The 117,052-nt window shown below is 31.1% G+C and overlaps 11 protein-coding genes and 2 pseudogenes across 19 annotated transcripts; 9 read left to right on the plus strand and 4 right to left on the minus strand.

Moving 5' to 3' along the window:
- The first annotated feature begins 212 nt into the window (after positions 1 to 212).
- On the plus strand, positions 213 to 3,441 carry LOC111282531 (zinc finger protein 7-like). Its single transcript, XM_022870642.2, has 2 exons — positions 213 to 542; positions 1,775 to 3,441. The coding sequence occupies exon 2, from the start codon at positions 1,863 to 1,865 to the stop codon at positions 2,616 to 2,618; it is 756 nt and encodes a 251-aa protein (XP_022726377.1). The 5' UTR covers positions 213 to 542; positions 1,775 to 1,862; the 3' UTR covers positions 2,619 to 3,441.
- Positions 3,442 to 9,795: 6,354 nt separating this feature from the next.
- LOC111282908 (protein OBERON 3-like) lies at positions 9,796 to 13,982 on the plus strand. Its single transcript, XM_022871197.2, has 2 exons — positions 9,796 to 11,878; positions 13,235 to 13,982. The coding sequence occupies exons 1-2, from the start codon at positions 9,964 to 9,966 to the stop codon at positions 13,819 to 13,821; spliced, it is 2,502 nt and encodes an 833-aa protein (XP_022726932.2). The 5' UTR covers positions 9,796 to 9,963; the 3' UTR covers positions 13,822 to 13,982.
- Positions 13,983 to 15,101: 1,119 nt separating this feature from the next.
- LOC111282934 (putative transmembrane ascorbate ferrireductase 3) lies at positions 15,102 to 16,489 on the minus strand. Its single transcript, XM_022871237.2, has 4 exons — positions 16,096 to 16,489; positions 15,958 to 16,006; positions 15,624 to 15,823; positions 15,102 to 15,540 (listed from the first exon to the last, which is right to left on the minus strand). The coding sequence occupies exons 1-4, from the start codon at positions 16,264 to 16,266 to the stop codon at positions 15,283 to 15,285; spliced, it is 678 nt and encodes a 225-aa protein (XP_022726972.1). The 5' UTR covers positions 16,267 to 16,489; the 3' UTR covers positions 15,102 to 15,282.
- Positions 16,490 to 30,788: 14,299 nt separating this feature from the next.
- On the plus strand, positions 30,789 to 33,392 carry LOC111282609 (putative xyloglucan endotransglucosylase/hydrolase protein 28). The gene is made up of 4 exons (XM_022870764.2): positions 30,789 to 31,178; positions 31,272 to 31,372; positions 31,830 to 32,038; positions 32,536 to 33,392. Exons 1-4 carry the CDS (start codon positions 30,983 to 30,985, stop codon positions 33,038 to 33,040), a joined length of 1,011 nt encoding a protein of 336 aa, XP_022726499.1. The 5' UTR covers positions 30,789 to 30,982; the 3' UTR covers positions 33,041 to 33,392.
- Positions 33,393 to 36,683: 3,291 nt separating this feature from the next.
- Positions 36,684 to 41,889, minus strand: LOC111282821 (anthranilate synthase beta subunit 1, chloroplastic-like). Its single transcript, XM_022871082.2, has 8 exons — positions 41,590 to 41,889; positions 41,334 to 41,497; positions 40,227 to 40,297; positions 40,040 to 40,077; positions 39,835 to 39,945; positions 39,486 to 39,585; positions 38,082 to 38,217; positions 36,684 to 37,058 (listed from the first exon to the last, which is right to left on the minus strand). The coding sequence occupies exons 1-8, from the start codon at positions 41,702 to 41,704 to the stop codon at positions 36,951 to 36,953; spliced, it is 843 nt and encodes a 280-aa protein (XP_022726817.2). The 5' UTR covers positions 41,705 to 41,889; the 3' UTR covers positions 36,684 to 36,950.
- A 4,058-nt stretch (positions 41,890 to 45,947) lies between these two features.
- Positions 45,948 to 52,421, plus strand: LOC111281459 (RNA demethylase ALKBH10B-like). Of its 6 annotated transcripts, none has more exons than XM_022869198.2 (8): positions 45,948 to 47,160; positions 48,150 to 48,275; positions 48,649 to 48,746; positions 48,867 to 48,984; positions 50,504 to 50,629; positions 50,804 to 50,916; positions 51,008 to 51,162; positions 51,455 to 52,421. In XM_022869198.2, the coding sequence occupies exons 1-8, from the start codon at positions 46,518 to 46,520 to the stop codon at positions 52,164 to 52,166; spliced, it is 2,091 nt and encodes a 696-aa protein (XP_022724933.2). In that variant the 5' UTR covers positions 45,948 to 46,517; the 3' UTR covers positions 52,167 to 52,421. The 6 variants fall into 6 exon arrangements, with proteins under 6 accessions (XP_022724933.2, XP_089616721.1, XP_022724937.2 ...); XM_089760595.1 differs by having other exon boundaries at positions 50,507 to 50,629; XM_022869202.2 differs by having other exon boundaries at positions 50,510 to 50,629.
- A 315-nt stretch (positions 52,422 to 52,736) lies between these two features.
- On the plus strand, positions 52,737 to 56,952 carry LOC111281460 (2-oxoglutarate (2OG) and Fe(II)-dependent oxygenase superfamily protein). 2 transcript variants are annotated; one of them, XM_022869204.2, is made up of 8 exons: positions 52,737 to 52,867; positions 52,981 to 53,107; positions 53,204 to 53,279; positions 53,467 to 53,539; positions 53,634 to 53,729; positions 54,359 to 54,409; positions 55,371 to 55,739; positions 56,485 to 56,952. In XM_022869204.2, the coding sequence occupies exons 1-8, from the start codon at positions 52,808 to 52,810 to the stop codon at positions 56,800 to 56,802; spliced, it is 1,170 nt and encodes a 389-aa protein (XP_022724939.1). In that variant the 5' UTR covers positions 52,737 to 52,807; the 3' UTR covers positions 56,803 to 56,952. The 2 variants fall into 2 exon arrangements, with proteins under 2 accessions (XP_022724939.1, XP_022724940.1); XM_022869205.2 differs by lacking the exon at positions 54,359 to 54,409.
- Positions 56,953 to 59,827: 2,875 nt separating this feature from the next.
- Positions 59,828 to 62,670, plus strand: LOC111281491 (type IV inositol polyphosphate 5-phosphatase 9-like; annotated as a pseudogene).
- A 1,461-nt stretch (positions 62,671 to 64,131) lies between these two features.
- On the minus strand, positions 64,132 to 65,590 carry LOC149518681 (uncharacterized). Of its 2 annotated transcripts, none has more exons than XM_089761463.1 (3): positions 65,212 to 65,590; positions 64,941 to 65,099; positions 64,132 to 64,594 (listed from the first exon to the last, which is right to left on the minus strand). In XM_089761463.1, exons 1-3 carry the CDS (start codon positions 65,260 to 65,262, stop codon positions 64,346 to 64,348), a joined length of 459 nt encoding a protein of 152 aa, XP_089617589.1. In that variant the 5' UTR covers positions 65,263 to 65,590; the 3' UTR covers positions 64,132 to 64,345. The 2 variants fall into 2 exon arrangements, with proteins under 2 accessions (XP_089617589.1, XP_089617588.1); XM_089761462.1 differs by having other exon boundaries at positions 64,908 to 65,099; positions 65,212 to 65,582.
- A 1,410-nt stretch (positions 65,591 to 67,000) lies between these two features.
- LOC111282996 (putative clathrin assembly protein At1g25240 pseudogene) lies at positions 67,001 to 68,735 on the plus strand (annotated as a pseudogene).
- A 753-nt stretch (positions 68,736 to 69,488) lies between these two features.
- LOC111281902 (rust resistance kinase Lr10-like) lies at positions 69,489 to 71,837 on the plus strand. The gene is made up of 3 exons (XM_022869696.2): positions 69,489 to 70,299; positions 70,374 to 70,430; positions 70,530 to 71,837. Exons 1-3 carry the CDS (start codon positions 69,579 to 69,581, stop codon positions 71,624 to 71,626), a joined length of 1,875 nt encoding a protein of 624 aa, XP_022725431.1. The 5' UTR covers positions 69,489 to 69,578; the 3' UTR covers positions 71,627 to 71,837.
- A 1,240-nt stretch (positions 71,838 to 73,077) lies between these two features.
- LOC111281903 (protein BASIC PENTACYSTEINE2-like) lies at positions 73,078 to 75,456 on the minus strand. 2 transcript variants are annotated; one of them, XM_022869698.2, is made up of 2 exons: positions 75,235 to 75,456; positions 73,078 to 74,382 (listed from the first exon to the last, which is right to left on the minus strand). In XM_022869698.2, exon 2 carries the CDS (start codon positions 74,298 to 74,300, stop codon positions 73,452 to 73,454), a length of 849 nt encoding a protein of 282 aa, XP_022725433.2. In that variant the 5' UTR covers positions 74,301 to 74,382; positions 75,235 to 75,456; the 3' UTR covers positions 73,078 to 73,451. The 2 variants fall into 2 exon arrangements, with proteins under 2 accessions (XP_022725433.2, XP_022725436.1); XM_022869701.2 differs by having other exon boundaries at positions 73,078 to 74,304; positions 75,235 to 75,400.
- Positions 75,457 to 86,915: 11,459 nt separating this feature from the next.
- On the plus strand, positions 86,916 to 89,678 carry LOC111282096 (zinc finger protein SHOOT GRAVITROPISM 5-like). Its single transcript, XM_022870044.2, has 3 exons — positions 86,916 to 87,295; positions 87,398 to 87,797; positions 88,537 to 89,678. The coding sequence occupies exons 1-3, from the start codon at positions 87,184 to 87,186 to the stop codon at positions 89,288 to 89,290; spliced, it is 1,266 nt and encodes a 421-aa protein (XP_022725779.1). The 5' UTR covers positions 86,916 to 87,183; the 3' UTR covers positions 89,291 to 89,678.
- The last annotated feature ends 27,374 nt before the right edge of the window (positions 89,679 to 117,052 follow it).

Here is a 117,052-nt window from a genome sequence, read left to right on the forward strand (position 1 = left end):
CATTGAGATGATAGGCTCGTGTCCATGCAAATTCCATAAGTGAGCATGGGAGTGCATATGACCACAAGCAACTTTTTAAAATAAAAAAATGAAATAAAAGAGAATGAGCTTTGACACAGACACACATTACGTACTCTCTGTCTCTCTCTCTCTCTCTCTCTCCACTCATTGATTTGTAGCTGTTGAAACACTGCCACAGCCCAAAATTCAACAAACAGTGGTTAGTGTATTATCTGCTTTTTTTATTTTTTTGCTTCTGAATGCTCTGGACTTTGCTCCATCATCCCCATCTCTTTAACCTCAGCTTTCCCATAATTCTACACCTCTTTTGTTTCTCTCACTTTCTTGGCAATCTTATCTCCATTCATTAGCTTTTCATCTTCAACAATCACTGTACTATTTGTGGTAAAAACTAGAAAAAAAAAAGATACCCACGGTCACAGACCACAGCTCTGTCTTTGTATTTCCATACTTCTCATCCCATAGCTTACAAAGCAGCGTATCACTCAATCATATGCTTTGCTGCTTCACAGATATACCAAGTAAGAATCTTGTTCACCAACTATATCTCATAGGCTATGGATTTTCTTTTCTTTTTTTGGGGTTAGTTTTTGTTTTGTGTTATGGATTTTAAGCTTTAGTTTTTGCACTGTTTATTTTCATGTTGTTTAAAGGTTTTTTTTTTTTACAAGAAATTTTCTCTTGTTTTCAGCTGTGGGTTTTAGTCTAAATCATTTTGGTTGATGTTCCTGTTGATTTTGGTTTTTTTTTTCTTGCTACCTGAATGGCCATCTGTGATGTTTCTGTTTTCTGTTTCTTTTCATGATTTTTATGAGTGATTTTGGATGCATATTCCTTGTCAATTTTTGCTGCTGATTATCATGCTTTTGGTTAAAAGTTAGACAGTCTTCTGTTCTTACCACAATTCATTATCAGTTATTTTACATTCTGTACTTCAATTTCTTTTTTACCAAAAAAAAGAGAGGAAAAACAAAAAGAAAAGAAATTGCTGTGAAAATGGTTCTGATAGAAAGAAGTTTGGAGAAGAAAAACTAAAAAAATGAGGTGTGGAATTTAGAAGAAGAAAAAAAAATCTCTGGTTGGAATGGTAACATGAAGAGAGTGGCTAAATTGAAAATTATAGTAACTGATTTCTGTTTAAGCACTTTTTTAAATGAATTGGAGAAAAATAAAACAATTTTCTAAGGCAATTCCGAATACCTTCCATGCATGTCAGTTAAATTCATGAATAAAGCATAAATATATGGATAAAACCTGAAATCTTGAACAGAAGGGACATAATTTTTTTGTTTTTGACTGAGAAATTTCTTTGTTGCTCATTGATCTGTTAGTGTATAGTTGCATCCTTTCTGTCCTTACTAATTGTATGGTTTGCACAATTCATGTATGAAAACTTAGAGACAAATCATAGATACGTGTTCAAGTTTAGCTTTATCATCTTAGCAAGAAGTTAGGCCTATTACGACAGGTTTAGCTTGTTAAGATTTATGGAATGGTATTTGTGATTCCTGTATGTGTATATGGAGATTGTTATGTATATAAATATAGTTAAATTATGTTGTCCATATTTCTAGGGTTGGATTTTTTGTTAAGAAATCAAATTGAAGTTGGCATGTTCATGTTAAATGTGCTTGATTGCATGTCAATTTGACAAGCATGAGAGACTCAGATAGACCTCCCATATCACAAGACCCTTTGTATATTTCTTTCTCACTTTTAAACTTTGGCAAATAATCCATTTTTTTATGTGCAGGTGTTGAAGAGCTAACTAATTAATACTGTTACAATTCATACTGGTTATCAAAAGGAACAAGCACTAGACGTTGCTGCTTTACCTGAAAATGACACCACCAAACCCCAGGCTAGAAGCTGAAAATGATTCGGAAGCAAGTAGCCAAGTGGTTTCCAACATATCTGCACACGAAGCATCTCCTGATCCCTCAAAGGATAGCACAACCACTACTTCATGCCTCACAAATCCCATAAAAGCTCAACCAGATTCAGGGCCTGTTTCCCTTGACCTGACTCTCCATTTTGGGGCCAGTGATGCTGAGATGAAGGGCACTGGCGAGACTAATAGTGAGATAGCAACCCATACTTTGTCAACCACAATGCCAAGGGTTTTCTCTTGTAATTATTGCAGGCGCAAGTTTTATAGTTCACAGGCACTGGGTGGACACCAGAATGCTCATAAGAGGGAGAGGACAATGGCAAAGCATGCGATGCGGATGGGGATATTGTCTGATCGGTATACAAGCTTCGCTGCCCTGCCACTTCATAGTTCTGCATTTCGGTCCCTTGGGATCAAAGCTCATTCTGCTATGCACCAAGGAATCATGCCATCCCAGAGGCCTCTAGATACAAGAGCTGGAGCAAGGTTTGATCAAGGGTATATTGGAATGCCAATGTTCATGGAAGATGACGATGGTGACTTGTTTTGGCCAGGGAGTTTTAGGCAGGTGGATGAAGTAGTTGGCAGTAACCAGGCTTTGGAGTTTGCTCAAAATTCAACTCAAAGTTCAAATATAGGTTTTGTAGCAATGGCATCACCACCAAGAACAGATACATCTTCACCTGATCTTACTTTGAAGCTCTAAATTTTTTAAGGTTCCTTCTCATCCAAACGTGTTACTTATTATGGTGCTCACTCTGTACAGTGAGATGCATTAACAATGGCTGCTAGCTCCTAAGATGATTTTTGCTAAATTTCTTTTAACCGTTTAATTTTCTTTTTTTGTCCGTGCCATTGGTTTGCTGCTGATGTGCAAAGTGTGGGGTATGAAATGAAAGCTATAGCTTGCTGTGATGATGGTACTATTGATTTTATGCGCCAGATTATGAGGATTATCAAAAGCCTTAAGTATTCTGATGATAGCTGGAATATTCCTACGATCTGAAATTTTGCTTTGGAAGGTTCTAAGCCTGCACCAATTCGTTCTTCCAAAGTGTAATGAGAGTTGTATGTAGCAAATATTAAGCTGTAGGAGCTTCTGTGACAGAGGATGTGAAATATTCGTTCATCCAACAAGAATAATCTGACAGGTTGAGTTTCTCTTTTTCACCAAATCATTGTTTGGAGACAGGAATTGGGCAAAAATTCTGAGATAAGTTGTGTCGCCTTTCTTATTCGGATTAGGTTTAGAGATTGGAACGTATCCAACCTGCCAAACTCGAACCAATTTTATCCAACAGATGGAACTCATATGGCACCATAGGCCATTTGCATGGTTGATCGTTGCTCCCACGATCAATTTCTTCTTGAGCAGCGTTGTTTGCATGAACTCCCTTGTTTTCCGATTCATGCTTCTTGTAGTCGTCAATGTGTGTCTCATTCTTGGCAACAGCCTGATCGACAGCAATCAAATTCTTATCTTTCCCATGACACTCTAATAAAACCATAATTTGTCATGGTACATCCAATCAGTGTAACACCGTTCAAAAAGATCACCATTTCCTTCATCAGGTGCCTTCTGATTTCTATCATTGCATTTACAGCATGGGCAGGAAATTTTATCTGCGATCCCATTGATAGCAAATTCCATATCTAGAAACTCATCTAGATGCATCCAGCTCTTGAAAATTGCCATGATTCTGCATATATAAAGGCCAATCGCGAATAATCAAGCTTACACTGGAATCTAAATAACGAGTCAAATTCAGTCCGACAGTTTCCATTCCTATCATTAGGTCGAGTCTTGAAAAATATAGCCCTACCTAACTTTTAATCTACATTTTTTTTTCTAGGCAGCCCAATTTCTTTCTTTGAACCAACTACGTAGAGCATTTATGGTTCAAACACTAACATTTTCCCCTCTACCAAACAAGAATATCTCCTCCATAGAGGTCCAACCTAGACCCGACAAATCCAACAAAAAAGAAAAAAGTGTAATCGAATTTAAAGAGAAAGAAAAACAAACATTCGGTTGATTGTGTCAGTCCAAGAAAGCACAAGACAATATTTTATACATAGACACATATCTATACGTAGGCACTTACGTCTATATGTACCAAATATGGTTGTTTGTATTCCAAGAAAACCAGAGAAAAAATAAATAAGAAATAATATAATCTGGATCTTTTTTGGTTTGTGTAAAAAGTGGAGGATGCTGCTGTTTCTCATATAGGAGTGGATAACTATAATATATATATATATATATATATAAATCATAAAAATAAATAATTAACTGATTCACTTTGAATCAATTAGCATAATATTAAAATTGCTTTTAAAAATTATGAATTTGAATAAATTTACGCACACATAATATTTTCTTAACTAGATAAATATAATTGTGTAAGAATGATATATTCAATGATTATTAAGAATTTAAAAAATATTTTTTTTTGAAAAAAATTAAAAAAAAGTAAATAATTAAGGAAAGACGGCAACTTGCAGCAGCACAAGGACGATAACGTGTTGAATTTCCTCCTCCTAGGTAAAATAGGCCATGTGCTCATGCCACGATTGACAAGGACTGGCAGGACTATCAAAACAAATTAAGAAACTTTTTCAAAAATCATATGATCTAGCTTAACGGAGTCAATTTAAGATAAACAAGCTGATAAACCAATTATATTGTAAAAATAGGAATCAACTACACTAAACTAATATATTATACTAATGAATTATTAGTTTAATAATATTAAAATCAATTTCAAAATTAAAAATTTTTAAATAATTTATCCGTTCATATTTGCCTTCACATCTTACAGTAATGGAGCTAAAATTGATTAAATAAAGACAAGATAAAGAATATATTTCCATATATATATAATTAATTTAATAAAGAGGAAATTTGCCAATTATATAAAAAAATCCATTATGTAATTGATTCATGTAAATTTGAATTTAATTCATTTAATATAATTCATAAAAATTTAATCTTTATATAAATTTAATTAAATAATGTTAATCTAATTATTAACTCTATCAATTAAAGTATGTTAGAGTGAGTTTTGGCAAAAAAATTGTTGAGTGACTTTTAAATTTTTAATTAGGTGTTAATGTTTAGGGTATGACAAAATTCATTAGCAAAGTCCGTAATTTATAAAAGATAAATTAATTTTATTTATATATTATTTTTATATTAAAAATTATTTAAAAAATAAATCTTAAATCATTAAAATTAAAATTTTAATATTTTATTAATAAATCACGTGATTATTAATTATATATACATGTTATTATATTGAAGATTAAGAAAAACCCTTGTAAAGAGTATGCAAAAAATGTCTGAATCCAATGAGGGCAGGTGTCATCTCACTCAAAATTTATCGTGTAGAGAACGATTTATTTTTCTTTGTTTTTTTTTTTCTTTTTTTTTTTTAAGGTTGTGAAAAGCAATATAATACTTTACACCAAATCACACTTTGTCAAAAGATTCCCATTATAAAGCATTCCTTTCTTCAGCAAGAACCAGGATATTATGTGGTCATCATAAGACAAGTAATCATCATTGTCATTGGTATGTATAAGTACTTTTATTTAAATTATAACAATATTATTTATAATTTAAATTTAATTGATAGTTATTAAATAATAAAAATTTTATCAATATGTGTATTAAAAAAATTTATATATTTTTTAATTTTTATGCTCTTAATTTATGTCATAAAAATTTTAATTTATAAATATTTATTTAATTATTTTTAATAAAAAATTTATAAATTCAATTTAAGTCTCTCTCGTTAATTAAACATAGCATCTTCTTTGATACTTTTTTTATGTAATAAAAAATTTTAATTTATAAATATTTATTTAATTATTTTTAATAAAAAAATTATAAATTCAATTTAAGTCTCTCTCGTTAATTAAACATAACATCTTCTTTGATTTTTTTTTATAGGAAAAAAATAAAAGAGTAGATAAATTATTTAATTTTTTAAGTTAAAATAAAATACATCGTATATGATAATTTAAAATAAATAATTATAAATAATATATTTAAAATAAATTTAATAAATGACTATTGATAAATTTAAAATTTAAAACTTTTTTATTAAAAAAATAAATTTTAATCAATTGAATCAATAATTTACTGATATATTTTTGATACTTAAAATTCAACGAAAATTAACAACCGTCACTCTCATTTATACAATTAAATAATAATAATAATTGAAATATATCGTACAGCTCACTCTTTCTTTGATCCGACCATGTCCATTGTCTTTGCCCGGTCTTTGGGTTTTGCTTCGTGTCAACGCGTCCTTTGATCTGTCTCAATCCTAATATCCACCAAATCGCTTTTAATTGTGAATGCTAATTTAATTTATTTTATAATTCGTAATTGAAATTCACTGAATTTTATATTATACAATAAATAAAACTTAATAATTTTAATTTCATACAATAAAATATTAATGATTTATTTTTAATAAAATTTTAAAGATTTTTTAATTATTATTATTTTATTGGATGTTGAATCTTGAGTGCATTATTTTTTATTCAAAAAATTGGATTTAGAAACCTTTTTTCCATAAAAATAAAAAAAATCTCCTTAAAAAGATATATATATTTTAAAAATTTTATTGAACGTTTCCATCAATTGTATAGATTTTGAAATTTCTATACTAATCATGTTAATTTCAAAATGGCTTGGTCTTTTCTTCCCAAAATCCCAACATGTTACTTCAATCTTGGAAATGAGAATGGAGACAAATCACTTCAATCTTGTTGGAAACAAAATTCAGACATGGTACATGTGATTGTGAAATTTTCATAAAATCTTCTTTTGATAAAAAATTTTAAAATAAATAAATTTTTTAATTTTTTAAATTAAAATAAAATATATCGCATTCGATTAATCTTAAAAAATTTTCAAACTTGTTGCTTTCTACTTTTAAAATCTGAACCTAAAATCTTGACTTAAAGGTGTTTTTAACAAGGAAATCACACTGCAGGTGACATTGGCTGCCGCATGAGGCCATGGTTAAAACAGAACAGCCTTGACAAAAATTATCATATTCCATGTATATGATTGCAAGAATCAAATTCACAAATGATCATATCCTTATTCCTTTTTTTTTATTATTATTTTTAGAGAATTTGCACTCAAGACTTTGGAATATTAAAGAATTTCAATTTAAAGTGACAATCATTTGGACCAATTTTGTCCATAAATTTGCCACATTATTAAAAGGGTACACAAGCTTTGCTATCTTCCATATTTGAGTATTTGATTCAAAACGCAGAGTTCGAATTTTTTACGATAATTTTGAATTATTATTTTAGATTTTATTTAATTAATTCATATGTAATTTATTTTTATTTTTTAATAAAAAAAAGATAAAATAAGAATAGTAAAAAGTAAAAATATCATACAACTAGAATTAATAATAAATTTGAAGAGTTCAATTTTGTTGCATTTGTGTTGTTGTGTTAAGTGGGTCTTGCATCTACATAAGGATAATAATGATTCGGTTCGGATTCAATTCGATTCAAATTTTTTAGATATTATATATATTATAAAAATATAAAATTTAATTTGAATTCGAATCAAATTTTTATTTAATTTGAATCAAATTTTATTGGTTTAATTTGATTTAATTTATTGATTTTTAATTTTTATATATTATTTTAATATATTTAAATAAAATTTAATATAAAATTATTATTTTTATTTTATAAAAATTTAAAATATATATAAATTAAAAAATATATAATTTCATTTTATTCAATTTTTTTTAAATTTTCACATTTTAATTTAAAATTTAATCTAAATTTAATATATTCATTTAATGTTTAAACTTAATTTAAACTAAATAAAATAAAACTAATCTAAACTAAACCAAATATTATAATTTTGAATCAAATTTTTTTATTTTTTTATTTTTTTATCGTTTCTACATCTAAAGTTCATATTGCTTTGCTCATTTGAACAGGGAAACAATAAGAAACAGAGTTGGGAACAGAGAAAGTTGATTGGAGCAAGCAACATTTAGACAGGTGGGGGTGCAACTTGACCCGAAATAAGGTGTGAATCAATTGACTTGACCCTACTCAAAAACAAATTCCCAATTTTTGTTTATTTTGAGCGAGTCATTGAAAGTTGCGACCCACAAATCATGAACAAAATCTTAACAGATACTCGTTTTGATTTGGTTTTATTCCGTATTTTTCTTGGTTTCTTGAGCAGTGCGGAGGCTTTGAATTTAAGGGGTGAAAAAAAAATTAAAAAAAAAAATAAAATTATAAGGTTAGATTTAATTTAGATTAATTTTTTTATTTGATTTAAATTAAGATCAAATATTAAATATATATTAAATTTAAATAAAGTTTTGTATTGAAATGTAAAAAATAAAAAAATTAAATTAAATTATATATTTTTATTAAATTTTATATATATTAAAATTTTAATAAAATAAATAATTATTTTATATATAATTTTATTTAAATATATTAAAATTATATATAAAAAATTAAAAATTTATGAATCGAATCAAATCAATAAAATTTAATTTGAATCAAATTTATTTTAAAAAATCAATTTAAATTTAAAAAAATTAAAATTTATAATATATGTATTATTTTAAAAAATTAAATTGAATTCGATTCCATCTAAATCATTATCATTCTTATTATTAATTCTGTATATATAAATATGATTACCTAAAATATATAATATAACATCAATAGAGCTATAAAAGTTAGAAATTAGAAAATAAAATACTATTCCTTCTTACATTATGCTTGAGTTTAGCCTTTTTCACCCACTAATAATTCAATGAAATCAGATTTACTCTTTGTTTTTTGGGTTGGGTCATCAGTTATGGTCGTTTGAGTTAATGTGGGACCAGAGAGTTATGTAACTTTTAATTAAGTTTCAGGAAAAATGTAAGACGTGGCTTTCTATTCTAACGAGTGTTGACGGGCGATGGTGGAAGAGGTTGCCCCTAGCATTCTAACTTTGAACTAGAATTGTACGATTTTGGAGTAATACCATTGGGGTATGAATCCGAAATAATTATTGTATTGATTATTGCTAAAAATTAGGATTGACAATGAGTTAGATTGTGGGTTTTTGTTCATTTCAAATTTGATTTAATTTTTTATTTATTAAATTTTTTAAAAATTTTTTTATATTTGATATTGATTTAATTTGACATTTATATAAATCGTATTTGATTTAAAATTAATAAAATATTATTTTTTAAATATAAATATTTAAATATATAATTATATAAATATATATAAATAAAAAATTAAAAAATTAATTTTTATATAAATATCGGATCAGATCAAGTCAAATTTACTTAAAACTCTAATCCGACCTGATCTCGACTCTTTTTTTAATAATACTCGATCTTACTCAAAATTTGATTTTTAAAAAATAAAAATCAACTTTAAAAATTGAGTTGAATTGAAATCCACCGAAAACGGATTAGGTTGTCGATCATATTGAAAATGCACTCCAAGAGAAAAAAATTTGAAGTAAATTGAAAAATATCAATAAAATAAAAAAATTAGTGCCGTAAAATAAAAATACAAACTAAAAGAAAATTATTACATTCTTAATTTTTTTTTATTTTTTTAAGATGTCTTAAATTATCTTTTAATTTTTTTAATATTTTAAAACTATTTTTGTTATTTTTATATTTAAAATTATAAAAATTATTTTTATAAAAAAATAAATATTAATATTAAATATATTAAAATTAAACTTTATTTTTAATTTTATAAAAGTCAATAATACATCACAAACATTTTTAGACGATGGAAGTATCAATTTCCGCTTATTGGTTTAAAGGCTGTGAAATTTCCATTTGCCAGCCGTTCTTGCAGACTCTTATGGTGTGCTAAAGAAAAAAAAAAATCAAAAGCCAAAAATAAAGCACTCCCAGATTCTTTCTGAAATTTCCATTTTTGAACCTCCATCTCTCTCTTTCTTTCTCTTTGCTTTTCCATTTTTGTTTCTCTGTTTCTCTCAGTGTGACAAGGCCATGTTTGTAGAGAAAGATCTGTCAAGTAATCTCCCTTGTGTGGGAGATGAAAACTCTCAAAGCAAGCTGTCACGTTTGTTTCAAAACAAGGAGAGTTCAGTTGAAAAAATGAGTATTTTACAAAAGGGTATTGATTTTCTTAGAGAATCAAAGGTTGGTCTTGATGGAGGCTACCCTTTAACCAGACCTTTGAAGCCCGGGATTTCTGGCTCCCAAGAACTCACTCTTAGCTACCTTTGTGAGAATCCCAAGTTGGGTTTTTGTCCTGAGAAAGAGTTTCCTGGGAAAACCCTGTTGGAAAAAGTTACTAGTTACAAAGGGAAAGAAGTTGTTGATTCTGAGATTTCAAATCAAGATGAGAAATGGGTTGAAAGAGATTTCTTGAATTTGAGTGAAAGTAAAGGAATTTCTTCAAAAAGAGAGGTGGAGGAAGATTTTCAAGAAAGAGAGAATAGAAATAAGGAGAAAAGGCCAAAGCTTGAAACTTTGAATCTGTCTCTAGCTTTACCTGATGTGTCTCTCTCTTTAACTGCATCAAATGCTTTGCAAAATGGAGATCCTCCACGACATAGGTCAAGGCCTAGTAGGAGTGTACAGTCTTTGGCACCATCAATCAATAACACACAAACCACATGTTCTAATGATTTCACTGCTGCTTCATTGTCATACTCTTATTCTCTGCCGTTTTCACACAATCCTAGCTGCTCGTTAACACGAAATTCAACGGAGAATTATGAATATTCTGTGGGGAAAGATGATCAAATTTGGTGTGGTGGTGAGGGTACTAATGGATCCGTGCATAGTCGGTTTAGGCCAATTGGTGATGGAGTTGCTTTGGCCAATCTTGGTGGTGCTGGTGCTGGTGCTGGTGGGGTGTTTTCCATGATGCAGGTTAATCGTCAAGTGAATAAGGAATCGTGCAATAGTCTTCATAGAACTACTAGTTCAGACAATCATTCCTTTTTCCCATCTGAATTGCCTGCTAAGCCACATGTAGATAATCATTCAGGGGATTCCAGGAAGAGGGATTCAGAGAATTTGAGAGTTTTGGAGAGTATGTATGGAGGGAGATCCCGAAAGATTTCTAGACCGGAGAGAATTCTTCGTGAGCTTGTGTCAGAGTCGATTCCTGCCATGGCTCAAACAATGCAGGAGCTGCCCGATGAAACGCTTGAATTGACCAAAGAATACTTGAGGAATCTTATATCAATGCCAGAGAAGAAGGAAGAACTAGTGGGACTTCAAAACCGGCTTGAAAGGAGATCTGATCTTACCAAGGAGACTCTCTTAAAGTGCCAGAAAGACCAGCTAGAAATTTTAGTTGCAGTGAAAATGGGGCTTAAAAGCTTCTTGTCTGTAAAAATTCCGGTTCCCACGATAGAGCTGCTGGAGATTTTCTTGTTTATGAGATGTAGGAATCTGAATTGCAGGGGTTTCCTGCCGGTTGATGACTGTGATTGTAAGATGTGCTCAGGGAATAAGGGGTTTTGCAGTTCTTGTATGTGCCCTATCTGTTTGAATTTTGATTGTGCTAGCAATACTTGCAGTTGGGTTGGTTGTGATGTTTGTTCCCATTGGTGCCATGCTGCCTGTGGTATTCAGAGGAATCTTATCAAGCCAGGTCCTAGCTTAAAGGGACCAGCTGGTACTACGGAAATGCAATTTCACTGCATAGGATGTGGTCATCCTTCAGAAATGTTTGGGTTTGTTAAGGATGTGTTTTTATGCTTTGCAAAGGACTGGGGTCCAGAGACACTGACAAAGGAGCTTGATTGTGTGAGGAAGATTTTCAGGGGCAGTGATGATGCAAAGGGCAAGGACCTGCACATCAAAGCTGATGAGCTGTGCAACCGGCTCCAAAATAAAAGGATGTCTGCTTCAGATGCATGCAGCATCATTATTCAGTTCTTCAACTGTAAGTATCTTTTGTTCTGTCTATTATTCTGTCGAACTTATCATCATTATAAAGCACATCAAACTAATTTCATGGAAAGCTGATATATTGCATCTCAATAATTGTTCTCCTAGTTTCTTCTGGGTAGCTTTGTTGTTTCATGCATATATCTAGGTGTCAAATAGGAGATGATTGAGATTTAGTTTCTCTTGGTCCTTATATATCCTGCTGGAGATAATAATTTGTTACTGACTGCAGCTCTTCCTTTTCCATGCCTATTACTAACTCGGTAAACTAAATATATTTCAGCTATTGAGCTAATTGTTTTCTATAAGCTGAGGAAACTCAAAAGTCTGCCTCTCATGTAACTGAGCCTTAAGTCATCCGAAATTTGAGATTACTAAAATGATTCTGGAACTTCACTAACATAATTCCTGGTTATAAAATTGTAAATTAAAAGTGTTGCCTCCAGGTTCTTCCTGATGGTAGGTTTTTCTTATCAGAAAATATGCAGCTAGAGCTGTTTAGGCTTTTCCACGTTTTTGTGTGTAAAAGCAAAAAGACCCCAAATAAATTGAAACTGCCCTCTAAAGAATTATTTCCTTCCTGAAAGATTGGATATTTGTTTGAAAATGGTTCATGTGTGTGATTTTGGTTTATAAGTTGGCCTCATTTGTGATGTACAACATGATTTTGCTTGATTCATCTAGTTTGGTTTCATGCAGAGAGAAGAGTACCAGAAAGGAGTTAAATTCTCGTGGTTCTTGCACTTGACTTTTCTGTATAACCTCTGTAAATTTGTGCAAGACTAGGGTTTACTCATTCTTTATATTGTTTTCTTGTGCAGTCTAATAGGAAATTGGCTCAATTCTAAGATAGATATTGAAAAAAATAGTGATTACCTTTTTGAGATGCAAAATTCTTCTTAAAGTGAATGAGAAAGTACAACTAGTTGAATCTGATAATTAAGGGATTTTGATGATTGAGTGAACTGATTAGTGAAACAGAGTGCATATGCTATGATAAGGATGCCTTCTTTAGATTTTTCTTTGATTATGGCTCCCTACAACTCAGATTTCACAATTCAGCTTTCATTCGGACCATACCTGAATTAGATGAATAAGCTAGCCCGTTGTTTATAGTTTTGGCACATGTCATATTTAGTCTTGATTATGGTTTGCTGTTTCCTTCAAACTTATGTTCTTGTTCTTGAAACATCTATCATAGGAGACGTCTCCACCATGCATTGTCCCTTAATTGAGCTAGTTATGTTGCTGATTATTCCTGTAATTTTATTTGAATGCATCTCTCAATTTATGGTATTCTTGTGTTAACTTCTTTCTCTTTTTCTTTTGCCTTTTCGACCTGGACAAATAGACACTGATGATTTGTCAGACTTTCCTGCTTCTGGTGTATGTTCCAAAGACTTAACAACAACTCAAGTTGACCTTCGAAAAGATGAATTGTCCGTCACACCAGCTACTTCTCTTCCTCCAAAGCTTGTGTTTAACGGAACAAGCTCTTCAAGTGGATGTGACTTACTTCCGAATGACCTCCGTAGGAAAGATCTCAAGCGTGTTATTATGAATGACCTAAAAAGTGAAGGTGAATACCGATTTGGCAGGTTATCAAACAATGATGGATTTGACAGCTTAGAAAGCATGGTAAGGATTAAGGAAGCAGAAGCAATAATGTTTCAAAGCAAGGCAGATGAAGCACGGAGAGAGGCTGAGAGTTGCATGAAAATGATTCGGGCCAAGTCTGAAGAGTTGGATGTAGAGTATGCTGAGAAGCTATCCAAACTTTGTTTGCAGGAGACCGAGGAAAAACGTAGGAAGAACGTGGAAGAACTAAAGGTTCTGGAACACTCACACTGTGACTACTACAAAATGAAACTAAGAATGCAGGCCGAGATTGCCAGTTTATTGGAGAGAATGGAAACCACAAAGCAGCAATGGGTTTAACAATTTTCTTTTCTAATTTTTGGTTAACAACTAAGGTTAGCTTGTGTAGTTTGTTTGAAGTTTTTAACCTTCTGGATTGGATTCTGCTTGTTTCTTAAAATGGAAAATGAAATGAATGTCGTTCTCTGTTGTCATCCTTAACGGCATTTCTTAATGATAAATTTCAGCTAGTAAAATTTCTCTCTGATGTCTATTGCTCTTGAGGTCTGTATGAACTTGAAATATAGCTGTCCTCAGTTAAGTGAAATCTTACACAGTAATGTCCAAAAAAAAAAAATACAATGGTTTGTAATCTATCACAATTCAGAATTATATGAGATCAATACGTAGTCGCATTCGTAAGTGTTGAATTTCAAGTTTCATACTCGAATAAGGTTTAGACATGTAGCGAAGTTTTGAAGAACATGATTGCCAAATATAAAAAATTTTATGCTTGTTGCTATCATGACATAGATTCGATCAAGTTAGGTGTGGCAAAAGAAATTGTTCCCCATATCTGCTATATAATATTTAGAAATTTTTTATTGGGAGAGTTGAAATTGTTGTCCAGAAATTTTCTATGGGAGAATAAAGGAGAACATGGTAATGCGCCACGAACGATCATGGCCACAAATTATATATTCTTTGGGAACATTGAAAATTTGAATTGCCAATGCCAAAGATCACGGGTTCTTTGTAGTTTGTACAACTGGTTTTCCCATGTGGGGTTTCACTTTGACATTTGTTAATTAAAAAGAGTTTGATATGATAAATTAATTTAATATGATACAAATGAACACATAATTGATTTCTTAGTCACGAGAATGATCTTTTAATATTATATATTCTTTACGAAAGAAAAAAATTTATATGAAATTTTATAAGTAAAATTTATGAAATTTTTTATTAGAAATAAATAAATAAAAATTGAAATTGAAACTTAAAATTGATAGATTAAACATGTAAAATTTGAAAATATTTAAAATTTTTTAATATATTTATTAAATAAATATTTTTAATAAAAATATTGATAAAACTTTTATCGTTGAAAAAGTATCGATTAAATTTAAATTATAAATAATATTTTTAATAAATTTTTTATATATTATTAATTTTTATATTAAATTTTATCAATTTACCGATTTAAATTTTTTATTAAAATCTTTATTTACTTATTTTTAATAAAAAATTTAACAAATTTCATCTATAAAACTTCGCGTGAAATACTAATAAGTATTGTTCACTGTTAAGCAAAGAAGGGATTCCTCGTCATTTAAAAAGAAAAAATAAAAGAATTCAACTTTCTTTTAAATTTAAATAGATTATTATGTACAATTCAATTGTATAATTGAAATGAGTGTTAATAAATTACAATATATGAATAACAATATCAATCCAGTATAAATTCACTCAAAAAAAAAGAAGAAAAAAAAAAGGGAAAATCACACACATTAGAAAAAAACAAGGTGTTTAAAATTATTATCAGGCATATCGGGCAAGGGCAACACTGAGATCAACAAATATGCCAAACAAGAGGATAGATAATCCCAGGAAATTGAGCAAACGAGCTTCACGGCTATGGCGCAGGCCCATGAAAGTAGCCTTCTCCATCAAGCCAGTGAGCGCTGCAGCTATCGACATGTATAGCAATATCCTGCCACCACAAACGTGCCATGGAAGTAGGGTTTTCCTTGTCTTCTCTGTTTGTGGAAACAAATATGTGAACAGTCCTGCTATCCACTGCAACAGCAAGTTTTTGAATCACATTAAAATAATTTCAGCTTGATTTTCGTAGGAAAGTTATGGAATTTTTTTTTTTTTACCTGCAATGCAAACAAGGAAATAGTGGCAATGCCAATCCATGAATGCAAACTGTAAACATCTTCTATTTTGGCCATATCATGGAACTTGAAAACTGCACAGATCCCAACCACCCCAAGCACAAATGCTGCAAGCTGAAGTATCAAATGAACTACCTTCTGCACAAAATGTTGTGCTTGTACTGTCTTGTACACCATCATTGCTGCATGTTTTTAACCCCACAAAGTAAAACTTGTTCATCAGAAAAAAAGATCATGTTCAAAATCAAAGCTAAGAAAAATGTTTAAAAATTTGATTGCTACTTCATTAATTCCCAATCTAATCAATTTCCAATACCTTCACCAGATAGAAAAATGAATCCACAGAACATAAGAAATGGGTGAACCTGCCATTAACGTTAAAACATGTATTAACATAAGATTGAAATAAATCATAATTAATGACATGAAATCATACATAGTTTTGTTTTCTTACGTTAAAAACACGAGAACCATCATAAGAATCATATTCAATACCGCCACGATAATGCAGCAACCAAAACAGCATGAGGATGAAAGCCAAGATCCCAAACAATTGAGCCAATATTGTTAGACGAGAGGCTGAACCTCGGTGAGGTCCGTATACTACTACCTGGGTGGAATGCATGGTGACAATGACAGAACAAAGGAAGAGGTTTGCACTTAAATATATAAAATCACATTAATTGTGTTAGGCTGATCGGTTTCTTTTATCACAGAAAAACTTTTTCGAAAAGAACAAAGGAAGGAATTTAGACACTTTGGATTGCTTATTGGTTGGTTTTGGTACTTCCGTGTGGGAAAACTTTGAGCTTTGGCAAAGCATCATCATTATATACCTACTAGAAGAGTTACTACTTCTTAATGGCATGAAAGACTAGGCAAACATAGGACGTGTTTGTAGTTGTGTATGTATATATACCAGAAGAGTTGGGCAGGCTCTCTCGTCCAAGTAAAGGAAATGGAATAAGTATATGAACAATTTCTGCGATGGGCATGTTCTGACATAGGCCTTAGACATTGATTTCTTGGGCTATCTTCAATTTGTTCTGATGCAACAGGCCAGAGTTGGCCAAATTCCAGGATTCATTTTGTAAAGCTAATTATCATTCACCAGGTTTATTATTCAAATTTTAACGTTTGATTTTTTTTTATTTTCCAGCTTTGACCTTTTGTATAAAAAAAATATATTCAGATTATTTCTTCATTGGTGACTAAGACTGATGATGATTAATTTATTTCAGATTTTACAATCCAATTTCCCAACTCTATCCCAGTCCCAGAAATTAATGAATTAGCTTTCTAACAACTTAGTCCATGAAAAGCCCAAAGTATATGGGCCGAAGTGCTCCGCCTTTGGTTCAAGAGAGAATTTTAATCATGAACAATTTCCAGCCAGTTTTTTCAAGAGTTAATGAATTTCTCAAAGTAGAAAAATATGATCATGGGAATATGACTAATCAATCTTTTACTTACATGAGAGGTCCAACTTGAACCAGATGGGTATGGTTGGATTGAATGTTTTGACAATGTTTCCTAGTCCTGAAAAAGCTTGTTCTGCAATAATGTTCCTATTCATTGTAACAAACCCTACTCAAGGTACCACTCACCAGCCTTGCAGCAGCAAATATCCATATAGCTCATTCTTGGCTAACAACGAAAAGCCTGCTGCCATTTCCACTATTCTCAAAGACTCCTTCACAGAAAAGGAAAATCAATGATTCTATAACTATGAGTTTTCATGCATTTGGCTCGACATTCAGGACCACCCAAAAGCTTCAAACTATACTTCATTTCTGAGAGTCGAAATCCCAACAGTTTATTCAAATTTCATTTTCTTCCTATTATATTTCCATGCTTATTTCCTGCTCTATCAATATGTCCCACAATCCATTCCTTTCCCTTTGTCTATTTCAAGTGAAAGATATGGAAAAAAGTAATGGGGTTTGCTATCAATGATGCAAGCATTGGACGATGAGGCTCTCTCTCCCAAAATCATTACTTGAAATTTTTTTTTTAATTATGGGATTACCAAAGGAAATCATCACAGTACATGGTGGTTGTCAGATGAGCATTTCTTTTTTTAGCTTTCAGGTACATAATCACTTCATGAAGACAATGTTTACATTTTCTTCATTTTCTTTCTATTTTTGGCCCCTCTTTTTTTATGAAATTTCCCCCCTAGATTTCTACTTTATTGTTCATTCCAACTAAAATTATAAAATTCATTTTTTTAGTTAATCAATTTACATAGGGAGAGTGTTATCTTGCAAAGCAAACTTGCTCTTGATTTTATGCTCAATTTCTTTCATTTGTTTGCATGCTTTGATTCATGGAAAATCGTCTAAACTTAGACTTTAATAATTTGGTCAACATTTTAAATTTAAAAATCTAGTTAAATTGATTCCTGTTCTTATTTTTTAAAAAGTAATTTTAAAAAATTTTTTGATTTCGAATCTTAATACTCACAATTTTTTTTTAGTTTATATTACAATTTCATTTGTTAAAAAAAAAAAAACTAGATTTTAAGAACCTCATTTTGTCATGCAAGTAAACGACCCATACCTGTGACCCCAACAAATGGTGATCTCTTTGCCTTTACAATATTCTACATATTTTGAGCAATACATGTGACATCTAGAAATCTTATAAAAAGCAGAAATTTTCCACCATACCAAATAATTATGGGATTTGTGTAGTCTTTTCAAGGTGGGTGATTAGTTTTTGTCAACCATCACTTGCTATATCTTCAAATAAATCTCAATTATCATCCAACTCAATTTTGTCCATTGCTAACCTGGCCATTTAATTTTCCTTCATCTCCATATAAAGAGCAAAAGAAAATCATGTCTCTTTTGAAATTATATATCTCATTTTTGCTTGATCATGACATGTTCTAGTTTTAGAAGAAAAGATTCAATTATGGGAGAAATTGGTGTCATCCATTTAGCAACCCATTCCCTATCTCCATTATGTGTGAAGCTGACCTAACAATATATTAATTAAACCCTTGGTGGCATGTAATTTATGGAACTCTTGAATTTTTTCTAGATTTGACAATTTGCATCATCTAATTATATAAAATATTGTATTCATGTTGTATTTTATATAAAAATCACGTGTCATTATTTATATTAATACAAAAATATAAAATATAATTTTTTGATTTTATTAAATTTATTTATAATTTTTTAAAATTTTAAGTTATATTATCTTTATATTTTTATTCATATTATTTTTGTAAGTATCGTATTTTAAATTATCAAGTCTATTTTTTGAATTATGTTGAATTCTTGGCCCCTCTCTTTGGGCTTAACTCATGAAAAAAATGAGCAAGGGTTAGATGATTTGGAACATACCTAAATATCTTATTCATGTCACACACAAAATACCCATCCAAAAATATTAAGATTTATACCTTCAAAATTTAGATTCATACATTTTCTATCATCGTGTTTAAAATTTTTGGCATCTTTGCCCCACATTGGACATGCGATGCCATTCCAAGATGATTTGACCAATTGATTTTTTATCATTTTTTTTCCATCTCTTTGATGATGTGTACGAGTTTGTGATTGAATTAGATTCTTGCGCACAAATAACACATCAATCAATTCTAAGTTTTGTTTGGTCATGTTGTGATTGAATTAGACTCTTTTCCACACAAATTAATCACAACTCAATTGTAATGAAATTTTTTATTTTAAATTTCAGATATGCTAAATATTATCTTTTTACGATAGTTCATAAATCAATTAAATTAAGCTTTAAATTTAAATTAAATTTTTAATTTTTTTTATTATTATTTGTTGAATTTTATAAAAGATGAGGATATATAGAAGAATATGCAGTATGGTGTGCATGATGAAAGAAACAAGAGAATAAGCAAATGATGGGGAGCTGTGCAATCATGGGATAAGACCAAATACCTAACACTCCCCATCACATATTTTCGCACTCAGATCAAATGCATTTGATTCAGCCCCATTCTCAAAGCCTAACAATCAATCAAGTTGCCAACCTCTCTTCCTATTTCCAACACTATTTGATGTGCGGGGGGACCCCAATTCTCCTCCAATTTGTTCACTTCCCGTATATTCGACCCTTTTGAATCAGTTATATAAGGTGGTCATACTCTCCATATTCTATGTTATCTATATACATTGGCGGATCAAAGTTTTTTTTGAAAATATCCATATATTATAGTGAATAGAGGTGAGAAAAAAATTTAAAATTAGTTTGAAATTGTATTATTCATTTTAATTGATTTTTTTATTCGGTTAAAATTATATTTAGATATTAAATATATATTATGTTTGAATTAAATTTTAGATCAAAAAGTAAAAGTAAAAAATAAATAAATTGAATTAAATTATATATTTTTATTAAAATTTATTTATATTTTAAAATTTTGATAAATAAAAATAATTATTTCATTTATAAATCTATATAAATAAATTAAAAATTATATTAAAGTAATATATAAAAATAAAAAATTAAATTTCAAAATTTGATGCATCAAATTAAATTGAACTAATAAAATTTGATTAAGATCAAATCAATTTAAACAAAAAATCATTTTAGATTTTGATCAAATTTTAAAATTTTATTATATTATACATTATTAAAAAAATAAATCAAAATTTAATTCAATTCGAATTATTATTAATCATAATAACAAATATCTGCTAGGTACTATATATCGGCTTAGAGTAGTTTGCAATTGCATATTAAATAGTGATTATAAGTGGAATGATTAAAAAAATTAAAAATATATATATTTAGAATAAAATTTTAAAATTATTGAAAATAAATTCAAAATTTTTTATTTTCAAAATTTTAAAAATATCTATAAATACAATACTTTTACATTTTTTTTTTTGATAAATCATACCTTTACATTTACATCCACCACTATCTGTCTATTTATCTAACGCCCTCAATTTCTCAAAAGAACCTTGTCGTATCCCAAAATTTGAAGTCCCCATTGTCCCAAACCGCCCCATTTGTCAATTCCTGCCAGAAAATCAAGACAATCCTCATACTTTTTGTTTGTGAATTTGCTGCAAATTACTCAATATATGACAACGATGATAATTGGGTACCCACTCTCCACCTCTTTTCTTTTTCTCTTCTTTTTATAGGGGACCATGTTTTGGCCAATCTCATGCACCACTTTTTCTAGTGTGTCCTTTTATTGTTCATCCTCAAATGTGATACGATATGCTTGGTTAAAACAATTGCTATTTGTCCAATTAAACATGTTTAAAAATGGAATTATCCGTTCCAGTTTGAAAGTTTGTTTAAATTTTGAGAATGGTTTGATGAAAAATTAAAACCTATTAAATGAATTTGAATATAATTTTTAGATCTATTTAAATTTTGGATTGAATCTTAAACAAAAAATTTAAAATCTGAATATGATCTAATCTAATCCAAAATCACATATATAAATTAATTCACGCATATATAAAAATTAAAAATAAAAATTTTGTATATTTTATTAAAACTCATTCCCACCCAACCCATAAATACCTCAACATACAATGAGACGATCATATGAATCTTGATATAAAAGCAATGGAGAATCGAATAATCAAAATCATCCATATGCATGTGTTATGGGTGAGAGGGAGAGATTAAGATAAAGAGAAGGAGAGCATATGAGTTTCCATCGTCTTATGTGGCTTGACATGTCGGGAATAAATGATGTAAATAGGACCTACAAAATTATAAAAAAAAAAAAAACAAAACCCAAATTTTCATAAAATTTGGAGGCTAGATGACTTGTTATGAACAAATGTGGAACCCCACCACTCTAAATGAAATTATACCGTTTTCCTTTTCCCCCCACTTTGCTAGGTTCATTGGAATCTCTACATTTTAATATACTTCCATTTATATACTATATATTTCTTATTGTTATCCTTAATTTTTAAAAAATTATAGCCTTGCATAAGTCATAACCTAAGGTTAATTATCATTATAAAATGAAGACTAACTATAATACATTTTACTTTTGATTTTTTTAAGGAAAAATATATAAGAAGAGATATATTTATATTAGCACAAATCTTACATTTTTTTAGATTTTTTAATCAAAATTACTAAATTTAAAATGTTATTTTGATTCAAATGAATAATAATTTAATTTTGATCAAAGATTAAAAAAATATAAAAATTACAAAAATGCAAATGAGTCCCACTATTATATATATATTCATAAATCATTTATGTGTAATTTGAAAAAGCTGAAAATATTGTCAAAATCTTTATTAAAAATTTTATTTCATTTTCTTGAAAAAAATAAAATAAAATAATACTAGTAGTATTTTATATATATATATATATATATATATATATATATATATATATATATACAGTTAGACTATAAAATAAAAATAATCTTCTCTTATGGCATAAATTTTTTTTTGGTTAGAATACAAATTCAAAGCTTACAAATTAGAAAGACTAAAACAATAAAAAAAAAAATTTCTTAGACTATTTTATTTTTATTTTAATAATTTTTTATATTTTTATTATACTTAAATAAACTTTTATTATTTAATTTGTATTTAAGTAATCGTTATTTCAAATAAAAAATTGATTTATGTTAAAATTTTATTTAAGGTTAAGAATTTATTTAAACATAAATTAAAAATTAAAAATTTTTATTAGATGCAATAAAAATATAAAAATTTATTTAAATAAAATAATAAAATTCAAAAAGCTTTTAATTATTTGAATCAATTAGAAACATTACATTAATAATAATAATAAATTTATATTACTAACAGACTGATTTCCAGTGGCAGGGTTGCTTTGAGTTGGAAATTGGATTTTTTTTTTTACCATATCAGTAGCTAATGATTGTTGATTAACCTAATCATCTTAGGTGAAAGTTTAAGCTGGCAAAGTGTGTGTTTTTAATTTTTAATGAATAAAAAAAGGTAACATTAGCAGACAATTAATGCTAATTGGCTTAATTAAATAGTCTTTAGTGACACCGAAAGCTATCCACTAAAATATTCTTAGGGAATCCCTGTTTTAATTTTTTTTCCCTCGTAGAATGCAAAGTTTGTCGACATCTGTAACCTCTTTTTATATTATCAAATTATAATAATTTATTAAAAATTTCAAGTTCGTTAATAAATTAACCTTTTTTTTTCTTAAATAATATTCTACAAAATAAGATTAAGATAGTTTTTAATAATAAGATGAATTTTCATAACAAGTCTTCTAAAGATACTTTTTAAAGTTTATTTTTATTATATTTGAATGAATTATATGATAATATTCCATCAAGTATTAGCAATGCTACAATCTGCAGAATTTATTATTATCTACAAATAAATTGATTAAATTTTAGATTTAATGATTCGTGTATTCGTATCATATAAAATATTAAAATTTATATATTTGTATTAAATTTTACACAATTTATATATTACAATTCATGTTGACAAAAAAATATGAAATATAATTATTTTATTTTATTATTATTATTATAAATTATATTATTTTTATATTCGTATCATATTATCGTATTGTATTTTAGATTGTAATTCATTTCAAAATGTTTTGTGAATTTAAACATGCTTTTAAAGTAGATTTAGTTGAAAATAGTTTAACAGGCAGGCCTTTGCCTTCCATTTTTTCCCAAGTCTAAAAAAAAAATACTTCATTTATTTTTTTAATTAGAGTTGTTTTGGTTCTATATAGTTTTTTTACAAATTTTTTAGTGCCAATTCTTTCTATTTGTTTATACTAAAAATTAAATATTTCACTTATAAAATTTTAATTTAATATTCCTTATAAATAATATCTTTTAATAAATGATACGTAAATTCAATATATATTATTTCGATAATCCCCAAACTTTTTTTTTTTGAAAAAAAAAAATTGTTACGTAAGCATTTGGTTATATTACAATCACATGAAGGCAAAAAAACAGTTGGAGACAATTTGCCTAACCACTACACTTTATTAGTGTCACGGCTCAATGGGACATATGACCTCAGAACTTGCAGTGAAAGAAAAACTTTTCATCTAATTTCAATGCGCCGAAAAGGATTGAAAAAAAAAAAAAAAAACTAAAAGACAAATGATTGGATTAAAGTATCCCTCGAAATGGAGAAAGTCTACAACGCTTTCACATTGAAAATTCCCGGCAAGATTTAAATGAATGGGATTTGTTTTAAAATTTTGATATGCTAAAATAAAAATAAATACCTTATTTTGATTTTACCATACATAAATTAACATAAATAAAATATCTTACGAAAACAATTCTTTTCTTTCTTTTGATGACAAATGAATGTTCGTAGCATGTGATAAATTAAAAATATAATTTAATTAATTTATATAATTATTTTTAAAAATAATATTTAATAAATTTTAAATTTTTTTAATTAAAAAACAAATATAAATGTGTATTCACTTACCTTTTGAAGATAACAAACTTAAATGTGAAGCGATTAATTTTTATCATATTGTATCGTATCGTGTCTCGTTAGTAATTGTGACCTTAAACTTAAATCAATTAGTTCAGTTAAAATTTTTTTTTTATCCTTAGAAGAAAACAAATTAACAAATGGAGCCAAGTCTTAATTGATTCTTTTTTTTTTTTTTTCAAAAAATAAAAAGTCTTCATTGATTATTTGAATTTCTTGTTGATTGTAGAAAAAGTACCAATTTAGAATGTAAACATTGCGTCTACGTAGCTTTAGTTATAAGCAAATCGTTTAGCATTATGGGATATCAACTTGGCAAATGTAGGGTCATCACACGGTACTTTGAATGGGCTTTTTTTTTTTTTCTTTCGAGTTTCTATATGATCTCGTGAATGGTGACTTTGAAAAAAAAAAATCATTTCTTGTTGTATCTTGCAAGGTGAAATTTCTTCGGAGTGATTCACTGAATGACGACCGAAATTAGGGTTCACGAGTCTTTGTCTTTCTTTGAACCACTGAAATTAGATGGCATTGCTTTTGTCATTTGAAAGACGAGGTAAAAGGTTAAAAGTAACAAAATTTTAAGAACATCATAATTTTGAATTTCAATTTAAAAAATAAACTCTAAATTCACGATATAACTAAAATAAATCAATAATGTTATACCATATTTTATAAAAAAAAATTATAGTTTAAGAATTAAAAAATCATAAATATTAAAATTTAAATTTAAATGTTTTAAATAATATTTTTTAAATATAATTATATGAATCAGTTATATTAAATATTTTATTCAATATTATGTTATTTTCAATTGTGTGAGTGACTACTTACAATTACAAATGATAACTTTATAAATAGGCATTTTCCCTAAATTATAAGATAATTGACATTTTTTAATATGATTGATAGAATAATTGTTCAATACATTTTAATTAATAAAATTTTTAAACTTTATAAATTAAGTTTAAAAAATTATCCACATGATTAAAAATTTTATCATCAATGTATAAAATATAATAATTTTAATTTATATTATTAATTTGAAGCAAATTTTTTTTTTATTTTTGCTCAATTACCTAGATTATAATAAAATATATCGTATCTGACAGTCTAAAATAAGTGATTATAAGTCATGCATTCAAAATGATCATAACAAATGATTATAACAAATGATTATCGACAGAACTCAAATCACAAATTTTTTTATTGAAGATAACGATTTTAATCGATTGAATCAATCACTTGTTAATATTTAAAATATATTTTTGTAACTTAAATATGATATATGATGGATTATTTTTCAAGTATATATAATGAGTTTTTTTTTTTTTTCAATGTTAATATAGATTATATAAATTAATTAAATTAAATTCGAAAATTTTACGTGATTGTATTTTGCTGATGTGAGAATGGTAAAATTAAAACCCAACCAGATATGGAAAGATTTCCGCGTCAGTAAACAGAAAAGTTGCGGGGAAAAGGCGCACGACACGTGTTCCATAACTACTGGGTGGAACTTTTTTTACAAAAATAATAAGTTCGATTTTCTTTTCTTAGAGGGCAGGCAAACCGCAAACATCCCCTCAGGAGCTAAATCAGAGCGTTTTCCTTATTTATTTATTTATTTTTCTAATTTGTTTTTTTCTTTGGACAATTGCGGAGGCAAGGAACTGAACGTCTTGTCCCACCAGGCAATAACTTTAAAATCTTTTATGACTAAAATGCCCACGACAGTTGTCCTTTATTACTGGCCCTCTCTTGATTCTCCACGTGCAATTTCGACAAACTGATATCGTTGAATCGGTCATGTGGGCATCCTTCTTCGCGAGTTCAATCTTCTTCAAAATTCTCTCTTTTTATTTTTTTAATAAATTTAAATTAATTTATTTTTTATATAAAAAAGCAAAATTATTGCCGTCTCACACAATTTAGCCCTTCCTTTTTTTCTTCCCTCAGGTTTTTCATTCTTTCAATTTTTTTTATCACATAAGTGATCCATTATATTTATCATTTATCGTTGATGGTACAATTTTTTTTTGTATTTCTTAATTTTGATTTAAAATAATAATATTTTATAAATAATTTTTTATAATTAATTGTGTATATTCTTAATCAATTTAATTAATATAAAGATTAAAATATTTATTTAAAAATAAATGGTAGGAATGACAGGCAATGAAACTGGTCGAAAAAGAACAAAAATTGAATGACTGTCAAAGTTGGTAAGGCATGAGTCAAAATTATTAATGTTGCCTTAAATTTGGGCAAAAATTAAACCTCTACAGGTGATTCTGCTAGTACTTGTGTACATTCTGAAGTACTAGATTAAAGCTCTGACAAGTCAAGCCTTCGTATTTTCAACACGCAAAAACTAGAGAACTTCTCTAACTTTTGCCCACCCGTGTTAATTTACTGCTTCCCACCCAATCCCACTTCATATTTGGAGATGATAACTCAGTTGTTGGATTGAAATCTTAGCAAAAAGCAACAAAAATATGATTCACATTCCCCCAAATCGACAAGATCAACGGCTGTGATTGGCTAAAGGATTCTAATTCTTGATATCTTCATTTTGGAAAATGAAAAACTTTAAGCTCACGTGAATAGTATCCACCGTAGGCATGGAAACTAACATGTGATCCCATTGTTCCCCATGCATATTCACCAATGGTTTACATTAGCAAAACAATACTTCCAACATCTAACATGCGCCCACAAAATTTTTAGGCAAAATGCCGTTGAATCCTTTCCAGGTACGCGATTCCCGATAAAAAAACTTTTTTACCAAAATTATCTTTTTATTTAAAAGAACAGAATTTACCAACTTCACAATAATGGTTATAAATAAATAATTCACGGGCGTGAAAAAGTGGGGACCAAAGCTAGTTGACGCCGTTCTGGAGTGACGTTAAACGAGGGGCTTGAGTTCCGGCGAATAGGCTTTCACGGGACTAAATGACTATTGATGCATTGTCAATTGACCCCATGATTAACGGCGTTAACGTCGGGTTTAAATGCACGCCCATTAATTGCGGTCTAATTCTTTTATTTTTAGCAGTCAAATTTAGAATCGAAAAGTTTTTTTGTTTTTTTAATAATCTCTAGCAAAATTAAGATATTTCCAACCGAAAAAATGGTAGACATTTGGATACGGCAACGGCTAGTTGTGCTGACGTGGAAAGGGCCAGGATGTCACGTCAGCTCAAAAAATCCTGTAACAGTGGAGTACGAGGACATCCGGCCAGGTGCTTGCTTCTAAATTTTTTTACAATCTTAAAATTGCTTTATAATAATAAAAAAATTATATATAAATATGACATTCTTATAAAATTTTTTTATTTTATATAATTTTAAATTTTAATTATAATATAATTATTATATGTGATACATATTTTTAAGTTTATAATATAAAAAGAGATTATAATATTTATTTGAATTTCACCATCAATAATTTATTTTGATAAATTACCTATAAATGTAATATAATTTTTGTCTGAAACATGCTATTTTTAATGGACTAAAAGTATATAATTTCAATTTGCCTTCTCTTTTATAATGAACCCCAAAAACCCAAATAGAATTTGCTGCCCAAAAAAAATATATAGAATAAATTTATTATTTTTATTGGATTTGATGAAAGTGAAATATTAAAAGTAATTTTTTAAATAATATTTTATTTAAGATTATTAAAATTAAAATTTTTATTATTGATACAAAAAATTTAATATTTTAACACAGATTAATTTTAAATATGCTTATAAATGCCAATTAATCGAACTCAATATTAAATTATAAATATTTTAATTTAAAGCATTAAAAAGTTAAAAAAAAAAAAAAACCTAACATCCTACTTCTATAGAATTTCATAAATTCAACAACCCTAAAATTTTCATTTCCAAGCAAATTGAAAGCTTTATTGTTTTCCCCGATTTTGGTTTAATTATTGGTGGTCCAAGTTTAATTGGCCTTCAAAATTAGCTTAGCTCTTGATTTTGGAGTCGTGTCCTCGTGGGGGCGTTTGTTAAGAAACGGTCCAGTGCCAGCTGTAATGCTCTCATGTTTTCTTATTGCCAAAAAGTTGAAAAAAACATAAAAAAAAAATTGACCGTTGATTTGATTGGAATTACGTGTCTCTTCGCTGATTTTAAGCCGTTCAAGTTTCGCCGCCTGGCACGCCGAATTATGAGATTAGGCGCAGTGGCCCTATCACTTGTTTTGTTGTTCCATAATTGCCCTCCTCTTATCCTCTCAGATTGCAAATACGCCATTGGAAGTCGTTGTGGGGCAAATCAGTAAATATATGGGCCGTTCAAGGGTACTTTCGTAATCATGTGTAACGTAACGGTGAATGGGGTTTCTCACGCAAGGAAGCGCCAGGTGCCCCGTTATATTTTTGTCGATAGATTTATTTTTCTTAGTTTAACTTAAATAGTAAAAGTAGAATCTCTTTTTGGCCCAAAAAGTCTTGATAATCATTTTTTTACCCCTAATAATTTACAAAGTTTCTTTGGTATTGCCCACTTTTGTCTTTGTCCATTTTTTTTTGTTCTTTGCTTTTTCATTTTATAAAATTTGGCACTTTATCCCTCTTTAAAGCTTCAAACTTTCAAAGTTTAATTGTCAAGCTTGTTGGGTGACTTTTAATTTGGAAGCCTTGGAGGAGGGATAAAGTGACATAATTGTAATTAAGAAGTTGATTTTTTCTAATACTTTAAAAAAGTAAAAATAAAAAATATTTTGAATCAGATTCCACATCTTTAATCAAAACACTTTTATAATAATTAAGTTAATAATATAAAATATAAACTATGAAGTATTTTAAGACGTGCTCATAAAAATAAAAAAATTAATTTTTTTTATCTATAATTTTTCAATGTTCGATAATTATTTTAAGCTTTGATTAATCTAAAATTGAATCAGATCAAATTTTATAAAAAAATAAATTTTCTCAAATTTATTTTCTCTATTTATAATACTCAAAATCAAAATTTTATTTTTAAAAAATTAAGTTCTTTATCACTCAAATTACCTACATTGATAAAAGTTTTATTTTTTATATATTAATAATAAAATTATTTTATTTCATAGACGAAATTAAAAAGTTATTACATATGTATGACCTTTTCATTTACTTGTCAAATCTAATAATGTCAACAAGTGTGATAATTTCTCATAATGAAATACATGTCTTTCAACTCATGAGTTGAAAAAATGTAGTTTTGCAATAATGAAATTGTACTCTGTTAGTAAATAGTAACCATTAGCAACTACCCTTTGATTTCTTGAATTTATATGAATAAATGGAACTCATAATGAGCATTGAAAATATGTTGAAGATTCAAAGTTCTTTCATTATTCTTTTTAATAACATTGCAAGTATATAAGTACAATAATGAACATGAAATATACTAGTCATAATTTTGTTTAAAATTGGAATGGATTTGTATATGATTTTGTAGTAATTTTATGTTAGCATGTTTTCTTTTCACATGAAGGCCTATCTAGTTTTTTTTTTTTTTTTTTAATTTAAGACCTATATAGTTTTAATTTCTCTTTAGGCATGCAATATTCACATTAATTCCATGCATTTTTTATTTAATAAAGTATTAAGGATAAAGTAATCTTCATATAAAATATTTGGGATAAAATTGAACACTAATTTCAATATATATGAAGAAAATTTTTCATGAGGATTAATTAAAAATTTGAAACTCACAATTAAGGAATTTATGCTATGAAAATTTTAATTTAAATCCTTCACATGACAAGAACCTTATATATATTTTTAATGAACTCATCTTTTTGAAAATTGGAGTTTCAAAAAAAAAAAATCCAAACAAGAAACCTATTAAATAAAAAACATTTGAAAAGAATGTTTTGATTTTATTTTGGTGTAAATATTGTGCAAATGTATAAACAAAATTTATGGAAATAATAAATATTATGTTTTTATGAGATAAATATTATGCATTTATTCCTTATCTAAAGCAACTCACAATTTTAGCAATTACAATTAAATATATCAATAGATTTAAGCACAATCATAGAAACTTTATCTTTTTTATTTGTTTCAAACAATTCAAAGAAATTTTTTTTTCTTTGGCTAATTGATTCAAATAAAAATTGGAATCAATCACTATTTCATCCTTCATTTTCAAAGCATGCGAGTGGAAATTTTTTATACACCATTAAAAATAAAATTAGTCTTTGTAAAGGATTGTGATAAGTGGGTCTAAGAAAGAGATATTGAGTGGACAATGACAAATAGAATAAGAAAGAGAAATACCAAAACAACTTTAAAGCACACAAACCTAATTATTTTTCCTTTAAATTATTATTAAAGTTAGAATTTCAAATTTTTTATTTACATTAATTATAATTTAATAAAAAATAATTAAGAACAAAGAAATGTTTTTTTTTTTCTCAAGCCAAATGACTGTTCTGTGTCTTGAGTTCCTCAAACCTCCTTTCACCAAACCAAAAAAATTTAAATTTAAAAAATGAATATTAAAAAATAAAATAAGTATAGAATATGATGGAAAATGGTGGAATTAGGAAAGAAACATGATGATGATGAAAAAAATATAATGTAAGAATTAAAAGAAAATGAGAGAATAAAAAATTTGCGTACGTATGAACATCTCGACACCCTCTCACTCTCCAATAAAATGACCTGCTCTTGTCTTTTTTTTTCAATAGGCTATTAGGCTCTCTCCATCGCCTGCCAGCATAGCTGTAGAGATAATTTCTTTTCTTTCTTCGTCTTCTTCTTCTCTTTCTTTCTTAACAATCTCGTCTTCTCTTTTTTACATAATCTAATCTTATTTTGAAAGAGCAAAAAAAAAATTCAACCGTATACCAAGAAAAAAAAAAGATAAAAGGGAAAAAATGGTTATGCAGTTACCTTATCTGGGTTCTTCTTTGTTCTTGGTTTTGACTTTGGCTTCTGTTGTTGTTTATGGGTCTGAAAAAAGGGTTCCAATTCTGTCATTTGATGAAGGGTATACTCAGTTGTTTGGAGATGATAATCTAGTTATTCATAGAGATGGTAAAGCTGTTCAATTGTCTTTGAATGAGAGAACAGGTTTGTTTCTTTTTGCTGCTTTTTGGGTTATTCTTTTCTTTGTTATTTTAGTAAAGGAAAATTTTTTTTGGCTTTGGTGATGGTGTAAAACAGGGTCTGGATTTGTGTCACAAGACCTTTACTTGCATGGTTACTTCAGTGCTTCAATAAAGTTACCTTCTGATTACACTGCTGGAGTTGTGGTTGCATTCTATGTGAGTTTATCTGTTCAAGATTTTTTTTTTATTGCATTGCTTTAAGCTTAAAATTTTGATAAAACTATTTATACTCAGATGAGTCTGCCTCTGCTTTCTTAACTTTTCTCCAACTTGGAGTTTTTTAGTGTCTTGACGACCGTATTTTGATTTTGATTTTTGTTTCAAGTCACAAAATCTCAGGTTTTTGTTCAATAATCTGATCAAAATCTAGATGGATATGACTATGAACTGTTTAAGTTTTCTCATTATTTTTGCCATAAAAAGCTTTATAAGAAAAAAAAAAGGGGGGCTGATTAAAATAATTACCTGATAGTTTTGGCTTTAATTTTAATTTCAAACTCATTTTTCTCGCATATATATTTGGTTGCAAAGATTTTCATTTAAACGGGCATAACTTCCGAAAATAAATGAAGAGAATCCCCCGATTATTATGGATTTTCTTTTGTGAAAACAGATGTCAAACGGTGATATATTCCAGAAGAACCATGATGAAATAGATTTTGAGTTCTTGGGTAACATTAGAGGCAAAGATTGGAGGATTCAGACCAATGTTTATGGCAATGGAAGCACCAGTGTTGGCAGAGAAGAGAGATACAATCTTTGGTTCGATCCTGCTGATGATTTCCATCAGTACAGTGTTCTCTGGACTGATTCTCAGATTTTGTAAGCCACACAATCTATCCCCCCATCTCTCCTATAATTCATTGTCGTCTCAGTTTCCTTTTTTTCGTTCAATCCTTTAGTTTTCTTCTCTGCTTTAACCATAACATATTTAACTGATGAATTTTGTATGATTAAGTGTGGAACTTGCTGTTTTGAAGAGTCTGATGTGATAGTTTTATTGGAATGTCGGATGGGGTTTCTTATTCTGGGAGGTTTGTATATTGTACAAAATATGCTCTGTATTTGCTTATAATGGTACCCTTGTTTCATCCATTCAGTCATTCTTCTAATAGCATAACTAAATTGTTCTGTCGCGGTCTGCTTGAAAGGATGAAACTATAGGAGATTAGGCTAGAATTATAGTTCAGGATTCTATTAATCAATAATCTATGAATTAATATCAACATCTATGGCGATGATTATAACGTGGTGCTGTTGTGCTGGTGATGTGCTGGTGATTCTGTTCATGTTAATGATGGTTGTGTTTTTCTTTGCAGATTTTATGTAGACAATATCCCCATTAGAGAGTTTAAGAGAAATGCAGCTATGGGTGGAGATTTCCCCTCTAAGCCAATGTCTTTGTATGCTACAATATGGGATGGGTCTGGTTGGGCTACTAATGGTGGCAAATATAGAGTCAATTACAAATATGCTCCTTATGTAGCCAAATTCTCTGACCTGATCCTTCATGGCTGCGCGGTTGATCCCATTGAATTTTCATCAAAGAGGTGTGACACCACCCAAAGCTTGGAAGAACTCTCTACCAACATCACTCCATCACAAAGAATCAAGATGGATAGCTTTAGGAGGAAGCACATGACATACTCCTATTGCTATGACCAAACCAGATACAAAGTTCCTCCTCCTGAGTGTGTGATCAATCCCCAAGAAGCCGAAAGGCTAAAAAAGTTTGATCCAGTCACATTCGGAGGAGGCAGGCGCCACCACGGGAAACGACACCACCGCAGCCGAGCTATCCGGTCCGAAGCTGATTCCATCTAATAAAAGAGACATTGCTAGAATCATTTTGTTACATGTTGGGCATTGTATTTCCTTTCCATTCAGTTTGATTTAGTTGGGGGTCAGGTTTGTGTATAGAGGTGGGGGAGAGCACAGATATTTATTAAGGGCGATAGAGTTCTTATATGTTCCATGATGTGGGTATGTGTATAGTTCATACCTTTTTAGGTTTTCCAAGTCATTTTTATCATTGATGTCTCTCTGGGTTTTACAGATTGAATTTGGTGATGATTTTCTGTACTTTCCTACACACCCTCATGGGTTCAATAAAGACATTAGCATGTATGGAGTTTATCCTATTGTTTAGCCATATAGAATTTCTTTGTTTTCTTCATTTTTAAATAAATATATATATATATATATCTCATCAAAACATCCTAACACCCGAAATTGTTGTATTTTATGGGTAAAGTTTGGGGTTATCTGTATGTCTGTCAGAATAATATGCATACATATCCATATATATAATATATGTTTATATACTAAAGTCAGACTAGTCATGTTCAGTGGACATTTTGTCAATGGGTTGTTGGAATCCAAGGGAGGTTAGACGTGACAGGTGGGGGAGCTTAAAGTCTTTCAAATGGCAGGACCCTTAATTTTTAAGGTGAAAATGTGATTCTGGGGCTGGAATCAATGGATCATCTTCACAGTTTCAAAGTTGAGTTTCAACTTTGAATTTGAAGAGGAAGGAGGCAGTCGGGGCATGGGAGGGGGTGGGGGGGTGGGGGGTTCCCAATCCCACAGGCCAGCAATCAGGGTGGTTGGGAAGATATTAATGAAGATTGCTCTTCATTAATGGGGTAATAGCAAAAGAAATGAAAAAGTGAAGGGGGGCTATTTGCAGTCCATGAATCATGATTTGACTGGCCATTTTCATCTTCTCCAAAACTTGGATTACCACATTTTCAAAAATTTTAAAAAGATTATAACGTATTGAAGACTATTTTTAATGCCAATAAATGCCTTTCAAAAAGATTAAAGCATTGAAGAAGATTTTTATTTTTAACAATAATCTTATCAAATTCTTTTTTAGTACATATAAATTAATAAATTTTCTTTAAAAAAAAAAACATAAATACTTCTATATTATATATAATAGTATTGATTGAATATGATCTCATCAATTAAGTGACACAAACTCAAATAATAAAATTATTTAAAAATAAAAAACAACATGAATTAAGGGATATTCATGTCTTTCAAGTTTTTATATAATTTTTTTTAAATTATCTATTTTTACCTAAAAAAATACTCACTTGATCCTTAAAAAAGACTACCCATACTTGTTTTTCTCTTCTAAATTTTTTTTTTCATATAATTTAATTTTATTCCTCTTAGTGGGTGTACATATTTCTAGTGGTTAATAAAATGAATTGTGCCAATTTTGACCAAAATATTTATTGATAAAATTATTTTACCATCTTTTCCTTTTACAATCTCTCTCTCTCTGTATATTATCATCATCTTTTCTTTTTTTTTTTTTTGCTTTATCAAAAAATTGCAAAAATTTATTTTGCCATGTGTGGTAAATTCTACTAGTTTATCTCACCTACCCATAACTTAGTATATATGTGGTTATAAGATGAAAAGATTGGTTAAGGCAAGACAAAATATCATGGATTCTGAGGAATCTTTTGTCTAATCCAAACATTGGAACACTCAATTTTAGGACAAGATTTGGGCACGCATTAGCTATTATGTTTGTTTGAGATTGGCTACTTTGTTGGAGAATTAAAAGTTGCTAAGGTAAAAAAGAAAAAGGTTTGATAATCAAAGTAAAACAAAATTGATGATAAGAAATTCTCCATTTTTTTTTCCTGAAAAGCACTTCTACACCAGAAAGTAAGTTTGGTTGATTTTCTAATAACACAATCATCCTTTTTTTTTTTTTTTTTTGGGCTTTTTCAAATGTTAGCTCAAATAATAAAAAAGCTTGTTTCTTTTTCTTTTTCTTTTTCGAATTTCAATCTACTAAGGGATTAAATGAAAACCTCACGATTAAGTAAGAAATGAAAAACCTGACGATTGTATGTTACAGATAAATTGAGCTGTTTGTCAGGGGTGTCTAAAAAATTCGAGACAAATAAGATTTGATCTTACAGCATCAACATGTTCGGTTGGCATTTGACAAAACATATGGCAAAGGTTATATAACATGGTGGGTCTTCAACTCTTCATATGTGACTAAGGTCAGAATCTTGACCATCATCTTCAACCATTTTTTTTTTTTTCATTTAAATATAAGTATTATATTTGTTCTTTACTTTTTTTAATTTTTAATTCAAAATTATTATCATTAATTAATTTTAGACTTATTTATAAAATTTTTATCTGCTTATTAAGTATTAGTATTTATCGTTGCATGTGTCACATGTAAATACAAAAAAAAAGTTATATAAAAAAGTTTTGATATTTAGATTTTTTCATTTTAGAAAAAAATTAAAAAATTTATTTTTTGAATAGAAGGATAATGCACTAATCACTTAGAACCATATAATTGAATGCTATTTACGAAGTTCTGATTTTATCTTTTAGCTCTTCATTTTAATGAAAGGATGCTTTGGATATTCATTCATAAAAGAAAAAAGAAAAGACTTTCACTAGAAAATCTTAGACCTTTTTCCTCCTTCCCTCTTGAACTTAGTCTCCAATCCTTCATTTTTGTAGTTCAATCTCCCTACTCCTATACTTGTGTTCGTGTAGTTGAAAAGCATAGTACGTGTATAAATTTTTTTTAATTCGTAACTTTCAAACGTCAACTTCAATATCATCTTAGCTGATTCAAAAATTAGCCGGTAAACATTTAATTTTTTATTATACTTGCATAGATGAAAAGTACATTCCATGCATAAATTCTTTTAAACTCATTAGCTCTAAATGTCATTTCTGATGACATGCTAACTGATCTAAAAATCAGTCTGCAATCGCTCATTTTTTTTTATTACACAAAATCATAATGTGAAGGATAGGGGTAGACATTGAAGATTATCACTACCTTTCAGATAATCTTGGTGGTCACAAAGAAAAGCAGGGTCCAGAAAATTTTGAACCAACTTGCTCTTCAATTTCAGATAATCATTTGACAGACAATTTTGCACTGGAATGGCAAACTCAATCAGAAAAATAGGATGAAAGGAAGCTTTTTTTTTTTTTTTTTTTCTTTTGCTAGAATTTAGACCACATAATTCATAGTTATCCATAAGCACTCACATAAATCATATACGGAAAGCTACATCTCACAATCTTTTAAAGCAGATAACATCTCTGATGGATCCAGATGGTAAACTTCACTCTTGCTTGACTGCTACCTTTTTCTGCATTTGCTAACAAAGGAAAAAGTGAAAGAAAATGATTTTTTTATAACAGCAGTACAGCCTAGAGATAAGGATAGAGGTTGCAGGTATTAAGACTTAAACCCGAGCCTACTAGATGTCACTTCTTAAAGGTAGTTACATGATCCAACTGAGCTGCAATATAATTCCTGCTATAAACCCCAAAATCTTTCAGCGAAGGTGAAGGGTAAATTTGGTTTAAAGTCCAAAAAGTATCATATGAACAAAATATAAACCCTTCCTCTCACTAATCCATGTAAACTACATGTCTGTAAGAAATAACATATCAATGACTCCATATGTAATTATATGTTATCATTAAAACGATGCCATGGTGGCTGATGTCCAAGATTTTTTTTTTTTTTTGGAACAAGAAATTGAAAAGAAACATAAATGATAGTCCAAAAGCATAAATATCCAAAAGATGCTTTCCACCAAGAAGAGGCAGATAAATTTAGAAAAGTTTTCGAAACATAAATATGAGGCCACCTAGTTTCAAATTCTATAAGAACACTTGCATGATTACTACCGAAGTATTTCTTTGCAGAACAAGACCTCTAATTCTGGGATTCAGTAGCCTCCTTTCTCTCTATCAGTTTGACGAAATTGCGAACAATTGTTTTTCCTTCAGAGGTTATGATGCTCTCCGGGTGGAATTGAACACCCTACAGTTTTCAATCAATTTGTACATGAAAGTAAAGTTAATTTGGTGAGCATAAAAGAAAAGTAAAGAGAGAAGAACCATATCTAACAACATGGCTGAAAAAAGGGGTTGTACATATAATTCGAAAGACAAGTGGCAAATAAGCATACAAATCAAGGAATTCAAAAGGCTTCCTAAAGCCACTGCACAAGGTTCTTTTTGGGGTCCTTTCTTTTCCTCTGCTATCTTCTGTATTAATTGCAGCAAAAAATGACAAAAAGCACTGGTTAAAAGTTTGATGTATACTCATCATCTCAAAAAAACCATCTCAAGGAGCTCCTTAGGACTTGTTCTGATGGCACCTTTAGATTATTTTCTCTAACAAACTGGCAAGCATGGGATCAACTTATAAATAGGAGGTGTGTGATATTAATCAAATTATAGGAACTATCTGACAAAAAGAATGCAATTCTCCAAGCATTGCTGTCATTTAATGTTCAATCAACTACAAAACTTTCATGGTTTTAGGATCTAATAAAGGTTACACAAGGAGAGCACAAACAACCAGCACTACCCTTTTGTGATGCTCATAAAGGTACCATATCCAAGGAGCTAGTTGGAGTGCACATGTTGACAACAGCTACAATTGCCCAAGTTTGTATGGTGTTTCTATCATACTAAATAATATACTCCAATTATTCTAGACAAGGTTATGTAGGGTTGTCTTGCCAAATAAATCGATTAGAGGTTTCTCTATTCGTGTTGATTCATCAATTTTAATTAGGGGCAGGGACGGAAGCAAGTTAAGATGATAAAAGGATCACATAGGACCTAAGGTAATTCGGAAATACTATACAATATAATTACTTTAATTATTACAGTTAGAAGGATTGTAACTAATTTTCGTGAAGAAATCAGTTCTAACACATCAAACAAATTCCTACAAGCCAATTAGTTTGTAACCAATTTGATGGTAGGTGTATCTTCTTATTCAACAAGTCATTGTGCTAATACATTACAAGTTAAAAATGATGGCAGTCTTTACCTGTAGATGCTTATATACTTTGTGCCGAGCAGCCATTATCAGTCCATCTTCTGTCCAAGCAGTAACCTCGAGTGCTTCCCAAGGAAAACTGTCCTTTTCAATCACGAGGCTGTGATATCTTCCGGCTTTGAAAGGGCTTGAAAAGGCACAATAATAGTAAGAATTGCTAATAATGTGAGGTGTAACTAATGGAAATAAATTGAAAATTCTTTAACTTGAAATAAATTAAGAGATGCTTCACAAATGTCTAGCATTATGCCCTAGGATAGTAGCATAAAAGGAATATGAGGTTTTGACCAAATGTGTGCAACAACAGTATATCACACCCACGTGGGTGATGGGGGAGACAGTGAGGGCGTTTGCAAAGAGAGAGAGTTTGATTTTATTTTCTCAATATGAGCATTGCAAATTGCTAAATAGTGATTATATACCCTTAGGAAATAGATGCTATATGCTATGTGAAATTTATATGATCAGCCTACTTTATACGTAGTTTAATTGACTCGCTGCTTTTGCCACCCCTTTCGTTGCCAATCTCATAGCTAAACCAAGTTCAGAAAGCGGCATGATGATTTTCATAACTAAAATATAAATTTTTGTAATTATTAAATGCTAATATGAGATTTTAATTAAGTGAAGCTTTCTTTTATACCACTTTAGTTATTTCCATGGCCATAACAAACTTGGAAATCATTACCTACATATTTATTTAACAATGCACATTATGTGTAACATGCTGCATTGTGTGAACATCATAGCTAAAATGCTAAATAGAGTTCTACTGACTTTCTGACCCTTCAAGAGTCGAACCAGAGATCTATTACATTGATAAACAAAAGCCTAGAGGAGGTAAAATACTTTGTTGAAGACTCAATAATGTTTCTCTTGAGGGCATAGGAAGAAATAGTGAAATTTGAACTCTTTGAAGTTAAAACCAGAATATTCATAACTTTTATTTGTCAGGACTATCCTACACATCAAACTCGAGTGGTATAATGTCCCCCTCCCCCTTCTTCTACATTGAGGAAGACTTTTGAAACATTTGATTGTTGAAGAATCAAGGCATAGGTAAGGTTAGGTAATTACAGCTCTAGTGGTTGACGGAGATGAAAGAGAAAGGAGATAAGGTAGAGGGGATGGAATTCGATGTTAACTAATTTGTTTGATAGAAATTTGTTTAATAGCACCCTATCCACAATTTTGCCTACATAGTATATAAATTTTCCTAAAAAATGAAACTTGTAAACAATCTCTAGACTCGAAAGGTAAAAAGGGAGCTCAAGAAACAATCTCTTTAGAAACAGATTTGAACAAATTGATAGTTTGACTGCATATATAGCACATACTGTGAGCCCAGTTTAAGAATTATAAAAGTAGAATCATGTCAGAAGAAGTAATACATACTTTGACAATCCAGTGAGCAAGCCATCTTCCCCCTTCTCATCATAATATACGAGAGAACTTTTGCCATGCACAACGCCATAGGGTGAACGAACTATCTTTCCTGCATTTTGCAATGAAGTCAAACAGATTATGTTAAAATCCCAATAAGGAGCTCATCTTCCATGATAAACATACACAAATATTAATTGGTCTCGGATCTAGCTTTCCTAGTATAAGTATTGACATAATATCGAAAAGGCAGAAATTAACATGAATAAGAGTCACTTTCCTATTATAAATATTGAGATAATATAGAAAAGGCAGAAACTAACATGAATAAGAGCTACTTAAGGTATCCTAGAACCCTCACCTCCAAAAGCCTCCCCGATGCACTGCAAACCCATACAAACACCAAACAGAGGTACAATAGGTCCAAGTTCCAAAACTGTTTGCAATGATATTCCAGAATCTTGGGGTGTTCCTATATAAAGGATAGAAAGTTTGTAACGTGCTTAAATATAACAGATTATTATGTTTCATTTATTTATAGTGTAAAAAAAATAGCAAACTATTACCTGGACCAGGGGAGATAAGCACTCCTCTAGGGTTTTTCCTACAAATATAACAAGAAAAATTGTCATTTATTGAATAAAATCTTTAGAGATAATATGTTAATAAATACTCATTTACCACCCAAGTGACCCTCATGTTACACAAGTGGATTAATAAACAACATTGCACTATAAAAAGGTTAGTTCTTACCTTTTCAACTCTTCTACAGTTAACTCATCATTTCGATAAACCTCAAAGTGACATCCAAGCTCTCCCATATACTAGAAAATTACAGGTAAATTCAAAGGATATTCAGTTCTTACTCAAGAATGCAACTTAGAAAAAACTAAAAGATCAATTAAACAAAAAAGTTCAAAATAAAGAAGATGCGACATTCAAGTTCCGTAAATTCTTTAATTAACTCTTATTACTCCTTTCATAAGGGGACAATCCAATGAATCGTATCTGCTTAGAAGGAGAAAGACCAGAGCCAAGTAGGGATGATTCCCTACATTGGAGGCCAGATGTCATTCTATTGCCTACTAGTCGGTTTCGCAGTGCTTACTCTTTTCAGAAAAAAAAAATCACTTTTGATTGCAATGGTGGTAATCTCTGTCCAAAGAATTTGAGGTACCATAAATATAAAAAATTGGCACATAGTATTGATTTTCATTGGTCAAGACCATCAAACTGAGTAACCTCCAGTATCAAAGATACCAAATTGAACTCACTACACCATAGGAATATTTATTACTTTTGAAATATCATGTTTCTTATTGATACCCTCAAACCACATTTGCTTTCAATTTACAACCATAGCCATAATAAAAATACAATACTTTTATTGAGGTAAAATAGTTATGATGAAGCACCTCATTTCAAACGCAAAATCCTCCCCTTGAAAAGGAAGAACTAGAATTATACCAAAAACAATAAATTTTCAATTGTAAAAGAAATCATTTCTAGACCACAAACATACATGCATACATACATGTGTATGTATCTTATCTGATTTCTTATAAGAAGAAACAAATCTAACCAGTAGATTTCTTCCTATTATACTGGTCTTAATCGGGTTTCTCAACTTTAATTAAATTATCAAGTCTTCCCTCAATCAAAATATATTCTCTCAGATACAAAGTGCAAAGAATTTCCAACGAGCCTGCCAACCAGTAATTCTGTTTTCTGTTGTTTTCCTAAAGATTTGTAGGCAATCAAACAGCATTCCAGAGTCAAGCTTTAAACCATATGGAAAATTAAGAGAAGGCAAAAGATTGGACAAAGAAAAGACACAAAATTTTGAACATGCAATCAAACCTGGCAAAGATTGTAGGTGAAACTATCATAATTGTCAATGACGATAATGGGATTCTTGCTGTTTTTCTTATTCTCCAAAACTGAGGAGGCTGAGTCCGATACAGCAGATACCAACCATACTTTTCCAAAAATCCCAGTTCTCTTTTTTGGCAAAAAACCAACCCCTGCAAAACAAAACAAAACAGAAAAAGAACTGTCTTTGATACTCTTTACACACAAAAAAAAAACCCAAAAAAGATAGAGAAAAAAGAGAGACTTGATGGAGGAGAGAGCATGGATAGGCGAGACAGAGATGGGTTTTGAAGGGTTTTAGCAGAAAGTGAAGGTTTTGGTTGAACCAGAGATAAATGCGTCATAAAATTAGTTCCCATTTTTCTTCTCAAGAGAGAAACAGAACAAAGAAGTGTTTCAGTCTTTCCCGGAGAATCTGCTTTATAAAATTGAAGTTGTACGATGTCCTTTAATCTTTGTACAGGGTCATTAGTTTGCTCCTGAAACGGACAGTTGGAAAAGAGGTACGGATAGCATTGTAATTGGTCTTTATATTTTTATGAATGAGTTGTCAGATGCGCCATAGCTGTTCCTTCTAATTTTGGTTATCCCAATATGAAACCCTATTATTAAGAAATCTGGAATGGATTTTAATCTGGGTTTTCGTGAAGAATTGATACTAATCAGGTAGAAGACCAAATTTCAATTCAATCGAATTGTTTTAATTAAAAGATGATGTTGTTTCAAAAATAAAAAATAAAAAAGACGATGCTCACCTAAAAATATGAATTTAAAATTAAAGAAAGATAAAATTATTTAATATAATGGCAAATAAAATTTAAAAACTTAGGGTTAGAAGGTCACTACAAATTACATTAGGAGACAATTCTTAATGAAAATGCATTTGGCTTAATGGTATGATCAGAAACTTAAAAATTATCTTTTTCAAACCGAATAAGCCAATGATTTTTTTTTTATTGAATTGATCTTACCCATTTTTTAAAACACTGCTCGTTATCTTAACTAGATTTTTTAAAAATATATTTATTTTAAGTTAATTCTCAGTTTTCATGTGTGAAAGATAGAACACAAAATCAGTATCAATCATATGAGGTACCTGTTTAAGGTTTGTTAATATCTACGTGCAGAAATTGAGACAAAATCTTTGATCTTTGATTGTGGCAAGATCTTCCTTTTCATTTTTGTGTTGTTTTTAATGAATAAAATGTGTGTTCAAAGTAAAAGAGGAGACATTAGTCATATTTATATAAATTTTTTTGTGAAAATTTTAATTTATTTTAAAACTCTTTTATTTAATTATATATTTGATCGAAAAATACATTACGTACTTAAACGCTTTTGAACCTTCAATCTCAAAATATTAATTCCAATAACATACTAACTAATTAAAAATATAACCGACTATTTATATAAAATTTAAATATAGCTCTATTAAGGCTTTTATTGTGTTAAGATCTATACATTCAGCTTAATTATGTTAGTCCAAATAAGACATGAAAAGCTCGAAATTAGATTGATCATTCCAACTTAATTGGATTTAATTGCATGTTTTTTTTAAGACTAAATTTATTAGCTCCTTTTATAAGCCAAAATTTTAATTAATGATAATCTACAATTATGAAAAAAAATCTAACATGTATATCATAACTAAATTTTGATACATCCAATCATGTGAGAGGAAGAGAAAGAAAGGAAAATAAAAAAGAAATGAGAAAAAAACAAGTGAAAGAAAGAAGTTAAAATGTTAAAATTACCAGTAAAAATTTATATTAAATGCAATATCAATATATAATATTATATATTATCAGTGCATTACAAATTTTTACATCATTATTAACAAAATTAATATTTTATAAATTTTAAAAATAAACATTTTTAAAATTAAATATTTAATTATGTTAAAATAAATTAATGATATGATAATTTATGATATACTAATAATATGTAACATATACATACTATCAACACATTAAATATAAATTTTTAACAATGATTGGATGAGAATGTGAAGTTAGGTTTAATCTCTAGTCATTATTCTTTAGGTATGGTACTATTGAGTTAGTGCCTTTTTTGTTTTATATAAATCTAACTTATATAACTTTAAAACAACTTTCTTATTCTATATTTAGTGATTTTCCTTCATAATTATTATTAATTATTGTTTTCTTAATTCCACAACAACCAAAGTAATTCAAGTATCCAATTTAACAAATTTTAATCTAAGCATGAAACTGAGTACATTTGCCTTGTTTAAATGGATTTAATTATATCTAGTAACTATAGGAAAGTTTTCCCTAACTAGAGATGATCATTAGAGAGATGCTAAGAAAAAATCAACACTATAAGCTTTAAACATTACTTGACAAACCTTAACATGAATATATATATATATATATATATAAAGAAATATAAAATTTAAATAATATTGTTGTATCATATATTAATACTTGCAATTATCCTTTTCTTACAATTTTAAATTTGGTCTTTTTTGTATAAAAAATAAAAATTATAGATGAAAAATTATAGATTACGTATGAATTATTAATGTAAAATTGTCATCGATGCAATCTTATTATTATAATTATATAATAAGATGAGAGAAAATTATTTATCATAATTATGCAACTTCAATCTGATTCAATAAGCTTCCAAATCTATATAAAAATAAATCATATAATCAAAATCATTACAAAAAGATACAACTATGTGGGAACTTAATGGAGGGTTTTACTTGACGTATGGGATGCTAACATGAGATTGTCAATGGAACTATCAACTATCTTTCAAGGTATAAGAATAAGGATAAAGCTTGGCTTAATGGAAGTTGAACTCCACTTTTATTCAAATATCATGCCATGCTGATCTCCATCTCTTGATCTAATGGCTAAGGAGATTTTATAAGCACATAAAAATCTTAATTTCGAGTTATGATCTCCCCCCATTTCTTTCTTATAAAGGCCATGCCTTTCTTTGAATAAAAAAAAAAAAAAATTATGCCATGCCACGAACTCTTGGACATAAGAATATGATGCTAAGGGTTGAAGTTAACCCTATCTTAGCCCAAAATTGACAACTCTATGGTATTCCTTGCAAAGTCAAAAGTTTATAATTAATACCATGATATTTACCTTTAATGGTAAGAAATTTTTTTTAAAATTTTGAGATTTTAAGTTTAGATCTAATTATGTGATTTGATTGAATTTTATTTTGAGTTTTATCTAATTAGATGTTAGTTGTTTTATTTATTTGTTTGGGTTGTTTAATAATTTTTTGTATTAGATGTAACGATTTGTAATATGTATATTAAAGTGTTTGAATTTTTTTATAAAAAAAGTTATAGTTTGAAAATAAAAAAAAAGACTGTAAATGTTACGATTTGAATTTTAAATTTATTAGATAAAAAGTTATATGAATTAATTGAGTTAAATTTTAAATTAATTTTTTTGATTTTAATGATTATATATATTTTTAGAATTAATCTCATAAAAATAATTTATCAACTGATATTAAAATATTTATTTTTTTGGAAATTAAGAAAACAATGTTTTCTTGAATTAATTAGTATAGACACTCATACAATTAAAGATACACAAATCTTTTAGGGATAATAGTCCATTAAGTTCTTAAAAATTTATAAAATTTTTAATATCTATATTAAAAATATTTAATACAATAATTAAATATTTGTACGTTGATCATAAATATATAATTAAAGAAACATTAAATGTGAAATAATTTTATTATTTAAATAAATATTAAAAAATATAATATATTATCTAAATTATGAAAGAGAAAAAAACAAAAATAAAAAAGTACATTTTAAGATAAAAAATAAGTACAATTATAAATTTAAAAAAGTAATGCTTTTAATTCAAGCTTTCAAAAAAAGCAAAGGTTAATATATATTTATTAATTTATTTTTTGTTATTAGGTGAGATGATTTTAGATTCGATACACTAAATATAATAAAAAATTTATAATAACATAGAATTTTAATTTTGAAAATAAAATAATTTTTTTAATTTAAAATACTATAAAAAGGGATGAATTTTTAATTTTAAAATTTTGATTGAAAATTTGTTACTTTCTTATATAATCAGATTATTTTAAATTAAATATAAAAATTAAATATTCATTATCAAAATTAAAAAAAAATTATTAATTCTCTCGATCCAAATATCATTAGAATGTTATATTTATTTAAAAAAAAACTAAATAACCTTATTATACGAATAAGTAAATAGAGTTTCAATTGAAAATTTTTATTCCAAAACTTAAAAATTCAAAATCAAAAAAAATATTTTTCATTGATTCTCCGCGTAAAATATTTTATATTTTTTTAATGATAAAAGATTTTAGAGTTTCATCGGTTTATATTTTTTAAATTAAATAAAATAAATTTTTTATATTAAATTACTTTTCATGATTTTTTAAATAAATTTAAATTCAAACAATAAAAAAAAATTTTTTTGTATCACTTCATCATTGTTTTTACTCTCTAAAAACCATAATTACCCTCAAACGAAGAAGAATATTCTTTTGTGGTTCGAATGTCGATGATCGATTTATCCGCAATAAAAAAGAAAATATAAAAAAAAAATTGGGAAATGAAAGAAAGGGAGAAAGGAGAAGGAAGGAGATCGTCTGGATTTTAGTCACCATTTAAGACCATACACATGCGTAATCAATAAGCCATTTTAGCTCTTCTTTTCTTCCGTAAACCCAAACCCTAAATCTCTCTTTTTAGTTGTTTTTCTTTTGACACTCCCCATCTTCACGTCACACTTTTGTTTCACTGTATCCTCACACGTACAACACACAACAAAAGCAACGACCCCATTTTCCAGATCTGACTAAACTAGACCAACCCCCATTTCCCATTTTTGCTTTTGTTCCTTAGCTACCCATTTCTTCTCTCATTGTGAATCTTTTATTAGATCGGCTTAAACCCAGAAAAGAAGGAAATAAAGAACACCACTTGTTAAATTTTTTTTATGGGATTGTTTCAAAGTTGAATTATTTTAAGTTACAGGAATTTTGTTTGTGATTTTACGTGATCCGGTTGGATTTTGTGGGATTTAAATTAATTAGATCTGGATTAGGGGTATCTTAATTTATATATGTTGTTTTAGTAGTTTGGATTTTTTTTGATTGGTAAGGGAGTTTTTATCAATGGCAATGCCATCGGGGAATGTGGTTTTATCTGATCAAATGCAGTTTCCTGCTTCTGCTGCTGCAGGAGCTGGCGGTGGTGGTGCTGGTGGGGCCGTTGGTGGCGGTGGAGGTGCAGGAGGAGAGATCCACCAGCACCATCACCGGCAATGGTTCCCCGATGAGCGTGATGGGTTTATCTATTGGTTGCGGGGTGAATTCGCAGCAGCCAATGCTATGATTGACTCACTTTGTCAACATTTGCGTGAGGTTGGGGAAGTTGGGGAGTATGAAGCCGTCATATCTTACATTCAGCAAAGGAGATGTAATTGGAGCCCAGTGCTTCATATGCAACAGTATTTTTCGGTTGCTGAAGTTTCCTACGCGCTTCAACAGGTCGCGTGGAGACGAAGACAAAGGCATTATGATCAAGGGAAGGTGGGGGGAAAGGAGTTTAAAAGATCTGGCATTGGATTTAAGGGGCATAGGATAGAGGTGGCTAAAGATGTGCATAATTCTGGGGTGGATTGTGATGGGAATTCGTCTGCTACCGCTGTTTCGGAGAGAAATGAGAGAGGGAGTGAGAAACTTGAGGAAGTTAAGTCGGGTGGTGAGGTAGGGAAGGTGGAGGATAAGGGCTCAGCTGTCACAGAGGATAAAAAAGGTAACTACTTGGTTCATATTTCTTTTTTTTTTTTTTTAATCTGTTTTACTTACTTTGTGGTGAAGGTCGAATTCATTAGTGAATGATACCTGGTATTCTGTAGTGTGTTATGTTTGGTTATTGCCTTATTGGTCTGCGATGGAAATGATTGAAATTTGTATTTCTAAAAGATTTTGAGTGTTGATATTGTTGACTTAGGAACTATTTACTTGCTTGTAAAGCATGGTGTTGCTACATATGCTTCTTTCTTTGATTAGGCATCTTATCCGAAACAAGAAAGTAGCCTTTTGTTGTTTCATAGAATTTATATCGGGTTTGAAGGATTTTAAAGGAAGCTTTCTTATTTGGAAATTGCTATCGCATTTTCTATTTCCACTTTGACCTGAATATGTAATATACCTACCTAATCAACAATTGCAGTATTTTTCTTGAACAATTTTGTCTGAAACTGGATTTATGTATAATTACTGGCGGGCGTTTTTTTTTCATCCGAGAGTGGTGTGGTTTGAGATGGGTGAAAAAAATTTCTGAGACATGCATTTAATGACTTATTCACATTCTTGGAGAGGATAAAGTTCATTAACTTATTACCAAATTTGCTATTAGTTTTACGGGCACATATCGCAATTTACTTGATGTGATAAATAACTTAAAAGTTTTTCATATTGTGCAAAACATTTGTTTGACATTTATCTTCAAAGGTATCCCAATACAGTCTTGCTAAATTTCGTAAGAACTGTGTTATGGAATGGGGCATTTTTTATCAGTGCATAAGGCAATCTTTCTGGTTTTAACTTTAACTCCAAGGGATTTTTCATTTGCTCTTGATGGAGGTTCTTGGATACATTTTCAAGCTTTTCTTAGCCATGCCACATTTTATAATAAGTACTTGATGTTTTTAAGAAACACCCATTAATTGTAAATACGTATTGTACTTGGCAATTGATGTTGTGAGACTTACATTCCTTTTCTTTGGGCTTTGAACCAAGATGCTGGTTCTAAACCTCATGCTGATAGCAGCTTAAAAAAGTGTGAGAGTTCGAAGGAAACTACACCTGGAAATTTAGAAGCTGGAACTGAGGATGTAAATGGTGGATGCACATCATGCTATAAAGGTGCATCCTTCTACTTTGGTGACGGGTTGATTTAGCTCTTAGAAGGTCCTGAAAGTGGAAGCTGCACTATGTATGAGTATCAGCTGCTGTACATTTAATATTCACTAGATTCAATTTTTTGGGCTAAGACTTAAACTTATCCAAATTTATTTACTTATATATTCTAGAAAAGAATCCTTGCTTTCCTATTTAGCTCGGAAGGGTGAGAATAAACTAGGTAGGGTATTTAGTGGTTGCACCTTAGATTCAACTCCTGCACCATATGTTGAACGCTTGAACTCAGATATTTCAGTTTATTTGAATAATTCCTTAGAGTTTTGCATTTAGTTTCACTGTGTTTTGTTATATTAATTTTTTATTAATGATCTTTTAGAGAATGATTCACATTCCTCCCACAATCAGAATGAAAGGCAGAATCTGGCTACCAGTCCAAAAACTTTTGTTGGTAATGAGATGTTTGACGGAAAGATGGTAATTCTTAGTAACTTTTATTATGATGTTTTGTGAAATTCTGGATGGACTCATACTGTCTTGCTTCTTTTTCCCCCTATTCTGTTTATACCTCTTATGGGCCAGTGTTTTTGTTTTAAGGTCAATGTGGTGGATGGGCTAAAATTGTACAAGGAATTGTTTGATGAGAAGGAAGTTTCAAATCTTGTCTCATTGGTAAATGATTTAAGGGCTGCAGGGAGAAGAGGACAATTTCAAGGCAAGTTCTCTTAAAAGTTCCTTTCTATTTTTGGTCTAGCTAGAAGGAAGTAATTTTTTCCAAATTGCATTTGATCCTTGGAAGCTTCTAGTTGTTTCCTTGGTTAATTTATCTATACTCTATATGGAGTCAATTTCTCAAATTTCTAAAGTGGTAAGAATACTGAAAAGAAATCAGGATGATCATTGCAAATAGAAGAAAAGTGCTTATTTAGTTGTATTATATATGCTTAAACTGATTTACCTATTTAGCTTGGAAGAATTTCTTAGCTGTTTTTCAGTTAGACTTGTGCTTTAAATGCATGCCATGGACATTGCCACTGTTTTGACCATATAAGTGACTAGAAAAACAAGACTTGTCCTTATTTTAAGCGATCTAGTTTAGTGTGCTTGCTGACTTTTATGAATGCTACAAGCTTCTAATCAAGTAGAACTAGACCATTGTCATTTGATATAGGTCTTAACGTTGAGCTAGATGAGGTTTGGGTCAATGTAATATCATGCAGTTTAGAGATTCAGCTAGCTTCTTTTCTAACCTTCTTTGCATCTAGGGTTCTATTTGTTTATTTATTTTATATTAATCTTACAGGCTTGTACTGAGCATGCTACTACTTTTGTAATCAGGTAGAAATGGGGATGTAGATTCATGTTGGTTCCATTATTGCATTTTGGTTTCTCTATTATGATTCTTTCAAATGAGCCTAGAATTAACTTCCTGGGATGAATATCATGAGTACATTGTTTTTCAATTATCATAATGATGAGAGAAAGGAATATGTAAAAAACGGGAAAACAACTTGGTGGTGGGCTATACTCAGTTTCCTTGAACCACTTGTGTGGATATAACTTTGCTTGGTTTTTTGTATTAGAAAGATAGTCTTTCTAGATTCATTTTTGTGATTGTTTCTACTCTATCACTGTTATCATTGTAAGTGATTACTTGGCATGTTAAATATTAGTGTCGTTTAACTTGCATGACGCATTTGGTTTTGTTTTGTGAGCTAGACAAATATAGTGAAAAAAAGACGTATGCTTGGAGGCCAAACCTTTGAATTATAAGATATGCGGGCATGATTATTTACTTTTTCTTGATAATACTGCTTTGTGCCTGCATGTCAATTGACTGGTAAACGTTTATTTTGTTGTATAAACCCTGGCCTGTAACTTGGCTCTGCACTTTTGAGTCCCTGTATTCTTATAAATACTGTCTAGGGAGGCAACTGCTAGGGACCATTCCAGGGATGGTTGAACATGTTAGTACTTCTTTAGCTACCATGTTGTTAATATATATATTTTTTAATTTTTGCTTTTGTTTGTGTCCTACAATCAATTTCTGTATTGTGTAAGAGGAATGGATAATTTTGCTCATGCTTTAGCTGATTCTGTTCTTTTAATATCTGGTCAATCTTTGGAATTACTCCAGTCTGTTAGTGCATTTTTTTGGATGCTGAATATTTGTAAAATTAGTATCTTTGCATTCAAATAAGTAATAGCTGAATTGCTATATGACAATTTACAAGAAGCAGGTCAGACATATGTGGCTTCAAAAAAACCCATGAAGGGACATGGCCGAGAGATGATCCAATTGGGCTTTCCGATTGCAGATGCACCTCTAGATGATGAAACTGCTGCAGCAACTTCCAAAGGCATGTTTCTATGACGAGCCATCCCTTCCTTGACTCCTTCCCCGCACCCACCCAAACACACACATGCACACAGAAAGTAATGAAATATATATTTAATTTTGACTGAAACATTTTTAAAAATTTTTAAGTAACAGATGATTTTAATTCCTTTCAAATTTGATTGAGCTTTAGCAGATCGGAAAATAGAAGCCGTTCCTGCCTTGCTGCAAGATGCTATTGAGCGTTTGGTCGACTTGCAAGTTATGACTGCAAAGCCTGACTCTTGCATCATTGATTTCTATAATGAGGTAGGTTAACAAGCTGCTTCTGGTGGTTTTGCCTAAAATGAGCTTAAGCTTTAAGGCTGATGTTATGGTGGTTTTTTTTTTTAACTTCTAGGGGGATCATTCACAGCCTTGCACGTGGCCACCTTGGTTTGGAAAGCCTGTTTGCCTCATGTTCTTGACTGAGTGCGACATTACTTTTGGAAGGGTAATTGCAGTTGATCAACCTGGGGACTTTAGAGGCTCTCTAAAGCTTTCTCTTGCACCTGGGTAATTATTTTACTGTTTCTGTGGATCCTACCACATTCATGACCCTTCAATGTGCTTGGAAAATGGTGCATGTTTAGAATTGAATACTATGTATATTTTTTCAGATTACTTTGAGCAATTTAGCTATTAAGTCAATCCTAAAATTAACTCGTAATAATGCTTCCAAGGTATAGAGTTTGCACTCTATTAGATTAGCGATGACTAATAGAAGGTGTTTCCTCATTGAGTTCCATTTTATTTTCATTTTTCATTTCTTATTCCTGAGATGGTGTATTTTATAACTATCTTGCAGATCTCTCCTTGTGATGCAAGGAAAATCATCTGATTTCGCCAAACATGCACTTCCGACTGTCCGAAAGCAACGCATACTTGTAACCTTTACCAAGTATCAACCAAAGAAATCCATGAATAACAACCAGAGACTTCCTTCACCTTCAGTTTCTCAGTCACCATGGGGTCCGCCACCTAGTAGTAGATCACCCAATCATTTTCGACATTCTGCTGGTCCCAAGCATTATGCAGCAATGCCAACAACTGGTGTAATGCCAGCCCCATCAATTCGGCCACAAATTCCACCTCCAAATGGTGTTCAAACTTTATTTGTGCCCAGTCCAGTTGCTCCTGCAATTCCTTTTCCTGCTCCAGTTCCCATCCCACCTGGTTCAACTGGGTGGCCAGCTGCTCCTCCAAGACATCCTCCACCCCGTCTACCTGTTCCTGGCACTGGAGTTTTCCTACCTCCGCCAGGCTCTAGTAATTCATCACCTCAACAGTTGTCGACTACTGCAACCGAACTCAACATTCCCGTTGATGCAACTTCCCCACTGGAAGAAGAGAATGGTTCTGGGAAACCTCATCATCACACAACTTCTCCCATGGGGAGGCTAGATGGAAATACTCCAAAGCAAGACTGCAATGGGAGTGTAGATGGAATTGGCAGCGGGGGAGCTAAGATGAAGGAAGAACAACAGTTTGCTGATAATAGTATCAAGCAAACCTGCTAGTGCAGTTTGGAAAGAGAGAGAAATGGAAATTCTTCAAGGAAAGGAGGTAGGCTGCGAACTGCAATGAGTTTAAAGCAAATGTAAAGAGCGGCAACATTCCAGACTTTTGACATTTCATACCAGCATGGGGGAACAGAGGGAAGGCAGGAACTTCTAAGTCCCCTCTCTTGTCCTTTTTTTTTGGTTGTCTTGTTATGTAAACTCTTCAAACTGGGTGGAAAACTCCATTCTTAATTTAACTTTGCTTCTCATTAATATCTGGTTTACAAGTTTTCTTACTCAGAAATGCTTTAAGAAATTTACAGTGCGGGAAAGATGCAGGCCACTTGGTTACCTGATGAAACAAGTTATTTAATCTCAGAGAAAAACACATAGCTATGCTGAATGATAAACAGAGAACAATTATCATATGACAAAATAATTTGAAGTTTGGATTAAAATCTGAAAACTACAACGACGTTATCTTTGAATTGATGATTTGCCTAACAGAATCAACATACCAAAAAAATTGTAAGAAAAAAAAATTGACCCTAATCTGATTGGGCTTATGCAAAAAACTGTGTCCATTTCCTTATATAATCAGATTGGGCCACTGCCCATATTTTCATACCTTTAGTAGTAGGGTGAAACAAACAAGGGAAATGGAGATCGAGCATCCCAGATTGATTTTGCATAATTTCCTGACAGAAGAAGAATGCAAGGTTAGACCCAAATTCCCAATCAAGTTGTTCATCGTTTTATCAAAATCATTTTGAGGCTATTAATTATTAGAGATAATAATAGTAATAATTGAAGACTTGAAAGTTTAAAACAGGAATTGGAGTTCATACACAAGAGCTGTAGCACGGTGGGTTACAGGCCAAACGTATTTTCAACAACACTTTCTCATCTCATCGCCACTAATTCTGCTCATCTTATCCTCCCTTTTCTTCCCCTCAGAGGTCCTTAATCCTTTCTTTTTCTTCTTCTGGTTTTTTTTTTTTTTTTAATAAAATTTCATTTATTATTAATATTTGCTGTTGAAATTTGATATACAGATAGGCTGAAAGAGAAGGTAGAGGAGATATTTGGATGTGAATATGAGCTTGTTACGGAGTTCACTGGCCTCATCAGGTTCTTGTTCTTTTTTGTTTGGTCAAAGGGCAAAACTGATCAAACCATTTTGGCCTGAATTTTAGAAAATTAAAAGTTACAAACAATTGTTAATTTATTTGGGTAGTTAAACCTGTGTTGCATTTGCTTGTTTATTCACTTTTCTGTTGATTAATGTAATGATTACCATACATCATATATGTTGTAGTTGGAGCAGAGGAGCAAGCATTGGCTGGCATAGTGATGATAACAGGCCCTATCTCAAGCAACGAGATTTTACGGTGTGTGCTTTATTTTTTTGGGAAATACTAATGTCCCTCACATTTAGTCTTTTGTTGTAAGTCCTGCTGAGGGTGTTTTCTATTTTGTCCAAAGGCAGTCTGTTATTTGAATAGTTATCAAACGGATTTCAAAGGTGGACTATTTCATTTCCAAGATGGGGAACCCAAAACAATTGCGCCTTTGGTTGGAGTAAGTGCAGCTGTTACATGTTTTCTTAAGATATGTTTCTCTCAGTAGTATTTGCTTGGTAATGCACAATCATGAGTCTAGCATTTCAGGAATGGTTGCAATTGATACACGATTTATTTATTAAGGTCACAGTAAATCTAACAACTGAGCTAATATCTCTCCTAGAGTTAGGCATTCTAATGCACATGAAAAAAGATATATGTTTTTAAGTATTTGGAATGCAATCATACTGTAAGTAATATGATTTTGACATGGATCTAGCATTATTTAGAACTACTTTGGGCAAGTATTTTTGCAGGTGTCACTTATAGGACTTAAATAAGGGGTAGAAAAGGCCTAGGTTCTGGAATGTTTGAGTTCCCAGTAATGAGTAAAGGAACATGATGAGGTCTGAGTGCCTAATTTCTGAGTTATAACTTTGCCTCTGTATAGAATGCATTGGTTGCTGAGATTATCTTTGCATAATGAAAAATAACATATATGGAAACTTCTTCCTTTGTGACTCATCTTGACTTCAGTGAAAAAGCAGCCATGTTCCATTTGATTAGAGAGCAAGGCTAGTTATAGCATGTTTACTCAATAGTTTAAGATAACATTTGATTGGTACTCACTGAGTTATTGTATATCAGGATGCTGTGATGTATACAGCTGACAGCCGCAACACTCATTCTGTGGATGAGGTAGTTTCAAGATCTCACTCTCTCTCTCTCTCACTCTCTCTCTCGTGGGTGAAAATCTAAAAAAAAAAAAACCTATCCAATGCTTCTATTAAGGAAAATGGATGCTATTAGGGGTTCAATTCTGCATGTCTAGCTGCTTAGTGCTTAGGCTTGATAACAACTTCAAAGTTAGATTTTCAAGCTTGCATTGGGCTATGTTCTTAGTGAAAATTGACTTGTATATGTTTTCCGTTCCTTTTGAGTCAAAAATTTGAGAAAACTCAAAACTATAATGTAAGAGGTCAGAAAGTAATTTCAGAAAAAAAAAAAAGAAGGGTGTTCAGAAAATAGTGTGCTGGAATATATAAACAAGAGTGCTTCAAACCATAGCTTGTTTGCTTCCGTATTTTTTAGTTTTACCGTAAGTTTTTGTATAAGAGTTCTAATTATGACTTCGGTTGTTGTTAATGAAATTCTAGATTGAATAGATTTACATAAAAGCCATGAAAAATGACTCAGCCATGTGTTCTGAAGCTCGGTTAAAGTCATAGTTCTTTTTAGACTTGCCTTCTTCTAACAAAAGTGATTCATGCTTAAGCTTGACTAGGGTATAAAAATCAAATAAAAGACTGAAACAAGCCAACTATCTATTTTTGTTGAAATGAAATATGATGGAAATTATGGTGGCTTTTCTTTATATTCTCTCCTGCTTTCAGATATCCATTATTTGTTCTGTGTTTGCATGCTATAACAATGGTAAATAACTGGAGAATCGTTCACCTAGTGTGTATTAGATTAGTATTTTATATGGTGCCTCGAAGGAGCTTCATGCAAAAAACAAACACCTATTAATTTTTCCCACGTATAGTCTCCTTTTTGTCTAAACTACAGCACTAGCTTTGGCCTGTGGTTCTGGACCTTGTTTCAACTGCCTTTCTTCTAACTGCATTTTCTGGTGCTGATATATTAGATCGTTTGACAGGTAACTGATGGAGAACGGCTAACACTTACTCTATGGTTCAGCCGTGATAGTTCCCATGATGAGGATGCTAAACTTATTCCACTACTCGCAGAAAGCCTCTTACACAAGTCTAACAATGTTCCACAGTCATTCCTACCTGTGCCAGCATCGGATAATATGTATTGGTTTTTTCCTAATCAAGCTTCTCATCAAGACATGGGATTTGATATTCGCTTGGGAAGATTGCATGCTTTTGGATTTGATGTATATTATTCCCAAGACATGAACTTTATCTCAGACTTATCTGAACTGCTCATGGAACCAATGCAATTAGTAAGGCGAGATCAGTTGCTTGACCATAAATTTGTCAATGTTCTGCATGCACTTCAGGTATTCTTACCGTTGGTATTTAAACTTATGCTTTGTTAATTATGTGCATTAGAATAATCAGATATGATCATATTTGAATTTATCCATAAGATTAACTTAGTCTCTTATTGCAAATCCTAAAGCCGTTTTCGCTCATTACTGCCCCATTTACTGTCTCTCCAGATTATTTCCATAGAAATTGAGGTAGCAACTACTACACAAAGAACCTGTAGGATGACTGTTACTTGATATGAGATAGTTGTCTTAACTTCTAATGATTGCATTGAAGAATTGGTGTCCTTAGTTCAAGAATGGCAATTAAATCATTTAATTTCATTAATATAGCTGATGCATTGATAGTTGTCTTAACTTCTAATGATTGTATTGAAGAATTGGTGTCCTTACTTCAAGAATGGCAATTAAGTCATATAATTTCATTAATATAGCTGATGCATTGAAAAATGTGCTAAGTATACTTTCTTAATGAGATGATATTTTGTGAGCTATTTCCTAGCAAAAGAAAGAGAGACATAAAAGAAAAAGACAAATAAAAGAAAAGATCCATATCCTCTTTAGCAATTGCCTGGAATACAGTTCTTTAACGAATTCTTCATATGGTTGCAATGGCAAATTTTGCTTTGCTGAGATACTTCTGAGTGCAGGGGGTGCAATAACCTTGACCGGATCATTTGCAAATTTCTTTCAGCGGATCCTTCTATTAAAATCATCCTGATTGTAACCCAAGTCAATCGCTATTGATGAACAGGTGGTGCAATTTTATTTTTGGAAAGGGTGCAAATCTCAAACTTTCACAAGTGAAGTTCAATTTGGCAAGGTGGTACAATCATCGCAATCACAACGCGATAAAATTAGTCAGGTTAATTCTGTTTTTCTGAAGGATACTAAACTGGAGGAGACTGTTTTTCGAAGTGTGGAGCAATATTATTTTGATTCAGCCACTTTTTCTGCTGCAATCACTGCATGGGAAGATTATTCCTGCAAGTTACATAAAGAAATATTAATAAGCTTGCCACAATGGAGAGCTCATCAAGCTATATACAGGGTTCACTTTGATGTTTCTTGACTCTTGAAGAAATTTAGTTATAGATCCCTGGTGATCTTGTGATAAATATCACTATTTTTTAGCTGTTTGAATTCTGAGATTTTATAGCTCAAAACTGTTTGGCCCTGTGAACAAATATTTACATATGATTCAATGTAACAGTTAAGATCATCCCATGGTGACTGAACAACATATCTGTAGTTGTCTATACTTTTTTTTTTTAATAGCAAATATATATAAAAAATTATCTCATTTATCAAAGACATTATTTTTTTTTATCATACAAAAACAAACAAATCAAAAACTACATAGATTATTTGAGTGCAAACGTAACTGACATGAAGTCAGTAAGCTGAAAAGTGAAAGCAGTGGTCCCCTTTGGTATAATGCCTATGGAATCTGCATAAAGTTCACTAAACTTTGGCAGGGCAGGACGGGCCTCACATGAATGGGCACGCTATGGCCAAGAAGATCATCCGCCAGGGGGTACTATTGGCCGACAATGGAGAAGGATTCTTACCAACATGTTCGGAAACGCTTCAAGTGTCAGGAGCACGGCAATTTCATCAACACCCCGGCCTCCGAACTCTACTGCCTCACCCTGGCCCTGAAACTATTTGGGGCCTCGACGTCATCGGGCAAATCAATCCAAAGGCATCAAACGGGCATCGCTTCATATTGGAAAAAACGTCGTTGGAAATCATATAATCAAAAGTTAATTAATTATACGGTGTTAATAACAATCGTATAATTTATTGATAAAATATTAAAATTTTAATTAAAATAATTAAAAATATAATTTTAAATAAAAAATAATTAATTATATCCCTACTAATTACGTCATTTGCAGAACTTAAACATATTTTTAAGAAAGATAAATTAGACCAATGATTTTTATTTTGCGGCAATTTTTTAAACATCGGTTGGTGAGAAAGCAAGAATTTTATACAAAAAATTATCATATCTTCTTTACCAAATCTTGCCCTTTCTCTCCTCCTTCCGGCACTTTTGTTCTAAGATACCCAGCATGGGATCAAACTTGCAAATAGTTATGAAATTTTAGGATAATTATTTAATTTAAAATTAATTGATAATACGTGAAAAAATTATTATTATATTCATATACGGTCGGTCATAAAATTTTAACATAAATTTGTTTACTCTAATCAATTAATTATTGTTTGGATGATGATCGTGGATTTGTCTATAGGTAGCTTTTGCATCCCAATTTCGTGCTTCCAGATCAAAGACCAAGCAATGAATATTAATCCACACAAATTGAAGTTGGTGGGCACTCTTGAAAATATAAATTCGAGCATTTCATTTATAATCATTATAATGTAATATAATTAATTAAAATTTAAATTATGTGAAATTTATCAAAATTTAAATGAAATTTATAGATAAATTTTTATATAATTCAAATCTTTTATCAACACCGAGTTTTCTCTTTCTCCGAACTGACGACCACAAATTACGCATGCACTTAGAATTAATGTACCAAATATCAAGATTAATGTACGGTTAATTAAGGAAAACCACCATATTAATTAATTAATTGTAGTGGCTAAATAGTAGTAAATATTAACTTTGAGATTATTTTTTTTATTTTCTTATATTTAAAGTTATCAAGATTTAAATATTAAAATAATTAAAATTAAAAATACAGCTTTATAACCACAAATCGTTGGCATTTTTCTGTTTGAACTTTGCTATTTGCATTTTGGCTTCATCCCTTCCCTGCTTCAATCCAAAATGACCCAATGCAAGAGTCTTGGAATAGATATCCAAAGCCATATAAGGACTTATCCTCCTACTGGCATTAGCTGGTCAATGTTAAATTAATATATTAAGTTTCGATTGAGATGTAAAAATTAATCGAATTGAATTATATATTTTTATTATTTTTTATATATTTTTTAAATTTTTAAAAAATAAAAAATATTATTATTATATATAAATTTATTTACATATATTAAAAATTTTATTAAAATAATATATAAAAACACAAAAATTAAAATTTAAAAATTGATAAATAAAATCAAATCTAATCGATAAAATTTGATTTAAATCGGATTAATTTAAAAAAAAATCAATTTTAATTTAAATTAAAATTTAAAAATTTATAATATTATATATTATTTAAAAAAATTGAATTAAATTCGATCTAATTCAAATCATTGTCATCCTTACTTACAGCTTTGAAATAATTTCCCATGCTGATTGATTCAAATTAATGACCCAATGCAACTGATTCAATTAGTAGGGTTGTTTGTGAATGTACTCATACTCTGTTTGTTAAAACATAAAAAAACAAAAAAAAATCTCGAAATTACATTATATTTGAATTAAAAGAAACAATGGAAACAAACTTCAAACAATAGGAAGCAAAAGAATATTATGCAGTTGTCCTCCTTGTTCAAGCAATTAATTAAGAGCCGACTTCATTTTAAGAGTTTCAGATTCAAATTCAAGAGCTACCTCCAGTTGTAGAATTTCCTTCCATTGTATAGTTCAAATCGTATATACCGATACATATACATGCAATTGGAAGGGAAGAAAACAAGCAACCTGGGGAAATGGAAATTTTTGTTCGGAAAGGAGACACCCATCTAGAGCATTCAACAACATGCAAAAGCATGGTTCCATGTTGCTGGGCCATTTGAAGCTCGTCCCTTTAACTGTTCTCCATTTTCTAATTTCTGTAGTATTTTATTATAGTCACTCCCCCACTTGTACCTCTTTAAAATACAAAAGTTTAAGCCTGCAAAAAGACCCATGATTTTCTGTAGTTTAAACCTCTTTAAAATTTATTGCAAGTAAAAAATTTTATACAACATTGGAGCATCATCATTAACGTCAGTAATCTTTTAAGAAAGAGCATCCTTCCCCCGCAACTTGCAGATGTCTCTCTCTCAATCAGCATGATCTCCATCTCTGTCATTTTTATCTGTTTTGGCATTCTCTGACCAACCCTTTCTTCCCATCCTCTTTACCTCTGCCAATATCATCTGCTTTCCTTCTCCCATTTCCCTCTCTTTCCACCATGAAAAGAAACCAAGAAGTCAGTGATTAATCTCCCATTTTCTCTTGTAACACTTCATTTCATGCTTTCGAATTAATATTCTTTCATTATTCCATAGCTCTTGTCATTTGAAGGTGTACTGATATAGTGTTAAAACTCTTGTCTATGGGTGCTTCCAGGTTATGTGGCCCAGATTAGTAGCCAACAAGATCCTTAGAAAGAGATTAGGAAGCTACAAGTTTGTCGCAGATTTTCCAAACAACAAAGAAACCCTGTTGGAAATTCCAAGCCTAGATCAACCATCCTTAAGTCCCAACACCATATTCAGTCATCATAAGGATACACAGAACTACAGGTAAGCAACAGCTAGTAACTTATATACTTAAATCATTTGTATCATTATAAGTAAGTTATATGCTCATCCTTCCAAGTCCATTTTCTTTCTCATTTTTCTTCCTAAGGATTTTTGTTTGTACTTGGAATGTTGGAGGGGTTGCGCCACATGAAGATTTGGATATGGAGGTTTTGCTAGATACAGGCAATACCTCCTGTGACATCTACGTTCTTGGGTAATCACCAGCAGTTAAATTATCGTTACTAGAAGAAAACAATGAGTTGGAAGTTTTACAGTTTGATCAAGTCAATGATATCATTGTCGTTTTCCATTGTCCTTTCCTGGTTTCAAGAAATTGTGCCCCTGAGCACGTCCAACGTGTTAGGATCAGAAAATAGCAAGATTTCCATGAAATGGAATTCCCTGATTAGAGAAGCTCTGAACAAGAAAACAGGCTGCCGAGACAAAATCCAACATTCCAATGAAGATGGAAAGTCATCAATTGAAAACAGCATCCCGGTGCAAGACTTTCAGTGTATTATAAGTAAGCAAATGGTTGGGATACTAATCTCGGTATGGGTTCGAAGCTATCTTCGTCCTTATATCCAATATCCAAGTGTTTCATGTATAGGCTGTGGAATCCTGGGCTGCCTAGGAAATAAGGTGATCATCATCATCAATCAAAGCATCTATATTCCTTGAAGTGGAAAAATGTTTAAACCATTTTTCTTTTCATTTGTTATTTTTCCTTAATTCCCTCCTTTTAAAATCTTGTTTTGCAGGGTTCAGTATCAGTTAGATTTCGATTGCATGAAACAAGCTTCCGCTTTGTTTGCAGCCATCTAGCTTCTGGGGGTAGAGAAGGGGATGAGAAGCTTAGAAACTTCAATGTTTCCGAAATATTGTCCCGAACAAGTTTTCCTAGAGGCCCCTTCACTTGATTTCCCAGGAAAGATCCTAGACCATGAGTATGTAAAATTACTTGATTATTAATAATCTTTTTAACACATTCGAAAACAATTTCGTTACTGGTTCATGGAGTAACAATTTAATACTAATTATCTTCTTTAATCAAAGTTTCTTTTCACTATAAATCATTAAAACAAGACATGAAGATCCATTAAATTAAAATGCTTAAACATCATTATTTTGATTACTAGTTTTCGACTTTGAATTTCTCCTGTTCGATTTGAGGCCGACGAAGATATAAGTTTGTTTGTTAATTATTTTATTAGTGACCTTTTTTTTTTTAATATATAGGAAAGCTGAAGTCTAATTTGTGTTAATCGATAATGGAATCCAACATTGCAGAAATCCACCTCTTAAGGACAAACCATTTAGCCTAAGTTCTAGGTTTTTTATTAATGACTTTTGGTTTATGTATAAATTTAGCAATTAGTGTATTTGTTTTTTTTTCTATTTAATATTTAACACATTTAAAATACGAAAATTATCATATAACAATTTAAGTTGTTTGATAAACCAAATGCAAAACACATTCTTTTTTTATTTTACTAAATTTGTATATAATTTTTGCTAAAATTTTAAATCGTATTTTTTTTTTCATATAATTTTCATATCATATTTCAAATTAATACTTACCTAATGTAGTTGTTAAAGCAAGTTTTGATCTGGTTAGTTAACTAAATTAATGGTGTGATAAACCGACTGAAAAGGAAGATTTCTTTACTGGTATACCATCTTTTATTATCAAGTCCATTTATTTATGACGAAGTTGACTTCTTAACCAACAAGTTAAACAATTGCTTTTTAGACTATAAAGAGCAGATTAAAATAAATTTAATGCTGGGAATACCATGGTGATATCAGCTAACCAAACCTGGCTCCCTTGCAGTATGGTAATTTTGCTTGGAGATTTGAACTATAAAATTTCCCTACCAGAATCAAGTGTTCGACTCTTAGTGGAAGGAAGAGAATGGAATGCCTTGCTGGAAAATGATCAGGTAATAGATGCTGGACTCTCAGTTCCGGTTATCAATGATCAAATCTTGGCAATATTAAATAAAAAAAAATTCTTCTTCTTGTTAATTAAATTTTTATTCTAAACATTGGTGTAAAAATGTTTATGCAAATGAAGCTAAGGATGGAGCTGATGAATGGTCAATTTAAAGGTTGGCATGAAGGATCAATCACATTTGCTCCTACTTACAAATACTGTCCGAATTCTAACGTATACTATGGATGTTCTCAGCAAAGCAAAAAAGGCAAAAAGAAGCGTGCCCCAGCATGGTAATCAACATACTGAATTGACATATAACATTCTTAATTAGTAATTCAAAGAATTTCAGTCCTAAACAAATTTCTTTTTCTTTTACTTTGATTCAGGTGTGATAGAATAATCTGGTACGGGAAGGGATTAAAGCGACATGTATATAACAGAAGTGAAGAAAATTTCTCTGATCATAGACCTGTCAAGGCAATATTTACTGCTGGAGTTGTGGTTTTACATTCACTGAAACAATTTCAAAGCTTTTTATTATCAGACAGGTTTGACAGAATTACAAGCTAGTTAGATTTATCCTCAACAGATGATTATCTATTAAAGGAGGATCAAGCTTCCAAATTCAACAAGATATAAATTAAAATACTCTTCTTGTATAATTGTTTGATGTATGTGAAAGGATATGATAGAATTTATTAATTCTGTGGTAGTTGCACTTAAATCTGCTGATGAGTGTACGGTGATTTTTGGTGTATTTATTCTCCAATTAATTTTTTGTTCTAGCTCAGAGAAGAAGTCCAAATCATCTTTTCTATTCTTTATTCATCAGATTATAAAAAATAAAAAATAAAAATTAGGGTTTTGTTTTGGTCTAACAACTAGAGTCCAAAATCTGATTGCTCCTTTTTGCTTCCAACCAGGGTGTTGAATGCTAACCTTCATGCACTTTATGTTAACCATCAATTAATTTAATCAAAATTTCCTAATGATTAGAGTAGCTTAAGAACCAAATTGATTGGCAGATCGCAAGCTTATTATCTAGAAAAAAAAAAAAAAGAGGTAACATAAACTAGATGACTAATAATTGAGTAGTTTGGATGGAGGCATGGGTGAGCAGTTGGATTTTTATGGAATAGTGGGAGAGTATAAATCCAACTAAACTAATTGTGTTTGCTAATTGGACAATGTCTTTCTTAATTCATAGTTTTATAGTAATAAATAAGATTTTAAAATTGGCAAGTGGTGCAACAATGTTGAGCATGTATACAGAGGCGAATCCAGGGACAGGCAGGGCCATCCTCCCCCCCTAAATGTGATGATCCTTAATATGAAGCTTGTCCTTCCTTCCCAACTTGATTCACCGATTCAGCTCCTTTCATGCGTTTGCTGGCTTCGCCTTGCTTGTATGTATGTCATGGTACAAAAATAATGAAGAATGAATGATAAAATACGGATCAAAAGTTTTTTCTTTTAAACTCATCATGTCAGCTTCATATTTTGATGAAATAGCTCCTTTATTGGTTAACTGGGTTTCTAGCTCTACATTTCTTCTTTTCTGCCAAATGTTATGGTTTTTGAAGCCTTAGGTGAAAAACAAAGAAAGGGAAGGGCTTGTAGCCATCTCTGGTTCATGCTTTGGCCATTACTGTATTGAAATCAGTCATCACTCATCAACCTTGGCTAAGAATTGGTTGAAAGATCAACTTTTGGGTGTTTAAATTTCAAATCTTAGAAGAGCGAGTCGTTTTCATGAGATGGGTAAGCTTCGCCTTTTCTTGTGTAGCTCAATATTGGCTTGATATACATCCCAAAAAATATCCGTTGGCACTCTGACATGGATTAGTTTTTTGGTACATAATTTGACATAGACTATGCTTCTTCTTTTGTTCTGGTACTTGAGGATTGTATGATTCTTTGAGCAGACAGATACAATGTAATATCTGATTTTCCCCAGGTCATTGTTCAAGCTGAAATACCGTTTTTCAAAAGCAGAATTCTAGAAAATGCATTTACAAATGGAATTTGATCTTCCAAGAAGTCATAATTGTTCCTCATTAAGAAAAACTTTGGATTTAAATAATGAACAGATCACATGTATCTGGGCCACATTCTAGGATTTTCTTTTTCCTACATCAAGAAGAATTTCTCATCCTTCCAAATACATTTGAAACTAAACATTACAGGATTGAAAAGGATGGAAAAATTTGTGTAATATTGTTTTTTCTTTTTCATATATACCATTTCAAGAGTCATCGGATTCCTGAAGCATTTGGAAAATGGTAAGATTCTGAGTTGGGAGTGGAGGGAGAGGTGGCATTCTGACAAGAGGCTTCATTATGTGGTTGTCATGGGTAAGAGTATGATGCCTTTTACGCACTGCTCTTACTGGTGGCTCTGTTGCCACCGCACTTCCTTTCTTCAACATTTCAGGTTGTTCTGATCTCTTCCGCGAGCTCTCTGCTGCAACCCTTTCTTCATGGCCTCTTCCATCCTTCAAAAACATTATATACATTTTACATTTCAGAAAAATTGTTGTCTTCCTAAAGAAATATGTTTGGAACCATCCTGGAATTGACTCTTTGATTAAGCTAAGCAAAAATTTAACAATGAATTCTTTTTCTCGGTAAATTGAAAAAAAAATTGAGAAGTCAGATTGTCAAAGCATGTTGTAAGAACAGGAAAGAGTAAAAAAAGTTGGCATAATTCAAACGTCTTCTGGCAAATGAATTATTCCAATCAAAGAAATGCTAGCTATAGCACATGCATCAAAATTCTGCTGCAAAAATAAGAACATTGTAACGTGCATTGATGGAAGAAGCTGGTATTGGGCATTTTACTGGCCGATCTTCATCCTGTGGCTCCATGGGATGTTCAACAGGCCAGAACTCGATGTCAAACTCGATTGCATGATGCTGTAAGTCCAAGTCCATACCACCCTTGTGTCTGGACTCCCAGCTAGTCTCATCTATTAGTGGAACTTCACCTTCATTTCTTTCCTGAAAAGAAATATTAATTGAACCATGTAAGCACAATGCATCAATTTCCCAATATAAGAAATCCTGATGGAGAGGGAAAGATGGAGAGATAGAGAGAGATGAAAGGACTTACAATAGCATCCCCACATGAAAATTCCGCAGAGACATATGCTCTTAAGCTCATGCCAGGCGCAGAGAAAATCTTACTTTGTATCTTTGAAAGAGAGAGAGATAGAGAGACGAAAAAAAAAAAAAGAAAAAGGGATCATGAAAAGGAGGAGAAGCAGGAAGGGAAAGAAAGAGAAAAAGAGAGGAGGCGCTGTGGCCTGTGGGATCACCTGTAGAGTGAAAGACGAATAAAGATTCCCCACCATGACTTTGCTTGGTCTCTGTCTTCTTTTTTTTTCTTGGAAGGAGCTTTTTTACTCATGCTTTCTTGCTTTTAAGAAGCAGCAGCTGTAGTTTGGTTGAAAATCTTACAATTTCCCACTTTTCTGCTTTTCTTCTTGGGTTACGTACAAGTTGGAAAATGCAGATGAGACATGCATGAGCTGTGTTAGGGGAAAGCAACAGATAGGAGAAACAAACCCATACAAAGCCGGAAAGAAACGCAATTTGTAGATTGTTATTCACACTGTATGCAATTTTAAACAAACCCAACAACGAAACCAAACCTGACCTGTTTTTAATAAAAGAAAATGACATATAAAGCCCCAGGAGGAGCCCAGATTCTCTTCAAACCAGGTTTATGTATCTTTTTTAAGGAAAAAGAATCTATTACTCTGAACTTCATAGCTGCATCAACATTCTTGAAATTTAAAAACAACTACTAATTACTATATAATTGAGTTAACAAAATAAAAATTATATATTTATTTATAAAAAAGTAATGTAATAGATTAATGCAAACAAATAAAACATTAACGTCGAATTAAATTAAAATAATCTAATAGATCAATGTAAATAAATAAAACAAACAACATATTAAATTAAAATAATTTAACAGATTAATTAAACTAATAAAAAAATAAAGTCCACATTAATCTAAAATAAAAATTCATGTAATTAAAAAGTAATATCATCTAAAGATTTAATAAAAATTTGATGTGACTATCATTATATAGTCTTTTTTGTTTTTCCTCTCTTTTCTCCTTTTTCTCTGTCATTTCCACTCCTCTCTGCAATTTTTCCGTATAGAGTGCTATCCTACGCTCTAATACCAAGGTAATTTCTACCAGGGAACCGCTTGAAATTCAATAATTTTGGGTTTTTTTTTTCTCCAAGAACCTCTCATTAAAGGAATGATCCATCATAACGTTACATTATTGGACAGTTTTGTGTTTTCTCTTCCAGAAAGTTGCCAATTGATATTGAATAGTTTTTAGATTTTTTCGTCCAAAAATTCTCTCCTGTCATTCAAGAAATCATCCATTGTTACTAGGCTTTATTTTCTGGTTTTTATTCTAGAATGCTATCGGTTGAAAATGAAATTTTTTGTGTTTTCTGCAAGAACTCTCATAGCATACGTTAACAAGGAAACAACACTCTCCTCTCATTCAAGGAATCATCCATCTCTCCAAGACTAATTTAAGTACAGGTATTCATGGTACTTTTAATTTTTTTATAATCTCTTTCTTGAATTACACGATAGAACAGTTTTAGTTCAAATGATTCACTTACTTCTGAATTTCAGAATTCCAACAATGTTAGAATTCAATCCTTGAAACTCGTAAATTCCAATTGCTTTTAAACTTTGACATCCTCTATATAGACAAATGATTTCAGAATCGTCAATCGAATTTTTAAATTCTAGTGCTCCAGACGAATATTTATTAGTGATGCAAATTTGTCCATTAGATTGTATACTGTAAAGCCTAAAATTTTTTTTGCCATTTGTTGCCAAAACAGAAGCGCGTAAAGAGCAGCTCAACATAACAAAATGATAACCATGAATAAGGCAAACATGTACCAACGGTCCAAACGTGTAAACGAACTTAAATATACTATAATGTTCTCAAACTATATACCAACAAATGGCAGAGATACAAACAATCACAACCAAATCACTGCCACTAATTCAGTTAGCTGGTAATGTGGCTGCTTATTTTCACACGTCCAAATATTGACTGTTGGTTTTCAATTTGTTGAATCAAAATTTTGTAGTAACAAACCAATACAAGTTGCAACTACCGCAAAGATGAAATAGAGAGAAAAAGGCTTCATCAACCTCAATCCGCAGCTTTTTCCGGGCGATAATTTAACACGAAAAAGAACATGGCACTATGGAAGAGGGCCACCGGTGCTATCAAAGACAAGAACAGCATAGTCATGGCCAATTTTTCCAAAAAATGTTCCTTTAGGAATCCTGATCTTGAGGCTGCCATCATCAAGGCCACAAGTCATTATGAATATGACATTGATAAAAGGAATGCTCAAATAGTTTTTTCGTGGATTCGGACGTCCCCCATTAGCCTACGCCCTCTTGTTTGGGCTCTGTCTAAAAGGATGGAGAAGACAAGGAGTTGGGTGGTTGCCATTAAGGGGTTGATGCTTATGCATGGCGTATTTCATTGCAAGGTCCCAGCCGTTCAAAAGATGGGTCGTATGCCATTTGATCTGTCAAGTTTCAGCGACAATCATTTCAGGTCAACCAAAACATGGGGTTTCAATGTTTTTATTCGCGAATACTTTGCATTTCTAGATCAAAGAGCTGTCGTTTCGTTTGATCAAGACAATAGAAAAACCAAGGAACGTCCATTGATGACGCAGCAGCTTCTGAAGCTGCAGCAATGGCAATCTTTGTTTGATATTTTGCTTCAAGTTAGGCCTCGAGCTGATAATATGAAGGTTCGTTTAATTCTCGAAGCCATGGATTGCATCATCATTGAGATATTCGATGTTTATAGTAGAATATGCACTGAGATTGCAAAGGTTTTGTTGAATATATATTCAGTTGGTAAACTTGAAGCAGAAATGGCCCTTAAGATTCTTCAGAAGGCAACGACACAGGGTGAAGAACTTTCTCTATTTTTTGAATTTTGCAAGGAATATGGTGTTTTAAACGCCAATGAATCCCCCAAAGTGACTGAGATTCCGGAGGAAGGTGTTCAAGAACTTGAGAGAATAATCAATGAGGTTTCAGACCGGACATACAAGGACGAGGATTTCAAGGAAAAGAACCAAATGGAAATAGTTGTAAGAGAAGAAAACAATGCAATTGTTGAACAGAGAGAAAAAAGTGGAGCTTTGAAGACAATGATAACAGACAAATGGGAGGTTTTTGAAGAAAATAATGGTTCCTGTAATGAAAAGAACACTGTTCCTGAAGAAGCTGCTGCTAGAGATCAACCTCTTGTACCCACTGATCATGTGCCAGTGTATAATAATCATTATGAAATTCCAGATTTAATTAGTTTCTAGCAGTTGGAACAACTATAATGTGGTGTCTACTTTTGCTCTCAAGTACCTTCAACCAATTCCTGACAACTCCTTTTCGATTACATATATAAAAACAAACAAAAAAAAAAAAAAAGTCACAAGATCTTAGTTTATGAATCTACAGCCATTTTTCTGTCCTCTTCCTCTATTTTTCAATTGCATCATGATATGAACTTTTCTATGTATGGTAATGAAGGGATATCCATCTTTATGTATATATTTATTTGTCTGTTTTTAATTAATTAAGTTGTATAAATGCATATCATGAGAGTAATGGTTGATTTTGGACGTAAGAAAACAGGAGTGAACATAGATTCATGCAATTATTTTAAAATGTAATATTCAATGAATTTGAAATTTAAATTCTAACATCGATAATCCCTTTTTTTTTTTTTTGAGATTGTATCTTCGTTTGTATTAAAAAAACCTTTAAAATTATTATTTAAAATTAAATAAAAAATATTTGTGTGCTATACATATGATAACAAATAATAATAATTAAATGAACAGTATAAATCTATTTGTAATCCTTTTAAATTTTATCGTGGTCTCATAAGATAATAATTTTTTTAAAGTTACAATAAATTCATAATATGTAGGAAGAGCACTGTTCGTTCCTCTTTTTTATAAAGAAAAGGAATGTCCATTTAGAGTAGCAATAACCCAAATTGAACTTTAGCAAAAGTTCTCTTAAAAATTTGTATTAAGATAATGTTAAATTCATTTCTAGTGGCACCATTATTGCCATGATGAGAGGAGAGAATGATAAAAAATCTCATAATTGACCATGGTTTAATGAGAATTATGGAGTGAGGATCACTTCAAATTGACTCCAAAAATTTCAAGCATCAAGTATCAATTTTCCACAATCCACACACTTTTGACCTCAGCCTGGTCTTACCTCGTCGATGGCGATTGGTTAGTGAGACAAGAAATATCTAGTGAAGGCAACGCGTCTTCTTGACCCAAACTGAAAGTTCCCAGCTAGAAACTTTTGTGTTCTATAAACTTCAAGAAATTCCTTAAAACTTGGGCAATCGCTACCCAGTAGAGGATTTGAGAATGAAAAAATTGTCAGCCCTGTTTTATTTTCTTATCTTTCTATTCATTAATGAAACCTTGGCAAGAAAAAATCCACGAATATGTTCATCTTCGTGCGGAGATCTACCCAATATCAGCTACCCTTTCCGTCTAAAGGAAGATCCTGCTGCCTGCGGTGATCCTGATTTCGAATTATCTTGCGAGAACAATAAAACCATCATGAATTTCCATGGAGGATTATACTACGTCAAGAGAATTTCCTACGACGACCACACAGTTCATGTTGCTGATGTTAACCTGGCCAATGGAAGGTGCAGTCTTCCATACAGATCATTGTCAATGAAGGAAGTGCAGTTGGATGCTCGGTATCCAGGGCTGGTTAATTTCAATTACTCGTATGCTTTAAATTATGTTCGGTGTTTCAACAATATCAGTGATCTAGGTTATAGTAGAGTACCTTGTTTGAGTGGAAATATATCCCATGTTTATGTCAATATAACTGGGTACAGTTCTTTATCCTCGTATGATATTCCAAAGTCATGCAAGGTCATTGCAACTGCCCCTGTATTCTATGAAGAAACTGTGCAGCAGTACCCTCCTTATGAGACAGTGTTGAAGATGCAGGAGTCAGGGTTTCAGATGACATGGTCGGTTGAGTGCAGAGATTGCAGGGCAATGGATCGTGGCTGCGTCTATAAATCTAGAGATACAACTTTTCTCTTTAAATGTGAAGAGGAATATGGTTCGTATAACCGTATTGTTGAAAATTTACTCTGATGCTTATCGTTTGAATCCTCATATTGCTTATTTATGCAGATTATTATGCTGATTTTCGATTGATTTACACCGTTTTTGCTGCAGTGTGGCTGACTGGTATATTTCTATTTCCTCGTTGAAATTTCAGCTTTTTCTCTTTGCTTCTTCATTTTCTTGAACTATAACTCTGATAACATATATGTTTTTGCTTTGTAGCAATAATTGGTTTTGTGAGATTCATTCTCCTTCCACTGGTTGTATTTGCTTTCATTCTCCACAAGTACTTCTCCACGAGAAAGAAGATCGATGTCAGGGAAGAATCTTCACAGACTCAGCAGCCATGGACTCCAGAAAGGTACAATTATCCTGATATACTTGCCATGTCAAACAACTTCAAAGACAAAATAGGGCAAGGTTGCTTTGGGACGGTTTATAAGGGGCAACTTCCTGGTGGTTGCTCAATTGCTGCTAAAATGCTAGGGAGCTTCAAAGTCAAAGAAGAAATTTTCATCAATGAAGTTTCTAGAATTAGTAGGATTCACCATCCCAATGTGGTACCAATTCTAGGATTCTTTTCTGAGAGATCTAAACATGCTCTTGTCTACCAATATATGCCTAATGGATCTCTTTATGGAAACTCCCATTCGTTTAGTTGGGAGAAACTTCATGAAATTGCTTTAGGAACAGCGCAAGGTCTTGAGTTCCTACATGGAGGGTCTGATGGATGCAGCGTTATTCATCTAGACATTAAACCTCAAAATATACTGTTAGATGAGAATTTCATCCCCAAAATTTCAGATTTCTGCCTCGCAAAATTGTTCCCAAAGAAGCATGATTTCATGTCATTGTATGCCACGAGTGAAACAATCGGATACATGGCACCAGAATTGATTTCAAGGAATTTTGGAGATGTGTCTTGCAAATCAGATGTTTATAGTTTCGGAATGGTACTGCTAGAATTGGCAAGTGGAAGAAGGAATGTCGATGTAGATGCAATCAATTCAAGCAAAGTGCATTTCCCTTCTTGGGTCTATGAACTGAATGAGAGGGGAGATTTGGAGCTTGAGAATATAACAAAAAGTGATGCCATCATAGCCAGAAAGTTGTTCATAATTGGGTTATGGTGCACTCAAACTCAGGCATCAGATCGCCCCTCCATGACCAGAGTCGTGCAAATGTTACAAGGGAACATTGATGATCTGGAAATGCCTCCCAAGCCAGTCTCCTTTTCCCTTAATATCTGTGTGACAGAGCCTGAGTCGGATTCTCCAAAAGAGATGCTAATACCTAAGTCAATGGAGAGAAGCACATAGTAATATCAAACATTTTTCTAGGGTAATTGCCCATCACATCTGCTTGCACATTCCTTTTCATGCTCTGATATTCAAAAGAAAATTCAACAGTGTGAGCTAGTTTTCTATTTGTATAAGTTCACCATTTTAAGCTTTCACCTGCACTATATATGTATATGTTATTCACAACCTTAAATAATGAAATTCAGTATCAGCAAACGACTGTTAGGAAGATTCTGCTAACATTTTAATCTTATTAACTTGCCTAAAACGCACGCAGCCACATATACCCTGCCTGCATGCAGGCACATACAATGATATAGCAACCTATACCGCGAAACCTATAAAATAAATGGATGATTCAAATATCAGGCAAGAAAAAACTTGCCCTCATCTATACAAATAATTAAAAACAATAATACTAAAGACAACGATAAGAAGTAACTAGCCTTCAAAGTATTTGAACCAGAGTCTGTAGTACAACCTACCATCAACTATAAAAGCCAAACTTTAGCAGGGATGGGAGGAAAGAAGCAAACAGATAAAATATGAAATCTTTCCTTTACAGTGCTAACCATATGCTAATGGATTTTATAATAAATAAAACAACACTGAACAAAAGAACAAACAAAATCTATCCTTAACACAGCACTCATATGACAACAAACCACCTTGATCAGCAAATTGCACACATTACTAAGCAAAACCCATACAACAATAACTAAAAGAATAGCAATGTGTCATATAGATCTTTAGGACAATGTTAGTTTACACAAAGTTTGGAGACATTTTACACAAATCTATACAAAGCTATTAAAAAATAATAAGATAATTTGGAAACAAAGTTTACACAAATCGTAGCGAACAGAATGGTCCAATAAAATATGTTAAACATTGTAAAGAACAGCTTACAAGTTTTAACTTTCAGTTGCTTAAGAAAGGAGAAGATTAGTTCTTGATCTCAGCCAACATTTTCTTAGGTATTGCAACAGTATGCCTCTCTTTCCCAAGGAGCGTTTGGAAGAGTTGCAAAAGAGAAGTTTGATCGATCTAATCCATGGTATAGCTATTTTATAGCTATTTGGTACTCTAGTATAACTTAATGAATGCAAAACTAGAAAGTAATTATTATAAAATCTACGCAATAAAGATTAGCGAACATGAATCAGCATAGATGTAATCAACTTCTAAGTTTTAACAAACTTTCATCTTTGACATAACATGAGTATCATCAAAATGCAGCACTTGCATCGATTTATGTTCAGTAAAAGGGGACAAGACTATGAATTTTAGACCTCAGACTTTGTTCTCTAAGGAAATTATTAAACCCAATCCCCACCCCCACCATATTCTCCAAAAAAAAAATGAAAGGATTTAATAAAAACAGATTCATTTATGCAATTAGAAAAAGAAAACAGAAGATATGATCATATTTACTACTTAATAATCATCCAGAAGTTTAAAATAACAAATTGAATAAATAAAATGTCATTGATGTCAGTTAAAAGATAGCCAGGAAAGCAGCATTCAGCTGCCAGTCTTTAATAACACTTGTCAAGTGGATGAAAGGAGATTATCCAACAGGATCCAACAAATAAAAACTCATCCACAACTTAAGATCGGTAACTAGAATAAACAGATGTTCTTAACGCACAAGCATAAATGAAAAACTAAAAAGATAGAAAGACCACGGCGTTCAAATTTTAAAACATTATCATGACTGTGAAAATTCATGAACTACAAGGCATCAAAGATCCCCACAGAAGGCCACAGAAATATATACAGGTGAAGCAGACCTTAAGTGATGGAGTCCCGCTATGGCACTATCATTACCACCAAATTAAATCTACCTGATAGTGACAAACTTGTTGGTACCATGTCTAGCCCAATGAGTCCTCAAATCAATTGGGTTACTGAAGTTATAATTTTCAGCTGCAAGTTTTTCCAGGACCTTCTTGAATGCACCCTGACTCATTTTCCGCCCAGCTATCCTCGCACCACGCCTTTTGGTGCTCATTGGCAAAGGATACATGGATACATTTGTGGTGCAACAAGCAGACTGCCAACCACCACAGCCCCATCGATAACATTGCTGAGGGGCTCCCGTGCATGAGCAAACTGGAATTGGAATGCCAGAAATATCCATGTCATACCCATTTATTTTAATGTCCATACTCTTCTTTGCTGGCTTCACACGTTGAACGGTAGAATTTGTATTATCCTTTGGCTTCCTAGGCTTTTTGGCCTTTGGCGTCTTTGTGGCAGCCCCACCCTGCCTTTTCTTCTGTTGAACAACTTCCTTATTAGGTGGTGGCTCTTCAACCCTACCCACCAGCCTCTCATCTCTTGATGAAGAATCAGGTGGTGGCTGCAAGATTGGCAATGAATGAGGTGCCGAAGCTTCCGGAAGAATGCCATAATTAGGGGCGGTGCCTGGTAACATGTTGAAAAACTTTTCTCTCTGGCTAATCCAACTATCCCTAACATAATTCATGGGAATAGGTGCCTCTGAAACAACACAGTCCCGTGGGTGAAATGCAGCATTGGGAGTAACCATGAGATTGGGATCACGCCCAGGAATAAAAGACTTTGTGTCCCGCTCAGCTATGCTAGACATGAGCTGCAGACCAAGATGTCCTTTAAAGGACGGCTCATAGTAACCCCAATTTCGCATATTCAATGCATCGTCATCCATGAAGCTACATATAGTCAACAACACAATAGAATGATTAAACTTTTACCATGATTCAAATCATTCCATCAATGTCATTCAAATCCTGCTTAACATTCCTTGAATGAGCCACAAATACCATGAAAATGGAAATAAAACCGAAAACAGAAACAATCAAACAAAACTAAGGCTTCAAATAAAAATATAACGCATTTACATGAAGGAAGAGCAAAGCGGGATCCAGTTACATAGAAAGCCAAATAAAAGATCAGACAAAACAACATTCAAAATTCAAAGATGCCTAATTATCTATTTGATTCCCGAGAACACAAAGGGAAATAAAATATGTTATATTTCCAACTCTAAACGAAAAACCCACCGCCAATGAGCCAAATTTCAAAAGGCAGACTTCACATTTTCGCAGATCCAAGTTTTGGAAACCAAAGATCTCAATCCACAGTAAATAAAAAAATATATAACAGAAATGGAAAAATCTAAGATTCCAAAGCAGCAAAAATGGAAATCTAAAGATACCCAACAGAAAAATGGAAACTTTCAGATTCAAACTAAGTTCTAATTCCCAACATTTTCCCAAGATCCAAACTTTGCATGCATCAAAACCCATCATCAGATCTGCTAAATATAGCTAAAAAAACCCAAAAACACAAAAGCTTTGAATAAAAAGTTGGGGCTTTTATTTCTGTTTTGGGGCTCTCAAATTGAAAACTTAATAAAATCCTAGATCTCCTTCACAATTACACCCCCAAAGCTCAAACAAACAAATAAATACACAAATATATATATATATATATATATATACACACACAAAAGGTTCAATAGTACAACAAAGGAAAAAGGACCCATATATTCAAAATTGCAAGAAAGAGAAAGCAAAGAGAGAGAAAGAAGGAGAAAAAAAAAAAAGAGAAATGGAAGTGAGAGGAGAGAGAAATCTTACTTGTGGTGCAAACGGTTCTTTAGGGTTTTGCCCTTTCTGGACAGAGAAAGAGAGAGGAGAGAGAAACCTGAGAGAAAAGACGGAGGAGAGAGAAAGAGGGAAAAAAAACCTATGAAAGAGAAAGAGAGAGGAGAGAGAGAAAAAAAAAAAGCCCCAAAAAAATAAAGAGAGAGAGAATGAGAAAGACCTAAATATGTGTATCTATCAATGGGGAGTTTAGACATCGGACTTCCACTTTTCTTAAAAAATTATTATATAAAAAACTTAATAAAAATTAATAAAAAAATCCAAGAAAAAATATTATATTTTTATAATATACCAATTCTTATATAAAATATAAAATATAAAATATTAAGTATTATAATTCATTTAAACACTTAAATATAAATATATTTTTTATTTTTATCAAATATTTTTATATTATATTTAAAATTATTAAATTTGTTTACATGCAAAATTTTATTGGATGGAGTAGGATGACAACAAAAAGATTTCTTCTTATCCTTTTCCTTTTCTTTTTTTATTCTTTTCTATTCTTTTTTTTATTCTATTCTTTGTGCTTTAATTTCTACATTAAAAAAAAAAGTCTTAACTACTTTACTTCTTTTTGGCCCAAAAATTTTTTTGTTGTCTCTTTTTCTTTATTTATTTATTTTTGTTTTTCGTCCTTTATATATGTGGACAAGTATGTGATTTTATGTCAATGAACAACACTAGTCAATGTGACATTTCTTTTCATATGGTTTCTTTTTTCTTTTGCCAAATATTCAACTATGCTTGGTTGAGAAAGGATCAATTTTTTTTCTAAGTATTACCAATTCATGATAAATCAAATTGAGTCCTATATAAGATAATATTTTGAAAAGAATCAATCATCTTATTTTATTTTGATGATAAAAAAATCTCAAAATATTAGTCGTAAAAAATTAATTAAATTTCAACTTTTATTATGAATATTATGCTAAATGTCAATTTTAGTTGATTTAATGTGATGGTAGTATAAGACTCCATCATAGACAAAGAAATTAATTTCATTTATCACATTACCTATGTAAGAAGTTATGGTGTATTTTTTAAGAAAAAATATAAAATATTTTGATAGTTAAATTTTTAGATTTTACAAATGAAATTAATGGGTTGACATATTTTTTAGCATGTATTTTAAAAAATAAAAAAGTTAATTTAAGAAAAAAAAAGACATGTGTCATCCTATTAATCTTATTTATATAGTTGAAAAACTCAATTGATAGCATATTAAATAATTTTTCATTTTTTAGTAATAAAAAAAATTCAAAAGTGGATTAAATAGCATAAAATTTGTAACAAAACATTCTAAATAAAAGTACATAATTATGTATATATAAGTTATTTCTAAAATTTGAAATTATTACACATTTGCATTCATTTTTTTTTTTAAATTAAGACAATTTTTATCATTTAAAAAGTTCAAAAGTATTTTATAAATTGCATGAGAAGAAAAAAAAAAAGAAAAGGAAATATAGCAAGGCCTTACTGCAATATACCAACAAATACTATAGTCAAGGTTTTATGTTTCATTTATTTTATTAAAAGTTACACTAAAAATATTCTTCTTTCTCTGTTTTTCATTTTTCTTTTGCTTAATTATGGTCTTGGTTTGGGCAGATCTAGCTAAGCCCAAAGCATCAAAAGGGAAAAACCACAACGGTTTTGCTCATGGATCCCTACATGGAGGATTGGGGCTGGATTCATATCAACAACTCTAAAGTTTAAATTTGGGTCTGACCCAATCCCTTGGGTTTGACCTATTTTGCTGGATTTATCCTGTCCACTTTAAATTTGGGTCCGACCCAATCGCTTGTTCTCTTATTGGGAATGAGATTTACCCTTTTTATTTTGCATACTCATTTCCGTACTGTTTTACATTATTTATTAGAAATGATAATTTGTATATTCATGTTATATCTTTTTTATATCATATACATGTAAAAAATAAAAAATTTGAGTCAACATGTTATAAATTTTGTCAAATTCATATACATTTTTTACTAAATTTTTAAACTTTATTTTTTCGCATTACATGATTATGTTGTGTTTAAAGTTATCTATTGTGTTTAAAATTATCTAAGTTTGTTCTATATTTATTACACATAAATACTGTTTCACCAAGGAGAAAACTACTGGTTTTCACCAATGAGAAAAGTAAAACAGATAGCCTGGTTTGGCCAGACTCCATGAAAGGAATTTTCTTTGAAACTCAACTTGATTAACACTATAACCCCCAATACATTTTGTTTGGTTGCCATCAAAGTTGATAGCTGACAAACTTAACTACTCGTTCAAGAAGGGATCAGTGCACGTTTTACTTGTTTGAAGTTGCATGAAGTATTTGCAGAATGCTTGGAATGAAAGCTGTATTTTTTTTTTTTTTTTTGTGGGATTCCTCCCTTGAAAGTTCTACATCACCAACTGAATCTTTTTCACGTTCACTTTTTTTGCAGTACCAACGTCAAGTGAATTCATTTATCACCTAATTTACCAGGTAATTATGATGAAAAATCCGAACAAACAAAATGCAGACAACAGATTTGATTACAAAAATAAAAAATAAAAAAAGAACACATTTATGTATATGAATCCGGATTTGATTTCATTCTATCATCAATGTAATGTGATCATACTTGTTGTAATATCTAGTCAAACAGTTTCATATAATTTCCCATTTAAGGTCTTATCATACCCATAATAAAATCATATACTTAGCTGTGATAATCTATTATCTTGATTTATCTTGGTTGGACGGATATGGAAGAAAAGATTTATGCAGGAAACCTTACTATCTGGCCCTGATTGGCGCCATAATTATTGTAAAGTAACACTTTTGCTCAATTTTGAAGGATTTTCCATGAAAAGGAAAACGGCATTCAATTAAGCAAATGATTAAGAACATCTAATTCAGGTATTTCTTATCAAGTAAAACTCTTTCATTCCTTAATCAAGAACTTAATTATTTCGTACAATCAACTTTTGCATCTAATATATCTAGATTCAAATCCAGGACATGCAACCACAATCTTTCATTTTTTTTTTTATGTAGTTTTAATTTTTTTGGTCATGCTGAGCTGCTGGTGATGTCAAGGGATACTTTGATACCCTTCAAGGAATTTTAACCATCTAATTTTGCATTCTAGAGTTAATTCTTTTCTATATCATCAATCAAATGAAAGGACTAACACATTTGACTTGTTGCCCTCAATTATTATTGGGTAAATGTCTTTCATTAATAATGCCTTCAGCAACATAGACCCCTTACCAGCACCATTTACTATTCTTTTTTTTTCCTTTCAGCTTTTCTGAAAAAACAAAGAAGAAAAACAAGCGAAAACCAGGCTTTCCGTATCTGGTAGCTGCTTCAGCTTCTATTCCTGACACTTGGAAAAACAATAATTCGGCTTCCAGTTAAACAAAGTAATAATTTCTGGCTTCAAGCTTTCAATTTGTTAGCAAACAATGGCAGGATTTACATTGTTTAAAGAAATTGTACAAACCAAATATTTACTACTATGAATTTGAAGCTTCCAAGTGTACATTCAATCTTTAATACAGCTCAACAAAGTTTTGCCTTTGCATCGATCTTAAGATCGAAGATATAAACTGCAAGCTTTCTGATTATATTGCTAGCTTCTTATGACTGATTCATAAAGTGAATCACGGTGGGGTCAAATGGTCCATGGACTTCTCGAGACATAAATTGACCTAACGATCGCCGTACTGACCACCCTTCTTAAGATTTTGTCTTGAGAATTTTAAATTGTTTCGTTATGTCATTCATCTCAGCATATTTCTCTCAGGGTAAAGACAACTGCATAGCGACAAGGAAACCAAAAAAAGGAAAATAATTACAATTATACGGGTAGCCATAATAAATGAAATATATGTTTTGAGTGCTCTTTCAGCCATAATAAACATTTTTTTTGGTTTTTTTTTTTGCCATTTTCCTTGGGTTATACGGCTTGATTCGTACAAATATAGTACATTCCCAATCCAAAATTTTTTCTGTAACTTTAGGGGAAAGAAAAAAAGAACATGCAAAACCAGGCAAATTGTTTGGTTCAACTACCCTCTCTATAATGTCAATCAAAATTCCAGGATTGGTGTGCGTCAATGGAATAATGAATCCGAGAAACAAAGGCCATGTTTTCTATATGATATGACTTTGAGTAAGAATAGTTAGGTAAGGAATGATGCATCTATACTTTGGAGGAGGACTAAGCAACTTTGGGGAGGAAACCATAGGAGGAATTTTTTGACTCTTGGGGAGGCAGCTGTGAGGTGAAGATGTGTTCGATTGTAAAGCCAATTACTCTTTAAATTTTTTTTGATTTCATGTGGAGCAACAGCAACATCCATTTATCTTCATTTTGTACAATCTACTGTTAAAAAAAAAATGGTCCCGTCCTCTCTTGTCTCTCTTCCCTTTCCCTTAATTGTACATAGATAGGCCAAAAAAAAAATGTTTGTTCTCTTGCAACAAGTTGACAGTTGAGCCTGAAAGTTCAAGCCATGGAGTAGAGGGTAAAGTGAAAATTTTAAAAAGGATAATCAGCCAGAGCACCCAGGAAAGGGTTATAAATTTTAATTGCCACGATGAAACAAGAAGTGTACAGGGTTGGGAGTGAGGAACAGGTGTGTGTTTTGGTAATGCTACTATTAAATCAAGCCCTGAATATAGGTATAATTGTTGAAATTTCTGGGGACTGAAGTCCCTGACAATTTTGTCTTACTTGATATTGCTTTGGTTTTTTTTCTCCTCCATTTTCTTTACCTTTTTTATCCTTTTGGGTAACTTTTTTCCTCTGTGTCGTCATAATTACCCAAGGCACGTTTGCTTTTCAGAACCTGACATTACCCACCAAACAACTTGTCCAGCCTCACCTCTCTTTCTCTTTTCTGATTTCTCTTTGTTTCCTTCGCAAAAAAATCCCAAGAAAACAAAAATGAAAGTTCCATGAAGGGTGAAAGAAACAAACAAATTCTTCTCCATGCCTTAAAAGTGGGCTAAGGGTTGTCTGAAGGGCGATGATAACGTGCCACGGGATCCTGGATTCTACTTTATGTGATTTTTCGGTTTCAGTGTCGTTTCTTACACAGATGCCAATTCTTTGGATACCAACAAAACTAAACCAGACAAATGCCTCAGGTTTCAGTGCCACAACAAGGGGCCCTTACCTGCTCATCCTCATCATGATATTATTAAGGGCCATATATATCTGTTTTGGATTATGTTTTGCATTCAATACTCCTTGTTTGGCAGCTTGCATTTCAAATCTAATATAGTCAAATGAAAGAAAAAGAGATTTATGTGAAGTCAATCTCAAATCTAATCTACTAAACCATAATGCTTATAACGAAATTAAGAAATTTCAAGTACTAACTATTCTACAAAATAATGTGTATGTATTCGGAATTTAATTCAATTATACTAAAAATCGATTTAATTCAAAAGGTTTCAACTCATAACTTCAGAAAAATTATAAGTTTTTTTTTTCTCCTTGCAATATTTGTGGCTGGATTTCTAAAAGTTATGGCCAAGGTGTGCTGCTTTAAGGCGAAATGGACATGTTTTCGGAAAGTTAAAGTTGAAGCTACTTTGAAAGCAAGCAAATTGGACTTCAAAGTCAACAACAAACAAAAAAATCTAAAAGCATGGTTTTTTGCAAGGGTTTTACTTGGATTAGTTTAAGAAAAGATGATTAGATTTGGAATCCACGACACTTGGGGGAGATGATTGCCTTTGCCTTTTTGTAGATGCAGCATGTGTCAAGTATCAATCTTCCATCATCTTCCCATTCTTTCCAACTCAACAACCAAGTATAAACATCTCTACTTTTCTTTTTTTTTTGTTTTGTGTTTGATTATTATATAAACTCATCACACTATTTCTACTATATTAATTATTTTCTCCTTCTTTGCGGCACCTGTGTCCTCTCTCTCTTAATTTACCAAAATTTTTTTTCCTTAAGACTTTTTGAAGTGTTATTAATTATTTGATTCACAGGGAATGTTAACTAATGATGTCCACCCTAATCAAACTTAGACTCCTTAAGTAATCATCCATTAAAAAAAAAAAAAGTGCTACTCAAGATGAATTTTGTCGTCTAACCAACAATAATAAATTAATACATACTTAATTTAGAATCACTTCATTTAGCAAAATTTTCATTTTAGAATTTTAATTTCCTCGTTGTTATTTTTATAAAAATTAAGATGCAAAACTTTCAATTTTACTCCTGACAAAAATTAGAAATTAACATTAATGAAATTAATGAATGCAAACCTTGATTCATTTAGAGTTTAGGGTTTAAATTGTAAATAAAACATTTTTAATACATAAAAATTGAATCCTAAACTCAAGATTTAATCTTAAGATAAATATTTATCCGATCGACCATCTCTCATAAGGGCACGAGATATGATTAAATTAAAATTTAAGGGCTTTTATTTGCATAAGTAATCAAATATTGTTGACATCTGAGATCAAAATAATTTGAAATACATAGAATGCCAGAAGAGAAAAATACAAGCACAAAATACATATACATTCACTTTGATGGTGTGTTAATTATAAATTTAAGCTCTTTATTAATGGCTATTGTACCTATAATTATTAATTAATTATTTTATTATGCCGTACGATAGTTTCTTCATGAGAAAACGAAAGCTAAAGTGAAAGTCATTGAACTTGGTTTGTGCTGTACCTAACAAAAATTAATAATATTTTAAAATTAATTAATATTGTCATAATATATAAATTCATAAATTTATAATTAAATTTAATAAATAAAGTTGTCACTGATCTTTTTTAAGTGATTACCCTATGAGGAATTTATCCTCTTAAAAAGCTCTTAAGTTTGACTAAAAATCTTTAAAAAAAATAAATTCGGGTCTATAAATCAGAACATGATTTAAAAATTTGATTACATGTGAGGAAGGTTATAGCACCTCCACATGCTCATTCAAATGATGGTATCATTTTATTTTGAATTTATCTTAAGATTTTGATTCTAATGGTTTTAAATTTTATGTTAAAATATTGTAAATAATTTTTAAAATTCTTCATCAATCTGACAAAACTCTTAAAAATATTACATCACCTCAAGAGTATTCAAGGATTCTATTTATATCCTTGAAGAGGTTCCATTGTCTGAAAAAAGATTTATTTATTATTATTTTTTTATTGTCGAAAATATATCTAATTATTTCATAATTTGAGCTAAGTTAAAAATATTTTCTTGTTTTGAATTTTTACATTTTTTACTATTTGGGCATATTTAGAAATTTATTTATTTATTATTCTTTTTGGATTTATAAATTTTTCACCATTTGGGTCAATTTAAAAATATTTTTTTTAATTTGTAAATTTTTCACCATCTGGGTCTATTTAGAAAATTTTTTTTATTTTCGAAAAAAAAATAATATAACAATTATTTTTATTGAAATTTCATTTAAATTCTTCCACCATTTGGAATAAATTTTAAAAAAAATTTTATTAAGAGATTCCTTAAGAATTTAACATTTGAAATTTTTAAGAATCTCATCATTAGATAATTATAAAATATTTTCAACCAAAAAATTTTATTTTGAAAAGAATACAATTACTTTTATTGAAATTTCATCTAAATTATTCCATTATTTATGACAAATTTAGAGAAATTTCTCACTTAAAGATTTCTTAAAAATTTATCATTTGAAATTCTTAAGAATCTCATTCTTAGGTAATTTATATTTAATTCCAAAATTTAATTTTTTATTTTTTTGTTTGAAAAAAAATATTAATTATTGTTATTGAAATTTTATCTAAATTATTTCACAATTTGGAATAAATTTCGACAAAATTTTTCACTTAAAAATTTTATAAAAATTTACCATTTAAAATTTTTATAAATTTCATTATTGGATAATTAATATTTATTTTTAAAATTTATTATTTATTATTTTTTTCTAAATTTAATCATGCAAAAATACTCATAAAAATAAATAAACACATAACAAATAAATAAAATTACAAAAAAAAACCAAAAAAATGGAACGGCTCGGCTCTACTCGACAGTTGCAGAATGGCTCGGCTTAAGGCACAGACAATGGCTCGAAACGCAGCTTGAGAGAAAATCGGCTCAATAGCAGGGTCTGCGGGGCAGGTTAAAACAGGTTAGTGCTACGAGTCGGATCATTCGAATGAAAATGTGTGGATCCTAATGAGTCTCTTAATGACAAAACAACGCCGTTTTGTGATGGTATAAAAGGTTAATGCTCGACTTTTTGCTTCATATCTTCCCTTTCTTTTTTTTTTCTCCTTTTATTTTCTTTTATCTCTCTCTCCCATTCTTTTCTCTCTTTTCTCTCTAGAAATCGGATGAACTTCGATTGAATATCAACTGGATTCTGGGGAATATCACAGTAATCTGTGTTGGTTCATCGGACGATCATTAAAAAATTTAATCGGTGTTGAAATCTTCAATCGGATTCTAGAAAGCTTGATGAAAAATTCAACTGACGCTAAAAAACTCGTCGAAAAATTCAACCGATGCCAAAAATTCACCTAAAACTGAAAATTTTTTTAAAAATTTGAGATTTTTTAGATTTTTCAAAAAATCCCTTCTTTTCTCTAAATAAAAAAATCTTTGAAATTTTTTATTACTTTTTGCTTGCTGTGTTTTTTGTGTTCCTATGTCTTTTGACCTTTGATCAATAGGTATTTATAGAGTTTTATCAGAAGAATTTTTTATTAACTCTAACTCCCATTTTGATAATATTTCTGCCTTATCTCATAGAAATTCAATTCATCTATGATTCTGCCATAAATCGACAGAACCTTCTTTTTTTTTTACCTCTTTTCAAAATTTTTAACATTTTTTAATTTTATTTTAATCATTATCTCCTAAAATAATAGTAATAAAAAGATAAATAATTAAAATAAAATTTAGAACAAAAATAGAACAAAATAACAAATAAATTAATAAAAAATTTTGGGCCAATTTGCCCCAATTAAACCAGACCCAATTGATCTGAGTTTGAATCAAATTGAGTGTCTACAAATATTGATGTAGTGTTACATGTATTAATAATGAACTAAAATATAGAAGCTGCCAAGTGCTTTTTTATTTTAATTTTATTTGATAATTTAATATATGATACGATGATATAATATAAATAAAATCTAAAAAAAGACATAAAATGACATGATTTAAAATTTTAACAATAATTATATATGAGTTTAACAAAAAAAAAAAAATTTCATATTTTTGTATCGATAAATTGTAACATATAATTTTTGTGTAAAACAAATATGAATACATGAATTTTAATATTTTATATAACCGAATATATGAATTGTTAAGTGTAATTGTCTAATTACAAAAAAAAAAAAATTATATAGAGAGCCATTACTTATAAATGTAGGCTATTTTTAAAATTTTGATGAATTTTATATAATTTTGAATTGTAATTAATTAAGTGTAGTACAATAATTTTAAATGGTATATTTTCAGAAACTGTCCATAAAAAAAATTAAGTATATAACTCCTTTTTATAATATGATTTAAATTAATATAAACTAAAATAATTAAATAATTTATCATAATACCCCTTTTTATAAATCTTAATACTCATTAACACTAACTTATCATAAAATCAATAAAAAAAAATTGCACTTATAAAAATTAAGACCCAACTGGTCCATAAGAACTAAAACTAAAAACTTACCAACAAAATATTTTTTTATTTAATAATCATTATAAAACTTTTAAAAAACCAAATATAAAAACAAAAAAAAAAATTCCAATATACAAAACAAGAAAAAAAATCCCTCATCCAACCATAATTTACTATAAAAATTACACTTATAAAAACTATAACAACTAAAGGACCAACAAATTTTACTCGTATAAATGTCAAATAAAATTAAATAAAAAACTCTAAACTAAATATGTACCTACAAAATATCACTTGAATTAATTATAATTATATAAATTATAAAAAAATAAGGATTTATTTATATTAGTGTAGTTCTTATACTTTTTGAATTCTTAAATCAAAATTATTAAATTTAAAAATATTATTTTAATTTAAATGAATTATGAATTTAAGTTTAATCTAAAGATTCAAAATAATATAAGTGTGACACAATTAAAAATAAGAAATTCCCAAGATCATAGGTTGATAACTTGGCATGCCAAATGATCTTAGATAGGAGGACCTTAAGAGGTAGAACTCATGCAAGCCTATCTCACATAAATAGCTCATATGATCTTATATAGTGTTATTTTTTCGTATAAAGTAGTAATTTCTTAACGTACTTCGAATCAATCAAGCAAAAAAGATTAGAACCATAGCTTGTTTCATACTTTGACATGAGGAAACCAGTTTCAAAACAGAGAGAGAATGTTGTCCTTCTTTTCGAATGGAAGCATTTTACTTACAATTATTGTAATATAATTAATCAATTATAATTTAAAATTATATCAAACTCATTATAATTTTATGTAAATTTTACACTTATAAATAGTAAAACTTTAAATAACTTTGTATTATAATTGGATAATTATAGTATTATAATAAAAAATTTTGTAAGTGATATATATTTTTGTCAAATCTCCTGACAAAAGAATTATTAGTAAAATTAAAATTTTAATATTTTATTAATAGATTACGTTATTGCTGGTAAGTATTTTTTTTTGGATTGCATGCATAATTATAATTTTATTATAAATATCTTATTTGTCATAATTATATATTGAATTTTGTACTTGTATTTTAACTCAAAGTTGAACAAAATTGATAAATAAATAAGGTTTATTTTAAAGAAAAATTTTTAAATCTTCTATATTTCAATATGCAAAATCACATAATATAAGTACATATGTCACAATAAATTTTTGGACTCATTAGCTAAGTGATATAACAGTAACTTTCTGCCAACTAGAATTATTAGGATTCCAATATTTATTTTTCTTTACTGAAGAAAGAGTTATAATGAGGAAAATGCAAGAGTTTATTGCCAATTTGAAAGTTGGGGGGACAATCTCTTCTAGAAATGATTACAGCCCTCTTGAAAGTGACTAATCTTGCTTCCTTCACCTTTAGAAAAGCTGCATGAAAGAAAAACACTAGTAATAATCAGGTTTTTGTAATTGGCTGTCATTAAAGTTACAGTTTTGCTTAATCAAACAAATAATCCATTTTTTTATCCCAGATTTAGCTCAACTTTTTTTCACCAAAGAAAGGCAAAGAGAAAGGTTAGGTGAGGCCACATGGAAGAGAGATGTGGCCTGCACTGCATATATACATATATATATATATATATATACACACATAAGTATATAATATGAATATATATACATGCAGATTACTGTGTGACATGAATAATGACTGTTTTCTTGTGAAGGGGATGTTTTTTTGTTTCTGTCCAATTGCCTGTGTTTATTTATTATGAGTGTGTGGGGCTGAAACCCTCTCGAGCATTTGTGATTGGATCATTTTTTTTCTCTCTCCCAAGGTGTACTGTAGAGGGAGGTTTATAAGCAAGACTTGCCTCAGCCATGCCTGCTCAATGAAACAACCAAATCAAGAAAAAAAAAAAGCTAAAAAGAAAAGGGCTTTTTTTTTTTTGTATATATATATATAATATAAAAAAAAAGGGTCTTAAAGCTTAAAAGAAAGCTGATAGCAGAAAGCAGAAAGCAATAGCTTTTCTTCTTCATGTTCCCTCCCCCCTCACCTTTCTTTCTCTGCCCATTTTCCTTTGTGTTATCAGTAAAGTAAAGCTGAATTCCTTCCCTTCCCCTCCCACAATTCCAACTCCACCACCTGTACAGCTAAAAGATTCATTGACTTGTTTTCACTTAAACTCACATCACCAACAATCTCCAACAGGCAACAACATATAGTCTGCCAAGGAACACCAAAAACAATATGTTGGAAAACACTACTTCTTCTGCCCTTCCATCTTCCTCCTCTGATCCTCTCACTCCTTTGGAAAACGAGGCCACCCAGAAAAGAAAAAGAAAGCCAGCGGGCACCCCAGGTAAAACTAAAGCTATTACATACATATTTAATACCCTATTATTGTTCCTCTTAATTCAATTGATTTCTGATTTTTTTTTAATGTTTGTGATTGTGAATATAGATCCAGATGCAGAGGTGGTTTCTTTATCTCCAAAGACGTTGTTGGAATCGGATAGATATGTTTGTGAGATCTGCAATCAGGGGTTTCAAAGAGACCAGAACCTTCAAATGCATAGGAGGAGGCACAAGGTGCCTTGGAAGTTGCTGAAAAGGGAAACACAAGAGGTGAAGAAGAGGGTATATGTTTGCCCTGAACCAAGCTGCTTGCACCATGACCCTTGCCATGCCCTGGGAGATCTGGTTGGCATAAAGAAACATTTCAGGAGGAAGCACAGCAATCAGAAACAGTGGGTTTGCGATAAGTGCTGTAAAGGATATGCTGTTCAGTCTGATTACAAGGCTCATCTCAAGACTTGTGGTACCAGAGGCCATTCTTGTGATTGTGGCCGTGTTTTTTCCAGGTCAGTTTCCCTTGTTGAAATCACAAAACAACTCCCTCTTTATTACCCTTCTCTCTCCTCCTTGCTTTGGATTACATTTTCAAAACCAATCCACATGTTTTTTTTTTTGTGATAGCTTTTCTTTTTTTTTTTTTAAACCCTAAAATGTCCACAAAAGCTATCCTAAAGAAACAAAACCCCCAACTATTGATTTTTCAAAGTTTCAAACTGTTAAGTATACTCTTGTTCTTGTTGGGTTTTTCACAATCCTCTCCCAGAGCTATACAAAATCTAACTGATTAAAAATCCAAGAATGATTTCCTTCACAGTGCAAAATGACCTCATGTTTCCATTTGCTTGTGATCTAGGCTTAGCCAATAAAAGATTAAGGGCATGCAGTGCGTTCACTATTCCTAATAACACAGGTTTTTTTTTTTTTTTTGCTTAATGGAAACCCAATTACCCGTAATGCAGAACAGTCATTTGCAGACACCCAAGATCTCAGACCCCAGTTGGCCAGTTCATTTCTTTTGTTTAATTTAGTGTTTTAATATAGTAAACCTTATCACAGAATCCATACTATAGAATACTTAAATCAATTTTATATTGCATTGTTCCTTTCTAACCCTACATGAACAAGACTTGATTGCTTCCTTGACGTGGTTTATATCATCCAAACTTGATTATTAAAAACAACAGGAACAATCCAAATGCTTATTTATTCTCTTTTGAATCATTCTTTTGCTCTTTGTCGTTTCAGGGTGGAGAGTTTCATTGAGCACCAAGATAATTGCAATGTTCGACGAGTCCAACCTGAATTGCAGGCACTGCAGCCGGCGTGCTCCTCTCGAACGGCTTCAAACACTAGTCCGTCGAGCGATGCCAACTTTAGCATTGCCCCGTTGCCTGGATTGCCAATGCCAAAATCAACTGAGCCTGTTTTCTTGTACAATCATGTGTCTACTTCTGACCACCAGCACCAACTGCAGCACAATCTTGAACTTCAGCTTCTACCATCACCAAGCACTCAATTATCGCGGAATTCAGATGAGAATTATGGAACTCATTTGAAGCTATCAATAGGGTCAAGTGACGGTGGTGAAAAGTGTGAATCCAACAAGCTTAGTTTAGCTACATGTAGAGAAAAGAATGCCAGTGAAACAGCATTGGAAGCTACTAGGTTGAAAGAGTTTGCAAGTGAGCAACTAAAGTTGGCCATGGCTGAGACGGCCTACGCCGAAAAGGCTAGACAGGAAGCAAAGAGGCAGATTGAGATGGCTGAGCTTGAGTTTGCAAGTGCTAAAAGGATAAGGCAACAAGCACAAGATGTACTGGAGAAGGCTCAAATCTTGAAAGATCAGGCGACAAAGAAGATAAGTGCTACTATCATGCGGATCACTTGTCAAGCTTGCAAGCATCAATTCCAAATATCAACAGCTGCGGTTCCAGCTGATGAGACCTCACTTGCTATGAGTTACATGTCTTCAGCCACAACAGAAGGGGAAGGAGAGTGACGGCAAGTTGATCATGCAATGAAAATGATCGATCTTTAGCCCTTAAATCTCTTTGTTTTCGATCTGCATGTTGAGTTTTTCTTTGCTGTGTCAAGTAGTTCAGTTCTTCTGACTAATATCGTGTCTTTGATATCTTCATTTGTTTAATAGAAAAGTAGATGATTCAATTTACAAGTGCAATGCAGTGAAGTAGATTATTCCACAAAGAATATTCATACCTCACTATTCACTAAGCTATATATGACTTGTATTGAATAATCCTAGATTGGGCATCTTGCCACTTTGAAACCTGATCATGGTACGATTAACTCATTGAATTGAGTTGTAATGTTCTGTCCTTTTGGCCTGTGACCGTTAGTTGAAATGCATTTACACTGTTTTCTTTTCATTGTTTCATCTTTTATCTTTCCTTATTTTAGTCAGTTGATGCTGCTTTCCTTTTTGTCACAACCATCAAAATAATGAGAAGATAAAAAGAAAGAGTTAAAAAACAATGCTTGTTTGATTTTAAGCATTGTCTTTTGAAAGTTTATGCAATTGCAATTTCTTCTTAATGAAGCACAAATGATGACCAATGAGTTACTGAAACTCCCCTGTACATTTATTGGGACCATTTTAGCTTGACTGGCCCATGTATTCAACCCGAATTCAATGCTAGAAAAGAAAGAGTGAGGATGGAGAGAGAGAGAGAGAGAGAGAGAGAGAGAGAGAGAGAGAGAGAGAGAGAGAGGGAAGGGGGGGGGAAGGAATGTCATTTTCATTGCATCTGTGTCATTTTAAATGCATATAAAAACACCATGTTTTTCAGTGCCACAGTTGAAATGGTTATAGGCAGGCAATAGTCCTTCTCAAACATAAACAACACACAATCACATAAAAAGACATAAAGTCTCTCTCTCTCTCTCTCACTTTATCAGAGTCAGCAGAGGTTGCAGAGTCAGCAGCTAGCAGAGAGGGACACAGTGCCTTTTTCATTAAATTTTTAAGCCAAAAAATAAATGACCTGCAGTTAAAGAAAGAAAAAACTACTACTGCCCTTTCTTTGCTTTTCTTTTCTTCTACTATAATTAAAAAGGAAAAAAAAAACAACAAATGAACTACCCATTAATTTACTTTTCTTTCACACCTTAAGCCAAGGCAAAGGTTAAGACAGAGCGAAGGTGAACCAAAAGGGGGGTTTCCTTTTCTTTTTTTTTTTTTTGTTTTGTTTTTGGTTAGCGGTCGGCAGTCTTGGCCTTGGGACCACGTGCTCTTCCTCTTTCCCAACCTCTTAACGCAGTTTCCTTTTTTGTCCATTGGATAGCTATGAATGGCACTTGCGTTATTTTCAATTGATTTAGGGTATGGTTTTAAACAGCTCAAACACTTATGTCCCCGAAAAAGAGCAGCTTCTATTTACATCCAAAAATTACTCGATGCTTTTAATTTTTTTATTATAAAAATATGTCATAAAAAAATTACTTAATTAACTTTTATCAAATTACCTTGTAAATGTATTAATCTTCAACAAAATTGGGGGAAAAAGTTGGTTTATTTCCATGTCTTAATCTTGATTGATAGCATATAAAAGTTCTCCCACATGGAATTCTGGAACACCTGGAGATGACAAAAGCCTAAGGATAAAATTTATATGAAAATTTTTAAGTGAAATTTGAAAATTTTTTTTAAAAAAATTAATTTAATAAAAACTTTAATAAAAAATCTAAATAGATAAATTGACATAATTATCGTAATAGTTTTGTGTCCGTCCGACGAATTTAGAAATGAAATAAAAAACAATGGAGTCGTCACCAATCTTTTTTGGTTAGGTGCGATTTGCCACATACTAAAACATATCTTTTTAAAAAAATTTTAAAATTAATTAAAATTTATTAAAAAGATAATTTTACGGTCTGTGAAACAGTCTAGGTTCGGGAGTCGGTTACACGTGGGGAAGGATTAGCACCCCCACAGCGCCCATTAAAAATGGTACCAATTAACAACGTGTTATCCTTTGATTTTGATAAAAAATAATCCAATTTTCGTGTTCGAAAAATAATTTCTTTGATTTTTATTTTATAAAAAAAATTTATTCTCGAGAAAAATAAATTAAAACCTTTTTATTGAAATAATTCTTAAAATGTTTCAGTACGTTGGTAACATTAGAAGAACTTTTTTTCACTTAAAGATTTCTTAGGCATCGCTTCTCGGAATACTTTAGAATCTCATCTTCGGAGGCTCAAATTTACTTTTTGTAAAAAAAATGTCATGCATGCAATGCAAAATGTTACTATATTTATGTACACATTTTATTCTCCTTTGTTAGAAATTTTATTAATTATTTTATTAATATTCTTATTTAAAATTAAAATTTTGAAGAAAAAAGAATTTAATTATATTGAAGATTTTCTATAAATATTCCAATACGCTGGTAATATTTTACAAAAAATCTTCTCACCTAGAGATTTCTTAAAGCATCTCTACTCGAAATACTTTTAGAATCCCATCATTGGATTAAATTTCTTTCCTTCCTATTTTTATTACTTATATTTAATTTATTAATCAATTTTTATTTATTACGAAAAAAAAGAAAATCTTTACTGTATTGAAAATTTTTTATAAATACTCCAATACACTTGTAGTATTTAAAAAAAATCTTCTCACCTAGAGATTTCGTAGGCATCACTATTCGAAATACCTTTGAATCTTATCGTCGGATAAAAATTTCCTTTTCCTACATTTTTTATTACTTTAGTATTATTATTAATTTATTTTTATATTATTGTTTTTAAAGTTTATTTTAAAAATTAACATAATTATATAAAAAAAAATTTAACCACAATTTCATCATTTAATATAACAAATATAAATATTTAATATGCATAAATATTAATAAAATAATATATAAAAAATAAGAAAAATTCAAAAAAAAAATTTTTTTTTTACCTAAATCGGACCGGTCAATGGTCCGGTCAACGTGAGGTTCGGTTTGATGGTTCGATTCGGTGGTTCAGTATCGATTCGGTTCGATCTGGGCGATTCAATTTCGATCCAATCAGACCGATCAGAGGTTGATTGGGAAGCGGGTCATCGGGTTGGGTTCGCGGACCCCAGATCGGGTCGCGGGTTGACGCGCAGATCCTCATTGATCGAAACAGTGTCGTTTTGGCCCTATGCTTAAAACGACGTCATTTTGCTTTTAATGTTTTCTATAAATAAATAATTTTTTTTGTTCATTCTTTTGGTTTTTCAGAAAAAAAAGGGGAAGAGAGCTTTGGGGAGAGCTCACCGGTCGGTCGTCGGACCACCGCGTCGACCACCGTCTGGGTCGCTGCAGGCAGTCGCTGTCGGTGGCTTTCGATCATTGAAAAATGTCAAAATTCTTTTGGTGGTTCTCTTTGGATCGATCTTCTTGGATTCGATCTTCTTTTCATCGAAAATAGCCCCGATCGACGTAGATCGGGGCTCAAAGTTTCAGTCTCTTTTTTTTATTTTTTTTGACAGAATCGACTGATTTCTTTATTTTTTTTTGTAGGTAGCTTTTCTGATGCTGGGTTCCCTGCTTGGAGACTGTGATTTTGCTTTTTTTTGTGTTTCTGTGAAATTATTTTTTTGACAGAATCTTCCCTTTTTTTTTACCATTTTTGCTTCGATTCTGCCTTTCCGTTTGTAGATAACAAGCTCTATTTCTAGAGCTTTTTGGGATTCAAATCCTAGATCTTCTGGGATTCAAATCTCATTTTTTCAACTGAGAAATCACGCCTGCTGTTCGTGATTGACGGCTTGTCGGTCAACCATTGGTAACTAGTGGCGATGATTTTGGACTTTAGGGATTATGCATTTAATGCACTAGATTTAAACCAGATAAGGATAAAGAAGAAGGGAAAAAAAGAGGAAAGAAAGAAAAAGAAAAGAGAAGAAGACAAACGCAAAAAACGAGAAAAAGAAAAAAAAAAGAAAAAAAAATTAAATAAATAATAATAATAATAATAATAATAATAATAATAATAATAATAAAAATGCTGTTTACAGTTGCCCCTCTTTGCCTATTTCTGTGAATCAAGAATAAGATAAAGACAAACAAACAACCATTTTGTTTAGAAAGATGAAACATTGAGAAAGAAGAAAAAAAAATTTTCTTTTTGGTTCGACAGAAAATGGCTTCTCTCAACACAGGTTCAATCAATATTTTTGAAAGTTTAAAAAGCTCCTCTCAGTAGAGGCTCAACAATTAAAAATTTTTTTTTTTGAAAAAACTCTTCTCAATAGAGGCTCAACAACTTTTAAATCTCATATCATGAAAAAGGGCTCCTCTCAGCAGAAGCTCAACAACTTTAAAAGTTTTATCTTGAAAAGGGTTCATCTCAGCAGAAGCTCAACAACTTTAAAATTTTCATCTTGAAAAAGTTCCTCTCCGCAGAGTCTCAACAACTTTTAAAATTCTTATATTGAAAAGGGCTCATCTTAGCAGAGGATCAATAACTTTAAAATTCTCATATTAGAAAAGCTTCTCTCAACAGAGGCTCAAAAACTTTAGAATTCTCATCTTGGAAAAACTCCTCTCAGCAGAGGCTCAACAACTTTAAAATTGTTATTTTGAAAAAGCTCCTCTCAGTAGAAGCTCAACAACTTTAAAATTCTCATTTTGAAAAAGCTCCTCTCAACAGAGGCTCACAACTTTAAAATTCTTATCTTGAAAAGGGCTCATCTCGGCAGAGGTTCAACAACTTTAAAATTCTTATCTTGAAAAGGGCTCATCTCAGCAGATGCTCAATAACTTTAAAAATTTATTAAAAAAGCTCATATCAGCAGAGGCTCAATAACTTTAAAATCTCATCTGAAAAAGCTCCTTTCAGCAGAGGCTCAACAACTTTAAAAATCTCATATATTTTCAAATTTGAGTTCTCATCTTTGAACAAGTAAATTTCTCTCTTTTGAATTCCTTTGTTTGATCATTATCTTTACCAAAATCTTGTTTTTCATTAAGAAATGGAAAATTTCTATCTTTGTTACAACTTCTCATGGATGCATATACTGAGTGCTTATAATGCAACGCATGTAATGTAATCAAAATCATTCATTGTAGTAAAAAGGTTCTCGAAATCTCTCGCTTTTGGCTTTTTTTATCAGAATTCTTATATGACCAATCTGTTCTTAACATCTAACCACAATATTTTTTTCTTCAAAAGTTTACAACATCAATGTCTTGTCATGCTTTTTCATCCTTTTTCATTTGCCTTTGTCAACTTTAAAAGTAATGCTGAGATCTTTCATGTTTGTTTTTCTTTTCATCATTTTAAGTTCAAGACAAATAAAATGCAATCACACATTTCTTTTATTCACTTGTATGATAAATAAAAATATCAGATAAGGATAAAGGAATGGATATGCATTATTTTCATTAAACTGATAACAAGTGCATGACAAAGTGTTTGAGTTGAAACAAATGTGCCCAAATAATAATCACAAGATAATCATGAACAAAATATTCCCAGATTCTTTTTCTAAAACTAAATCAGATGACTTCTTTGATTCTTCAAAGTTTGTCAAACTATATTTACCCCTGTGTTATGGGATCTTTTTCTGATGATGCTTCTACTTCACATCCAAGTCGCCTTTTCAGGTTTTCAACGTAGATAAGTTATCATTTTTTTCTCTTTCTTTTTTCTTTCTTTTTTAAGTAAAATATTTTTTCACAACATCTAAATTTATTAGGATAGACAAATCACCTCCGTCCATTTCTGCCAAAATCAATGCCCCACCAAAAAATACCTTTTTCACCACATATGGGCCTTTCCAATTTGGTGTCCATTTCTTTCGATTATCATGTTGATTTGGAAGGATTCTTTTTAGCACTAAGTCTCTTTTCCTAAAGCAACGGGGATGAGTTTTCTTGTCATGTGCTTTCATCATCCTCTTTTGATATAATTGATCATGATAAAGTGCTAACAGTCTTTTCTTTTCAATGAGGTTTAATTACTCGTAGCGATTTTGAACCCATTCTGCTTCCTCTAACTCTACCTCTATTAGGACTCTTAGTGAAAGAATTTTCACTTCGATCGGTAGCATAGCTTCCATTCCATATACCAAAAAGAATGGTGTGGCCCCAGTAGATGTTCGGACTGATGTTTTATAAGCATGCAAAGCAAAAGGTAACTTCTCATGCCAATCTTTATAAGTTTCAGTCATTTTCTCCAAGATTCTTTTGATATTCTTATTCATAGCCTCCACTGTCCCATTCATTTTCGAACGATATGGTGCTGAATTACGATGGTGGATCTTGAACTGAGTGTATACTTCATTCATTATTTTGTTGTTCAAGTTTTTGGTATTATCAAAAATAATTATCTCTGAAATCTCGTATCTGCATATTATCTCTTTTTTTATGAACTTACATACCACAGATTGGGTCACGCTAGTATATGATGTAACTTCTACCCATTTGGTGAAGTAATCAATCATCACAAAAATAAATTTATGCCCATTCGAAGCTTTTGGAGTGATAGGACCAATGACATCCATGCCCCACATAGAGAATGGCCACGAAAGAGCCAAAACATGTAATGTTGATGGTGGAGCATGAATCTTGTCAGCATAGATCTGACACTTATGGTATTTTTTGGCATAATCAATACAGTTACCCTCTATTGTCAACCAATAATAGCCAGCCCTTATAATTTGTCTAGCCATCATATGATCATTTACATGTGCCCCACAAACTCTATCATGCACTTCTTCAATAATCTTTTTTGCTTCAGCTGCATTACCATATCTTAAGAGCACTTGATCTCGACCTTTTTTGTAAATGATATTTTTATCAATGAAGAAACTCATAGCCAATCTTTTGATAGTTCTCTTATCATTTTCTGTTGCATGTTTTGGGTATTGCTGGCTTTTAGTGTATTGCATGATATCATGATACCATGGCCTCCAATCAACTTTTTTTTCAACACCTGAGCAATGTGCTGGTACTTTCTTCACATCTAGCTTGATGGGTTAGATTTTAATATTTGCATCTATTTTAATCATTGCAGCTAGAGTAGCCAGTGCATCAGCAATTTTGTTTTCCTCTCTAAGTAGATGCTCAAATTGAACTTCTTTAAATTGCTTGATCAACTCAGAGATGTAGTTATGGTACTGAATCAACTTAGAGTCTCTTGTCTCTTATTCACCTCGTAACTGATAGATGACTAGAGCTAAATCTCAAACACATCTAATACTTTGATCTTTTTTTCAATTGTTGCTTGTAGACCCATAACACAAGCCTCATATTCAGCCATATTGTTTGTGCAATTAAAATTTAACTTGGCTATAATGGGGTAATAATGCCCATCGGGAGATATCAAAATTACCCTAATATCATAACCCAAAGCATTAGCAGCTCCATCAAAATACATCCTTCATGATTTTTCAATAGGTTTATTTTCTTCAATGACCATCACATCTTCATCAAAAAAATTTAATTTTATTGGATCATAATCTTCGACTGCACGATCAGCAAGGAATTCAGCTATTGCACTCCCTTTAATAGCCTTTTGAGTCACATAAATAATATCATATTCTGAATGCATAACTTGCCACCATGCTATTCTTCTTGTCAATGAGGGATTTTCGAAGATATACTTAAGAGGATCCAACTTTGCTATGAGTCAAGTAGTGTGATAAAGCATATATTGTTTAAGCCTTCGAGCTGTCCAAGTTAATGCATAACACATCTTCTCTAATGGTGAATACTTAGACTCATAATCAGTGAATTTCTTACTCAAGTAGTAAATTGCTCGTTCTTTCTTATCAGTTTCATCTCTTTGTCTCAGTACACATCTCATTGAATTTTTGTACACTGTCAAGTATAAAATCAAAGGTTTTTCTGACATTGGTGGCACCAACACAGGTAGATTTGATAAGTATTCTTTGATCTTATCAAAAGCTTCTTGGCATTCGTTATTCCATTCTTCAGGATCATGTTTTCTGAGAAGCTTGAAAATAGGATCACACTTATAAGTAAGTTGAGAAATGAAACGAGCAATATAATTTAATCTCCCTAAAAAATCTCGCACTTCTTTTGAGGTATGAAGAGGAGATAAGTTTTGGATGGCTTGTATCTTATTTAGATCAACTTCGATTCCTTTTTCACTGACTACAAAGCTCAATAGTTTTCTTGATTTGGCTCCAAATGTACATTTGGTAGGATTCAACTTCAACTGAAATCTTTTCAACCTGTCGAACAATTTTTTAAGATTTACTAAATGATCTTATCTTTCTCGAGATTTTACGATCATATTATCCACATACATTTTTATTTCTTTATGCATCATGTCATGAAAGAGAGTCACCATTGCTATTTGATAAGTAGCACCAATATTTTTCAACCTAAAAGGCATAACTTTGTAACAGAATGTCTCTCACATGGTCACAAATGTGATTTTTTCCATATCATCTTGAGTCATCTTGATTTGATTATAGCTTGAGAAACCATCTATAATGAAAAATATGGAGTGCCTAGTAGTATTATCCACTAGAGTATCGATGTGAGGTAGAGAAAAGTTATCCTTAGGGCTTGTCCTATTCAAGTCTCGATAATCGACACACATTTTTACTTTTTCATCTTTCTTAAGAACTGGCACTATGTTGGCTACCCATTCAAGATATTTTACCACTTTAAAAAATCCAGCATCGAATTGTTTCTTCACTTCTTTTTTAATTTTCAGCAGTATCTCTGGTTTCATACGTCTTAGCTTTTGCTGCATCGACTTACATCTTAGTTTTAAAGGTAACTTATGCTTTACAATATCAGTGTTGAGCCCTGTTATATCCTGATAAGTCCACGCAAACACATCTACATATTCTCAGAGCAGCTCTTCTAGCTTCTGTCTTTCAGTTGGTAAAAGAGATTTACCAACTTTAACCTCTTTTTTATTTTCACCATCTCTTAAATTCATTAATTCGATAATTTTTTGATGGGGTTCAATTGGCTTATCTTCATGTTCTATTAATTTTAACAAATCAAGAGGCAGTGTGTAGTTATCTGAATCTTTCTCCTTATCAAGTTCATCAACATGAATTAAGTTTTTAAAATCAAATCCGAGATTATTGCCATGATTATCTTCGTGTTCATTGTTTGGGACCCTACAAAGGGTAAGATGAAGATAATATTGGCATACAAAAATGGAATGGCAAGAAAATAATAGAAAAAAAGAATGGAAAGTAAAATAAAGATGAAAATAATAGAAGAAATACGGATGCATTTTTTAAGTCTTTTATTAAAATAACAAACATAAACATACCATAAAAGATCTCCTAATACTATAGAAAGTAATTAGGGATTTAAAGTTTCACAGTACGTTATTTTTCTAAAGTTTTAAAGATAACTGGTAACTCTGTAACTTTTTAATTATCCAGCTCAAAATTTAGAAGATAAGGGTACACGAACAGCTCTTCACTTTGACTCTTCTTTTCTCCATCATCCACCATTTGAATGGTCAGCTCTAAAAATTTTTCCACGAATCCTGCATTTGAGGCTCTCGATAAATCTGTATAAATGTATCTTCATGAGTGAAAAGAATCATAGAGGTATGGAATAATTATGGGCTCTGACTCTGGCTCACATCCTCTAAGATTAGCTATCCTCTTATCTCTTTTCTCATTCACCATTCTTATTTTGTCCCCTCTTGTTGGCTTATATCCCAAGCTAAATCTGTCCCTCTTTTTATATATGGTCGATGGCTTCGTGATTTCTTGCAGGTTCTTTCCAAGTCTGACTTCAGGTTGTCATTCCATCTTGGTAAGCTGTTTGACTAACATTTTAGTTGTTGTAGATAAATGTTACGAATACAATTTAGATCCTCCAGCTATATATGTTGCATTGGTAATCTCGAAAGATCTATAAGAGCATTCTAGAGCTTCATCTGCTGATTTCACATAAGGAGTATTTATCGGTTGAGTTACCAATAAATCTTCTTCTCTTGTCACACATGTTAGCTTTCTTTCAACAATGAATTTAACTTTTTAATGTAATGAAAATAGGATAACACCTGCCATATAGATCCACGGTCTACCCAATAAATAACTGTATGAAGGAGAGATATCCATAACTTGAAATTTTACATTGAAAGTGTATCAGCCAATCTGCGATGGCACTTTTATATCTCCTAGCACCTCTCTTTTGGTTTCATCAAAGGCTCTCACTATCATATGACTAGATTTCATATAAGATCCATCAACAGGAAGTTTTACTAGAGTAGTCACAGGCATAACATTGATGGATGAGCCATTATCAATCAAAACCTTAGCCATTATATGACTTTTACATTTCACAGTAATGTGAAAAACCTTGGTATTTCCTCTACCTTAAAAAAAAATCTCTTCATCATTGAAAGAGATATAATTTGAAATTATCAGATTGCCAACAAGCTATTTTACATATTCAACAGAAGCATTGTGAGACACATATGCTTGATTTAGCATCTTCAGCAAAGCATTACGGTATGACTCTGAACTGAGCAATAATGATAATAGTAAAATTTTAGCTGACATCTTGTTAAGCTGTTCTACCACGCTATACTCACTATATTTTATTAACTTTAAAAATTCATCTGTTTCACTCTCAGATACTGGCTTCTGACATTCTCTTTCTGGGGTTACGTCAAGACCACTCTGACTTTCATTTTCTTCTCTTACCTTGGTTTTTTCCTTTCTAGCTTTTTCTAAACCTCTAGGGTATAGCACCTGCCACTTCGAGTTATGCCTCTTACACCCATTATGTTGATAGTATCTGAATTGACTACGATATCATAATCATATTTTTAAGGTATTACTTTATCATTATAATATGAAAAAAGGTCAGGAACTTTAATTGTCACCACTGATCGAGAAATAGACTTTTCTAGCTTTGATGTTGGCTTTTTATCATAATAGATCGTTATCGGTCTATGCATAAACTTATTCTTTGAGTTAATGGTAGACACTTCAGTTTTCACCAACTATTTTTTCTCTTGGTAAAACTCTATTCGACCTTCATCCATCAATTTTTGCACCTCTTGATGAAATTGATGATAATTCTCGATAGAATGCCCCAGAACACTCTGTGATAATTGCAGCTTTCAGTTGAGTTAATCACTTCAGAGTAATTTTGAGGTTCTATTGGCTTCAACATATTAGCTTTGACCAAGGCTTTAAATACTTTAACCATAAGAGTTTTGACCTCTTCTATTCTTCTTTTCACATAGCTTGTTTGCCTATCAACCAAAGCATTTATTGATGGTCTGGTATGATTTGATAGAGGGTTTTCATTGACATTTGGAGTCCCTTGTTAGTTGGTATCAAAATTTAATACTCTTTTATTGATTAACCCCTGCACTTTGCACTTCAAAGCAGTACAGTTTTCAGTGGAATGACTTAGATTCTCATAGTAATAATCACAATACGAATTGGGGTCATACCATTTAGGAAACGAAGATTTCATAGGTTCAACAATAACAGGAGCAAGTAGATGTTTCTCAACAAGTCGAGGATACAAATTTGTGTATGTCATGAGAATGGGGTCAAAAGTGAGTTTTTCTTGGGTATTTCTTAGGGTTCTTGGACCACTATTAGGTCTCCATTCTGGTCTTATAGGTACAACAAAATGATTATAGGAATAAATGGGTGTTCAAAAAGATAGCTAAAAATATGATGGATAAACTGATGGTTGTAGTAGTTGGTATGGTTGATATGGATGAAGGATGGATATAACATTATTTATGGAAGGGTAATGGGTTTGGTAGACTGGTACAGAGTAGGTGTGAAACCTCTGAACTGTTGCCCTACATAGTTTACTGCTTGGGCTTCATTTTCTTTTTTTTTGAGAGCTTCACTTTTCTGTACTCTACTTATCTCTCCTGTATCGAGCTTACCATTCTTTATAGCACTTTCGATAATCTCATCAGATATCACCATATCTGTAAAGTTCTTGGTTGTATTGCCTATCAATCTCTCATAGTATGGTGCTTTCAGAGTATTCATAAATAAAACAGTTGTCTCTTTCTCGATGAGAGGAGGTTGGACTTATGCAGCCACGTTTTTTCATCTTTGTGCATACTTTTTAAAGTTTTCAGTTGCTTTTTTTCCATACTTTGTAGAGACAGAAGATCTGAAATCATATCCGTAACATACCGATATTATGTAAGGAATGCCTTTGTAAGCTCTTGCCAAGAACGAATACGAGTCCTATCTAATTGAACATACCATTTAGCTGTAGAACCTGTAAGACTATCTTGAAATATATGCATTAACAACTTTTTATCATGAGCATATGTTGCCATTTTTCGATAATACATGGTGATATGGGTCATTGGGCATTTTATGCTATCATATTTTTCAAATTCAGAGACCTTGAATTTAGACGGAATGACCACATCAGGGACTAAGCAAAGCTCGATTGCATCTGTGGAACCATAAAAATTTATTCCTTCCACTGCTCTAAGCCTTTCTTCTAATAACTTCATCTTTTTTTGAGCATTATTATCTTTCACTTTCTTAGATATCTTTATCCCTAGCTTTTCTCTTTCTTTGTGATCATCCAAATCAGGAACTAGGATTGGCTTGGGTGATTTTTCCATCATGACAGGATTAACAAAATTTTGAAATTATCCCAGAACAGGTGTAGATGTCATTCCTGGATAAGGATTGGGATATCCACTGGGAATGGGAATTTGTACTCTAGTTCCTTGAGAAGGTTAAGTTGGTTATGGTTTAAACCCTAGAGGATAAACAGGATCCACCATGTCTGGTGATTGCTTTTAAAAGCTGAGATTTTCTTCCACTGTTTTTCCCTTGTCAAGTTTTCTGAGCATATCCATTATTGTACTAAAATCCCCTCTTAGTTCTTCTTGAGCTTTCTCGATTCTCTTAAATCGACTAGTCTGTTCTTGCTCCATAATTTTTGTTTGAGTCTTGGTGTTGTATGAATGACGAGTGGGTTGAGTCAAAATTTTTGAAGGGCGAGCTATTCTTGAACTTTTATTACCATAAAAGTTTTAAAAAAATTAGAATGCCATGTGTCAAAATTTTTATTTTTTGAAAAATGTTTTTTTTAAATAAAAATGGTGCAAATGATGCATGAATGCAAGTGAAAAATATTTGCTCATGGATAAATTTTAATACTAGAAAATTTCATTGATTCCATACAACTTTGATTACATGGGATTTATCATCCTAGAATTATATCCATAGAAGCGTTTGACTTGCTCATAATGGTCTTTTGTCTCGTCTAGAAAGTTTACTAGGCACTGTCTATATTCTCCTATAGGATTGACTTCTTGTCTTAATGCTTCTACCTTTTCAACCATCTCTCGTGCCTTTTTTACTGCCTTAAAAACTTGACTGATTATGTGCTCTATGTACTGTTACCTCCTTAAACTTTCTACTTTTCATATCATGAGAGCATCTCTTTTTGAATCACATGTGAAGATCCAATCTTTTTCCCTTTTATGCCACTCATCTATCATTACTGAAATATGGTTTCTTGTGATCTTACAGTTATAGCTCCAACCCTTGAATCACCTGGTGAAATGATTCTTTTTCATTCAGTACTTCAAAGTACTTTCTTCTCTCTTTTATAAGCATCGCTTTCAACCTTTCCTTTTCGTTTTGGCATTCCACCAATCTTGTTGAGGTTGTAGAATATAATCCTTTCCAATTCTGACATTCTTGAAAAATTTTAGTGGTCTCCTCTTGCTTTTCTTGAGTTTTGCCCTTTCATTGGTTTATTCCCTCTCGGAGCTTATCCATTTCATGTTGTCGACTAAGGTAAGACTTGGTGACTTTTTCAGTTTTGAATTGAACTCGTAACCTTTTATTTTTTTGGTGTAGATCTTTCAAATCACTATTGACCAGATTCTGTTCTTTTATGACTTTTTCTAATCTGCTCCCTTGTATCTCTACTTTATATTTCAATTACTCTACTTTTTCTCGAAGTCTCAAATTTTTTATTTTTTTTTCTTTTTTTTTCAGCTTCTAATTCTTTCTTGACAAGCTCAACTTCTGATAATTGCACATCTTTTGAAAGATTAACCAATTGATATGAGCTATCATTAAGAGGGAATACTATATCTCTAGATCGTTTTACTTTTCAAATATGGTAATCAGAAGTGACTTTGTCGATGAGAGGCCCTAACCTCATTCTTCGTGTTCTCTTCCATGCCTGGATCAACTGTTCTGAGATTCTTGATGGATTCGATTTCCCATAAATGAATTTTACTTAGACCAAGCCATGAGTAGCAGGAACAAACTGCTTTACACCAAATTACCTAAGTACCATCAATGGAGCGTAACTTACAATACCCCATAATCCTAACAACGGTATCTACGACTTATTTCCTCCACGATACAACAAGGGCACACGAGGCATCCAAGGCGCCATCCATTCGATTTCATCCCCAGTAAGCCTTTGTAAAAAAAAGACCCAATCTTCTTTAGTCTTCAATGTTAACCATTGACTTTTGTAGAACTCTTTTATTGGTGCTTTGTTTCGTAGATATGGCTTTGAAAATGCACTTTTCTCGCATTTAAAATGACTTTTAACCCATACATATAATAGAGGTGCACATCTTATAAACCATTATTTTTCATTTCGTTGACAGAAATTCAATGATCAAATGGTTTCTGCTAAGACTGTAGGTGCGAGATTAATTGCTTGGGTTTCAATTTGCTCGAAAAAATCTACCACAGTTATCTCAATGTAACCCAAAGTCTTCAAAAAGATTACCATGCCATATAATGCTAGAGCAAACACAGCCATACCTTGATCATCATTTAAATGCTTCTAAATGAAGTTTCGAAGAAAATTTTAACGAATGTTGAGATGTTCACCTTTAGATTTTACGAAGGAATCAATGGTTTCTACTTTAACCCCCATAAGCTTGGCTAACTTTTTACGATAACTTGATTTTGGCTTTCGGATAAATACTTTATCTGGACATTGTAGTTTTATCCCGAAAAAATCGAATACTCCTCGATAGTTGACACCAAATTTTCTTGATTAAAAGTGAAGCATCTATAGGATGGATCTCAAAGCTGTATAGTTGCTTTGATTAGCTGTTCATCAATCACTACTGAAATGAGAGATGTAATCTGCCCATACTTTTTGCAAAAGCTTTTTTTTCTTTCTTCATTTAATTGACCCCAGACAGCAGCTAACTCTTTTAAATTATTCTGTGTGAGATCTAAATGCACTTTCTCGGGTAATTCAAACACATAACCGGTAGGCAAACAATCTCCATTCTTTTATTGAACTTCTTTCGACCAAACATGTACTTCATTATACGATTCACATGGCACACTGACTGAAGATGAACAAATTTATAGTTCTACGGGATCCATGAAAACTTCTTAAGAGAAATATGTCCTAGAGCAAATATCTCGATGCAAAACTGTATGATATGATTAATGTAAAAAAAAAAAAAGAAACAAAATTGAGTTAGTGTGGTTAAAAAAAAAACATTTTTTATTTTTTAGTGTTTTTTGAGATTTTTTATGTTTTGTTTTGTTTCATATTATACATAACTTTTATTCTTAGGTATTTCCTACAAGAAGATGGACAAAGCTCTACATAAGGCTGGTTTCCTAGGCTTATTATATGCTGAGTTTGGATTGACAGGGTCTAAGGTTCCCAAATTGTTCTTCACTGTCGTTCATGTTGGACTAGTAAGGTAACCCGATCCTTACCCATTACAGGCTACGAACGAAAATGGTTTAATTCGAGTAGAAGTATTTCGTTTGCCATTGCGAAGGTTATCACCTCACGAGAGCATAGGTACTTTACTTCCTCTTATAAATGATAGGGCCCGAGTATAGAGCTCATGTATGATATGCATCGTGCCATTATGTGTAAATATATCCTAATTTATTGAAAGCAATATATACAAAAAAATAAAACATAAGAGGCATAGTAAAAAAAATGTGTGTGAAATTTTTTTTAATTTTTTTTGATTTGTTTTGTTTTTTTGTTTTACTAAAAATGAACAATAAAAATTTAAGAAATTGATTAAGACTATTTAAATTAAAATTTGAGGATAACAAGTAGTTAATTTTGGCCTGACTCTCGAAAACAAAAAGCTTCTCCAATGGAGTCACCAAGTTATCGTAACGATTTTGTGTCTGCCCGACGAATTTGAAAATGAAATAAAAAATAACGGAGTCACCATCAATCTTTTTTGGCTAGGTGCGATTGGCCACCTACTAAAACATATCCTTTTAAAAAAATTTTAAAATTAATTAAAATTTATTAAAAAGATAATTTTACAGTCTGTGAAACAGTCTAGGTTCAGGAGTCGTTACGTGTGGGAAAGGATTAGCACCCCCACAGCGCCCGTAAAAACGGTACCAATTAACTAGTGTTATCCTTCGATTTTGATAAAAAAATAGTCCAATTTTCGGTGTTCGAAAAATAATGTCTTTGATTTTTATTTTATAAAAAAAAAATTATTCTCGAGAAAAATAAATTAAAATTTTTTTATTGAAATAATTCTTAAAATGTTTCAGTACGTTGGTAACATTAGAAGAACTTTTTCTCACATAGAGATTTCTTAGGCATCGCTTCTAGGAATACCTTAGAATCTCATCCTTGGAGGCTCAAATTTACTTTTCGTAAAAAAAATGTCATGCATGCAATGCAAAATGTTACTATGTTTATGCACACATTTTATTCTCCTTTGTTAGAAATTTTATTAATTATTTTATTAATATTCTTATTTAAAATTAAAATTTTGAAGAAAAAGGAATTTAACTATATTGAAGATTTTCTATAAATATTCCAATACGCTGGTAATATTTTACAAAAAAATCTTCTCATTTAGAGATTTCTTAAAGCATCTCTACTCGGAATACTTTTAGAATCCCATCATTGGATTAAATTTCTTTCCTTTCTATTTTTATTACTTATATTTAGTTTATTAATCAATTTTTATTTATTACTAACAAAAAAGAAAATCTGTACTATATTGAAAATTTTTTATAAATACTCCAATACACAGGTAGTATTTAAAACAAATCTTCTCACATAGAGATTTCATAGGCATCACTACTCGGAATACCTTTGAATCTCATCGTCGGATAAAAATTTTCTTTTCTTACATTTTTTATTACTTTAGTATTATTATTAAATTTATTTTTATATTATTATTTTTAAAGTTTATTTTAAAAATTAACATAATTATATAAAAAAATTTTAACCAAATTAAAAATTATATAAAATTTTTTTTTTACTTGAACCGGACCGGTCAACGGTTCGGTCAAAGTGCGGTTCGATTCGACGGTTCAGTACCGGTTTGGTTCGGTCTGGGCTGCTCGATTCCGGTCTAGTCAGACCGATCAGAGGCTGATTAGAAAGTAGGTCGTCAGGTGGAGAGTGCGGACCCCGGGTCGGGTGCCGGGTTGACGCGCGGATACTTCTTAGTCGAAACAACGTCGTTTTGCTTTTAATGTCTTCTATAAATAACTGAAAATTTTTTTTGTTCATTCTTTTAGTTTTTCAGAAAAAAAAGGGAAGAGAGCTCGCCGGTCGGTCGTCAAACCATCGCGTCGATCACCATCTAGGTCATCGTTGGCAGTCGTTGCCGATGGTTTTCGGTTGCCGAAAAATGTCAAAATTCTTCTGGTGGTTCTCTTCGACGCGATCTTCTCGGATCCAGTCTCCTTTTCACCGGAAACAACCCCGATCGAGGTAGATCGGGGCTCAAAGTTTCGGTATCCTTTCTTTTTTTTTTTATTTTTTTTGGACAGAATCGATTGATTTCTTTTTTTTTTTTTTTGTAGGTGGCTTTTCGGCTTTGGGTTCCCCTGCTTGGGGACTGTGATTTTGCTTTTTTTTTGTGTTTCTACAGAATTTTTTTTCGACAGAATCTTTTTTTTTTTTATCGTTTTTGCTTCGATTCTGCCTTCCCGTTTGCAAATAACAAGCTCTATTTATAGAGCTTTTTGGGATTCAAATCCCAGATCTTCTGGGATTCGAATCCCATTTTTTCAACTGAGAAATCACGCATGCCGTTCGTGATTGACGGCTTGTCGATCGGTCGTTGGCAGTTAGCGACGATGATTTTGGACTTTAGGGATTGTGCATTTAATGCACTAGATTTGAACTGGATAATGATGAAGAAGAAGGGAAAAGGAAGGAGGAAAGAAAGAAGAAGAAAAGAGAAGAAGACAACGCAAAAAACGGGAAAAAAAAAGAAACAAAAAAATAAATAATAATAATAATAATAATAATAATAATAATAATAATAATAATAATAAAATGATGTTTACAATAATTCAATGTAAAAATCAATAATATGTAAAAAAAATTATTAAAAAAATTATTTATAATTTAAATTTGATTTATATTTATTTAATAGTAAAAATTCTATCAACATTTTTATTAAAAATATCAATCTAAAAATATATATATAAATTTATTGAAATTTTTTCAAAATTTCATACTTGATCTATGTAACAAATCATTTCAATCTATAAATTTTAATTTTCTATTTTAACTTTTATTTAATCATTTTTAATTAAAATTTTCATAAATTTTACCTAAAAAACTTCCTTTTAAGTATTTTCCCTTTTAGAATAAGTATTTGATGATTTATACAAACATCCATGTGAAGATTATGGGACAAGGACATCCTAATCCCTATTGAACTTTCTTTCTGACTTGTAACGATGGGGATGCACGAGATAATCATAACCTTATATATATATATATATATATATATATATAAATATATATATATATATAAATATATATATATTATATTTATATATTTATTTATATATTTATAAGTCATTTATGTACAATTTGTGAAGTTTTTAATTTAAGATAATTAAATAAAACTAAAATTGAAGATTAAAGTCAAGAGCTTGATAAAATAAAATAAATTAAATGTAATAGTTGTGCACAAAATTTAATCAACAATTTGTGAATGGATAACAAAATTAATCATATTTTTTAAAGGTAATAAAATTTTACTATAGCAATTAAAAGTCGAATGAAAGTAGAACTACAAAATAAAAAATTGTGTTCATTTGTTAAAATATTTATTTAAATAAATATTAAAAATTGTTTGAATTTTCTAGATGAGTTTATATTATTAATGTGTCAGGATAAGTATTCACATATAATATTTTTAATTGAGATTAATTTCAAAAATTTTAGCTAAAGTCTCGCCATAAAATTTAATAAAGGTATTTTAAAAATAATTTTGATTAGCTAAGTTATTCAATGAAAAATAATTTTAGCAAATGTTATGGACACTTCTGCTTACCAGGGAATGAATGGGCCGAAAACTTGGGCACAGAAACACTCAAGCTGTGGGCCTAAAAGGTTGACAGCCGTTCATCTTTGGCCCATACAAATTCAATTTCGTATACGCTAATCTTAAGCAGGCTTAATTTCTGGATAAAACAAATAAAAAATTGATTATTTGAATAAAATAAAAAACACTTTTTAATTAAATAAAAATGTAAAATAGAGTAAAAAATGGATAATTAATTTATAAGTTTTTAAAATGGAGAAAATGCAGATATATAAAAGTAATTCAAAATATATATTCTCCCTCTGCTTGAAATAAATTAAAATTATAATCTCATTATATATATTTATTTTATGAGTTATCTTTTAAGGTTAAAATACTAAAAAAAGCTTATGTAATTTCATTTTTTTAAAGTAAGTTTTTATACTTTAATTACATTTAAATAAGCCCATGTATTTCAATTTATATCCATGCAAACTCTTTATTTTTAACGGAAGGATAATTGTTGCTAAACTATGTGCCAGCTAGCTTTTGATGGCCACGTGGATGATTACATGGCATAATGACATGGTCAAACGAGGTTGAGTAGGACTATTCAACCATGTGGCTAACAAAAGCCGATTGGTACGTGTAGACACCGATTTTTATCGGTCTACTTATTTTAGTAATAATAATAGTAATTAAAAAAATTAAAAAATTAATTATATAAAACAAAAAACCAAAATAAAAATTAAAAAAAAATAAAAAAAACAACAAAAAAAAAGAAAATGGCAAAAAATAGGGCGGTTGATGCCTGGCATTAATCACCCTGCAACCACCTCTAGCCACCCCTACCTTGCAACCTCCCGACCAGCCTCCTGCCACTATCCTACTGCCACCCTACAATCTATCCTAGCAATATCTACAGCCACACAGATCCCCATCTATAAAACACCCAACTTTTTCCCTTTTACGGCTCTCTCGGACATACAAAGAGCTTACTTTCATTATTACCCAACCCCTCTTTCAACAAGCTCAGCACCCACACTAACACCCCAGTCCGAGCTTTAACCATCACCAAACCCATACCAAACAGAAACAAAAAAAAAAAGAAAAACAGTTCTCCCCGTAAAGAGGAACCCAGCGCCAAAGCTACCTACAAAAGTAAAAAAAAAAAAATCACAGTCTTGTTTCACAAAAAAAAGGTCAGATCCAGGAAGAGCGTGTTGAAGAGCGCTTTTGAGAGTATTTTTAGTATTTTTCAACCATCGACAATCGCTGACAGTGACCCAGGCAGCGATTGGTGCGGTGATAGTACACCAGACTCCAATGAAGCCAGAGAAAGCTTCTGAACTGAATTTTTTTTTTGGAGAAATGAAAAAATGAGTTAAAAAAAAGAAAAGGTTCGTTTGTATATAAGAAAAGCAAAGGCCAAAACCACATTGTATTGGGCCTAAGAGGATCCGTACATGGACCCAGATCTGATCTGGGATTTGCGTAACCGACCCGTCAATCCGACTTCTTAGTAGCTCTGAACCGGTTTGACCAGACCGGATCAAACAGAATCGCTCCTAAGCTTGTTCAACCGTATCGCATGTCGAACCGAACCCTTTTCAGTCCAACTGAACCATCGTTGACCAGTTCGGTTTAGGTAAAAATTTTTTTTTTTGAGTTTTTTAATTTTGTTATATATTATTATTTTTGTTATTTTGAGTTTTTTTTTTATATATTTATGCATGATAAATTTTAAAATTTTTTAGAATATTTTTTAATTGTTTTAATAATAAAAAAATAAAATAGTAAAATAATGACTAAAAAATATTAAAAATGCTTAAAAGAGAATAATAATAATAATCTAAATAATAGTAATAATTTTTATTATTTTTTCTACCTAGATGTTTGAGAAAATAAAAACATATTCCTAAAAATAATTTCGCCTAGATGTTGGGAAATTATTATTAACAAATTTTCATAAAAGAGAAGTATATAATATATTTTTAATTAATTTGAAAAATTACAAAAATCGAACTTGCTCCGAAAATTCGTCTAGATGTTAGAGATTTTTAGAGATGTTCATTTTTTTTAAATAAAAAATAAAAAATCTAAACCTTAAAATTAAATCTCAAACCTTCAAATCCTATAATTAAACCCCAAACCTCTAAACCCTAAAATTAAACCCTAAATACTCTAAACCCTAAAACCAAAACTTCAAACATCAAACCTTAAAATCAAATCCCTAAAACATCAAAATCCTAAAATCAAAACCCTAAATCCTCTAAACCCTAAAACCAAAACTTCAAACCTCAAACCCTAAAATCAAAACCCCAAATCTCAAACTCTAAAATAAAAAACCTAAACCCCAAAATTTGAAACTTGAAACCGTACCCTTAAAATCCAAAATCTCAAACCCTAAAATCCAAAACTTGAAAATCCCAATTTCTAAAAACTCCTAAAATCCAAAATTCTAAAACCCCAAATTCGGTGTGCTTTCTTGGATCATGACAAAAAAAAAAAATCATTCAAACTTTAAAACCTTAACCCATACCCAGGTTAAAAAAATCATAAAAAATCCTAAGACCAAATGTGAAAATTTCACTTAAAGTAATTTGTTCTCAAATGTTGCCTAAATGATGAGGTGTTTAAGAAAATTTATTTCATTAAGTCTTTCATACCCGTCCTTAATTCGTCTTAACAATGAAATTAAAACTTTAATAAAGAGTAATAATAAATTAAGATTTTAAATATAAATAGTCGCACTTAAGCTCTGTCTAGATGTTGGAGAGTTGGGGTGGTCTCATTATATTTAGGAATCCTACTCTAAATTTATATGTCATCACTTTGCATAACATCCACTAACATACATACATCATCATGTTATTCATGTTGCATTTCTTTGTCTTTAATTTTTATTTGCTATTTGACAATACCATCATTTATTTTCTCATATAAAATGTTCTACAAAAAAAATACATATTTTAAAATTTTGATATTATAAAATAAAAAATAACATTCCGAAAAAAATAATTCTTAATACTCTGCCTAGATGTTGAAGAGTCACTAACAATTATCTTCTATAAAGATTGTTATTTCATGTTAAGGATTGCTGTGCTAAATCTTAAGTGAAAATAGTTATTTTAAATTCTGCCTATATGTTGAAGAATTTAAGATAATTCTTTAACTTAAAGATTTTTTCAATATTTTTAAATAAAAATTTTAGCAAAAATATATTTTTTTAAACAAAGGGAATTAGTATTAAATTTCAAGTCAAAATCATTTTATCCAACACTGAAAATAGTGCATGATTAAATGGTACCAATTTATGTGCGTTTGTAGGGGTGCTAATCCTTTCCCACAAGTAATCAACTCCCGGACCCAACCTGATTTTTCGTAGACAAAAATTTATCTTTTTAATAAACATTAAACCCGCTTTTAAAGTTTTATTAAGAAGATAAACTTTTGGGTGATCAATCACACTCTAAAATAGATTGGTGGTGACTTCTCTTTTATTTTTTTTGATTTTAAAACACTTTACGGCTAGCGGTCTCAAAATCGTTACGACAGCTTAACGACTCCACTGGGGACGTTTGAGAGTTAGGCCAAAACTTTAATTATGCGTTATTAACAATGATTGGATTTAATTGGTTTTATTTGATATTTAATTTAATTTTTTTATTTTAATTTTTCATAAAAATATATATACAAGTTAATAAATAAAATAAATTGCATGCTAGTTATTACTTTATTTTGATTTTATGTTTATGATTTATTTATGTTATTTTAATTAATATATCTCTTTGCACACACTTTACAAATTCATCCGTATGCATGAGCTCTAGACTCAGGTTCTTATCCTTTATAGGAAAAAATGAAGTAGCTATGCTCTCGTGAGCTAATAACCTCCGTATTTGCTAGTGAAACACTTTCACTCAGATTGAACCATTCCCATTAGTAACCCGTAATGAGTAAGGATCGGAGAACTTTACTAGTCTATAATGGACGATGATGTGAGAAATAGTCTAGGAACCTTTCGACACATAAATCCTAACTTGACATATAGTGAGTCGTAAAGACTAACCTTCGTTAGAGCATTGTCATTTTGTGGAAATAACAGAAAAACATTTTCTTGAAGATTTTTTTTTCTTTTCTTTGGTAGTTATCCAAAATTTGCATTTTCATGAAATATTTTTGAATTATTTTTAGCATTATCCAATAAGCAAAAAGCGAAAACTTTTTTAAATTCTTTATTTATTGGCTAAATAAAAATTAATTTTTTTTAGTCCTAGTTATTCCATGTGAAAAAAATGTTTTTCCTTTAAAAAAATTTTTTTTTTTTGAATGATGTTTCATTTTTTGCATTTTCGTTTGACTTTTAATCCCATCCCATACATATCATAATAGGATAATATGAGCATTTCATCCCATCCATATCAATGGATAGTGCATGCATCTCATGTTATGCACATGTTGATAAATTATACATGCCTTCCATATGCATCTTAATAGGTAGTGCGCACATTCCATTTCATTACACATTTGAAGGTAGTGTCAATTCATTAGGATGACATAACACAAACATTTCATGTAAAAATATAACGTGCACTTGATAGGTTTATGCATTCCATACAAGTATGTTGCATTATTCATAGGTATACATCTCATCATTCATGTAAGTATGTCATTGCATTTCATGCATATAGATTCATGAATAATAGAGTCGTATGAAACATACATTGCATTTAATATCCCACTATCCCTGCAATATAACATTATATTCCTTGCATACACATTCATGGTTAACGAAAATTTTTATTTGGGTCCTTGTACTTATAAAAATCCATTGTCATAGGCATAAATGCATTTCATGATATTCTTTAGCCATTATATTCATGTGTTCATAAACAAACTTTATGTGTCATTGTTTTTGTGATATTCATTCAATAAGGGTAATAATATAGAATTTTTGGTCTAAATCCCAGAATAAAATGTCTATCTTGGTAAAAATTAGAATGACAAAAATGAAAGATCGATTGGAAGTAAAGATTAGTGCTTTAGAGTTGAATCAAGAGGAATTATGGCTCGAGCTTTAGGAGATGAAACAACAGATGGCTCAATTGATAGAAATGGTTAAAAGTAGCGGTATGGTTGAGTTTATTGCTCCTCAAGGATCGTTGTCACTTTCATTAAGTCAAGATCAACTGGCTCCTATTAGTTTCAGTATTCTTCCAAAGCATGCTAAAGCATTGGGTAATTTGAATAGTGATCAAGGTTTGGGCGAACTTAAAAGAGGAATGAGTGAACTAGCCAAGCAAATGACTGAGCTTAAAATTTTGATATCCAAGAAAGAGTCACCTGGCTTCAAACAACCATTACCAACTATCCTAAATCCAAACTCGCACCCAAATCCTTTTTATGATCACTTTCAACCTCCTTTTCAAGCACCTAGGATTGGGCCCCTAAATTTCATTCAACCTCAAAGAATTTCACACCTGAATCCAGTTCAACGACCTTATATTTCACAATTATTTGTTCAGCATGCTATCTCATCACCACTTTCGTAGTTTAATCTTTGATCTAGAGTTTTTCAATTCACTTCAAAATCAACTATACCATCATCTTTTGAGCAAAGTAAACCAATCATAGGACAAAAAAACTCTGACAACACTAAAGGAAAAACCTCGATTGATCCAATACCCATGTCCTACACAAAGTTATCTCTGTTGCTTATAGAAAACTAAATTTTTACCCTCATCCCTACTGAACCTCGTAAATCACCTTTTCTCAAATGGTACAATCATAATGCCCGATGTGAATACCATTTTGGCATCACAGGTCATTCTCTTGAAAACTGTACGACTTTAAAGCATACGGTACAGTGACTGATAAAAGTCATATATCTGAGTTTTGACATCAAAATAAAGTTAGTTGTTCACAAAAATCCTTCATCGATCCATGTTAAGATAGCAAGTAGTACTGTAGATGGTAGTTAAATTGGCTAAGATGATGAATAAAAATAATAAGCTTTTAAGCACAAGGATATCCTTACCAGCAATTATAGTCCACTTCTTTTGGATTTTTTAAGCGAGACAAGGGGGAGTGAGAGTAGGCCTAGCACTTTTTGGCCATAGCCCTAGAATGGTTCATGATGTGTAAACTTGATACTTTTATGAATGAATGAAAACTTCTTTTGACTTAAAATTTTTATGAATTGATGCCTCTGTCCACTTTTAATAATTGGATGTCGGAAGGAGCTTGTGAAAAAGTGATGTGTGAATATGCCTTCACCAAACTTTTAAGAAGAAATGAATGTCTTTAGATAACCCAACTAGAATATAGGATGGAACCCCAGTTTCTCCTCCTTAATAATAAAAAAAAATTTTAACTTACACATCATGCATCATCTATTTGAATTCATTGTTCTTCATGCTAGCTAAGCATAAAAGATGATGATTGTGAATATGCTTTTGTTAAACCCTCAAAGCCAAAAGATTTTTTATAATAAAATTCAAGTCATGCATTTCTGACTTTTGATAATTAATAAAAGGTTCAATGATAGTTATCCTAGGAAACGAAGTCAATTGAGTCTGCACACTTATAGCACTCGAGTTAGTACCAAAATTATGGAAAATAAATATGCAAGTCGAATGGACAGAGTAAAAAAGGCCTGAGGAGAGATCAACAAAATAGTTACAGAAATGCAGTAGAACGTGAACAGATAGTTGATAGAATTAAAACAGATGTTAACAGAGTTGACAAAAGGAAAAAACGTTATTGAAACACATAGGGTAATGGAGGAAACAATTGTTGAGACACCATTGTATCCGTCTAGGTCCACATATGTTCAAGACCTTCATATGCCACAAGTACCTCTAACTACTCATTAACTTTTTACTAACATTTTTATCGAGTTACCCTCAGTTCAGACAAATGTCAACCCTAGGCGTACTCTTTATGACTCCACTACTGTGCCTAATATGGATGATCTTAAAGAATCAAAAAAATAAAAAGGGTGCCAATCCATCAAGAGATATAATGATGAAAGATAAATTTGATCTGTTAGAAAAGAGATTGAAAGTAATTGAAAGCCATGATGTGTACGAGAATGTTGATGCCAATGAGCTTAGTCTAATGCCTAATATAGTTATTCCATCAAAATTTAGAGCCTCAAATTTTGAGAAGTATGATGAAACGAGATGCCCTTTAATGCACATCACCATGTATTGTTGAAAAATGACAGGTTACACTCATGATGATAAGTTGTTGATCCATTGCTTTCAAGATAGTCTCACTGAGCCTGTAGTAAGATGGTATGCTCAGTTAGATCGAAATAAGATTTATTCTTAGAATGATTTATCTAAACCTTCCTAGCACAATACAAGCATGTTGAAGATATGGTGCCAGATAGGTTGTTCTTATAGAACATAAAAAAAAAATCAACTAAAACTTTCAAAGAATATGCATATAGATGGAAAGACATAGCAATCCAAGTACAACCACCCTTATATGATAAAAAAATTACTGTTCTATTTGTCAATTCATTGAACACTCTCTATTATAAAAGAATGATTGGGAATGTATCTAAAAAATTTTCAGACATAGTGATTTCTAGTGAAATTATAAAAAATACAATCAAAAGTGACAGGATTAAGTTAAAAGATGTGACAGATATTGAAGAGAAAAATACATCAGAACAAAATAAAAGAGTGGTGCAAGCAGTCACAATGGATGGGCATCTACCTAATAGCTTTATCCCTTACAATCTTTATCCTATTTATCAACCCCATCACCTTATTATAAGCCACATCTCTCAAAATCTATATCTTTGCCAACCAAGCCAACATTTGGTTTTTCCAGCAAACTTCCATCCTCAAATGGTCATTCATGATCTTGTTTTTACATTTGAATCCACCACCCGACCAACAAAGAATCGAAAGAGACTAAGAAATGATCAAGAAAAATTGTCCATCCCTATTTCTCACATTTTACCTTTGCTAATAAAAGATCGATATCTCACTCATGTGCCTCTAAAAATAACACTAAATCCATCAGCAAGGAGTATGATCCCAATGGCAAGTGTGATTATCATATGGAGGCAATTGGCCACTCAACTGAAAAATACAGACAGTTGAAAGAAAATGTTGAAGATCTTATCAAGAATGATATTTTGACTCCGAAGGTAACAGAACAATGAAAGTTGTTGACTCCATCCAATTGTCAAATGTGAGAAGTTAAGATGAAGAGAGAGGTTTCAAGTTTTAAAAATCAGGATAAAATGATTTTTTTTTATTTTTTTACTGTGTATGTATGACATGTGCATTATATCTCTAGAAGTTATCTAACTTATTTTGAAAGAATTAAATGTTTTGGATTTTTTTAATGAAATTTCTCTTTTTGCATTTGTTTGAATAAAAAGTCCCATATAAGTAACTTTCAAGATTTCAAAAAATAAAAATAAAAAAAAAAGAAATTTTCTACTGCAATAAAAATGAAATGATTATTAAGGAAAATGGTGATTACTATTAGGAAAAAGCTCATCAAA

The sequence above is a fragment of the Durio zibethinus genome, chromosome 5 (assembly GCF_047325235.1).
Source record: "Durio zibethinus cultivar Kanyao isolate XHJ-2024 chromosome 5, ASM4732523v1, whole genome shotgun sequence".
Classification (NCBI taxonomy): Eukaryota; Viridiplantae; Streptophyta; class Magnoliopsida; order Malvales; family Malvaceae; genus Durio; species Durio zibethinus.

What these genes read in the sequence shown, in the direction of transcription:
- LOC111281459 (XM_022869198.2), top strand. Translation starts at nt 46,518, where the DNA reads ATGGCAATGCCATCGGGGAATGTGGTTTTATCTGATCAAATGCAGTTT. An exon ending in TGTCACAGAGGATAAAAAAG is followed by an intron (nt 47,161 to 48,149) that starts GTAACTACTTGG and finishes CTTTGAACCAAG; the next exon opens with ATGCTGGTTCTAAACCTCAT. An exon ending in GAGAAGAGGACAATTTCAAG is followed by an intron (nt 48,985 to 50,503) that starts GCAAGTTCTCTT and finishes ACAATTTACAAG; the next exon opens with AAGCAGGTCAGACATATGTG.
- LOC111282096 (XM_022870044.2), top strand. Translation starts at nt 87,184, where the DNA reads ATGTTGGAAAACACTACTTCTTCTGCCCTTCCATCTTCCTCCTCTGAT. An exon ending in AAAGCCAGCGGGCACCCCAG is followed by an intron (nt 87,296 to 87,397) that starts GTAAAACTAAAG and finishes TTGTGAATATAG; the next exon opens with ATCCAGATGCAGAGGTGGTT. An exon ending in TGTGGCCGTGTTTTTTCCAG is followed by an intron (nt 87,798 to 88,536) that starts GTCAGTTTCCCT and finishes TTGTCGTTTCAG; the next exon opens with GGTGGAGAGTTTCATTGAGC.
- LOC149518681 (XM_089761462.1), bottom strand. Translation starts at nt 65,262, where the DNA reads ATGAGCTTAAGAGCATATGTCTCTGCGGAATTTTCATGTGGGGATGCT. An exon ending in TTTCATGTGGGGATGCTATT is followed by an intron (nt 65,100 to 65,211) that starts GTAAGTCCTTTC and finishes ATTTCTTTTCAG; the next exon opens with GAAAGAAATGAAGGTGAAGT. An exon ending in TACCAGCTTCTTCCATCAAT is followed by an intron (nt 64,595 to 64,907) that starts GCACGTTACAAT and finishes ATGTTTTTGAAG; the next exon opens with GATGGAAGAGGCCATGAAGA.
- LOC111282908 (XM_022871197.2), top strand. Translation starts at nt 9,964, where the DNA reads ATGTTTGTAGAGAAAGATCTGTCAAGTAATCTCCCTTGTGTGGGAGAT. An exon ending in CATTATTCAGTTCTTCAACT is followed by an intron (nt 11,879 to 13,234) that starts GTAAGTATCTTT and finishes CTGGACAAATAG; the next exon opens with ACACTGATGATTTGTCAGAC.
- LOC111282531 (XM_022870642.2), top strand. Translation starts at nt 1,863, where the DNA reads ATGACACCACCAAACCCCAGGCTAGAAGCTGAAAATGATTCGGAAGCA.
- LOC111281903 (XM_022869698.2), bottom strand. Translation starts at nt 74,300, where the DNA reads ATGGATGACGATGCATTGAATATGCGAAATTGGGGTTACTATGAGCCG.
- LOC111282821 (XM_022871082.2), bottom strand. Translation starts at nt 41,704, where the DNA reads ATGGGAACTAATTTTATGACGCATTTATCTCTGGTTCAACCAAAACCT. An exon ending in CATGCTCTCTCCTCCATCAA is followed by an intron (nt 41,498 to 41,589) that starts GTCTCTCTTTTT and finishes TTTGTTTTGCAG; the next exon opens with GGGTTGGTTTTTTGCCAAAA. An exon ending in TCACCTACAATCTTTGCCAG is followed by an intron (nt 40,298 to 41,333) that starts GTTTGATTGCAT and finishes GTAATTTTCTAG; the next exon opens with TATATGGGAGAGCTTGGATG.
- LOC111282934 (XM_022871237.2), bottom strand. Translation starts at nt 16,266, where the DNA reads ATGCATTCCACCCAGGTAGTAGTATACGGACCTCACCGAGGTTCAGCC. An exon ending in CATTTTTCTATCTGGTGAAG is followed by an intron (nt 15,824 to 15,957) that starts GTATTGGAAATT and finishes AAAAACATGCAG; the next exon opens with CAATGATGGTGTACAAGACA. An exon ending in TTTCCTTGTTTGCATTGCAG is followed by an intron (nt 15,541 to 15,623) that starts GTAAAAAAAAAA and finishes TTGCTGTTGCAG; the next exon opens with TGGATAGCAGGACTGTTCAC.
- LOC111282609 (XM_022870764.2), top strand. Translation starts at nt 30,983, where the DNA reads ATGGTTATGCAGTTACCTTATCTGGGTTCTTCTTTGTTCTTGGTTTTG. An exon ending in GTCTTTGAATGAGAGAACAG is followed by an intron (nt 31,179 to 31,271) that starts GTTTGTTTCTTT and finishes GGTGTAAAACAG; the next exon opens with GGTCTGGATTTGTGTCACAA. An exon ending in TGGACTGATTCTCAGATTTT is followed by an intron (nt 32,039 to 32,535) that starts GTAAGCCACACA and finishes TTTTCTTTGCAG; the next exon opens with ATTTTATGTAGACAATATCC.
- LOC111281902 (XM_022869696.2), top strand. Translation starts at nt 69,579, where the DNA reads ATGAAAAAATTGTCAGCCCTGTTTTATTTTCTTATCTTTCTATTCATT. An exon ending in TAAATGTGAAGAGGAATATG is followed by an intron (nt 70,300 to 70,373) that starts GTTCGTATAACC and finishes TTATTTATGCAG; the next exon opens with ATTATTATGCTGATTTTCGA. An exon ending in TGCTGCAGTGTGGCTGACTG is followed by an intron (nt 70,431 to 70,529) that starts GTATATTTCTAT and finishes TTTGCTTTGTAG; the next exon opens with CAATAATTGGTTTTGTGAGA.
- LOC111281460 (XM_022869204.2), top strand. Translation starts at nt 52,808, where the DNA reads ATGGAGATCGAGCATCCCAGATTGATTTTGCATAATTTCCTGACAGAA. An exon ending in CCCTTTTCTTCCCCTCAGAG is followed by an intron (nt 53,108 to 53,203) that starts GTCCTTAATCCT and finishes TTTGATATACAG; the next exon opens with ATAGGCTGAAAGAGAAGGTA. An exon ending in ATGTTCTGCATGCACTTCAG is followed by an intron (nt 55,740 to 56,484) that starts GTATTCTTACCG and finishes ATTGATGAACAG; the next exon opens with GTGGTGCAATTTTATTTTTG.